General features: G+C 41.2%; 1 protein-coding gene across 2 annotated transcripts; it reads right to left on the reverse strand.

Annotated features, from left to right (window-relative positions):
- Positions 1-32,021: 32,021 nt before the first annotated feature.
- On the reverse strand, positions 32,022-105,576 carry NPR3 (natriuretic peptide receptor 3). 2 transcript variants are annotated; one of them, XM_019737286.2, is made up of 8 exons: positions 104,315-105,576; positions 95,053-95,175; positions 80,724-80,890; positions 47,465-47,600; positions 41,999-42,093; positions 40,181-40,316; positions 38,515-38,599; positions 32,022-37,468 (listed from the first exon to the last, which is right to left on the reverse strand). In XM_019737286.2, the coding sequence occupies exons 1-8, from the start codon at positions 105,120-105,122 to the stop codon at positions 37,357-37,359; spliced, it is 1,662 nt and encodes a 553-aa protein (XP_019592845.1). In that variant the 5' UTR covers positions 105,123-105,576; the 3' UTR covers positions 32,022-37,356. The 2 variants fall into 2 exon arrangements, with proteins under 2 accessions (XP_019592845.1, XP_019592844.1); XM_019737285.2 differs by having other exon boundaries at positions 38,515-38,602; positions 104,315-105,575.
- Positions 105,577-144,179: the final 38,603 nt, after the last annotated feature.

Below are 144,179 nucleotides of genomic sequence, written 5' to 3' on the forward strand. Positions count from 1 at the left end.
GAAACTTCAATACCTGCATTATTCAGAGGACACAATACTTGCATTTTTACCTAAATTATTTACTAATTAACATCTAAACTCAGGAAATTTAGTATGTAAGAGAAGAATAGTTACTTTTTCACTCAGCAAGTAAAACTGTATATATTAAAAGTTTACAATACATTATACATTAAAATTGTACAAGTATTATGCTGAAGCTAACAGAAAATTGAATTTAAACATGTATATTCAAGTATTTCAAAACTGAATACTTTCCTTTTCCTTAAGCCAGAGCTGAAATCAATAATAATAAATATAGACAACTTAATGCAAAACACTTTACAAATGGAGAAAAATATTTTTTGAAAGGCGATTCATCAGACAATGTAGTTCTACTAGATGCAAGAGTCCTGGCAGTAAGAAACTCCATAGATACAGATGCTATCGACAGAGAGCAATTATGGGTAATTCAAAGCATTAGCATCACTATGTTCTCTGGGAAGAGGAGGTACTGTGTGAAAGTACTAACGTAAAAACAAAGTTCATTGAGCATTTATCATGTGAAAAGTATTCTAGATTATTTTATTTAATTCTCACAACAATCCTAATGAAGAGGCTTGTTATCTGTTGTTTTGAAGAAGAGGGAACTGAGACTCAGGAAGGGAAGGGAAGCTAGTAAGGAGTGGAACAAGAGTATGACCCCAAGCACCAGGCCAGCTTTAGCTTCTACATTTGCCCGCCTCCCGCGGTGTCATTAGTGGATTCACTCTCCATCAAGCTTGGACCAGGCCACCAACTGCTTCTTGCCTACAAGGAGACCAGCTGATAGGGTTGCCAGATTTAGCAAATTTAAAAATACAGGGTGCCCAGTTAAAATTGAACTTCAGATAAACAATGTATCTGTTTTTTAGCATAAGAATGTCCCAATATGGCATGGGACATACTTACATTTTAAAATGATGCATTGTTTATCAAAAGTTCAAATTATCAAATATATGGTGATGGAAGGAGAACTGACTCTGGGTGGCAAACACACAATGTGATATATAGCTGATGCATTACAGAATTGTACACTTGAAACCTATGTAATTTTACTAACCATTGTCACCCCAATAAATTTTAATTAAAATAAAAAAAGTTCAAATTTAACAGGGTGGACTATGTTTTATCCGGCAGCCCTAGTGGCTTGCCATCTCCCAGTACCGCTGAGTGACTGTCACAGTTTCTGAATTGGCAGCGATGTGAAAGATACAAGACTAATTCTAGGTTGAAGTTGGCGTCAGAGACAAGGACAGACCCTGTTCCATAGACAAAATCTCCTCTTACTAGCAGCCAAAATGAACATCCCTCTTAAGCTTGCAGATTGGGTCAAACCACACCACTGAACCCCTGTGTTCCTAGACCCTGTAAACCTTAATATTTACAGAGTGAGGGCCTTCTGACCTTCAGACTTCTCACCTTGTAAATAATGATAATATTTCACTGAGTTGTTATGAAGGTCAAGTGAGGTTATGTATGTAAACATTTACCGTGAATGCTATTTGGGGACCCATGTTTTTGGACATATGAAATTAAGAAGTTATGTTATTTTTTTCCAAGAACCAAGAATAAATGCTGTTAATCCAAGCCACTTTCAGTGAATATATAAACCAGGAAGCCTAATATTTAAACAGATAAAGATAAAAACTAACATACTTGAAAGTATGTTTTTTAAAGATTTAAATTTTGAAATCAGCTGTAAAAATCATTTAGCATCTGTTCAGCCAGTTATGTACAAGTAAAAATAGCCCTTTATATATGGTATATATATTCTTTAGTTCCATTGTTATGCAACGTCCATTGTTTTTAAATGATATATCAAAACCAAGTAATATTATTAAAGATCATCTTTTTTCTCTTTTTAACTGAAAAGTAACCAAAAATAATTACATAAAACAAAAATTACGTGAAAACTACGAGTAGCCAAGAGTATTAAATGAGAAGAGGAGAAGTACACAAATGTATACACACACGATGATAATGAAACAATGATTGTTGAGTGACTATTTTAATTTACCAACATCTTTCAACTATTTGCTCAAGTTGTTTTTTAGAATCTTTTTTTATATATATAAACCTCCCCTTATCTGCAAATAGGAATTTCAAAGACTCTTTTTTGTTCAGAAGAAGGCATTTTTCTTTAAGAAAAAGAAAACACCTCTGAACAAAAGTTAATTGTACAGAAGACTCAAATATTCAAGCTGGATTGATTGGCCAAAGCAATGTGTTCCCCAAAATTCCTTTGTAAATGAGTAACCCTCAGTCTAACCAGAGTCATATTAATTGAAATATAACTCTACTGATAGATACTTCTGAAAGAGTTTGGAGAAACTCTAAGGAGTTTGAAGAGAAATCATGGAGATAGAGACAGAAATCGTTGAGAGAGCTATAGAGAAAAATAGTTGAAGCTGATAGATCTGCGTGTAGTCCTGAGGCAGCTGAAGAGATAGGGTTGTTAGGAAAATAATACAGACCTTGCAAGGCAGTAAAATCTGAATTCTTGTCCTGGCTCCACTACTAACTTGCTGTGTGATACTGGATGAATTACTCAACCCCTTCTGGGCCTCCATTTCCCCATTTTCAAAATAAAGACAGAAATACCTCACAGAGATATTGTGAGGACGAAATGAGGTGGCAAAAAAAAAAAAAAAAATGCACTTATTTAAGGTTAACAAGTGGTTGTTATAAAAATAAAATGCTTAGAACATTTTTAAGGGAGTAAAACCTAAAAGCTAAATAGATACATTGAGGGGAGATATCATAGGCAGAATTCAAGAACTTAATACATTGGAGTTCATTTAGGTGCAGGGAGAGAAAATGGGATGGAAAAGTAGATATGGAGTCCAGAAAAAGATTTATAGTTCCAGAAAGCTCTGATGTTACCTGGGACATAGACCTAGAGATTATTGTAAAGGCTTCCATTGTCTGTGCACTCACAGCTAAAGTCATTGTACATGTAGCTGGTCCTACAAAATCACTCCACCCAATGATAACAACCTTATTTGTGCTGTGCCTGAGTCTGTTAAAGTGGAGACACCCAGAATGGGAGCAATGACTCGGGAGAATATAAAGGAAAATGTATAGGTTGGGAGGAGAAATCCATGATTGGATGTGATAGAGGAAGATTTCCCAAGTATCAACCAAACCAGATAGATGCATTCTGCCTGGATGATTTCACATTTTGCAATGGCTCCAAATTAGAAACTGTTGGCAGACAGTCAGAGAGGAAATCAAGTCAAATAAAATCAAATTATAAGTTCAGTCTCATCTCTTCCTTCTGCTGCCTTGCAAGTAGGAATACGGGATGAATGAGGTACCAGGCACTGCATTCCCCAAATTCCAGTGGATGCATATAAGGTTGTCTGAGTGATTTTCTTGAAGTCCCTTCCCCACTTGGTTTAGGGTAAAAGGGAAGTGTTCCCGCCCCCACCCCAAAATAGGGGTTATCCCCACCATGCTAAATATGTTCCCCAGAGATGTGCTCCTATTGACCTTGTCAACCTTCTCATTAATTCATAACCTTTTTTAATATAACTTTTTATATGAACTAATAATGGCAGACCTGGATCACTCACACCGCAAATCCTGCGTAGCTGTTCCAGTAACCTCACTCTAGAATACAAGTGTTGGCACTTACTGTTTTATTCTTGACTATATAGGCCTCTAGCAAAACCGAGACATCAAGAAAATTCTCAGTTAATACCCCATTTCATTAGTATGTTTGCAGAAAAATCTAAAGGAATATGCACAAAACTATATACAGTGATTTTCAGTGAAGTGAGGGTGATCACAACAGACTTTAACTTTCTACATGACATAGTTCTACAAAGGTCAGACTTGTTGTATGTACATTTCTTACTTTTGCATTGGGGAAAAAATCGTTAATGTTATATTCCCAGGATCTTAGGTTAAGATATTCACAGAGAATGTTGAATTGAATACGTCGTCCAAGGAGAGAGTGGACTCTGGCTTCAAGGCATGGTGACTCTATAGGTTCAAAAGATGACATCAGCTCCCCATCCTCTCCCCCTTCAGTACTCACCTTTACTTTCCTCTGAGTTGGCTTCATTCCCAGGCAGACTGTCTCCACGGGAAGCAAATGTGCCTCCCAGAATTTCCAAGTTCACATGGTTTCTTGATGCTCACAAAGTCAGGAATAGGGAGAGTCTCTCCTTCATAGAGTTCATATTGAAATCCCCCACCCCAAAGATTCTCAGGGGCCCTGCTAGGACCTTCAGATCAATCACTGTATCCAGGGAGTGGAACAGTTTGATTGGCCAGGCTGGATTGTGGCTACCAAATAGAAGGTGAGAAAAGATCCATTTTCTTGTCAGCCTTGTCTAAATACTCGTACGTGTAAAGGGGAAGAGGATGCTCCCTAAAGTGATATAAGGCAGACAAAAAATGAAAGGAAGAGAGGGAGGAAGGGAGGAAGGAAGGAAGGAAAAAAGGAAGGAAAGAAGGAAGGAAGGAAGGAAGGAAGGAAGGGAGGGAGGGAGGGAGGGAGGGAGGGAGGGAGGGAGGGAGGGAGGGAGGAAGGGGGGAGAGAGAGAGAGAGAGAGAGAGAGAGAGAAAGGAAAGGAAAGGAGGGAGAGAGGGAAAGAGGGAAGGAAGAAGGAAGAAAAGTAAAAAATGAGATCTACCTCAGAGACTCAGCATCTATAGGGAGTATTTATTGACTGCTTACTGCATGCATGGTACTGTGGATCCCTGGAAATCTAGACTCTGACATTGAAAGTTTTAGCCATAAGGGATTTCAAAGATCCAAGCTCTGATGGTATATAATCAATTCTATGGTGGTAATGTTTACTACCTCAGTGGTCCCCAAATTTTAGAGTGCGTCACAAGTGCTTGGAGGGCTTGCTGAAACACAGATTGCTGGCCAGGAAGTCTGCGGTGGGGCCTCAGGATGTCTAGCAAGTTCTCAGGTAATGCTGATATTGTCAGGACCACACTTTGAGAATCACTGCCCTACATCAAAGGGTTTCATGACAACAAATTGGATACCATAAGTAAGGTGGCTACTACAAATTTGAATTTCAGGTTCAGCAAAAAATGGTAACCTTACTTGGTGAACAAGTCAGTTCAACTTCTGCGTGTTTTAAGATCACCGTGAAGTTGATTGCTGTAGTCTTCACAATTATCAGGGTTTGGTGTTCAAGGAAGTTTAACCAGGGGTCCACCCTAGAGAACAGTGTGATTTAAAGTCCATTGCAAGTTTTCTGACTGAAGCTTAAAGCTTGATGCAAATGGCCCATCCTGACCTTTCCCCAGTGCTGCCCCATTCTGTGAAAAACAATGCAAGGCATGGCCAGTTCAGGGACACCATTAGAAAGAAGCCAGCAAAACAGGCAGAAAAGACATAAAGAGCTTTAAACTCAAGACACTTTCATCTCCAAAACAGCATGTCCTTTCTCTTTGGTCCGCCCAGGATTTCTGACGGAAGTGAAATTCTTCTCTGGCGTCCAAGAAAGATTTACGACTGAAAAAAAACAGATTTTACCTGGCAGTGGGTGCGTGTGAGGTTTGTTCTCTTTCATAGCAGGCCCAGTTGCTCTTTATTTTGCAGATGCTAATATTAGACTCAGTTAATCATTGCACATTCCTTTTATTAGGTGAGGAGCTACATTCTTGAAACCACTCTCAGGAAAACAATCCTTTACTTCCAGACCACCCTGAGTTGTAGACTTGGGGTTTCGGCAGCGGTAGCACTGCTGGGCCATGTGGCAGACGTCTGGGCAGCCCAGAGACATCTGCTCTTCAGCCCCAACCCTTTGCAAGTGGTTCGGGAACTTCCTCTTTTCTTGTTCACTTGGCCCAAGGTTGCTCCTTCTATAAACATCCAGAAGGTGTTAGTACCACCAGAGTATCAGACTTTATTGCTTCTTTTCCCATGGGCAAATTGGCCTGTAATGAGGGCACGGCTGTTGGAATAGGATGCATTCAATATACTTTATTGGAAGGCCCTCATTCAGGCAAGTTAGATCCATCTGAGTTCTGTGCAAAATCTGAAATATAAAATTGTTAGACCATATTCAGTTTCATTAGTTCTCAGTGGCTATGCTTGATTCTCATAGTCATTTCTAAGTCAATTATTGGCAAATTAGTAGCCAATTTGCCATAGAAACATTGTGGTTAGATCCTGAGCCAATCCCCAGATGCTTCCTTAACTCATTTTGTGCCTGGATTATAGTACTGCACTAATGCTACCGTGAAATCTCATCACCGCTTCCAACTCTGCTTTTGAAATTAAAACACCCCAAGTTACAACTCAGGACTTCAGTGGGTGGTTGCTGGGGTTCGCCTTCATTCCCTTCTGTTCCAGTCAGGGTCGTCTACAGAGCTCCCAACAGTGAGATGGGGAGCCCAGAAAGCAGAAAGGGGATTCTAGGGGGAGATTTGGGGTGATAGCAGAAGTCTAGGTCTTCAGTGAACATTGGCAAGCAGTAGAAGTTGTACACATTTTACATGGTGGTCCCAGTTCTTGCTGAGTGACAATGGTGGTGGAAATGGGAAGTGAGGAAAGACGAGGAGAAAAAGGTGGCCCCTCACAGAAGCCGGGATGCCCGCGGAGAGATAAGCCTCTGGCTTGGACTTCAATTCACAAGAAGAATATAGCTGGGAGCCTTGAAAAAGGAAGTGGCCTACACGCTGACCACAGTGGAACCAAAACCATGTTGCCAACAAGATCCTTAGAAGACCCGTTTAATAATAATAATAATAATAATTTGTAATTGACACATCAACTCGAAACATAAGTTCCAAATATGCTTCAAAACCATTTATTCCCTTAAGTCTTTCATCACCTACTTCTCTGCTTACCCCAGGTTCCATTATCAAACCACACCCAGCAACTGTTTACTTAGTACCTACTCTGTGCCAAGACCGACCTCATGGATCCACTATTAGTTTATACAACCTACATAGCATTTGCTCTGTATCTGAAATAAACTCATTTGCCTCTTTCTTTCCCACATAATGTCTTCTGGGCCCCTCTTTCTCTCCTCACTTTCTCTTACCTCTCTAAGATGCACTCAACCTGACTGGGCCTCCTAGGAGGGCTTAATGGTTATTGCTGATTCCCGAATTCCACTCTAGTCATATGCCAAGTTCAGATAGATAAGTTCCTACCTTCTCCCGGGACATCAGTCCTGCTTCCTTGACTGTGAAACAGGATAAATGAAGCCTACCTCTGTCTCTGTCTGCATTCTGTTTTCTAGGCTCTAGTAAGATTTGCTCTTCTTTCTTTTTCTCTCTTTCTTTCTTTCTTTCTTTCTTTCTTTCTTTCTTTCTTTCTTTCTTTCTTTTCTTTTCTTTTTTTCCTTTACTTCCATTTTTTTCTTATATCCTTTCTTTCTCCTCCCCTTTTATTCTCCCTCACTTCCAACCTTTATCTGTGAAACTCCTGCATCCTGCTAAGTGGTATGGGGGAGCAGGGAATATGTTAAATATATACGTGCCCAACTTACACCGATAAGAAATGCACATATTCGGCTGCAAGTAATGAAAACGGGAATCCAGAATTACAGTCCCAAAACAATTCTACTTGGGAAAGACTCCTTACAGGCATTCATGGAAGGCTCCAGCCTCTTAGATTTCATCTACATTTCATAGAGTTTGCTGAATTTTCTTCAACTGTCTCTCCAAACATCCTTCTCTTGTCTATAAACTGGTTCCAGTGAAACTTGGATCATATTTGGTATAATTCCTGTAACATTGTGAGAATCTGCAACAGAGCATTGATTCCTAAGCAAACCTCTCTGTTTAGATCATGCTTGCCACGCCTCAGTCAGCGTTGCCAATACCATCCTCCCTCCTTCTGATAATCATGGTGGCCTGTATCTCCCTAAAATGGTACTTCCTGGGACCCTGCTTGCCACTTTTAATTCACTGCTTCTTTATAGATACATATTTCTTTATTGAACCATGAACAAGTCCATACTGCAAGGGCCAAACATTAGAGAAATGCTAATACCATTGGACAGTCTCAGCCTTCCCCTACCTATTCCTTTTAAGTAAAATTCTTTCATACTAAATAAAATTTATATAACAGGTAAGACTTAGAGGTGACTTCTTCCACTCTATTGTATTTCAGTTGTGGAATGTCAGAGAGGGAGCATCAAGATTATGTTCTGAAACTCCTAGAGTACATCATTAAGGTAACCACTTCCTAGCGTCGGTGTGAGTGCTCTGAGAAGTCAGAGGAAGTGCTCACTGGCCCACTGCTTCCTAGAGTTTCACTTTTAAAATGATCAGGAGGTAGTTAGGAAGCAGCCTGATCCTTGAAGACCACCTGAGACATGGAACTTCACCTGTAGGAGCGGCACCAGCTCTGCCTTCACCTCTCCTGAGACATGGAGAACACACAGAGGCAAGCGCCTCTCTAAGCCACCTGGGAGAAAGTCAGCCTCTCTCCTGGAGTACAGCCAAGGAAAAGAACATTTTGTTGATCATTACTCATTATCAATTTGGCCAAAGAATTGTGGGTTGGTTTTTTTGTGTTGTTTTGTTTTTCTATCTGGGTGGCACAGACTCTGGGCAAATTTCATCATATCAACAGCACGTTTATGATTCTGGGTGGTTTCCCTGGGGCAGAGACTCTCAGACTTGTTCTTCTGAATTTCCAGTGGGATCTCTTTCACCTTAAACCAGATAGACTTAGTATTTTCAGTCATCCTCTTGACTTGGTAAAATGGAATTCTCCATGCATCTTTTCAGAGCTTTCTGGCAAAAAAAAAAAAAAAAAAGTTTTTGCAATCATTTTCCTGTACACTGACCCTAAAATAGAATAATCACTAAAAATACCTCTGTGACTTCTGCTCCTATCACCTGGTGCCGTAGACTCAAGGGCTCAGTGTGCCTTTGGGGATAGGAAATTCTTTGCAATACTAGTAGTGGGTCTAGTTTGTCTTCCTCAAGATTAGTTGTTCAAACAATGACCTTATTTGATTTAAACAAGCCACGCTGGTTCTTGTGCCTTCAACAAATAGGAAAGTCCAGTAGGAAATCCACGTTTTCTCCTGTGGATGACAGATATGCATTATTAATGACTCTACTCCTCCGAAGCACTTAGAAACACTGAGTCAAGTTTTCATCTCTTATAATGGTCCCTGGGAAAATCTCAGGCAAAAGCCATTTGCTTAGATAGGCAGGAAACAGTTGTTAGTATTTCATTTTGTTTCATTTCCTGAGAGGACTTGGAAAAACTGAGACACTTCCACTCCTCTGATATAGGATACAGAAAAAAAATCAAAATATTCTGCTTAGAACCCACCACAAGGCAGGCTGAACTAGCCAAGATTGTCCCTATTCTAAGAGAAAGCCAACTCATTCGGGCAAAATCAAATTGTACTTTTCTGTAAGTTAACTTAAGACAGCATTTGTCAAACTTTTGTTTTTACTACAATCCGCAGCAAAAATATATTTTATATCATTTATGCACACATATGTATTTACCTGAAATATGTTTTCTGAAATATAACTCCCTTACTGCCATGAACTCTGATATTTTCACCACTTCTATTCTAGTCTATTCAATTCTATTTTATTCTGCTAGCTGTGACCTATAAAATTCATTTCCCAATTCACAACCCACAGTGTGAAAAAAACCCTTGAAGGTCAGGGGTAAAGAAGTGAATCCTTTTCACAAATCCTCCCACTTCTACTGAAGATGCTCAAAATTTCCCACTGAGATCTGCCTTGGTGAAAAGTGTTTTCTCTTATTAAAATGTAAATGCGCCCTGAGCGAGTAAGAGATTAAAGCTGGTCCATCATTTACACTTTTATGATACTGAGCATATTACATCACAGTCACATCACATCACAGTAGAAAAAGGAAGTCAGGTTGGATAAGGGAGGGGGTGGGAGTGAGATAATAATTGCTCCGTGTAAGGAGATGGTACAGGGCCTCTTCTGAGGTTAGATCATCCTAGATGATCCTAGACCTTTGCCCTGTCCCCGTAGAAAGTGGCAAGAACCCAGACTGAATGTCTCCTCCCTCGGCACACCCAGAGTCCCCTGGCCCCCGCCCACTCCTGCACATGTCATGAGGCAGAAATGGGAAGTGCAGTGTGGAAATGGAAGGGACAGAATCAGAGTACCTGAGGCCTGCAGGAGGCTTCCATCAGGCTCTGGAGAGATCCAGGAGCAGGAGGCCCCACCTGGCCCTACCTCTTTCCCTTCAATACACTCTCCCTCTGGGAATGCTCCTCCCATTCCTCTCCACCTTGTTCACCTTTTCCATGAAGAAGTTTCCAGCTGTGCCAGCCCTTCTCTGAGCCCCACGAGCACATTCTGCTGTACTTTCAAAGCCACCTGTGCACACATCCATCAGAGCACTGCACGCAGAGCGTCATCAATGTTATTAGATTGTCAGTTCCTTGAGGGTCCTATGTACCCAACACAGTGACCTTCCCCCTCACGCATTCATTTATCTTTTATGCACATAATAAATATTAACAGCGCTAGTGCTAGTACACTGGGCCAGGTGTAGGGAGGGCAGTGATGGCTGCTCTTGTAGAACTTGTTGTCTATTTACTAATGTTGTCTATTTGTTGGCTAATAAATATTTGTGGCAGAGATGAAGGAGTGAATAATAGAAACCTATGCTGCCGTATAGTATCTCACTGCTTTAGCATACACACCCATCCATCCCAGGACAGTTTTAATTCTGAGGAAGTCCTTATACTGAACCAAAGTCTGTAGCCCTGAAGTTTTGCGTATTAGTCCATAAAGAACAGGAGCTGCCAGTGACAGCTGCTGTGCCCCAGGCTCCACCTCTCCAGTGTAAACATCTTCAGTGCTTTCAGTGCTCAAGATAGATACATCAGCAATAACATGGAATGGTTTGAGTTGACCCAGCAGATCTACTTGCTTCCCTCAAAAAGCCCTCCATTCAGCCCAGAATCTTCTGTAAGTGTGACCCCATAATGAAACCCTAGTTTCCAGGTGTGCTAAGCCACTACACCCTAAACTCTACATCCACAAAGCTCCATTGTTATAGAACAGAAAGAGTTCATCCATTCTGCACTAGCAGAGCCAAACACTAAACACTGAGGATTGCAGTGGAGAAATACTGGCTATTTTGTTATGACTGGTGCCATCCAGGAGAACAAGAAGCCAATGCTCACAAGCCTGAACTCCCCAGTGGCGAGCAGGTTACAAATTCTATGGGGCAAAATCACAAGACACCATAGGTTAGGGGTTCAAGGTCGTGCTGGGAGCTTATTGGTTGGAGGCGATGAAATAAATCATTTCTTCAGGTCTTGAGGACAGCTCTGAGGTCTTTTCCGGCGTCCCTCTGTCCAGTCTCCCTCTGTCCGGTCTCATGGGAAAGTAGCCAGGGGGAGTCATTCCAACTTAGGGCTCAGGAGCTGAAACATAACTTAGGGCAAGATGTTACCTTCAGCCTGAGAGAGGTCAGGACTGTGTGACCATTAGTCAGGTCCAGGCTACTGTCACCTGCTGCCTCGGGGGTTGCTGATTATGGGAAAGTCTGGGTCTCTGAGGGGCATGGTGGTGGAAGGGATATGATTTCTAGAGCTAGGATTTAAAACTAAATTTAGTCAAAGTCATAAGGACGCTCAGTTTCACTGTCACATCAGCTTCTCTGAAAAGCATGTTCTCTCACTGACTTAATAATATTTGCAACACAGACCACCCAATTATACTTGGGCCATATAGGGTGATTTACCCAGTAATTCCCTTTACTTCTTGAAATTTAGTAATGACCCTCCTCTTTCCCCCTTCCCGTAAGTACATTTAAATGGCTATTTGAAAACTGACCTTTTTCACAAGATTCTGTTTTACTGGCTACGGGAGAGCCCTTACCCGGTTTCCTAACAGAATTCTTCCACAGAATTTGTCTGAGCCCCTCTCAAGTCCAGTAGCAAAAGTCAGAAGAGGTTACACTCACAACATTTAAGGGCCATAACCCTGCCTGGTATGGTGGGATGATCTGTAGTGAGAGAAGAAAACCCAAAGAGGGAATGCCACCCAAAGAGAAGTGGTGGAGACTAGACTAGAGAGCCCCAGGGCTTTTGTGTCCCTTACCCCATTTATTCCTGAAATCCAGCAGCCTCCCTTCCTTCCCTCAGTCTGGTTGTTCTTGGATTCCAAGAGCCAATAAATTCCCTTTTTGCCCTTTTGCCTAATTCCAGTTGGATCTCTGTAAGTTGTAACCAAAAAATTCCTGACTAATGCAACCCCTAATTTTTTCTTCCTGAGTGCTGCCTTGTTGTTCCTAAACCAAATATCCGCATCCTGTACTTACGTGTTTTTTAACTGAGAGGCAGAAGCTTATGTTTACTGCTGTGGAACATCACCTTGTTTTACTTGATTCATAATCCTAGTGTAGCTAGTCACAAATTCGCACACACTACTGTCAGTTGTGCTAAGAAAATCTGGCTATTGTAAACTTTTGGTAATAGAATAGTCACCCTCATAAGACAGCCGAGTGGCAAGAAAAAAATAAATTTTCCAGTAATGGTGTCTCATTCAAAAAAGACTTTTAAATATAATACAGAATTGTACACCTGAAATCTATGTACTTTTACTAACAATTGTCACCCCAAAAAATTTAAAAAAATAAATTAAAAAAAAAAAAAAAAAAGACTTTTAAGACAGAAGAAATTGACTTGGTTCTTTTGAGTACATTGTCAGTCCTTTGGAGACTCCAGTCCTACTCCAAGATGTAGACTGGCTGAAGGAGGGAATCATGAGGCCTCATGATGATGGAAAAGGGGCCCCAAATCCAAGTGGCGTCCTCTGGTCCTTATTGATCGATATGGTGAAGGAACTTGAACCATCTCGTCCCTGAGCTGTCAGTGACCCACTCTGAGCCCTGGCTCATCCTAGTGGCATCCACAGATGCATCAGTGGCCTGGCCATTTGCCTCTGGTCATAAATTTACCACATGCTGTTGTCAAATGAAAACAAACCTGGAATTAGGAAGGAGAGACTTTATTCAGGAGGATGGTTGCAAAAGGGGGAAGGCTACTGCAGTAAGAGGACGGGCTATTGTAATAGGGCTGACGCTTGACCATAAGATCTACAAGCATCTCAAGAGTTCAGCAAAAAGTGTTTTTCTTTTATAGAGAGGGGTCAATAGGCCAAAAAGAACTGGATGTGGGGACATGGAATGAAAGGGTGGTGTGATAGAGTTGCAGATCAGAGAATATTTTACCCTGAGGCCAGCCTATTCTTAAAAGGAGCCGTATGCTAGCTCAGGCTGAGGGTGAGCCAGAGTTCAGAGATGTGGGGGAAGGAGAGAGTCCTAACTCTAACTCAGGTTTGGCTATAGCCAGTGTTTTGTTCCCATTGATCAGTGGACAAAAGCAGTTCAGCTAATCATTTGTGAGGCAACATGGGAATTTCAAGGGTGTGTGTCTGGTTTTCTGGTAGGTAAGTAGGTGGCATCAGAGTCTTATCTAGGTCCTGTGGGAGAGGGTGGTCCTTTGCAGTGAGCCCTTTCCTGGAACACAAGAGGATGGGGGATTCTTACCCTTCACTTGTTTTCTAAGGTCACAGGCCTCCAGATAAAGTCCAACATTATCACTTCAAACCCTCTCAGCATCTCCATGTGCCCTCCCTGGGGTATATAAGGTTTTCTGTGCTCCAGGAATGATACAAACAGGTCACAGGAGGCTGGAAGTGGTGCCTTGGGTCCATCTATCAAGCCACCTCTCGGTCAGTGACACACCACATTGGAAATTATAGCTGCCCAACAATTGTGAGACCAATTCCAGAAGTTTGCAGGTTAGCTCGGGCTACACCTAAGGAAACTGACCAATCATTCCAATGTGACTACAATATGACTGGGTTTCCATATCCCTACCTATCTGGATATTTCTGTAGCCCTTGAATTGTTGGCCTTGAACAAGTTCCCTAAGGGCCGTAACACCTGACCTCCCTGTGCTGCACTGGCTCCTTTCTCCTTCCCACAGCCCTCTGAGATGGCACGGGTAGCTTTCTTTCCTTCCTTAATGGCAGAGGCTTCTGTGACATCATACCTAAGTTCCCTCTGCCATTATTTATATTAAAATCCAATGATAAAAAATATTACTGGTAGCTAAAGAAGTTTAGAAGTCTAGTCTCTCTCACCAAAGCCTGTCTTTCAAAATACCATCAGTCTGTGAACTCAAAACTCCCATTTTGGAATTGATAGGTTTAGCATTGCTTTTGTCCTTGCATTCCTGCTGCAAAAATCCGAATTTTCCCCAAGTCAAATGGATGCCTCTGGCAGAACAAGAAGTCACATACAAGGAAATTCAAATACAAAAATCATTTTAATATAAATAAAAAATATTATTCCCCATTATGCTAGGATAGAAATAAAAATGGAATCTAATTATGTCATCCAAATTATTTGCTAACACTCTGATCTCATTCACCCATAAATTTGAAACTCTTGTCTTTCGTATGTTCATGAAGTGATTGATTAAAAGGATGAAATTATTGACTGAGATAGAGCATAGAGCTTAGAGACACCACGCTAGAAACACGTTTGCAACTTGACACTGATCCACAGTGAAAATATTGCTTGCCTGGAATTTATTCCTATGTTAGCCCAGGTAAATCGTTTGTCTGGGGTGATAGGGGACAGAACCTAATGATTCTTGTCTTCTGATATGCATGCCCTTGTTTGGGTCCTATTTGTGAGTTGCTTCTAACCAATAGAAAATGACAACAGTGATGCAGTGTCTCTCTCCTTGGTTATGTTAAGTTATGTAAGACTCTATCTTGCTAGACACTTTCTCCTTTGCTGGCTTTGAAGAAGTAAATGGGCATGTTAGAACACTCACGTGTCAAGGGGGTAAGGATGGCATCCAGGGGCTGAGGACAGCCTCCGGCCAACAACCAGAAGGAAGCTCGGGCCCTCAGTCTCATGGCCACAAGGAAATAAATTCTGCCAACAACTTGAGAGATTGGAAGAGGATACGTCTCCAGTTGGGCCTCTAGATGAGAACACAGCCTGGCTGATACTTTGATTATTGCAGCCTGAATCCAGAGAATCAGGCTAAGCCTTGATCAGATTCCTGACCCTGAGAAATAGTAAGATATACACAGTACAGAATATGTATATAGTATAATATATATTATAACATAGTATATAATAGTGAAATAGTAAATATATATTGTTTTAAGACACTACGTGTGTGGCAATGTGTTACATAGCATGGAAAACTAATACAGGGTCATACTGTGAGGAAACAAACTGTTCAGACATGTGCGTTGGTTCTGATCCCTGGAGCAGGGATCTTTTATTGTCTTTGATTGCCTCTTTAAGCAGTACTCAGAAGATCTAAGATCTAAAACCAATCCCATTAAATTATGACCAGGAATTCCTTTCCCTTCTCTGTGCCTCATTTTTCTCATCTGTAAAATGAAGACATCCTAGTGGGTGAACTCTAAAGGATCTTTCATTTCAGCTCAAAGATTTTATGTCCTATGGTCTCTCCCCGTCCCCCGCCCCCAAAAAAAACAGACAGACTTGAAATGCATTTGAACTGAGGTGAAGCAGAAAGGAATGAGTTTGGAAATAATGGAACAGAAATGAGCAAGTATTGAAGACTTGCTTCATCAAAAGGAAATTCAGCTCTAAATAGAAACTTCAAAAGGCCCACATACTGATAGCCCCATAGAAGTCGATGAAATGAAATGTCTCAGACAAGTTACAGGCCCATCCAGCCAAGTAAGCAAAGGGATCATTTAGTACCTCCCAGATTGGTTTTATGTATTTCATTCTGAAGATATCTATTGTTTGTTTTTATTTTTTTAAAAAGAGAAAACTATCTCAAATCTTTTCCAGTGAAAGAAAAAAGAACTCCTCACCCCAACTCTAAGAAACTTAGCGTGGAATTTCTCTTCATGTTCTCCACCCCTAATAACAGACATTGCTCAGTTATTAAACCGCTGTCATGACTTCTGGTTTGTCTGAAGAGCAGAGCCAATGTTCTTAGAAGTAAACCAGAGCAACAAACTCATGTGAAATAGTTTTGTGGGTCTCCATTTTCTCATGCTACATAAAGTAAGGCTTTGAATAGTGCTGGGTTCTGGGAAGAACCATGGTGAGTATTTTCTAAGATTTCAAAGTCAATGGGGTATATAACTGAGAACATAAATTCTAAAACCATCATAAGCTGAATGTTAGAAAAAGAGAAGCAAGTGTTCTTTTCGGCATGAAAAAAAAAAAAAAAAAAAACCTGTTCATTAGAGCCTTAGAATGAATCTACTCTTACAAGTCTAATCCATGAATAAACTAAGAACTAGAACTTTGCTGAAAAATTCCTCATGGATTTACAAGTTGCTATAAGTCCCCAAGGAGTGGGGTTTGAGCTATAAAATTTCCAGAGATATACAGGTCTGTACAGTGTAGTGAGAATTTGAAAACTGACATCTTTCCACAACAAAGACACTACTGATACAAAAAAACAGACTTATCTGGCTTTCTGTCCCCTGTGTTAAAATAGTACTTAGTTTGAGTTTAAGAATAACTTAATGGTTGCTGGCTTAAGAAAGAGAGAATTTTTGAGGAACTGTTGGATATGTGAAAACAGAAGAGCCAATCTAGATTTCTTAATTTTATTTTAAGTTGATCATTATAAATGGCCTAATAACATTCAAAATCCATATTAGTTAAAACATATAGGTAGAACCAGAAAACAAATGTACATATACCTTTATGCCTCTTGTCAAGTGAAATACCAATGTTTAAGATTCCAGCAAATACAAAGTATATGTAGGCTTTATTTCATCTTCCATTCTGTGCTTTACTAAACTGTCCCATAATAATGGACCAATTCTTCACCAACTCTTAGGTTTTGTGCTGACCTCAGCTGAAAGTTAATGTGTTGTTTTGGATGGACAGCAGTTAAAAACACAGTCACTAAACTGGACCACAGGAAGACTAACCTGATAATATTGACTATCCTGCAGATTACACACGCTCTAAATCACACAAGATAAATTACACAAGATACTAAATCCATTCATGAAGCCTGCTTTGGCGAGAGGCAATATTCCTTTCTTCCTCAGTTGATACAGGATCCAGTTGGGAAGTACTGTAGGAGACAAGAAAGTGATCAACTTTGGGGGCATAAGAAAGACTGATCAGAGTAAGGAGTGTTTTATCTTCTGTATGTTTTCATCATCAGCCTGTATCAGAACACAGGAAGCCAATGATTGGTTGTGATCTTATTGCCTTAAACAGACAGCTGGGTGCTCATCAGCTGGAGGACTCCAGAGCAATGTTCCATAACCCTTAGATCCCTTCAGGATGAATTTTATATTTACCTTTGAGTTCAATCAGACTTCCTAGTTCATGTTCAGAAATTCAATAAAAGAAACATTTTAGAAATTTCACTCAGTATTTTTAATTACCTAGCAAATACTGTCACCAAAGAATGTATTGGTATCCAAATATATTCAAAACACCTTGCTAATTTGGGAGAGCAGTTTGAGAACAGAGATAAAGAAGCAAGTAAGACCTAATTCCTGGCTTCTAACAGCAGTCTACTGGGAGAAATGGGACATAATCACACACAACCACAGCATAAGGTAGGATATGCCATAAGAGGAGTACAGATAATATACAGTGTGAGTTCAAAGGCACAGGGATTATTTGAGATTTTCGGGATTCAGAAAGGTTTCAATAGTATTTATCATTGATGCCACAATATGTAACAACCAAAATTATCTTAGAATTGAGGATCTCAGAAGTAGAATTCCAAATCCTCTATCCCACAAGTTTTTTTTTAATTGATCCTTAATTATAGTGGATATACAATATTATATTCATCTTAGATGTACAACTGTCATGCAGGGTGACAAGCGGGGTCTCTAGTCCTGCTCCCCACATAAGAACGCAGAATATGGTGAGGCCAAAAAGGAACGCCCACGGAGCCACAGATAGGGGAGTCACACCACTATAGTCTCACTGGCGGCTGGGTTGGAGACACAGGAGACAGGAGCCACTCGATCCACAACCCGCCATCCACTTGTCTCTGCCAACCAACCTCACTTGCTAGCTGCAATCTGCCTCTCTGCAATCCGTAATCCACACTACACCACGCCACCACGCCACCACTGCTAGCTTAGCCATGGCAGTTATATCAGTGGCTAATGGCTAACCGGTAACAGCCGATGGCCAACTAGTCACAGCTGATGACCATTTATTACCTGAGCCAGCACCTTTCTACGTGAGGCGACAGCCTGGAAACTGCTCTCTGGGACTCTGTCCCCACTACAACAGTGATTCAATATTTATGTGCCTTAGGAAGTGATCACCATAATAAGTTCTAGTAATCATCTGTCACTGTACATAGCTATTACAATATTATTGACTGTGTTCCTTATGCTATACATTACATCCTCATGACGGATTTGTAACTGGAAGTTTGTACTTCTTAATCCCCTTCCCCCTCCCCTTTGGCAGCCATCAATTTGTTCTCTGTATCTATGAGTTTGTTCTGTTTCATTTTTTGTTAGTTTTGTTTTTCAGATTTTACATATAAACGAAATCATACAGTGTTTGTCTTTCTCTGTCTGACTAATTTCTCTTAGCATAATACCCTCTAGGTCCATCCATGTTGTCAAAAATGGTGAGATTTCATTTTTTATGGCTGAGTAGTATTCCATTGTACTATAAACTACATCTTCTTTATCCATTCATCTTTTGATGGACACCTAGGTAGTTTCCATATCTTGCCTATTGTAAACAATGGTGCAATAAACATAGGTGTGCATATATGGTTTTGAATTATTGTTTTCATTTTCTTCAGTTAAGTACCAGGATGTGGAATTGCTGGATCGTATGATAGTTCTATTTTCAATTTTTTGAGGAATCTCCCATGGGTTTTTGCTTTGTTTTCCCCACTTCTTCCGCCTCCCCTCCCCACTCTGGTTCAAGCCCTTGTTTCTCAGTCTAGTTGTGTAGGACACAGCTCCCTGGCCCATGCTGGTGTTATGAGCTTTGCACTCCCCCCCCCCCCCACCCCGCCCAGGCTGAGGCAGTCGGTCACCAGTCGTCAGTCGGCCGCTCACAGCAGCTCACGGCAGCTCTCGCTGGCTGCCGGCCACTCATGCTGGCCACCAGCTGCTCATGGCAGCACACAGCAGCCGGCGGCAACCCAGCAGCCCAGCAGCCCACAGCAGCCCACACCGACCTCCAGCTGCTCACAGCAGCCCAACTCCAGGGAGCACCGTTGTTCACAATCTTATCTGTAGAGGGCGCAGCGCCCTGGCCCATGTGGGAATCAAACCGGTGACCTCGGCGTTAGGAGCACGGCTCTCCAACCACCTGAGCCACCAGGCCAGCCCTCCCATGGGCTTTTAAGTGGAAATCCAAGGGCTAACTTTAGGGTGTTCAGATCCTCTACCTCTCATTCTCTATCTCCTTTGGAGACTCATCCTCTTCTATACTGTCATTGAATATTGAAGCTCCTCAAGGATTCATCCCAAGCCCATCCATCCATATTCATGACTTCAGTTTCTCTATATATCAATGACTCCTAAATTTATCTCTCTGGACAAGATCTCGTTTCTATATTGCATATATTTCACTGCATACGTGGCATCTACACTAGGAAAACTTAAAGGCAGGTTACACTCATCATATCCGAGATGTACCTCATAATCTTCTGCCTCAAACCTGGTTCTCTTTTATCCTTACCCCCTATATCCATCCTTAAACTACGACAACCTCATCTCCACATACTGAAACTAAATTAGAACATCTTTTTCAACCCACAATCTGACCATGTCACACTTCTCTTAAAACCTTGTAGCAGCTTCCCATTGTTCATTAGTTAAAGACCAAACCCTACACAGGGTTTCATGGTTTTGGACACTTTAGGCCACAAATAACAGAAAATCCTCACTCAACTAGCTTAAATAGTAATGATGTCACTTAACAAGCAGTCTTCAAAATGGTGGTGGCTCCAGAAGGATCATCAGTATCTTCAAGCAACCAGTTTCCTTCCACCTTTCTTCTCTGCCATCAAATTTTTCTTCAAGATTTCTAGCTTATGACCACCATAATTTTGGTCATGAAGGAAAAAATTTCTTTCCATATTAATCCCTCCTTGAACTGTTATTTAAAGTGCCTTCGTTTTGTCCCTTAATTATGGTAAGGGTACTTTAGCAAGGTATTTTCAAGTGTGAGTAGGTAGGGTGAGCCTACTGTTGCCTCACCAGGGTGCACAACTTTGAGAACTACCATCCAGGTCACATGACCAAAAAGTACCATGCTCCCAAACCAACTTTGTAAAGCATCAGCAGTTAATGAGTTTCGATGTCAGAAGCATTCAGTTGTCCTGGACTCCAATGTTTAATGTTGTTTGATCAAGCGTAGGTTGACACACTGTATTGCCTTCAAGCTACCTCCCGATAAGATAAAATATTCATCAATTATGAATTGTAAATTCTCTCCTTGCCATGTATTTTGCTGTGTTGAGTGGGTACAGGGCTGTAACTCAAGACATAATAAGGAAATAAAAGGGAATGTAAGAAGTATGATTTCTTATTTTAGAGCCATGAGTTAGAAGAGAGGCACAGCAGGCAAAAAGGCATCATAAGATACCCTCCTTGGGAATGGCATGATGCTGACAGGAACACAGGCTGCCAAGCTAAATACACCAGGTTCTGATCCAATATCAACTGCAAATAAAATTTGATAAACAAGAAAGTCATTTGCAGTGAAAATTATATGTTGCTTGTGGCCATTACTTGAAGCCAAGGTGACCTTTGTGACCTCCAAAAAAAGCCAATCACCCCAGCTTGAGGAGAGACCTAGACTTAGAATCAGAAGGAAATGGACTCCTGTAGTTCTTGTGTAGCCCAAACCTATAAAAGACACAGCACAATGACTCCAGCATGAGCTCACAGAAGAAAAGCAGAAGCCAAATGAAATGGCCTTTCCATCATTAGGAAAACACACAGAAAGCTTGTAAGGAGAGCTCTATAAAGTTTATAGCATGAAACCAGGTGGAATTTAGTGGTGAACATTAATTGAGTGATAATTTTGGATGAAAAGCAAACATGAATGTTCTGGATGTTTTCCACTCTTGATCAGAAAACTCTTAATTTATTACAGCTTCTTTGACTTTTGAAGATCATTTGAATGCCCATCTGCCATTGAAAGTTGAACTGAGCACCCAGGAATTTGACTGATCAGATATTTTCAAAACATCCATAATTCCAGGGATCTTATGAAGATGTATAAGAAAGACATTGCCACCTCACATCCATTAGGATGGCTACTATAAAAAATTAGAAAATAACAAGTTTTGGCAAGGATATGGAGAAACTGGAACCCTTGTACACTGTTGGTGGGAATGTAAAATGGTGCAGCTGCTATGGAAAACAGTGTAGAGGTTTCCTCAAAACATTAAAAATAGGACTATCATACGATCCAGCAATCCCACATCTGGGTAGATATCCAAAAAAATTGAAAGCAGAGTCTCAAGGAGATATTTGCACACTCATGTTCATAGCAGCACTATTAACAAATAGCCAAGAGACAGAAGCAACCCAAATGTCCATCAACAAATGAGTATAAAAACAAAATGTGGTATATACATTCAGCAGAATATTTGACCTTAAAAAGGAAAGAAATCCTGTCACATGCTACATGTATGAGACTTGATGACATTATGCTACGTAAAATTAGTCAGTCACAAAAAGACAAATACTGTATGATTCCATCTATATGAATTATCTACTAGTCAAATTCATGGAAATAGAAAGAAGAATGGTGGTGAGCAGAGGCTAGGGGAAGGAAAAAGGGGAGCTATTGTTTAATGGGTACAGAGTTTCAGATTTGCAAAATAAAGAAGTTCCAGAGATCAGTTTCACAATGTGAATATATGTAACTCTGCTGAACTGTACACTTAAAAATGACTAAGATGGTAAATTTTATGTTATGTGGTTTTTACCACAACAAGAAGATATTGCCAATTCTCTCATTGGCAATTAACTTCAGGAGAGATTGGGTGAGAGACAGATAACAGGAAGATGGACGGGAAAAGAATACAGAGTGTTTTGGACTTGTCGGACCTTCCCAGTAACGTGGAAACTATTGATAGGCTGAGGCTTGTAAATGAAGTTAGAGCTGAGATAATAACCTCAGAATACAAAAGAGATTGAAAACGTTTATGCAAGACCTCCTTTCTGCTAATTTCAGGTCTCTTCAATTCTGAATGTCTTGATGGATCCACATCTTTTGATAGCACAGACCCACCCACTCGGTCCTCCTTAGAATCTATACTACCTGAACTGTCAAGGCAGAGTTTTCATCCATGCTAGAAGGAAGACTCAGAGAAAATAGTACTTCGTGGGAGCTAAAACACAAGACTGGATTGGGCCTGGTGGGGAAGCTGGGGATCAGGTGAGCCATCTAAGGGTTGGTATTCATGGTTCTTTCGGTTGAAGCAAGGGAATTTTTCAAAACATTCAGTCAGTGAGAAACCACAGGATAACAAAGAACTTAAAACAAGACCACCCAGTGGGTCAGAGCCTCCGACACAGAGACTAGTAGTAGTGAGTAGAAACCTCCATTCCCCCAGTGGGAAGTATGGCCAGTGGAGGTTTAGGGACTCAGTCTGGTGGTCCCAGCAGCAGACCCAAGAGCCCTGCAGCAAAATGTAACTGATGCCTCATCAAGAAGATCTTCCAGGAGTAATACAGACCGTCCCATACAGAAACTCACCTCACCTCACCTCAAAGACACTGATTCAGGACTTTGCCAATGCCTTACTCTTCCGATTAAGGGTAAGAAAAGGCACCCATTATTGATCTCTTTCAATCCCATTTACATTAGGTTGCAAACACTTTATTTCTGGCAGTATGGAAGATATCATTACCTGGAAACTGCCCACTACACAACAGTTAGACATACTGGACATATGTAACAAACAGTCCTGCAGATGTGTAGCTAAACTCACCAAAAAATTAAAGGAAAGCTCCAGGGGCCCAAAATGCGGCAGGAACTGAATGAACACCAGAGCTAAGAGTGTTAGCCAAAGGGCCGCTACCTTGGTGGCGAGTTTTCCAGTTTACAGAATCCAGGACTTGGGCTTTAACAGCCATGCAGGAAGAGAGAATGAATATTTCAGAGAAAATTTGCTATGGTTAGATGTCTCTTGGGTGTCCTTGGGTGACTCCTAGTCCCCACATATTTCTTCCCACTGGCTGGTCCTAAAGATGGACAAAATGAACTTTCTTTGGTGCTTCTTCCGGAAATGTTTATCTCAGAAAGCAGAGGACGTCAGAGCCTCTTAAGTACAATAACAAGCCCTGGAGACCCTCCAAGGCCTCCCACTTTTAGTCACCCATAAGCCTTTGGCTCATCTTCTCACCCAGGTTCAAAAGTTTAAAGAGACCTCTCCCCGACTGCCCCATTACAAGGTTTCTAGGTTCTGGAATCTATAGACCAGATGATTCTGAGCCTAGAACCTACCTGGCCTTAAAATGCAGTCGAGCCTAGAATGATCTTTCAGAAAAATTACTCCTTTTAAAATGAAGGAGACTGCCTATTTTTTAAAGCCAAATATGATGTCTCTCCTTTAACAAATCTCCATAGTGACAGCTTTGGTCATGGCCACCTCAAATCTGGAACCAGCACCTGGGAGAAGAATCAGAGGTCTCAGGTAATGGCACCAAACTGTCCTGTCAGGAAACCAGTAGACACCTAGAAAGAAAAAAAAAAAAGAACACACAGCTCCAGTGAAAACAGGGCTCCTTATCAGAGATGTTTACCCTCCTCAAACAAGGAATTGCGTGTTTTCCTGAGAAGGTAAATATGAGGTCATCAGCCCTGAGAGGACTCACTGAAATGCACCGGAGTAGCTGTACGTTCACTGGGAGACCCCCATTAGCATTGCAGGCTATAAATTATGGTCATTCCTTAGAGGTAACAAGAGAGGTTCTGTCAGCTGTGCAATTACTTTGTTTTGGCAGGACACTTTGGAGTCAAGAAAACATTGGCTGGAGTTCAAGGCCAAGATTTTGGATCAGCTGCCACCATAATTTTTCAGAAATGTGATGACTGTTCCTCAAGAAATAGTTTCCTAAGTAGGCTGCAAGAATGTCTCCTGTACATGTTTGAAAGGGATTTAAGGAATGAAACCCTTGGGGACTTAGCAGTCCAGCCGAGCTACCATGGGCTCCTCAAGCAAAGGGTGAGAAGTCCAGGTCATATCAGCAACCCTCCTTACCAAGTATAGTGCAGGAATTAGAAAGCGGCTTTCATTGACATAGGGCATGCCTGGACTCTGTATCTTCTACATGACATATGGGCACAGCAATACCAAAGCCCATCAAGGTTATCCGGCTAGATCTCCTCTCTTCTTCACTGAAAGTTCCGTGTTAAACTAAACAGTATGAGCTTCCCGCACTCAGTATTATGTTTGGACACAATAATAGTGAAGAGGAGATCATGTGAACATCTAAATGACCCCCTCCCTCCAGAGGGCCACAGGGTGCACTCTGGCCATTTCTGGCCTAGGCACAGTCCTTCACTGATATATCAGAAAGCATCACTCATAGTTTAAAAAACTCAGGGAATCATTGCAGTTTGAACACTCAGGTCTTTGGCTTGGCATAGAGAACATTCTTTGCCCATTTTTAAGTAGCATACCATTGACTCTAGATAAACACTCTGTTATTAACGCTGTGTATCGTGGTTGTCAAGGGAAACATTTACAACGTACCTGCATTCCTAAGATAGAAAAAAAGATAAAGTTTGGGTGGTGGGAGGCTGGGTGTGAAACTAAGAATCAAATATGGAGTCAGAAATACCATTACAGAAGTGTGGCAGTGACCGTGGTTGGCCAGTGAGGGTAGAGAGAAAAAAAACCTATCTTCTGAGGGCAGTAGTTGGGCCATGCAGATAACATCCTGAAAAAATGAGGCAAGCTATTAGTTCATTATCAATTACTACATTTATTTTATTGATTTAATGGGATAAAATTAAATATATTAAAAACACTGCTCTATAAGACATTAAAAAAAGATACTGGTGGTTCTCTGAGAGTTCATGTACATAGCACAAATGGTTTCCAAAATGGAAGCTGACGCTGAATTCCTCATTCTATGTAGGAAATTACATTCATTTTTCTTGAGGGAGCCTGTAAAACTTCTCTGCTCTACTATGACTGTGCTTAGCTTGGTTCTACATTATAAATATAATATTTAAAATGTCACAAGAGAGTATTGTGCAAACAGATGTAGACTGAAGGCTTACTTGGAAGGCCTACTATATTTCAATTGTTTCTCATTGAATTGTTATTTTCTATATTTTTTATCATGTTTCCAACTTTACCATATGTGCCATCTATGGATATGTGGTGTGTGGGGGTTGGGGCTGTAAATTTAGGAGGCGGTAAAGGGTCTAAAAGATTCAAGCTTTCAATTGTATTCTCAGTGATTCTCATCCTTTTGTGGCACCCTCCCCTTCCCATCCCCCAACTTGCAATGTATACACAAACCTCACTCACTGAGGGTTTCTTGTGAGATATCAATTTGGGAATACTAGCTGAAGTCATAAAAGCATCTTTGTATTTTAAGAATTTCTGTTACAGGAATCAAAATGTTTGATCTCCCGGCAGAGCCTCAGAGCAAAACTTTCTCCAGGGCCATTAGTAAGCTGGGAAGTTCATCCTAACTTCCAAGGTTCTTTTTAGGGTCTGAGATGTCCTTCATTCTCCAGCATGAAAAGAGCACTGGGTAGGCTTTTAAAGCCTGGGGCTCTAGTCCTGGGTTTACTGTTTATCAGCTGTGAGATTTTTAATAGATCATCTAGCTTCTCAGAATGTCAATTTCCTTATCTGTGAAAGAGAAGCTCATTGATGGATTGAGTTCTGAGTCCATCCGGTAGGAAGAAGGGAATGGTAGACAGTGGTGTGCTGGTAAGCATTTAACACCCGGGTCTCTGAAGGGAATGTGCCATGGTTTGTAGCATTTGTTGATTTCTGTGCTATAAATAAATATTTGTACGATGGCTGATTTCAAGCGACCAATGTGATATCACTGAATATGGAGCTGGGAAGAGATGTACGAAGCACAACATTGTTTTGCATTTGCATATGGATACTTCACAGATAGAGTAGACACAAATGACCTGAAATGTATACACAATAGTAAAATATAGTGAAATAATTAGAAAGTGATGCTTTCAGTATTTTTCACCTTTGCTTTTAATACAATTTAATTGTGAGTTTATATAATTTAGTTTTAAGGAATGGCTTTGTTTACCAACCATCTCACAAAGTTCCAGAATATTTAACAAATTGTTCTCACGAGCTAGTATGAGCCAGTAGGTTTGGTTTCTCTTATATGACAGAAATGAACCAGAGAACAGCAATTAAGTTCTAAATAAAATCTAAGAAAGGCTTTGGGCCAAAGCTTACTTGAATAAGAAGATATGGGATCGTGGATGGGTAGAAATGAGACTAAAATGCAAGAAAAGTATCCACACTGATATGCAGGGTTTCTGCATGAGGGACTTTCTTTTCTACTCTTCAGTCAAAGAAGTTCAGTTTAGAAAAGACATAAAGTAACATAAAAAAAGTTGTAATGTTTTCGTTTGGAAGGATACACTAAGTAAAAGTCTGTAATGTGCTGCGGCGGCGTGATTATCACAATCATTACTGTTGTTATTACAGAGAAGTAGTGATCTTTTTCACCATAGAAGCTGCTTGTAAGTGTAGCTGAAAGTTCCACACTGGAGGCTGGTTTTGAGGAACAGCTATGAAAACCTTTCAAGGGAAGAGCAGTGGTCTGAGTTGTTTGCATTGCCAACAGTTTGGGTTTGAAAATGACTTGTTAATCACTTGACTACTCAGAACAGGAGAGATCGCTCAAAGGAGGACAAAGAGAAACTATTTGTCAAGTAAAGACATAAAAGAAAAAGCCCACTAACTAGTATCACTACCATTTAATAACAGAAAAGATGTTCACAACCCAGACACAAAATCACAAAGTTATAATCTCGGGGGGAAAGCCAGTGCTTTCAACATTGAATCAGTTTTTGTTGATGACATGTGCCTATCCGCGTCCTAGTTTTTCTTCCTTCAGCACAAACCAGTGAAACTCCCGATTAACACCTGTCCGCACTTGGCATTTGGGAAATTCTGAGCAGCAGCCCTATATTCTGCCATGAAGGCCCTGTCTTTGTCGTATCATCACAGTTGATATGTGATAGGGCAGGGGTGACAGAAGGTTAAAGGCAGGAAGGTCTTTGAGGCTCCTCTAGGCACTCAGGGTGTGAATGAGAACACTGAGGGTGAGTTTGGGCTCCAGAGCCCCATTTCCCACTTTCACTCCCCGGCTTTGTCATTTCCTGGCTGGGGTAGCAGGGTGCTTAAGCGCTCTGTGTCTCAGGGATGACCATGCCTACCTCACAGGGCTGTGGTGGGGACTGAGTGAAATACAGGCGTAAGCCAGTGCCTGGTGGAGGGTCCCCACCACACACGTGAGCTATCGTCATTGCTCTGTGCCAGGAACTTCATACACACAACCTTCTGTATGTCCCTGCGCCCTCATCTATGAAATGAGGATAAGGGTTAGAAAGACACGTATCTCCCGAAAAGTCCATGCCCAAAAGAACCCACAGCCAGTCCTGACACCAGGAACAGCTCCGTAGGGCTGCCTCCTGAAAGCAGTGCTAGCTCCCATTCACTGAGCCTCCGCTGCATAGCAGCCACCACTTAAAAACTCTACAAAGGAGTTACTCTTTTCCGATTTACAAAGGAGTAAACTGAGGCTCAGAAAGACCTGCGATTTTCTGAGGTTCCACAGATAGTAATTAGAAAAATAGGGATTTAAGCTCAAGGGTCCTTCTTACGGGAGGCCATTTAAGAATATCCCTGTTTTAAGAAAATTTCAAAGCAGAAACATTATGGAGTGAGTATTAACGTTGCAATAACTATAAGGAGTTTCTTTGGGTAACAAGTCCCCTGATGCAGGAACTATTTTATTTTGGAATCACTTAATACTTGACAAGTTAAAGGGTGAGAGACAAATCTAAAGTGTCAGGGAATTCTTTGAAGACCAGCAGCTTGGAAATTATGATTTAGAGGTCTATAAACTGAGGAGAAATAAGGTGGCAATAAAGAGAAGCCACCATTAAGACCTACGTGATTATCCATTAACTGCACAAGCAGAGTTTGCAAGCCCAAAGCCCTCACAGAAATCAGTGAAGAAAGCTGGATGTAAGAATATCGGGAGGGCAGGGGTTCTGGCAAATCATAGAGCATTTGTCCCATCGCAAGGCATTCAAATTCCTTTTTTTTTTTTTGTTCTAAACACTGGCTGGCCAAACAAAATGGGCCTGCAGACCACCCATTCATAACCCCTGAAACAATAAACACCACACAATAAGGTAGAGCTCATCTGGGGTTGGGGTGGACAGGGGTGCTTACAGAGGAACTAGGATGTGGGCTGCAGATGAAGGATGGATCTGACCAGAAAGCAAAGGGTTTTCCAGGCGGCAGGCAGAGTGGGACTAAAAAGTTGCACATGGGAATATTGAGTGGGTGATGAGTACGTCCATTTGAGCAAGCCAAATTCAGCACAATTTGTCTGAACCAAAGGAATAGTGAATAATAAGTTAATAAAGCAAGATTGAGGGCATAAAGCTGTGAATACCAAGCACAGAATATGGAATCTGACTTGTGAGGAATGGGAGTGATTGAAGTTTATTGGGCAGTAGAGTAATATCACCAAAGTCACAGGAAGATGACACGGCAGGGGTGAGTACAAGAGGAGTGCTTAGAAATAAGGAGAAGAGTTAGGCGGCTGCTCTCTGCCAACGTGGAGTCAGGTGATGAAGGCCTTGTTTAGAGGCAGGGAACAAGGGAGACATGGGTAGGAATCTGATTGGATGGAGAAGGTGACATATAAAAGGCTGAAAGTGACCTGCATCTACTGGAGTGAGTGGCCTGGCATAGTCATTGTCTAGAGGCTGCAGCTTGATTTCAAACCCCAGTTATGCCACTTAGTAGCTGGGAGCCCTTGGGCAAATTACTTACCCCCTCTGTGTCTCAGTTTACAGACCTCTAAAGTGAGGACAATGGCCATAGTCCTACTTCATAGGAGTGACAGGTAGACAACCATATATGGCTAAATAATGAACACACTTAAGTTACTGAGCCCAATCTTGGCGTGTAGAGAACGCTCAATGAAGAGCTACCATTATTGAATTGAGAAGAGCATATGCTCTTCTTCATTCTTCATTTTCCTTCTGAATAAAATGCTAACAATAGTCATCAACTGGTATTTAGTTAAGATACCAGGTGGCAAGTTCTATTTAGATACAGTCTCTTGCTGGATTTTTGCCTGAAAACATAAAATACCTTTGACACCACCCGAGACGCTCCTGCCCGAGAGCCTGGGTTTTCGTGCGCAGCTGGTTTCTCTCAAGCGTTCCATGAAGCCAGGCCATCCCCACCCACGAGCAGGTACCCAGCACTGGCCAAGGGACTAAGGGAATGGAGAGGCTGACTGCCTGGAATGCAGCCTCCCGGATCTGCCTACCCTACCCTCATTCCGCCCGCCAGAGGCCCTTTTGGAAGAGTTGTTTTGTCTCCATCTGGTCTCTGGGGCCTCTAGGCCCAGGAGAAGAAAGCTCCCACAAGTACCACGAACACTGTGACTTTGATGCAGTCATTTTCCAGCAGGCTGCATGACACCTGGTCTCTGTTGACCCACTGGAGTAGCAGTGGAGTAAGAACCCCCTTTTGTCTACACTGGAAAATCCCCCAGCCACTGACACCTTATGAGATGCCACTGTCACCCTGGGACAAAATGCCAGCATTCTCAAGGGGGACCTGGCGTGAGAGCAGCCACGGGAGGGAATGATGCTCTTTAGGGCACATGAGGGCTCTTTGGGTTATAAGGGAGCAGCAGCTGCTGACGTCGTTTTCCAAGGGGCATGAAGTTCGGGAAGCAGTTCTGAGGGCCCTCTCAGCCAGGGGCAGAAAGCAGGAGGTGTGCGGCAGGAGTGACACGCTGGCCCAACAGTGGCACCTCCACTCCAAGGAGAAAGCAGATTTGAATGAAGCTGCTCTGGCCCTCTGAGCTTCCGAGGCAGTGTGGCTGCCACTGGCCCCCTCTTGGCCCTTGTCTGGACCCTGGGGAGGGGACAGTGTGCAGAAAGGGATCTCTTCCTCCTTGTTGTATTTCATCTCATCCTCCAAAAGGGCAGGACTACTAGTCATCAAGCCACATCGTCTTGAAAGGCCTCAAAAATGGCCAACTGATGGTTTTGTCTCCATATCCAAGGCAACAGGAGATTTTAATAATTATCCTATTGAATGCTTCATCATGTGCTAAGTTCGAAGTCCTCACAGCAGCCCTGTGAGGTTGGGACTGTGATTATCCCTATTTTCACACTCTCTGCACAGCCACAAATATCAGCCAGGCTATAAACCCAAGGAGTCTGGCTCTAGCGTGTCCTCATCTGTGAAATGGGAACACTAGAGCTTCAGCAGCCAATGATGATGGTCAGGGATACACAGAGCCTGTAAAAGGAATTATTTTTCTTGGTTCTAGTTTGGTGCTAATAGATGGTTCATTAAATTACTGTTTTTTTTAAGACATGCAGCCATGGGTATCTCTCCCAATCCAAAAGTAGTTACTGGTGTCAGTCAGCCCCAGAAGTCCATGATTTCAGGTTACGGTGGGGCCCTAAATCAATGGCATTTGGAGCGCCCTAGGGCTCCTTCAAGGGACACCCCACCCCCGCCACTAGCCATGGTCACGAGGCATCTTTGGCCCATAGTGGAATGTTGGGTACACGTGAAGAAGTTCAGGAGGAGTGGGAAGGTAAAATGGGAGGTGGCAAGATTCAAGGAAGCCGTGGTTCCCAAGGTGATATGGGAAAATAGTGGGATAGTCTGTGTTATGGACTCAACATTTGTGTTCCCCTAAAATTCCTATGTTGAAGCCCAGTGTGGCTGGATTTGGAGATGGCATTTCTAAGGAAGTAATTAAGGTTACATGAGGTCATAAATGTCGGGCCCTGATCTAATAGGATTTGTGTCCTTATAAAAAGAGATACGAGAGATCCCTCCTTTTCTCCACCAACCAACCCCCCTTACCCCCTGCCCACCTCCAACACACAAGCAGGAAAAGCCATGTGAGGGTACAGTGAGAAGGCAGCGTCTACAAGTCAGGAAGAAAGCCCTCACCAGGCTCCAAATAGTCCAGAACTGTCAGAAATAAATGTCTGTTCTTTAAGCCCCGTAGTCTGTGGTATTTTGTTACAGCAGCACAAGTAGACTAAGACATCCTGTGTTTCCTGGATTTTCCTGGCCCACCCTTCATTCCTGCAGTGCCCCTCCACACCTTGCCCCCAGACCCCACTCCCACCCCCAACCCCCAGCTCAGCATCCTGCTGCAGAATCTTCTCAAACACTGGCCCCCAGTGGGAGTGGCTGTAGTATTGTCAGGTCACCTCTTTGGTGGTGGCAGCCACAGCAGGACCCAGGGAACACTGCTCCAACCGTGAGAATCGCCATGTGTTTCTGGGGCTTAAAATAAACCAGGAGTAACATCCCACATAGTGAAGCAACTTTTTACAACCCAGAGGCAACTGGGGATGCTTGAGGCTGGTTAGTCCGCTTAGCACGCCGCTCTTCAGAGTGACTAAACTAACTTAGGGCCTCTTCCAAGTGGGTAAGGGACATCATCACGATGAGTCAGTGAGGCCAGCTGTGTGACTATGTGGTATTCTCAAACTGTGGAGACTCAAGGTAATAGTATTCATGAAGATTTCGTCCCTTGCCTGCCCCTCATTTTAATGTTAACAATATGTTCTTATTCCTGAAAATTTGCCTTTGCGGGGCAGAAATACTTGAGTTCCTTCATAGGTACAATTGAAACAATGAAGTTCCTCACACCCACTGGTTGACCTTTTGTTTAAGCTCATCCTAGAACAGTAAGACCTCAGAGAACGTGGATATGTGCAGCGTATGGTGCTTGAATTATAAGCAGAAAAGGCTTCCTGTGGGATGTATTTTTTAATGAGAACACATTGTTATACTGTGAGCATATGGCATTCTTGCTTAATAGAAACATTTACAAGAACACATACACATTTATATCCAAACACCAAATGAAGTAGATACTTTAAATGATCAGTTTGCACCAGAAATAAAATATATTATACAAAACAGGGGTTATATCCACAGTCATTAATTCTCATTTTCTACACAACACAACAATAAATTAAATCACATTATATGCAGATAGTTCTACTTACATTACAATAATAAACTGTATGTAGCTTGTGCAGCTTTTACTTTTCTACCAGACTCATGGTAGGTTTGTATGGTTTGGTAGTCTTATATTTAACTTAACAATGACTAGTACGGCCCAGAAGACAAGGGCTGCAGAAGTAACCCTCCACAGTGTGTATACCCTGCCCACTTGGATTCACCTATGCACCGTGCACAGGAAACAAATCTCAGAGTCCCGTGACCCTGCAAAAAGGTCTGCAAACTCAGCAAGCATCTCCAGACAGCACCTCATTGCTGTCTTGTAAAGTAAGACACACCACACGGAACATTTTCAGACCTTGGCACCGAATAATAACTAGGACATCCTGTTTCAAAATCCAAATTTGCCTGTTTCTCAATCTTCTCTGCCCAATTACTATGTGCTATGACAGCTTTGTCCTCCGAGCAAATGCAAAACAATTTGGTAGGCTGTGCTGTGACTTACACTTGATGAATGAGCCCTTTATTCTTCGTTGCATAAAAACTTAGGTCTCGAAACACGTGAGTCAAAGCAATGCAGCATTTTTGCTAACTCTTAATTCTGCTTGTTCAAATCTCTCCCCTGGGAATCATCCCACACCTGATACATCAGAGAGCTCATATAACATATGGATGTTTACTTCTGAGACTCGGCTCCCACTGAAACCCTCCCCGTGTTTGAAGTCGCTTAAAACACGAACATCAACCTCATCAGCTGGTTTAGAATTGCTTCGCCTTTGGTATGAATTAACATTAGTGGTTAATGAGAAATTTGAACAAACTCCAATCCAGCACCTTTTGAAAGTCATTTTAATCCTAGAGTCTGGCTGTGGGGTACGCCTGCAAGAGCTATTTGTGAGATTGGCATGCTGAAAACCAAAGCCAGGCTTGTTGGAGGCTATGCACATCACAGGCTTGAACTAACCCCGAGAGCGTGTGCGGTCAAGTTAACTAAGGGTTCTGATCAAAAGCCAGCTGCATTCTTACAGTCGGCACCGTTCTGTCTTCTTTCCCTCTGAGGAAGTATGGAGGTCCCACTACAAGTTTCTGCCTGACTGGGCAAGATGCTGACACATCTCTGGTGCCATGATGGATGGGGAATGAGGATGGGGAATGGATGGTGAAAGGGGTGGTAAAGCTTGCACGTGTACCCTCTTCAGTTTATTTTGGAGAACCGAGTTCCTGATTCCTCTTTTTGGGTGTGGCCCAAGCCCCTTGCTGAGGCTGGCTGTTGAAGAGGGACTAAGTTATTGGTTATTCTGTAGTTCTGAAGAGCAACTGAAAAAAGCAACAGATCCCCCTGGACACCACCATCTCCAATTCTCTCTGCTGCCTCACTACCCCTAAAACATATTCCATGCTTACAGACAGTTGCAGCTTTTTTCACTGAAGAAGTTCAGTTTATTATCAGCTTCCTCATGAAGCACTGAACCACAGGGCATAACTAAACGAAACTCAGAAACATAGATCAAGGAGCCTAATTTTGGTCGGATTTGGATTTATGACTGCATCCACTCAGCATCTAAGTTCTTTGTATCCCAAGAAACATAGGTATGTGTTCCTTTCAGTTTATAAATACTCCCTTAATATGTACCAGTAGCATAATATTGTATTTGGTCTCCTAAACAGACTTCCACAAATAGCCACTGTATCCTCACTCAGAAGGTGATGCCACTGGAACCTACTTTCTGGATTCCTGCCACTGTCTGTGTGAGAGCTAGCCAATGGCCTTCATTTCACTGCCAGTGGCATCTCGTACACTCCCCCAAATGAGCGGCAACCAGAAGGAAAGTAGTAAACTAGAGGCAAAGAAGGCACAGGTGCCTTGAAGAAGTTTATGACCCTAGAAGCCTGTGAATAGGGAGAAGTGTCTGGACATAGACTTTGAACTTTAAGGAAGAGGAGAAGAGGAGGCATTCCCTTTCCATCCATTGCTCCCCTCTCTCCATTACGCGTTGCTTCTGAAATTTAAACAACTATTTCAAAGCCTGTGGAACCATGTCTGCGGTTCAGGAAAGGACAAGCTAATGGTTCTTCTGAGAAAATATAATGTTTACAGGGGTTTCCTTGCAGACCCTGTGGTCAGTCTGGGGGAAACGACTCACTCTATACGGAAAGTGCTTTCTGGATAGAAGTGATCATGTGGAGAAAGCTTTTGTTTCTGAGTCCAGGGGGAAAAAGTCTAAGATGACAATGATGACCATAAAACCTACAATTAGTTCTAACACCATGAGTGTATACAAGAAGTATATACTCATTTTGACCTTTATCAATGTCGGCTGATGTTTGGCCAGTTAAGAAAATACTGATAAAGTATCCCTTTTTAAATCTGAGCACCCTAAAGATTTATAGAACGATGTAAGAACTAAAGCCCTGTTTATTTGACTGTATGATACGTGGCTGCTGGCAAAGTAGGAAGGACGGGTTGTCTGAGATGTTGCTTAGCAGTTAGGAACTTAAAGCCCAAGTTATAATCTCCACAGGTCCTAACCCAGGGTAACCTTAGGCCAAACACTTACACTTTCAGTAAAGATTTCCAACTTTCTAGAGTTTTCAAAACTTAACAGAGTTTTGGTAACTCATATGATGGTTTCAAGGCAGAAAGAATAGACAACTGACAGGTAAATAAGCGATCAATCTTAAGAACCTTAGGATTGCTTTAAGACTGGAAGAGAATGGCATCCACATATGAGAAACCTCGTGATTTGTTCTGCCATTTTTAAAAGACTAAATGCCTGCTTAGTTTTACGATTTTATCTGGGGATATAATATCTAGTTTAGAACTATTCCTCTACTTAAAGTAGAAATAAAAGATATTTACTTTAAAAATGTTAGAGTTAACATTGGGCCCCTATGTAGATTCTAGAAAGGTTAGAAAGGTTTATACCCAAAGACTGTAACCAGGTAGAGTGTTTTCCTCCTGCAATAAGCACATAGGCTCGAAATTTAAATGTTTTTTATAAACACAAGATAAAAGAAAATGAATGTCTCTAAAATATACGGAAAACAGCACTGAAAAGTAAAAATGAGAGAGAAATAAGCTCTCAATTGACAAAGATAAAACGGATGCAAACCTTCTATTCCGTTTTCACTTTGAGGAGTCCTGAGCTGTTAAATGCTTTGCTTTCCTGGGTTTTACTTCCAAAACTCTCTTCCTACATTAGAATTTCTAGAGCTTGCCTTTTTGGCCTTCTTTATCCGTCCTTTTTTGAATTCAGCACTTTTTCCTTTGTATCCAACATGGAGAACTACAATATAGTTGTTTCAGTTGGTCATAGTTCATTCTTTGATCACGTTCTCCAGCTGCCTGCATTCCATTTTTAAACAATAAAGCAGACGTGTACCTCATAGAAATAATCCATTCCCTTTGACTGGCTGAAGTGGGAGTGACAGAGGCAGACTTCTCCAGGGAAGCGAGCTGAGGCCGACTTCCAAGACACTCAGCTTTCACTCACTCTGCCTCCTGCGTTACCTGTGTGAATTATCACTTCCTTTACTACCAAAGAATTGCTCCAACTGCTCTATTATCCTCCCTACCCATGGTCTTTTATAAACATCAATGTAATTTTTAAGACTATTTTGTTTTCCAGATGCTCAAAATGTTATCAAGGACCTAGTGACATAATTACAAAATGCTGTGCTAATCCAGCCACTTCACATTCTTCCCTCACTGCCTATTTTCTCCACAAATTAGCAATGAAAGTGGCAACCTGGATTTAAATCTATGTGCAGAGTACTGGGTGCAAAGTAGGCATTCAGTACATACTTATTCAACTTTGTCCAAATTCCTTACATCCACCCCCAACCCACTGTTACGTGGGTGATTAGTAGATGACGACAAAACTTTATGGAGCTCACTGAAAGGGAATATGAAGGCTATTTACATTCCCTCCTGTAACCAAAATCTTCACTGTAAATTTCAGTGAAGTGTCATGTGTGAATTTTTGTTTTTAATTCATCATTTCTGTGCTGACTGTCAAGTTCTAACTCTATAAAGTTCTTGTTGAGGAAAAAGGGTTGCCTCCCTTTGTAAAGTCCTACTTAATTCTAGTAAATTTCACCCTTGATCCTAAAACTCATCATTTGGCCAGAATTGGAAGGGTTCTCGCTCTAAAATAGCTTGGATTTAATACAGGTAAATCGATGTACTCCTGTAGTCTGTAATCTCAATACATTTCTAGATCTCTGTAATTAAAGCAGCAATTTGCATTTCGATATGGCCAAGGGAAGAGGGAAACAGAGAAAAAGAGAAGCATCTTTCATCATTGTTGGTTTGTTGTACACTTTACCCAGGTCTTTAAAATATAAGTGAAATTTAATCTTCAAAATGAAAAAATAGACACATTTTCTAATAGCAAAATATATGATTAAAATACTTAAAAAAAAAAGTTAGTGTGAAATAGGGCTTTTTTACATTAAAAAATGAAATATTTTAGATTTGCTTTTCTTGTATAAGTCCTCTTATCTCATGAATAGTTACAACTGTCCAGAGCAGCTTTTATGAGACACTGAAGGAGACAGGGAGAAAATCCTTTTTCAAGATACGAAGTCAGGACCTGAATGTATACACTGGACAGAGCCGCCCTCAACCTCAAATCGGCCTGCCAGCACTAGAGAAAGGAGCGCGGTTATTTCCAACCTTGAGATTTTTCATTCTATTTTCCTCTTCTTGGGTGTTAAATTCTTTCCAAGAATATTCTACTTGTAAAAATGATTTTATTCTAGCTATAAAACATTTCATTTAAGAAAACCACATTTTATAGCTTTGTGTGAAATGCCCCCAAAAGCCATCAAGACATGGAGACATCAGATTTTCAAAACATAAATCTAATCATATGCCCTTGAAACAGTATGAATATTTAACAGAGTGACGTTATAGTCTTACATTTGTTTGTCATGAGATGAAAGACGGGGGGGCATATGGTGATTAATAATAGTTCCTGAGCTTCTAAAGAAATTTTACAACAAAATGACTAACTGCTTAAAAGAATGAATTCTTCAAGAGCACCCCTTCTGTTCCATTGATGTCTTTCACTCCATCAATCTCCTTAGAGAATCTCAGGCCGAAAGAAAAGCCTTCCTTTTAAGCCACTGAAAAATGGGATCTAATGGAATCTTCCCGTAACTCCCGATGTTTTCCAACGTTACGTTCTTCTTGCTGGTTTCGCCTCTCAATGGTTATTCTGTATTTCTTCCTGGGTAAAGAGAAAGTGAATGTAGTAATAAAACCTCACTTGGCTTCAAACTACTATGGTTTCTCTTACAAAGAATGCCCTCAAGGGACATCTGGGTTTGGGTTGATAAATGAGAAGTGACAGAATATGAAATCCTGGTCAAAGATTAAAGTAGTGTGCCCCAAGGCGTTATGCCCTTATTCAAGGAGGAAAATTGGCCTGCTTTCCAAAATGCCATAGAACAAGCCTTCCCCTTCTTCCCTGGGCGCCTGGTGGGTTAAGTCTTGTCTATTCTGCCACAGAAGCTCTCCCCAACTCCCAGGATATGCCCTAGATAAAGATCAGGTTAAGTGTACTGTGACCAGAGGAACAGTAAGACAATTGTTCCCACAAAGAGCCACATACACCCAGAATTACATTTCCATGCAGAAATGAAGAAATCATGGTCTAATGACTTAAGAATAAGCCACAAACTCAGTCACTGAAAGGTACAAAGGAATGGACCCTCCTCCTGGTGCAGAACTATCAGTATCTCAGACACACAGAAATATTACAATTTTACAAGTCTTAGGGCTTAGTCACAGCGGTAACTAAGTGTGTAGGTTCTCCAAATACTGAGCACAGAGCAACCTGAGAGCACAGCCTGCTCAGAGCTCCCTCCTCCTCTTCAGGAGAAGCCAGGCACCTATCTGAACTGGAGGAAGCCTGAGAATGGGGTAACAGTTCTCCTTTGTCCAGATTCCCTCTCCACTTACACATTTGGTGGGTCATGGGAGTTGGGGTGAGAATATTTGTGATGAAAGGATAGCAGCTACTCTGTGGCTGACACTGTGTGTGTGTGGCAGGGGGCGGGGGACACAATATAAACACCTGCCCCACTCCCTCGTAATGCTAGCCCACCGACCACCAAACCAGGGATCACACCAAAAGATGGCTTTGTTCTTCTAACCGCCATGCTTTTGGGGTAAGAGCAAGATATACACACATCACAGGAAGGATCATGCAAAGACAAGTGACAAAGGCAAGAAAGTAGAGTGAATTTTTAAACCCTATAAAGAGGTCCTAACCTGAAAAAGTAGAAGGCCATTAGCAAACCAGCTCCTAGTAAGGCTCCCACTACAATTCCTGTCACTGCTGATTCTTCTAGGCCACCTGCTTGAAAAAGAAACATAGATAATCAGAGTTCATTTTGAGAAACAGAAATGTCTCATTCTAACTTTTCGTTCATTGAAAAGTTTCGTTCATTGGAAGGTATTTCTCAATTTCCCACTTGAGGCAAATTTTGCTTTCTTTCTAAGAAAGATTTTCTAGGGGATCCTGCTTCTCCCCCTTCCCCCCACCCCTCCCCAAGTGCAAAGCATATAAGAAAGTACTAGGTGAACAAACACACCGCTACAAGAGAGTGAGCAAAATGGGAATAAAGCAGGTTCAAGAAGGATTTGAGGAAAACTGGAAACTGAAGTTTTCAGATTTATCCACATTTCTTGGAATTTAGTCAGAGAAGGCAACTGGACAGATATGGGCCTGACCCAGCACTTCACAGATGGATGGTGACACTTCAAAGTGCTGGAAGATTTGGTGAAAAATTCATTGGGTTAATGTTCTGTTTTTAGATGTTCTCTCACCAAAGCCAGAGTTTCATGTCAAAATGTCCTATATAGCTTTGTGAAAATGTGAGTAACCATTGGAAACAATCGAGTTCAGTGGCGTCCCAGTTACTATATAAAAATGATAAATAGCTTATTTATAGAGAGTTCAGGGCACAGCCTTTAATGCATGATCTTATTTAATCCTTAAAATAGTCCTAAGAGTTTGGGACATCTCCTTTGTTTTACATACGGGAAAACCGAAGTGAGGCTTACAGAAGTGAAGGAATGCTCCTGGGCTCACAAAACAAGGAAGTGACAAGGGTGGGACTTCAAGCCCAATAACTCCAGAGATTGTGTTCTTAACACATTTGTGCCGTACTGCTTCCTGTAATTATTGCATACACAAAAATACCCCATAGTTTGAAGGCTGTTCCCAAAACATAATGTGCATACATATCTTAGCCTAAAGTGACCAACTGGCCTGAAGGACACATATTCGCTTTGTTCTCCCTCACTAGCTTATAAAAGGGTCTTCCTAAAGCAATGATTTCCAACAATTTTCCTATTTGCAAGTTCCTTAAAGAATGTCCAACTTGCTTCAATAGTTATGACAGACTTTAAAGAACAGACTTTACATTTATTTGCCAAGTTGTAAATTTGTAGGTGTCTAAGGGACATCATGTGTTTGGTTCTGAGGGGTAGGAGGCTAGCCACAAACTTTGAAAATTAGAATAAGACTTGTTACAAGAGATGACTGAGTGAGTGATGTCTAGTGTGTAACATATTGATTTCCCCTAAAAGGGTAAACCTCAAGTACTGAATGTCATTCACTTACTCATCTCTCGTGGTGACTCGCACTCGGATTTTCAAAGTTTGCTTTTGGTAAGGTTATAATAAGAGGTGTAAAAATAGGGAGAAGCCTTTTACCAGTTTGGAAAAGGATGGAAGAGAGAAGAAAGATGTAGAATCCTCTGATGAAGGCGGGACACCAGTTTATGAATTGTTCCCCTGGGTTTTGCCACATCAGAAAAAGAAATCTGAACGTTCAGAATATGAGCTCCTGGACACTGCCTGTCTTTTAAGCTTGCATTATACTGATATTATAGATGAAGCAGCACAGAGCAAATTAAGTCTCTAAACTTACATGATTTGCAAGGAGAGCTGTTTGTGTGCTCCACAATTCTGGTTTCATCTATTCTCAGTTTTAAAGGTCCCCAAGGATATTTGACGTTGGGCCGCATTTCAAAACGACCTTCTTTTCCGAAGTAGTCACCAATAACCTATATAAGGGCAAAAAACAAATATACAAACTGAAAGGTCAAAGTTAGTTCTAGGTTGGTACAAAAGTAATTGCAGTTTAAATGGTTGGGAAAAAATGCATAGGGTGGGCTACCCTACTGTTCACTCTGACCATATGGTGTGTTTCTGAGAATTTTCTAAGTCAAATTTGCAGTCACCAATGGTGCTCTTAAGGTGAGCATAATTGAGAGAGAACTGTGGCTCCTCAAGGCAAGAAAAGTGGCCATAGAGAAAACACTAATCTTAGGACTCATGGCCTTTCCCTGGCTTATCGGAGAGGCTGCTGCTCCACCATCTGCCACAGAGCAGCCCACGCAGTCGGCCATTTTGTAAGGCCCTAGTTACTTTCAGGGCTGTAAGAGAAAGTCAGGGTCCATCTTATACTTAGGTTAAGCATATTACAGGTACATGGCCTCACTCCACTCAATCAGCTCGACATGTAATTATAGCATTAAAGAGTATCTTTTAGGAACTTCCTGTTTTACCCTCCTCTAGTTGGAAAGCTATTTATTCCCCATCCTGACTTCGGGGTTTACACTCTCCTTGCTGACGAATTTACCCTATTTGCACCCCCGTTTCTAGGCTGAACTCTCTTTTTCAATTGGTTCCTCTGGCCCCCCGAAAAATCAGTATCCTTTTACGGCTCAGTTCAAGGTTCTCCCTCAGTTTCTCCTTTAAATGACTGTTTCATTAGCTACCCGAACCCTGGTCTAGAAATACCTTCCCACCAGATTCTCAAGATAGGTTTCTCTTTTGTCCAGTATAATGCTGCTAAGTAGCCTGTGACATGTTTTCCCCTCTCTGTCCTGAAGGAGGCCCAACAAGCTCTCACAGGCTGTTTCATGTCATAGCAAAAAGAATTCTAGATAATCACCAAAATATAACAATCACTGGCATGTACTGGAAACTTACCAAGTACTTTACACACATTCACTCCTGAATCCTCACAATGACCTTATAATAGACAATTACTATCCACCTTTTACAGAGGGAGAGACTAGAATATACACGCGACCCAGACCACGCCACGTAGCATTATTTGACGTGAAACACTGCATATTTGTATATCTTCACTTATATCTTCATCAGTTAAAGTTTGTATAATACTTTTCCAGGTTTCATTGTATCTGGTGCTCACAATAATCATGTGGGATCAACAAGGAAGATATGATTTCCACATAACAGCCAAGGAAACTGAGGCAGAGGACTCACACCCCAGTAAGTGTCAGAGACTTATTGTTGTGTCCAGGGCACTCTTTTCTCTTCATGATGCTGTCCTGAAATTCCATCATATTTTGAAATTTAAACTCGTGACCAGCATGTAACCCCCCTCGAAAAATGTTTTTCAAATGTTCAGAGAGGAAATAAATATAGTTTCACTTTACCTTTCATCCGTTGATCCTTCCTGCATCTTAGGACTGAGATGTGATTCATGGTCATTTGAAAGGTAGGATTTCCCCATTTGGGATAAACATGGAACCATTTCCTGACGTCTTCTCTGATACCCCCAACCAGAAGTGAGCCCTCCCTACTTGGAAACTCCTGGGGTTTTGGCTCATTTTTATATGGAGGATGCCTTGGGGACTATTTGGACACCAATAAATACATTCCTTGGAATCTCAATAAGCAGAAGAGCAGCTGGCGCAGAGCCTCACTCCCTTACCTCCTGGGTGCCCGCTTCTGTGTCGGTCATGGCTATCACAGAGAAATCCCCATACCGGTCTCCGTTGGCATCTATGGATACCTGCCCAGCAATACCTAGAGGATGCGATGGGAAGAGCTCCAAGTCAGTTACTTAAAATACCTCTGTCTGCCAACAAAAACAAGAAAATGAATTGACAGGCTTTTTTAAACAAGCTCATGCCACAGGGAATCTCATCAGACACTGAGCATTTGTGTTGGCATTTGGAAAGACATTGTAATTTCATCTGTGTCTGCATTCCTAAATTCTTAACATTTCTCCATTTGAAAATGAAAAGAAAAAGAAATAAATGACCTTCTTTGGGGAATATGTTTTTAAAAAAAAAAAGAAGAAGAAAAAAAGATTAAGGCTAATCCTAAAAGCAGCGTGCTTATCCTAGAGTTTTGTATTAATTTAAAACAAAAACAAAACTGCCAAGATTGAGAAGTGGAGATGTGGTGTGTTCCTAGATTTCTCATGGGTTCGTATTATCACTGGACAAACATTATAAAAGAAAACCCATTCCAGGCCCTGGACTCGGTGATTGTGCGTTACTCTGGACTGTTTTGATGCACAGGAGAGCAGAGCGCCTGCCTCAAGGACCACAGGACCCAAGAGCTAAAGAAGGGCTAGTCTTTATCCCATGTGTGTTCATTTATTGTTTTGGTTTTGGTTTTGGGGTGGGTTTTTTTCCAGTTTTATCTAGATGCAATTGACATACATTACTATAGGAATTTCATGTGTACAGAATAAAGGTTTGACTTACATATATTGTGACATGATCACCACCATAACTATAGTTAACATCCATCATCTCACATAGATACAATAAATCATCCATTGTTTATCCAAATGTTTTCTAGGTGATTACTAGGTGCTGAAATTAATGCTTCCACTGAGGCAAAGATGAACTGGACACAGTCTCTGTACAAAAGAGAGGCAGCCTGCACTAGGGATTTAGCTTGTCGGCAGTGGAATCTGAAGGCTTGCATTTGAATCCCAGCTTTCACATTTACTAGCTCAGTGACCTTGAGCAAGGACTTAGCCCTCTGAGCCTCAGGCTGCCGGACTGGAAAAGTCATAACAGTACCTCCTTGCCAAGAGGCTGTTGAGGAGATGAAAGCACTTTCAAAACAGGTTTCAGAGAAGTTAGTTGTTTTCTTCTATTGTTATCACTACTATCGCTATGCCTGGAATCTGGGAGAGGACATCTGACGGTGCTCATACCACTCAGAGGGGGAGCTGGCCTATCTCGTTGGAGACTCAAGGAGGACTCAGTGAAAAAGCAGGGCTTTTATAGGAATGTTGCTGAGGCTGTGATCTGGACACGCAGCCATCCAGGAGGCATAAAGGCTAGCCTTGTTAATGTTCACAAAGGCACAGAGGCTGAAAGGGAGCAGGAGCCCATGAGGTTTTGGGGAGGTGGCCCGTGTGTACGGAAGGGATCAGTGAGATACTGTATAAGGCTGGAACAGACTGGCCAGAGCATGGAGAACCCTGAATGCCCACATGAAGGGCTTAACTTTGCTTTAGCTAGCAATGGTAACTCAGAGCAGCTAATCAATAAGAGCAAATATGTATCATTAGTTGATATTAAATATAGCTATACTGTAATTTTCGTTAAGTAATAGAGTGCATATGTCAGCCACATTCTGAGTAACTAAGGCTATTTGTTTTCTTTCATTTTAAATTGTGGCAGAGTACAGTGTAATTCTTAATTGACGTTTCCATTGATTTGGTTCTCTCCGGAAGTAAAATGAATGTCTGGGAAAAGGGATCCCAAGGGAAAGTTCCATCCTCAAGTGTGGTTTGGAGAGGGCAAGTATTTGGGTTTACTGTCCTTGGATTGTGGTTTGAAGGCCCGCTTATTTTTCCAGACTTTGGTCTACTTTGCCAGAAACAGAATGGAGTTACCTTTCATTTTGATGTTTTGTCTTCTTAATATAGACGGGTTACAAAGGATACACCTATCTCAAAGTTGTTTATCCTTGACAACATATACAACTTTCAAGTAATAAATGTCATTTTTTAACAATTGACTGATCTCCAAGCATAGTGGCTATCCAAAACCTTTTTTCATTCTGTTTACAGGAGTTTATGATGATGTGTTCTATAAGTGTTTTGCAGAGTATTTTATAAGACAAGGTGGCCCTGGTAACCCAAGACCTCATTACACTTTAAGCTATTACAATTCTGCTAAGAAATGAGGTGATAACCCTTAGGGTGACCGATTAGCAAGTGAGACTTCACCGAAAAAATTGTACATAAGGTGAGATTGTCAGGCTGACAGCAGAATTTTCCTGTACATAAGTAATGAGACTTTCCACCCTCATTTCTATGGGCCTGTAGTGCAGCTCAAGGTCTGAGCCACAGGCCTATTTACCTTGTCACTCTGACCTCTCACACAAAGAGGAAATTTAGCTTCTTCTCAGGCCATGGTTGAGAGTTGGTCATAGGTTTCTCGGTAATAAAATCTAAATTTGTCAAATAACATCCAGAGTATTTTTCCCTTGAGAACTTAATGGTCACTTACAGTGACCATTAAAATTAAAATTGTTTTTAATTTTAGGAAGGGTAGTTTTTCTTACAGTTCTTTTGGGGGCTACCCTCAACTTGATCATTGTTTAGCAAGTAAAATGGAAACTTACCCGGGCTTCAGTTATCTTTACATTTGGACAAAGGAGATTCTAAGTTTAGACCGAACTATGCAGTTGATTGTTTTAGGGATCATTTCATATTGCCTGTGTAGGCCTGGCCCTAGAATGGAAGACAGACTATGGGAAAACTTAGTCCATGCCCTCTAAACAAAACTGAATTCCAGGCATTGTGGACACCTGCCCTTCCCTTAACAAGCTCCCTCAGAAGACCAAGAACAAATGACCACACCACGTAGTGAGGAAGAGCTAAGAACGGGATGTGGCCTACCAAGGTTGTGTCCACATACACACCAGTTTCTCAGTGTATTGGACATAACTTCTGGGAAATTTGACTGTCCTAATATGCCCCCTGAATTATCCGATTTGATTCCAGCTCCTCAGCCAAAGCAAGACAGGGTTTGAGCAAGACCATCCTGGAGGCTTATTTGTTTGTGTCCTACAATCTGTCTAAAGTTAACGCAGATGTCACTCTAGTTTTGAGTAAGATGTGACATCCACTAAAATCACCAAGGAGAAATGAAATCCACCAATTGTCACCACAGCTTCTGCCCAGACCATTCCAACTAGAACGTGATTCTTCTGTACTATGCTGCCCCGTCCATTAACTGAGGGCAGGATGAGGCAGTGGAGTGGATAGGAATCCCAAATGGAAAACAAAGTGGGGGGGTACCCCAAATCTAGACTTGGCAGTACTTGTTGCCTCATTGAAGATTTCATTAGTTGGACTGCAAACAAACATAAACATAGCCTCAATGCATTAAAGGTTTCAAAGTAAGTGTTAGAATGATGCAGAAATAAAAGGGCCCCTGTCGGTCATCAACTAGTCCAGCCCCTCAGTACCGGTGAAGAAAGACAAGCCCAAGTGATTGAGGTTAGAGTCAGTGGCTGGGATGCAGGCTTCCTGGCCCAGCGATCTGCGGTCTATGTCAGTGGTTCTCACAGGATACCCATTAGCATCCTATCGTTTATTTTCTATATAGCGCCCATAAGGACCCCTTTTAAAGACTCAAGGCAGATCATGTCTCTCAAAACCCTCTGGTGGTTTTCTGTCTCACTCAGACTTTGGGGACCCAAAGTCCTCAGCACACCTGCCAGGCCCACGTGATCTGACCCCCACGGATTCTCTGAGTTTGGTTCCTGTCACACTGCCCCTCATGTGCTCAGCTTCGGCCACACAGGCCTCCTTGCTCTTCTGGGGACACTCAGCACTCTACCACTAGGGTCTCTGCATTGGCTGCTCCTTCTGGAATGTTCTTTCCTAAACATCTACATAATTTCTTTCACTTCCTTCAGGTCTCTACTCAACTGCTGCTTATCAGGGAGACCTTCCCCGACCACTCTGTCTGAGTTAGCACCACACCCCTCCTGTCACGGTCCATCTCCCTATCCTGCTTTACTTTTTATAGCCCCTGAAATGGCATATTTATTTGTTTATCACCTCATTACCATAGAAGCTCAGTTAATTTCAGGGAATGTCTTTATTTCAATGCTAAATCCTTAGCACCTTGAACAGTACCTGGCACATAGGTGGTGGTCAAGAATATTTGATGAATGAATGAATGAATGAATGAATATGAAGTTGATATCTGCAGGGCTCCAGCAGCTGGATCATTCTCATACTGAGCCTCATGTTAATTTTCTTTGAGTGCTGATGAGGTGAGAGGAAACCAGCATTCTATACACTATTTGTAAGAATACAGACTAGTAGACCTTTCTGGAAGATATTTGGCAATATCTAATGCACTTTAAAAGGCACCAACATACTTTTGGACCCAGATAGTCCACAATTAGGAATGTTCCAAAAATGCACCAAGATGTGTAAGATGTTAGTGATACTATTTTGCATAATCGGTAAAAAACTAAACAGCCAAAGTGTCCATCAGTAGGAGATTGGTTAAAGAAAATCCTGTACAGCCATACGGTGGAAAAATATGGAACTATCATTTAAAAGTGTGCTGAATCTATGAGTGCTTATATGGAAAATTCTTGGCATACAAGTAAAAAAAGGTAAGATGAAGAATGGCATTCATAGTATGATTCTTTTTGTGTAAATTTTTTAGATAAGATATAATACAAATGCGTATGTGCTGGCAGAAGGCACAAAATATTTTGAGACCAAATCATAGGGAATTGTTCATAGTGATCACATTGGGGAGAAGGGACTAGGGTGTGAAGGAAAACTTTCACTTTTCATTTGTACATTTTTGTACTGTTTTTATGTTCCAGCCAAGAGTAGTCTCATTCTTGTACAGTTTTTAAATGTCAACACATGTTGCTTGAGTGATGAGATGACGGGCCATTTTTTTGTTGTTGTTCTTATACTTTTCTGTTACTAAGAAAGTCACAGCTAATATTCACCATTTTAAAAATAAAATAAAAGCAAAGGGCTCTATTGGATCTGCTCATCGTCTCAAACCACTCAAGTTTGAACAGAGAAACGTATATCTGGGATTTTTCCTCTTAAAATTAATTACAGAACTCTTCACAAACTGATCATTTGTTGTGAATGAAGCTTGGGATAAATTTAATTTTAAGAAGCATCGAGTTGTGACCTAACAATCAGAAGGAGACTAAGCATTTCCTATTTCAGTGGAATTCCTTCAAAGCACTTTCACATGCTTTATCTCATTTAATTTTCCCAACAAGCCTGTGAAGTGGTTTGACCTTGACTTATTATCCTTACTTTACAGCTGAGAAAACGCAAGCTCCCCCAGTTGTAAGAGAGAAAAGACAGAACCAGCAAAGCAGCAGCTCAATCTGCAGTGTCATCGCCTTACAGACTGAATCTCACCTTCAAATGTTCTGTTCCAAGTCTGCTGGATAATTTTCCCTCCATCCTTCTTGCTGTAACCAGCTCTGAGCACTTCGTGTAAAGCCAGGACATAGAGGAGAATGGCATCATGGAATCCTTCAACAAACATGTTAACCTGCAAAGGAAACCCCAGTTGGGTGAGACCAAACACCAAATGACTCATGTTCAGGAGTAATGTAAGCAAATCAAAATGGTTAACAAGTTCGGCTCCAGGCCCATAAGCAAGACAGAGGTGGGCAGAAGAGCAGCTAACAAGAATCATGCCATGATCGTCCTGGCAGTGGCTTGGTGAGGAAAACCCTTCCCCAATTTGGGAATTTGGAAAGAAACAAGATATTACAGAAGTCAGGGAAATGGTACCTGTTGACTAGGTTAAGCACTCCAGGTGCATCAGCTTTTGCCCATAGTTCCCTCTGCACAAGTACCCTCCTTCTTCCCCACATTGCTCTCTCCCTCAAGCCAACTTGAGCCCAACCTCCTCCTTGAGGTTTTCTCCATCTTCAGCAGCCCTTCTGATCTCTCCATGCTCTAAATATGGAACATGACTAAAAGATCACTAGGGATCCATTCATTCATATCCAAAGACTATTGAATGCCTACTGGAATGCTAAGGATGCAAAGAGGAGTGGGTACTGCCATTCCTGCCTGCCCAGCACTGGTGCTCTCTATTCTACCAGCAATAATACCTCAGTTTCTTTCCAATCTGCGTTCTGAGTAGTTCCAGTACATCTGACCACTCCCTGCCTCCATCCTACGCTCCAAGGCCAGGAGTGGAAACAGGCCTGGATCGTTGGTTTATCCCAGTTGAGTCCTGGCTCAGGTAAGATAGCCCCTGCCCGCTAGAAACTTACAGCTGCCTGTGAACTCAGGGAATTCACTTAAATCTCTTTGAGCCTTATGTCCTATAAGCAACATTTGGCAAGTTCTAATACCGCATTTAAACCCACTGTAACATTCACTGAACATTAAATGAGAAAATACAACCTTGAAATACTGAGTAGCTCACAAATTCTGTATAAAAGTACAAAAAAAAATCGAACCTTCTTATTTCAGGAGAAAGTGCCAAGAACAGAATGTCATGCCACAGAATGAATTGGGCATCCCATGGACGACCATGGTGAGGCTTTATGAGGGCGATTCCTGCCCCACCCCTAGAAAGAGACCCCATGGGAAGAGAGCCACAACTGGTCTGCATCACCTGGTTCAAATATACAAACATTCACAGAGACATGGCTCAACATCCTTCTCTGAAGGACGGTCAGTCCTGTTTGCATCCCAGAAGCAAATATTTCAGATTTGCCAAAGCCTACTGCTGAGAAGCAGGTTAAAATAATGGTTAAAGAGCCTGGGCTCAGCACCTACCTGCTACTTCCTAGCTGTGTTTCTGCACCACTCTGGGTCTCAGTTTTCCCCATCTGGAAAATGGGGAAAATAGTAATACCTATCTCATGGGGTTGCTGTTAGATTTAAACACATTAATAGATGTAAAAGATTTCTAACAGTACCTGACAGTCAGCACTCACTGTTGTTAGCTGTTGCTGTTGTTATTGTCTAGAGATAACATTATAAACCTAGGGCTCCTGGGTAGCTTCTAATTCCTAGTAGCAGTATTCAGAAAATAAGTCATCAACTGACTGGTATAACAAACCTTACTGACCCACTTTACACTAAGACTCCTTGTTCCTGCTTTGACACCCCAAGCAATTCTTCTACTTCCACAGTGTCATGCCCTTAATTCCACCCCAGTATGACGGGTACAGCCCAGCTGGTCAATTGCACAGACCCTCTGGGACAAGTAGGAGATGGTAGAGAGTGCTGGTTCACAGGAGAGCTCTGAGCTCCTGCTGGACCCCAAATCAAATCCTAGCCCTGACACATTACTTAATCTCACTTCAATTTCCTCATGTGTTAATGGGGTTTAGTACCTACTCATCTCCTAGAGCTCGTCTGGGGATTAAATGAATGAGTGCATGTAAAACATCTAAGATAATTCCTGGGACCGTGAAAGCAAATAGTAGACAATGGCTCTTACTCTTTAGCCGTCAAACATAAGTCTCAGAGTCATTATTTTCTTAGGCAAAGCAGAATGTGTAGAAATAACATCTACTAGTCAAAGATAATTTTCTGCTGATTTGACTATGCTCATTCAATTTTCCAAAGGAATATGAAATTTTCACTTAGACCATGAAGTCACTGTGGCTTGAGAAAGTATGCATGCTGATGAGTTAATGACTTTTCATAAGTGAACGTTAGCTGGGTAACTTAATTCTGAGGCCACAATTTTAAAAATCTTTTCAAAAGATCTTTGTTCTCTTTGATAATTATGTAAAAACCACCCTGCTACAGAGGGAAGTCACAGAATCACAGAATCGTGGAAAACAGGAGGTGGCAGGTGCTTTAGACAAGCTCTGGGCTAATCCTCTCCTTACCTGAAAGACCCAAAGAGCATACTCTCCCTCGCCTTCCTGCACTCTGTGAAACTTGTTCCTGCGGGGCCTAGGACAGCCCCTGCTTCCACTGTGACGTACCAACTGCTGGGCGTCACCCGTCTGCCTGTCTTCCTCCTCCTCCTCCTCCTGACTTCTCAAAATCCTCACCCAGGGCCCCCATGCTGCTGCTGGCCACCTAAACCACTGGATGTATCCCCAGCACCACCCCTCGTCTGACCCTTCCCCTTCCTTCTTTCTTGATATGCCATCTGAGGTGCCCCTCCCACAATCCAGGATGGGAAGAACGATCATCTAGTTGAGAAACATGAATTTGAACTACTTTTGTCCTAACAGGTTTAATGGTCGAAGAGAATAGCTAGGTTCTGAACACATGCGCATGTCTGAAAACTCATTCTATCCTGATGGGCAAATGAATCACAAAATTTACCTTCTTTCCTTTTAAAGTAGCTGAGTGTCTCCCTCTCCTGCCAAAATTAGCAGAAGAGCTGTTGACCCCCACCAAGGTTCGCTGGCACCCCAGCCTGTTGCGGAGGAGGTTTCATAACACCTACCTCATAGGACCTCAAGCCAGAAACAAAACCCCAGAGACCGTCTTTTCTCAAGGAGAACATTCTCACATCCACGTGTGTCTTTTAGTGGGAGGAAAGCCCGTTAGCACATTAGAGACACTGAAAATTGGAACTGCAATTTTTATTTAAAAGGGGGGAGAAAAAATATCCAGAGTATTAAGTTGTCTTTGGAACACTTTCCACTGGACCTCCAGGCTAAAAGGAACAAGGTCATTGGCCTGTCCCACTGCCTCTGGTCAGAACAACACTTGGACCTCAGAGTCCTGACTGACAGATCGTGCTGTTCTTCCTGATCGCAGAAATTAGGAATCCCCCTCTGACCGACCTGTTCCAGTATTTAGCATCATTTCTAGCCAGAAAGCTCGTCCTTACTGTCGTTAGCCATGAGTCTTAATTAAATTCCTAAATTCAGCCAATCCTCTGCTGGATGCTGAACAAGCAGAGTTAAGAGAACAAAGAGTTACGAGCCCTGGCACTTTATAGTCTCAACCAAACAGGCTGCCGCTCCACACAAACACAGATGCTACAAAGGCCGTTGTGAAGTGGACTGCCATGAGGGTAATCATTATCTGTGCCGTGCAGCCAATAAAAAAATGTCTATCATTCAACAAGATGGATCTCATTCACCACCTTCCACGCATCCTGGGGAGTTTGCCAGAACAAGGTAGCACGCTGGCATTAACTCTCCCATCATTTCATCTCAATTCTCTTGCTTTTGCCTCCGTAGCTGGCCAGCCGCAGGTGTGCCAAATGAAAGAATGCCGTTTTTGCTTTTGGCCTTACTCTCTGATTGCACCTGTCAGCCATGTCTATTTATCAGTGTGTAACTCTATCATGGGAAAAGCTAAATAGAAATCGTGTTACTTTTTTAACTGAGCATGGAGAGTTGCCATTCCTGACAGGGCTCCTATGTGTGACAGTGGAGTCTCTCGTTTTCCTCTGGGGAGGCAAATTCATAGATGATTCCTCAATGCTTGTGTTCCAGACAAGTTAGCAATGAATGCTGCATGTCTCAGCTGTTCTGTGAACTGAGAGTGAATAACACGGCAGTCATCTACCTCCCGGGGTGGTCTGGGTATCTGAGAAAGCCATCCTGGGCTCAGCTCTCCCCTGTAGCAATGCCCTAGACCTCAGATCTTACAGCCTGAAGCATGGCTGCTGCAGATAGAAGCATATTTTTTTCTCTCTCATCATCTAAGACAAAATGGATCATAAACAGAAGCAGCCCTGGGAGAAGATCGTTAAGTCTAGTTACGACCCCTCATTCATCTCCCATACACAGCAGCTGGCTGCCCTTGTAATGGAACAGCAGTGCTGGCATCTGGCTTCCATTTACACGAGCAAACCTCAGCAAGGAAAGCTGCCCAGGGCCTGCCTATGAGGAGAAACAAGGAGAACTCCATGGCATCTGACTCTTGGAATTGGTGCATGTGGAGCAAAGCAAATGAGAATGACTTTTTTAAATCCTCCCAATGCTCATGCAGGGAATTTAGTCACGCCTTTTGAATCTGTCACGTACACGTCATATACAGATATACAGATGCCTCCCATCACCCATCACTCTTGAAGAACTAGTTGAGGAAATGCACATACATAATGACATAATCATCCCTGGCTTTCAAGTGATCAAAAGAGTGATATCTGTCTTAGCCTGGACGTCCTGTCCCACCAGGACCCAGCCACATGGGCCTCTGGAGCGCTTGGTGACCTGACCCCCACAGACTGCTCTGGACATGTGCTGGCCTCTGTCCCAGGGGTCTGCCGTCCCGTCAGGCACAGTGGTGAGGGAGGTAAACACATACACCAAAATCCCACAGAGACGGGCAGGGGCAGGCCACACAGCAAGTGCACTTCAACAATCCAAGAGGGGAAGAGGGATGCCCGGGTCAGAGGGACATGGACACAGGGGAACTCCTGGCCTCATTGCTTCTGAAAGGCCAAAATCAGAAGGAGCACGTAAATTCTCATGTATCCAAGTTCATGATATCCTTCTAACCTGGCCCTGAGACCTGCAGAGCTTCCCCTAAATTCCGTGTCACCTGGAGATGTGATTACAAGGAAGAAATGAGCAAATATTCAGACTTTGGATAAGGGTAACTTTTTTCATTTATGGTTTGTATCTTAAAATGAAACCTCTCCCTTTTTATTTCAAGGTGTGGTAAGGACTGAGCTAAGACCCGGAACCCCGACTCCTAGTTCAAGCATCATTGATTTGGTCGCTCACTGTGAACTGTGAGCAGCCCAATTTTGTTCGATTCTTAATTCAGAGTTTCCCAAGCTGGATTCCATAGAGCAGCAGCATTCCTTAAAATGTTAACAGATGGTCCTAGAAATGCCAGTATTGTGGTAAAACAGGTTTATAAAATGCTAGAGTGAATAAAGTCAAGCAGTTCTCTTTACTTTCAGGAAATAATTATAATAGCTACGTAGCTTTTATTCAGCATCTTCTATATTCTAGGAGCTGAACTAAGTAGAACTTAAGTTCTGTTGCATTTAGTCCTTATAAAACTTTCGCAGATAGGTACTGTTATTATCCTATGATAGAGAATAACTAACATCTTAACAGAAAGAAGAGATCTTGGTCAGGGGATGGAGTCAAAACTCCAGAAAATGTTGCGTGGGCATGTCCTTAAGTAGGGGTCCAAACCAGGCCTGCCTAGTTACGACATTTGTCCAGTTGACACATGTGTTCAGCCAGCTAATGTTGGAAAACAGCCATCTGTTCAAGTTTCTGTTTTTAATAGATTGGGCTGGAAATACCAATGAGAGTCTATGAAAGACCGACAATGCACTTCAGGGGGAGGGAGGAACAGAACCCACATACACCTGGAGAAAGAATGAGAGGGCAGAAGATGGAAGAAGAAAGAAGAGGAGACATGAGGAAACAAGCTAATTGTCACTTGTCTCTTAAACAAATCTTTAGACCAGCAGCTGATACAGTATGACTCAGATCAAATGAATCAGGATTTCTGATAAACCATGGACCAGCTAACGCTGACCTTGCTCCAGCTGTGAATGAAAAGACCTACTGTGCCACAGGAGCATCTCAACACATCGGATGTGAAGGATGACGGTCCTACTTCAGAGACCAGTCTGCTCCAAGCACATTAGCAGCCAAACCAGGTAATAAAAGATCTACTGATTTAATGTTTTCTAACTAGCACTTAATATGAAATATGGTGAGTTTGGTTTGGGAGGGTCTTTATTCTGTGTGGCCTTGATTCTTGATGATGATAATAACAACCTTGATAAAGAATAATAATGAATGTAGTAAAGCTTCATTTACCCAGCCTCCTCAGGGAAAAAAAGATGATTCCTATACGCAAATATTCCAGGTACTTAAAGGTATTTTTTCTCTCTAAGTATCAGAACTCTTTGAATAATGTAAACACCTTTGATACACCTTTGAAACACCACATACATTACTGCCTTGGTGACAGAAATGTGCCAAATGTGATATTAACTCACTGTGATTCTCTATATGTAAGGCTATGACAATAAGCCATCAATCCAGCAGCCTCCATCACTGCTGAAGAGTGGACTGTGCTGTTTGCACCTTGCTGACACCAGATGGTATGTTTCCAGACAATCTTTCTTCTTCCATGCTGATAGGACATGAACTGGGGCCACCTCCCTTCCTGACGTGCTTCCTTCCCTTGACTGCAGATTCTTCTGCATCTCCTCCTCCAGCCCTGCCTAGTGGTGACATCCAGGATTCTCAACAGCTAAAGAATTAACTATGAATGCCTCAGGATGGTGAAGAACACTGTGGGGGCAGAGCCCCAGAAAGTAGTTTCCAGGCTCTCGGCCTCACATAGACAGGTGCTGGCTCAGGTAGTAAATGGCCATCAACTGTGATTGCATGGCTATCAGCTGTGGCTAGTTGGCCGTCAGCTGTAACCAGTGAGCCATTGGCCACTAATATAACTGCTGTGGCTGTGCTAGCGAAGAGAGAAGAACGGGGGCTAGCAAGAAGATGGCGGCTGGGCTGGCAAGCGTGGATGGCGGTTTGCGGACAGTGTGGATCCAGCCTCCAGTGAGAGTATAGTGCCACCAGAGAGAATATAGTGGTATGACTCCCCTACCTATGGCTCCGTGGGTGTTCCTTTTTGGCCTCACCATATCCTGTGTTATGTGAGGAGCGGGACCAGAGACCCTGCATGACTCCCCTGCACGACAAATGGCGCAGTGAGCAGGGTCTCCTGCACAACAAACACTCTCCATTGTTAGCCACACCCCTAAATGAACTCTCAGCCCTACACCTTGCAAAAGCTCTTGGATTCTCTGAGTGTGGCGCTGGGTACCTTTACACACTAGCCCCTGGATTTAGAATGCTCTCCCCAGGGGCTTTGCCTCATCCAAAGCAAACTCCTACTCAACTTTGCTAGATATTCTCAGGTTACCCGCTCCAGATACACCTACTACCCTTCTCTAGTCAGCTCTGTGCCCTGGAAGGTTGACATGTATGGACAGCATCAACTGGGTCCTCTTGTCCTCTAGCTTTTGGGTGGATCCAGCAGGACATACCAGTCAGGATGACACGGGCTGCACTTCTCCACCAGATGCCACAGGTGGACCTCCCCAACTGCTGCAGGCCTTGCGGGTTCTAGTAACCTCTCCTTCTTCTTGCCCCTGCTGATCTACGGGCAGGAACAGCTTCCTACTTTTGCAGGCCCTGGGGTTCTTTGCCATCCTTTGTTGATTTTCCTTAACTGTGCACACACCTTTGTAATAATACCTTTATTAAGGTCTCTTTCATTCCCTTTCAATGTGTCTTCTGTTTCCTCCCAGAACCCAAATGGATACGTCAACCTTCTGTGAGCCATTCAAATTTGTTCTTGCTGGAACCTTCCCTGAATCATCTAATTCCTCCGTTTTTCCATAAGTACACTTAGTGCAAACTTGTATTATTTCACTCATGGGTCTATTCTACTTTTGCATTCCTGCATACCCTGACATTCCACCAGCTCCCTGCTGTGCAAGCCATATGGTAGGGATGTTAGTTTCCCTAGAACCCAACCCTGCCTCTAATACAGAGACTCCACTCACCTGAGTTGACTCCATTGTCACCTGTCACTACCTGCTGCTCTCAGTGTGCCTGCCTCTAGCGTGTCATCTTCTTCTCTTGTACTTGCTACTACTTATATTCTGTAAACTGGGGGGAGAAATCTCCAAGTGTGTTATAGCTATACTTAAAATTGAGGTAAATAGGTTCTGAGTGAGAATTTGAGAGCTTCCCCTATGATAAAATTAACAGAGTATATGTCCATTTTAACTGCTCAAAAGCCTTTTCACATACTTTTTGCTCTTCACTGGATCCCATAAAGTTGAGATTGCCATAAAAATTGGTTCAGCAGCTACTGCTAAGGGAAAGACGTCTAAGTTTTAACACTAACGCAGGATGCTTATGATGAAACTAACAATATAATTCTCGGCCAGTGAATGGATGGACTTTTCTTTTTGAGAAATCTTTTCCCAAGTTTGCTACCAAGAAAACAAATGAAACAAAACTGAATATTATCTCCCTCACAATAAACTTAAATCCCTACATTCTGAACACGGTTGATTGATTAAATTACAGAATTATTGAAATTTTCCAGGTATAATAAAAGTATTATAGCTATGTTTTTTTAAAAAAGAGTTCTAGTAATTGCAGTTTAACTTCCAAAAAAATTAAATACTCTCAACAATATATTTTTAAAATAACTAATTTGAAGGTACTGAAAAGTGACCAAAAACAGGTAGAAACTAGAGAATAGGTAGAACCCCTTGAAAGAAGGGACCATGTTACATGAGAACTAAATGTAATGGCTTTTCTTTGATGGCATTCCTGGTCCGGGAGGCATGGGACTCAAGCAGAAAGTCACAGGCTTCTTGCTTTTAGAGGTCAGAGGATATAGGTCAGTGCTAATATTGAGGATGTACAATGAGGGAGCAAATCCTGGGGAAAAGAGAACCACAGAGAAGGGACCACTCAAATCTGTCCATAAACTTCTGTTGTCTTGGTTAATTCCTAAATTGCACACACGGGGTAGATACCAAGGAGTCCAACAGAAAGCAACAACTGGAAGGACGAAGAAGCTCAAGAACATATGAACTGCTGCCTTCTGCATAGAAGACAGTTTAGAGCTTGAATACCACCAAATTAGAGGAACTTGCGAAATACCTCAGGCTTCCCAGTAAACCCCTGTATGTGCTACAACTTAGGAGTAAAGACTATGCCCAAAGACTAAGGACTCACCCTAAGACTAAATGCAAACCAAAATAGAGCCACTTTCTTTCTTGGGAAAAAGAATAAAAGCAAGCTTCCAAAAATTCAAAGTGGCCAGTCAGTAAAATTGCCTGCTGAAACAAAAAGTATTCTTCAGGGGAACATAACTGAATACAATCTCTATAATATATATCATCCACAACATCCAATATAAAAATTTTAAAACTACAGGACATGTAGTGGTCAGGGAGGTGATCTATAGTAAAGGAAAAAAAGTGAATAACAAGTGACCCTGAGATGATCTAAATGTTGGAATTAGCAAATAAGGACTTTAAAGCAGCTGTTTAAGCATGTTCAATGACTTAAAGGAAAAGACGGCCAAAGAGAGAGACCAAATGGAGAATCTCAGCAGAAAAATGGAAGCTGTAAAGAAAAGCGAGTGGATATTCTAGAATTAGAAAGTACAATATTGAAAAAAGAAATATTCACTAGGTAGGCTTAGAAACAGATTGAGTCCATGATCTTAAAGATATATCAATAGTAAATATCCCTATCTAAAGAACAGAAACAAAATCAATATACAAAAACCAATTGTATTTCTATATACTACCAATAAACAATTGGAAAGTGAATTTTTATTCTGTTTACAACAGTATCAAAAGACATAAAATTATTAGCAACAAATTTAATCAAAGATATGCAGGCCTGCCAGACAGAAAACTACAAACATTTCTGAGAAAAATTAAAGAAGACTCAAATATATGGAGAGGTGTCCCATGTTCATGGACTAGAAGATTCAATATTTTTAAGATGTCAGTTTTTCCTCAAATTGGTTTTACAGTTCAATATAATCTAAATAAAAAAATCCCAGGAAGATTTTTTGTTTTGTTTTGTTTTGGTTTTTTTGTTTTGTTTTGTAGAAACTGATAAGTTGATTCTCAAATTTATATCACAAAAAGAAAAAACTCAAAATAGGCAAAACTGTCATGAAAGACAAGAACAAATTAGAGGATTCATCTTACCTTATTTCAAGATTTACTGTAAAACTACATTATTCAAGACAGTATAAAAATGATATAAGGATAGACAAATCAATGGAACAAAAACAAAGAATCTAAAACCACACTTATATAGTCATCTGAGTTTTGACCAAGGCACTTGAGCAATAAGAAAAACAAAGTCTTTTCAACATATGGTGATAGAACAAATTGATTAAAAATATAAGAAAAACTAAACCTTGACTCCTACCTCTCAACATACACAAATATTCATTTGAAATAGATCACAGATCTAAATATAAAAATTAATCAATAAAGCTCTGAAAGAAAATAAGAGAATATTTTTGTGTCTTTGAGGTGGCAAACTTTTCTTAAAGAGAATACGAAAAAGCACTAAACATATTATAAAAAGACTATCAATAGTAAAAAAACCTCTTCTCATCAAAAGGCACCATGAAAAATATAAAAAAGCAAATGAAAGACTGCGAGAAAATATTTATTATACATATATCTGACAAATCCAAAATATTTTTTGAAGAATTATTTAAATCAATAGCAACAAGATAAGTAACCCAATTTAAAAATGGGTAAAATACTTTAGCAGACAGACCACAAAAGTGAAGTAGCCAACAAGTACATGAAAAGAGGGTCAAAGATCCCTAGTCACTAAGGGAATATAATTTTAAACCATAATGAGATGCCATTTTACATCCATCAGAATCACTAAAATTAAAAAGCTGACAACACCAAATGTAGATGAGATTGTAGAACACCTGTAACTCTCCTACACTGCTGGTGGGACTGTAAAACCATACTACCTTGGCAGTTTCTTATAAAGTTAAACATGCATCTATACTATGACCCCGCAATTCCATCCCTAGGTATTTACACAATAGAAATGAATACATATGTCCACAAAAAGACTTATACCAGAATGCTTATTAGCTTTAGTCATAACAGTCCCAAACTAGAAGAAAAAATATCCATCAACAGGAAAATAAATAGCCAAATTATGGTATATTTATACAACGGACTATTACTCAACAATTTAAAAAAAAAGAAGAATGAATATTAATACATTCAATACCATGCAAAAATCTCAAAAGCAGTACATAGAATGGAAGAAGCCAGACACAAGAGTATATGCTGCATGATTCTACTCACTCAGTTATGCACTATATGAACTCAAGAATGGGCAAAACAAATGCGTGCTAATAGAAATAAGAAGAGTGGTTACATCAAAAACAATAAAATAGTTAGGAATAAATTTAACCAAAGAGGTGAAAGATCTGTACATTGAAAACTATAAGATACTGATAAAAGAAACTGAAGAAGACACAAATAAAAGGAAAAGATATCCCATGCTCTTGGATGAGAATTAATATTGTTAAAATCCACCCATACTACCCAAAAAAAATCTACAGATTCAATGCAATCCTTATCAATATACCAATGACATTTCTCACAGAACTAGACCAAATAATCCTAAAATTTGTATGGAATGGCAAAAGACCCCAAATAGCCAAATCAATCTTGAAAAAGAACAAAGTTGAAGGCATCATACTTCCTGATTTCAAACTATATTACAAAGCTATAGTAAATGAAACAGTATGATACTGGCATAAAAACAGGTAAACAGACCAATAGAACAGAATCAAGAGCCCAGAAATAAACCCATACATATATGGTCAACTAATCTGTGAGAAGGGAGCCCAAAATACACAATGGAGAAAGGATAATCTCTTCAACAAATGGTGCTGGGAAAACTGGCTATCCACATGCAAAAGAATGAAATTCGACCCTGTCACTCACAAAAATTAACTCAAAATGGATAAAAGACTTAAATAAATATAACACCTGAAACCCTAACTCTACTAGAAGGAAACACAAAGGAAAAGCTCCTTGACATTGGTCTTGGCAATGATTTTTTGGACATAGCACTAAAAGCACAAAGCAACAAAAGCAAAAATAAACAAATAAGACTACATCAAACTAAAAAGTGTCTGCACACAAGGGACGCATCAACAAAGTGAAAAGGTAACTTATGAAATGGGAGAAAATATTTGCAAACCTTATATCTGATATATTCAAAATATATAAAGAATTCATAAAACTCAATAGCAAAAAAAGCAAACAACCTAATTAACAAAATGAACAAATGACCTGAATAGACATTTTTTCCAAAGAGAACATACAGATGGCCAACATGTACATGAAAAGGTGTTCAGCATCACTAATCATCGGGGAAATATAAGTCAAAACCACAGTGCGATATCACTTCACAACTGTTAGGATGGCTATTGTATTTTTAAAAAAAGGTAAGTGTTGGTGAAGATGTGGAGAAAAAGGAAACCTTGTGCACTGCTGGTGGGAATGTAAAATGGTATGGCCTTTATGGAAAAGCAGCATGGAACTTCCTCAAAAAATTAAAAATACAATTACTATATGATCCAGGAGTCCCACTTCTGAGTATATATCTAAAGGAAATGTAACCAGTATCTCAAAGAGATATCTACACCTCACGTTCACTGCAACATTATCTGAAATTGCCAAGACATGGAAACCACCGTGTCCATCGACAGATGAATGGATAAATATGCAATGGAATATTTTCCAGCCATAAAAAAGAAAGAAATCCTGCCAGTTGCAATAACATGGATGAATCTGGTGGACATTATGCTAAGTAAAATAAGTCAGAGAAAGACAAATACCTGTATGATCTCACTTATGTGGAATCTAAAAAAGTCAAGTTCATAGAAACAGAGAGTTGAATGGTGGTTGCCAGCGGCCAGAGAGTAGGGAAATGGAGAGACGTCGATAAATGGGTATAAACTTTCAGTTATAAGATGAATAAATTCTGGGGGTCTAATATACAGCATGGTGACTATAGTTAACAATACTGTACTGTACACTTACAATTTGCTAAGACAGTAAATCTTAAATGTTCTCACCACCACCAAAAAAAAAAAGTGACTATAAGAGGTGATGAGTGTGTTAACTAACTTTATTGTGGTAATCATTTCACAACATATATGTGTAACAAATCATTATATTGTACATCTTAAATTTACACAATTTTATTTGTTAATTGTAACTCAATAAAGTTGGGGGGAAAAGAAAAGTGGTGGCTTACTGGGGTTGAAATTGACTAGAAAGGGACATGAGGGAACTGTATCAGAATTTATCTTGATTGGAGTGGTAGTTCATGGACATACACATTTCTCAAAGTTGACCAAGTTGTACAATTACAAGCTGTGGATTTCACTGTACATAAATTCTATTTTAATAAAATAATAAAAAGCCTTAACTTTTAGATACATACAAAAATATTTACAGATGAATTGGATTTGCCTTGGATTTGCTTCAAAATTATCGGGGTAGGGTAAGGGTGGGAAAAAGGTTATAGATGAAAGCAGACTGAGTTGATAATTGTTGAAGCTGAGTGATGAGGACACAGAGTTCCACTATACTGCACTCTCTATTTTTGTATAAATTTAAAATTCCCCATAAGAAAAAGTTTTCTTTATTAATCAATTCCCCCAAATGAATAACCAAAGCCTGAAAAATTGTGGAAACCTTTCCACAGTCAGTGCTATTAAAACATGAAAGTACTTCATAACACGGTCAACATTCCTGTTTTGTTAAGTCTAGTTGTGTTTTCTATCATTTAACCAATTTTTTTAAATTTAAAGTTTATTGGGGTGACAATTGTTAGTAAAGTTACATAGATTTCAGGTGTACAATTCTGTAATACATCATCTATCAATCCCATTGTGTGCTCACCATCCAGAGTCAGTTCTCCTTCCATCACCATACATTTGATCCCCTTTACCCTCATCTACCACCCCCCTTAGCCTCTGTTAACTACTAAACTATTGTCTGTGTCTATGAGTTTTTGTTTCTCATTTGTTTGTCTTGTTCTTTTGTTGTTTTTGGTTTATATACCACATATCAGTGAAATCATATGGTTCTCTGCTTTTTCTGTCTGACTTATTTCACTTAGCATTATAATCTCAAGATCCATCCATGTTGTCACAAATGGTCCTATTTCATCTTTTCTTACCCCCGAATAGTACTCCATTGTGTATATATACCACAACTTCTTTATCCATTCATCTATCGAAGGACATTTTGGTTGTTTCCATGTCTTGGCTAACCAATTTTTTTTAATTTTAAAACAATACTATGTAAAGACATTTTTTAAAAAAGACATTAAAAGATTTCAAATATCAACCTAAAGAAATAGAGCAACACGCTAAACGATCAACGCGCTCTCAATCCCATTTGGGACCCATCAGAATGAACTGATCTAAATCATTCTGGAACCCATTTTAAGACAGCCTTTGGAAACTATGCAAGTAATGAGTTTCATATGCTTACTAACTACCAGGAAAAGTAGCCATTCCTTGTAATTATCACAAAAGTATCCCTTCAGGTCTACGGTTTGAGAATTCAGTTAAGTCTTCAAATTTCAAGAAATACCCCCATAGTTTTCACAATATTGGATCATGCTACATCTTATTACACATTTTGAAAAGATGGATCTTTTTAAGTCCATTTCATAAGAAACATGTTTCAGTCCCTTGGGCAATTAAAAGATACTCTATTTCTTTTTTAAATGTTTAGGGCTAACATACACTACTAATATGAGGAGACTCGTTTCTGTTGAGAAAGTTCCCAAAACTATGCAGAGTATGCAAGATGCAGATGTATCAGGACTATCCTGGAGACAGTCCCAATATTTTGAAAGGTAGAGCTTAATAAATATATTGGCCACAACACAAGAGAGACCGCTGGGTACATATCTTAGGGAGATGCATTATTTTAACCTCATAGGCATTCATAACAGCCTAAAAGAATTACAAAATCACAAAAGTTCATAACGTGAAAAGAATTTAGAACTCATAAAGTCCAACCAGCATATTGTGTAAATGAGAAATGAAGCCCACAACAGTTGCCTGATTCACTCGATGTTGCACAGATAGTAAGGACAGAGCTGCAAGTGGAACTCAGAGCTCCTGACCCCAAACCAGCACCTTCATCATCAGTGTTAGTTTGTGTATCAAGCAAGGCAACTCCGTAAAGACCAAACTCACACTCAGGAATAAAGCACCAAGGATAACAGCCTCTTCTGTCAAAGACTTACTATGACTTCTCTGACATGTATAAGATTCTAAGATATTACCTATCAGGAGGGAGAAAAAAAGAGTGAGAAAGTTTGCCCTAGCAAACACATTTTTAAGTAACTGGCAGGACAATAGGGTCAAGGGAGAGAAAAAGATAATATTAAATACTAGATTGTTAAAGTCAGCTCCAGAATTGCTTTTTAAAAAAAATGTATAGGGAGGCCACTTGGCTCAGTTAGTTAGAGAGCACAGTGCTCATAACACCCAAGACGCTGGTTCAATTCCCACACGGGCCAGTGAGCTGCGCCTTCCACAACTAGATTGAAAAAAACAACAACAACTCCACAACTAGATTGAAAACCACGACTTGACTTGGACCTGAGCTGCCCCCTCCACAACTAGATTGAAAAAAAACAACAACTTGACTTGGAGCTGATGGGTCCTGGAAAAACACACTGTTCCCCAATATTCCCCAATAAAAATTTTTTTTTAATATACAAATTGACATAAAGGCAGTGGGGGAAGGAAAGGCTTTCTTTCTTTATCTCACTGCACATAAAGTCAATTCATCATTATTTAAGGATCTGCTACACTTTTTTTAAGAGCTGAGATATGGAAAAATCCTAATCAGGATCTCTGTTCTCAAAGAACTAAAATGTCAAAAATCCTTTGTCAAATGTCACTGTCATCTGATGCAAGGACACTCCCTCAAGCCCAGGGCATAATGAATTCATTAAGGAGGTTGGCAGTCAGCTCACATTCTTTCTCTCCACCCACGTTATTGCATTCAAACTGGGCTGTTTCAGTGTCCCTGTGCATTATTCATTCATTCAACACGCTCCCTCTATTATTTGATGAATTTCATCTCCACTCAGTTTCATCAACTCACACGCACACATATACACTAAACCAATGCTTCTCATACTTTCATAAGCATACAGCTCACCTGGGTATCTTATTCACACGCAGATTCTGCTTCAGTAGGTCTGAGGCATGGGCGCTAAGACTGCTCATTTCTAGAATTTCCTGGTGATGCTGGTGTGGCTGATCCATAGACCACCCTTTGAGTATCAAGACCCTATACCTTATCATTACCTGGAACTGTTCTACTTCCACAATCCTTGAAAACCTCTTTGGCTGCAGTTTCCCACTTCCTGCTTCCTTCTGTATGCAGAACAAATTCTTGGAACTCAAACTTCCATCCTCCTTGACTCCCCGCTATGCTTAGTCCAGCAGAGCTCAGAATGGAGCAGGTGGCAATGGAAGGATGGGGCAGGTAGACACAGTTATTCAGGAAGAGGTGACAGGGGGAAATTGGAAGCGGGGCCTGCCCCTCAGAGAGAGGTTGCAGTTAGAGAGATAAATTTAGGTGTTACCCACACAGAGATGAACATCCCACCCAGGCTAGTGTATGTGCTGCCCAAAAGTAGTGTTTAGAGAGAAAAGGGCCAAGGGAAGAACCTTGGAAAACACTAATATTTGTGGAGCAAGTAGAAAAGAGGAGTCATGAAAGAAGACGAGGAAGGATTGCAATGTAGGCAGAGAACTTGGAGACGGTGTTGTCTTTGCAGCCAAGGGAGGGGCAATTTTCGAAAAAGAGAGGGATCTCTCCAAACTACTCCTCTACAAAATCCCTCCATTCAAGCTCGGTTGTTTTGCTCACTAGTCCCTAAATGTGTCTAACTCAGTCCTACTTTTAAGCTTGGATTCCCTGTATTTGCCTCACTCGGGAAGCTCATCTGTACCCATCCCTTCTCACAGCCACCCGCACAGGTGCTGAACTAGCCTCACAGAACCTGGCACAGTGCCTTGCCCAAAGGAGGAACTTGGTAAGTTCGCATTGGTATGCATACACGCTCAATCAATAACCATCTGCAGGCTTAACTATATGCGAGGCAATACACAGATGGTCAATAAAAATCCATGTGCGCCTAGTGGGCATATGAACTGTGTCTGATATCTCTTCTACCCAAGAAATTCTTGGACATATGGTTACCATAAATATGTCACTGCTGAAGACAGAAAAGGAAAAATGGACTAACGTTGAAATAAATGTAATTTGTGGGCAAACTCGGATGCCAATCTGACACAGGATTACTTACTAATAAATCTCTTTAAGATCTTTATGATAGAGTAGAAACACAGCTATCTAACTTCAGTGATTTAGTAATTACCCCACATAGAGATAGCTGGGTAAAGGAAATATTTAATACAGGTCCCCAAATTTAGGTCAATTGTCAAATTGTTTATTATACCAAAAAAAGAAAATAATCCTCTGCTTACCCCCTCCCTACTGTGTTTCCCTGAAAATAAGACCTCCCCAGACAATCAGCTCTAATGTGTGTTTTGGAGCAAAAATTAATATAAGACCCAGTATTATATTATTATATTATATTATATTATATTATATTATATTATATTATATTATATTATATTATATTATACCATGTCTTATAGTAAAATAAGACCAAGTCTTATATTAATTTTTGCTCCAAAAGACGCTTTAGAGCTGATGGTCCAGCTAGGTCTTATTTTCGGGGAAACACAGTACCTCCAAATCATAGCCTGTGGAAGTGAGAACTTTACAAAATGAAGCAAACTCATTGCAAGGAGGGGGGGGGGCGGGAAATCAGAAGATAAAGGCTAATCCAAAATAATTTCCTACAGTTTGAGCTACTTTCAAATTTCATAACTGGGAAAGGGGTTGAGTCCCCAACCATATATGATTCTAGTTTCTCTCTTTTAACAACTGGCTGGAGCCCAGAAAGGATGTCATTGAAAGCCGCTACTGTACACAGTTTGCAGGGCCATGGGATGTTCTGCTCTCGGCTGCTGGGGCTGTTTTCTTTGGACACTATCGCTCCCAGCGCTTAAGCTTATAAAACCCCTTTACAATCATCTTTCATAACTTCCAAGAGCAACTCAGTGTGGTTTTCTCCATTTCACAGATTAAAGTCTCTGGCACTCAAGGTGGCATGCCCTGGGGTCATCGATTGTTTTAATGCCCATCAATTAATATTTATTGAACCACGACCTGGGGCTCCTCTGCCACATCCACCCACATGGATAGCAGCATCAATGGCCAGGCCTTATGCACCAGAACTCTGCCCTAAAACTTTAAAAACCTGTGGCTGCTGTCAGCGTCAAACACCAGAGTCCTCTGTTAGTGCAATGGCCAAGGAAGCTGGCAGGGGCCTGTCCGCCTCCCTTCGTCCAAGCTGGAAGGCTGAACACACACAGTCGTTCCTGTCTGGTTCCTGTCAAATTACGTGAAATGCAGAGTCCTTTTGTTGCTGCTCTATTAGTAAAATGCAAAGTTTGATATCAGGGAGTTTAAGTTCGGAAAGTACCACGCTGCTCTCACCATGGGGTGGCCGGACTAAAGAACTGTTGTTTCCTGAGCAGAGCTCACTCGTAGAAAGAGTCAAATCCTGCCTCTCATCTCCTCCACCTGACAGCAAAATACCACCTTTAGATTTGTTTACTTTACGCCTCCCTTTACTAGGTACCTCCTTTACATGCAATATTCTGGTAAAGCCCATCTACTGAACACCCAGTATCTTTGTGTCCATGAGTTCCTCACCAAGGAGAAAGAGGGATGCTGAGACCCTGAGGCCCCAGGAGCACAGAGGCATTGGAAGCGGGAAGAACTGCAAAAACAGAAATCTGAGCTTTCATTCTGTATAACTTTGCCCTGTGTTTCCTCACTTACACTAATGGGTATAATTGTTAGAGCTGATGCATGTTCTTTCTGACGGCTGAACTGGTAATGTGTCTGCAGTCCTTATTTTAAGTGATCTGACTATTCTAAAAAAAAATTTAATTTGTGCTTCCATTGTGAAGAATTTGGCCAAATGTGCTGAAATGCCCTTCTACTCCATGCAGTGACAATATGGGAGGGGAGAGGAGAACAGCCAAGTCTTTCAATTGTGAAAAGTATTTCCACACTGCATTGTTATTTTAGTCATGCATATTTGAGTATATTGTCGCCGTTATTGCAAAATATCTTTCGAACTGAAATTACATCACCACACATAATAGGGAAAAAAAAAGTAAACCCACAGTGATTGTCTTTTGAAAGGTCAAAATGAAGCCTATTGTTTGGAAAAGTCATTTTTCATAGGTACTGGGATTCTTCCTCGAACATTTTCAGATTATACAGTTCAATACATTTTTGCAATTAATAAATCACTAGTAAATGGATCCTTATTTACAATCAAACAGAGAAAACTTTAATCAGGAGATTCCCAAGTTTTGTGTTGTTGTTTTTTTAATATTCTAATTTGCACGACCAAAGCTATTTAAAAGTTCCAGGAAAAAACGATTTTAAAGCAATTTTCTCTATTATTTCAAAAAATTTAAGTGTGTTTTGAAAGCCAACTGATACTTCTTTAGCTAGAAAAAAACAATGGCTTTTAATAAGCCATTCCTCTTGCAGCGCCCGGTGATGCCTGATTACATTTTCCTAATAAAACTAATCTTATTAATATGTTGGCATGTGAACTCATTATTTTTCTGTTGTTAACCACCAACTTGTGGTTTGCTTTTATTCTTTCAAATACAATTAGCAAAGCTCTCCAGTGCCTGAAAAGGCCTTTTCATTCGGACAAATTATTCCCTGGCTGACTTTAAAGAAAAGGGATGAGGGCAAAGTTGGGGGTGGGGGTGGGGGTTGATGGAGGGGGGTGTCTCATTCTATTCTGATGCAGCTCTGGCAGACACAAAAGCCTGCGTGAACACAATTTCACCAGAAGAGGGCAAATATGGCCTTTATCCGCTGCATTCTTTCTCTTTCATTAGTTTTACCGAATAGCGAACTTTTTAAAATTTCAGTAAGAATATACAGTTCCAATTAAATGATATTATGTAAGACAAGAGAGAGGAAGTGTCTGGCCAAGGTTTTATTGATGATCTGATAACGTAGCAACTGATGTCACCTCCCACACTGGTTCTGTGCAAAACCAGTGTCAAAACACAAGCTGGTTTAGACAGCTTTGCTGCTGGGCCTTCCCCTCATTGAAGAAAACGAAAGTGTTGTTTTTCAGCATTTTGGACTTTCCAAACTGTAATGTCTGGCCTATCTAAACAATGATTTATTAAATCCTGTCTCTGTTTAAATGCCTTGGCTAGATAAATCGCCTGTTCCCCAGGCTCCCGTTTCACGTTTAGTGTCAGAGGGAGACCTGGGAGAGAAGGAATGCCCAAATACATCCCACCTCCGTGACAATACGGCTGTGCTTAGAACACTGCCGGAATATTTGTTTAATTAGTTAAATTTTCAGCTTTTAAATAGGAGAAAAAACAAGCTATGGGTGGCCCGCTAACCTCAAAAGAGCAAATATCCAAGGTTATAAAATCACCCCCTGCTCAGAATACCTGGTTAGAAATAAAAACAGCATTTACCAAATTCTACCCCAAGTCAAGAACAGAGGTCGCATTAAGAAGTATGAAACTGAAAGCTAAAGTACTAAGGATGCAGCATTATTTCATTTTTAAAAAATGGACTCCACACACTCTTTATAACTAAAACATCTTTCTTTAACAATAACATCAAAAACCCATCTCTGAGATTAATTGGAGAAATACTAAAAAAAATGCTTGTGATCCACTCTTAGAAACTAAGCTCTGATTCTGTGTGTGTAAAACTACACTTGCAGCTGTATCCTTGCAAACACAAATTAGACACAGACCATTGCAATAACTTAATTTGTGTACACAAAGGTGAGTTTTGTGTATACAAACAGTTACACGCCATAGAATGGTGACCAGTTTGAAGCTGAAGAAAAGTTGGTCCTTTGTATTTTAAAGGTGCAGTAATGAAAATTTCAAAGAGATTTTTCTGATATAATGCTACAAGCAGCAGAATACCTTACGGTAATAAAATTCTCCTAAAATGGTGACGGGTGGTGATGATTGTTTCTCTGTGATCTTTCAGTAAAGGATAAGTGAAGTCCATACCCAGATAATGACAATGAAAATGCAGCTTCTAAATTAAGATTAAAACTAGAAAAACACTTTTAACATGTAATAACAGAAACCTGGGAACAGGAAAGGCCCTTGAGGTGGTGGCCCAAATTTGGGTTTTACAACAGAGGAAGCCCCAAGATTAAAGAGACCCGGCCAAGGGCCTTGTCAACCCAAGTCCACCGCAATACCTAGTCGAGGGCCAGGAGCTCTGCCTTCTCTCCTTCAGCTCCTTTCCAGCTGGATTGCCTTTGACTCTGGAATGACACTGCCTACAACATTGGCGATAACTAGGGAGTGGCCTAGTCAAGAGAAATTGTCTCTGCTATGGAAGGTTGCATGGAAGATAACTGAACCCCACATTGGAACTCTCCTACAAGTTTATGTCTTCAAATGTTTTTCAACGTTTTTTCTGAAGTATTTTGTTATACAATAAAAGATTTCTAATAGATTCTAGAAAGGGTATAAAATTGCTACCACTGCATTGTGATAAATTACAAATAACCGGCCCAGACACAAACAGGTCCAATTATTTTTATGTAAATTTCCCATTTTTTAACCTTAAAACTGTGTCAACCTTTTTAAAAATTCACTTTAAAACCTAAACTTCTACTTACCCTGGCAACATGATTCCTAGATGATATTCCTATATACGTTCCTTTTTCAAATGGAAGTAACATAAGAGCTATATTAAAGGAAACAGTTTAGCCCTGAACGTAAAGTAAAATAAAGCCCTCATACACCACTATGGCACACCTGTAAAAGAACAACCCCTTTTTTAGTGAATATGCACTGTTGTTAATGTATGTTGCTTCTGTATAATTGCTTTTAAAGGAGCACAGAAGTTAGGTGTGTCTGGGAGGGTAAAAAAGGTAAGCACTGAGCTAGTAAATAAAGAAAAAGTAGGGAAATTATAACCAAATGGGAATTTCTGAAAGAGTGAAAGCATTCTGGACCAAAAGAAACATGCTGGCCTCCCTCTCTCAAACACATACTCTCTTTCCCTCTTCCTTTCTTGCTTTGGACATAACAAGATTACTCCCCTCCCCATCCCAAAAAAAAGACAGCACCACCATCTCTGAACACATCCATGGTATTGAGATTCAACAATCCAGACAGACTTCTGGTGAATTACATCCATTTAAACACACACTCCCTACTACTCGGCCATAAGAAAGGATGAAATAGTGCCATTTGTGACAACATGGATGGATCTTGAGATTATCAGGCTAAACAAGTAAGTCAGACGAAAAGACAAGAACCAGATGATCTCATTCATAGGTGGGATATAAAACGGAAGACAACAAACAGACAAATAAAAACTCATAAACACAGATAACAGTTTAGTGGTTACCAGAGGGTAAGGGGGGGAATAGGGGTGGTAGAAGAGGGAAAAAGGGGTCAAATATATGTTGATGGAAGGAGATTAGACTTTGGGTGATGCAAATGATGTGTTATAGATTTGTAGATTTGTAAACTTGAAACTTATGTAATGTATAAATCAATATTATCCCCAATAAATTTAATGTAATTTTAAAAACCCATATTGTCTCCAAAATCCCCAGTAAAATGACAATAAATGAACTTTTTTAATGTGTAAACTTACAAGTTGAAAGCATACATGAAGGAAACAGTAATGAGAAAAGTCAACAAATTTTGGAAGTTAGAAAGGAGTAACTGACTCAATAGACCTGAGAAACTTAAACCAAAGTGTTCACAGGAGCATGGCAGAGAACTCCAGCAAGAAGCAAAGAATTCCAGTCCAGAGGCTCTAAAATTGGACATACTACTTACCTCTGGAGGTTGGGAGGAGAGGAGGGATGCAAATAGTAGGATTAGTTGAAAGTCTATATAAAGAGCACTTAAATACGCCTCTACTCCCAAACCTTACACAGAGAGGAAACTGCCCCTTCCCATCCAGGGAGAATACAGACTTATTGTCTGAATATGTTGACATAAAGAAGATCTGAATGGGCAGGTGCCAGGCACAGCTGCAGACTGGGTGAAGCATGAAACTGAAAATTAAGGTTCAAGTGAAAAGTCCTAAAGGTGAGACTGCCTGTCCCTGGGCTCCCAGAATATAGGGCAGCCTTATGATTCTCAAGAAGGAGGTTGGAAAAGAATCTTTTAGTGAAACTGACCAGTCTAAGAGAAATAACCTCCAGATAATCATATTTAGGACAACCCTTTGAAAAAGCTAGCTTGACACCTTATTACCCTACAATAAAGTCTAACACTAAGCAAATTGCCATACACACAGACATTCTCAAGAGCTCTTTAATGGCTCACCCTTAAATATAAACAGACAGCTAAGGATTACCAATAGTTTAAGAAAAGTATGTAATATGAAAGAGAAATCAAAATTATTATTTTTAAAAAAGAACTTGAAAGAAATAGACAATACAGGAAGTTAAAAAAAAATTTATCTCAATAAATATTAGGTACTGTACCAGCAATTATAAGAAGCACCTTTGTTTTACATGCATTTAGAAAAATTATGACAGCCTACCACTTATAAAATGAATCCTGACTTTAGATAAGTTAAAATGTGAAAGAAGTGTGTTCTAGAACTGATGAAAGGGTATACTCAGAAAAAAATAAGGTATTGCATCTGGAAAACAAGGTCAGGGTGTTATTTTTTAAAAAAGAGAGGTACTCAGAGAACAAAAAGAGCTCTTGGAAATTAAAAAATGATTGCAGAAATTTTAAATTCAATAGGTTGGAAGATAAAGTTGAGGCAATGTCTCAGGAAGTAGAAGAAAAAGGCAGAGTTGGAAAACAAGAGAAAATTAAAGAATTGACTAAGGAGAACCAACATTCAACTTCAAAATTTCCAGAAAGAGTAAACAAAGTGCCCAGCACAAAGATTTAAAAAGACCCACATCAAGACACATCATCATGAATTTTCAGAACAACAGTGAGCCAATTGTCTGCCTACTTGATTTCCAATTCATTCTCCTCCCTACATGTGCTTTGCTCGGCTCTATATCATAGGAGGGTGATTCTTCTAGGTTGCATTTCCCCATCAGCTGATTTCTGGTTGGTTCAGCCAACAAGAATCACTAGTGGAAGAGCCAGGAAAAAGAGAAAATCCAGGATATCTTTCCCTCTATCTCTTTGTCTAAGGTAGCATCTCTGGCAGAGGTCATGTTTCTTCAGTGCTTCTACTCCCATGAGCAGCCCTAACTTTTGGGTCCTGGTAAAACTATCTCTCCCCTGGTCCTTCTGACTCTAGAAGTGGTAATGGCTTTTTGCTGTAGCTAATCTCTGGCTTGCCTTACTCTTCTATTTGTCATTTCAACTCTTCCTATACCTTAACATTAGTTTCTCCTATTAAATTTCTTCTATTGAATTACCTGGTGTAGACTCTATTTTCCTGACTAGACCCTGACTGAAACAATTAAAAATACGGAGAAAATAGTAAAGGCTTCTAGAAATAGATAAGATAAAAGTACCATGAAAAAGATAAATAATCAGAATGGTAACACCAAAAGCTACAAAACAATATAGCAATGACATCAAAATTTTGAAGGAAAACAATCTTCAAACTAAAATTTTATACCCAACTAAATAATCAATTAAATATAAAAATAAAATGTTTTCTGATATGCAAAGTCTCAAAAGATTTTCCACTCATACCCTCTTTGTCCTTCAAAACTAAGGTAAAATTTCAACAAAGGAGATTTTATATCCATTAAAAAGAGGATTCAACACAAGAGAGAACTGAAGGTTGCTATTGAAGGAAACAATTACTCTCAACTGGGGCAGGAAGACAAAGGGCTAAAAACAAAACACTAATATAATTATCTAAAATTTTTAACTGAGGGAATGAGAATGAAATAGTGAGAATTACATGGAAGCAAATAAAAGACCAACGAAATAAATTATTGACTCCAGAGAAAACAAAAAGCTATACAGGAAAGAAAATGTAAGCATACAACACTACATGGTTCTTTTATAAATACAAATACATACGGCCATAATAATACTAAAAACTTGTGGGGGGGAGCTTTTCTTCAAATACCTTTAACTAAAACTTTGTTATAAAATGTTGGGAGGATAAGATGAAAAGGAAGTATTGGTAGAGTGTGTAAAGGAGTGAAATCTTTTTCTACTTTAGAAAATCAAGAGATAATATCAAAATTTTTAATATCAAAAATAGCAATGCAAGTAAGCTACTTTAGAAATATGTCCATTCTAGCACAGGAGAGAAACAGCCGAAGAAGCCAATAAAAACATTAAGGATTATTGCTTCTAGGGAGTGGGAGTCAGAAGTGAAGAAGAGCAGAACAGAAGACGCATGTTTGCCTTAACTCTTACAGTACTTTGAATTTATTTTTAATTTAGTCTGCATCTTTTTGCACTTATTGTATTCAATCTGGAAAGTCATGCATTATTTTGATTTAAACAATGACAATATCAGGGAAAGAAGCAGAGCTTCACCCAATAGCAGAGCCAACTGTTAAAGGGCTAGCCAGTGAATGGATCTCAGAAATGCCAAACACAGCAGGGAGAATGGGGCAAGGCCAAGAGTGGGATTTACAGGACCAAAAAGTCAGAGAGATTACTAGAGGGGAAAATATGTCTCCAACATTGTCTCAGTCTAAACTGACAAATAGCAGGGACAAATTTAAGTCTACCTCTTGAAGACATAATGTGAAAACCCAGGGAATTGGAAAGACTGGACTGACTCCCTATTCCAGAAGGAAGAAATTAATAAATGAATTAGTATGTCTTTTATCTCCAGAATGTAAGATTAGGAAATATTAGAGCATTTGGGTGTTTCTTCCAGTGGAATGATTTTTCAATGCAGCCCAGCATGCATGGCATGTTGATCGGCCATGGTCTAGTTCAACGAGTCTTACCTTTTTGCAACACTGATCCCATTAAGAATCAGATGAGGGGTGCTGGACCCTTTCTCCAGAAATACACACATGGGCATTTACACACAAAATCTTTACACATAGAGAATTAATGCACCTTAAGTCAAAAAACCCTCATCCACTTAAAGAGATCTCGGACACTTGGATGAATTTGGAAGTAGCTTCCTACTAAAGCACTAAGTGAACCTACTCCATTGTGTTTAATTTCATCTCTCTGGGAACATGGATATTTTCAGATATGTGTCACGTTTGGTCTGCCACAACATAAACTGTCCAGAACTCTGTGAGGACCATCACTGGGCCAGAGTGCTTTACACTGAGGTGCATGGTATTTTATGTCCATGCTAGCACAGGAATGGAGCTCTTGTGCGCTCCCAGAGTTCATGGCCATGGATATTTATAGACCTGCTTCAGTATTTTTAGGTGATGAGGATCCCATCCCAGATGGGACCACTGCAGGGTCCAGGATCAAGCTCACAGCCATACTACCTGGGGAACTCAATAAATAGCATCTGATGATCTAGAAAATGATGGTTTACACTTCCGAAGAAAACAGAATACAGGATGCTGCAGATGAGAGGAGACAGAGTCCCAGCCAGACCTGGTCAAGTATGTGAAAGAGTAAAGGGAAATTGATATCTTTAAAAGTGGGCAGGCAGGGTGCAGGGAAAGGAAGGAAGTACTACAGCCTTTGTTGTTTGCCAGGCTCACTTGTAGAGCCTGAGACACTTAATCTTTGGGTCATGGGTTTACCCCCACATTGGGCACAAGGTTATTAAAAGGGTCAGACTGATGTAGTGGAAAAAGAAAGCCACTGAACCAGGAGCCAGGGGATGCAACTAATCTTGGCTTGGCTACCATTCAGCGCATTCTAAAACCAAACACCAGGACTCTAGAATTGGAACCACTTGTGTACCAGAGGCCAAACACCTCCATTAAGTTACCCTAAGTCCAAGCCACTGCACATGTGGCCACCCAATAAGAACCACCAGAGAAGCCCAGGCAGGCAGTTGGCAAACGCCGTCTGAGCCACACTAGGCACCCCACTGATACTTGAGGGCCCTTCCTGTGGGGCTTTACTTCTAACTTTAGATTTCTGATGACCCCTCAGAGGGTCTTCAGAACCCCCATGGTGAAAACACATTACTATCCCCCAACACCATCTCTCACGGTATCAATGAAACTGAGCTCCTGGCTTTGTGTACCTGATAAGGTCTAGACATAGGACTCTGTCACCACCCAACATTGTTGTGCTGATTGCAGTATACTGGTTACCTTTGGAAAGGCCACCTCACCTCCCTGGGCCTTGGTTTCCACCATTGTACAGGGAGTGGGGTGGGTTTTATGTCCTCTGGTTCAATAATAACTAAAATAATAAGCATGGTAATGATGGCTTACCTTTATTGGCTGCTTCCTACGTGCCAAGCATACAGGAAGGGAATGCAAGAGTGAGCAGAAATAGACGTGGTTCTTGCTCCCACCGAGTTTATAGTCTGGTAGAAGAGGCCCAAGTTAATTAGAAAATCCCAGACATGTGTGTGTGATTACAACCTGAGAGGCATGCTCTGATGGAAAGGAGCAGAGTGCCATGAGTTAGTCCAGAGTGTCAAGAAAGACCATCTTGAGAAGGTATAGTATCTAAGTTAAGATCTGAAGGGTGAGTAGGAATTCTAGGTATATTAGGCATGCAGAGACATCATGTGCATTGGTCTGGAGACTAAGGAACGAAAATAGGATAAATAATAGCTACCTTTCATTGAAAACTTACTAAGTGCCTGGCATTGCGTTAAATATTACCTGTATGTAATTCTTGAGTTCTTTTTTCAACAGCCTTGTCAGTTAAAAAATTATTATCGCCATTTTATAGTCAATCAACTAAGGCACAGAATTCAGAGATGTGCCTGAGATAAGAACAGTAAGAGGCACCTCCAGGTCTATGAAACCCCAAGCCTGCATATTTAACCATTAGGCTGTACTGGCTCCAGTGTGGACCACTGGGCCCCATTAAAACATGACATGTCAGAATGGAATAAGTTTCCACCTGGTTTACTAGCAAGAGGACAAAGGTACTGTTAAAAATATTATCACATTATGCATAGAAATGGAGACACTGTCATAAGATACACGTACGAATAACTAGACCATTGCAGCACGTGCAACACATACAGCCCCAAAGATAGCCAGGCTCTTATTTTCTATCATAACACACTCATGTATCCACCCAAGCACCCACCAGAGATGAATGAAACAGAACTAGATATTTGACCCAGAGATGCTAATCTACAGGCTGTCATAGCCTTTGAGACAACCCAGCCTGGAAACCTCCAATTAGGCAAATGTGTATAGATTCAATTGTAATTATATCTCTAAAATATGGCCTGGGAAATAGAGAAGCTCCAACTCTTGAGGTACAGAAAGACCAGAGTTATTCCAGGAGTGCAGAGATTATTAAAATTAGAAAAATCTAGACAGAAGGCGATCAAAAGGTACAAACTTACAATTATAAGATGCGTTAGTTCTGGAGATCTAAGGTACAGCATGGTGACTATAGTTAACAATACTGTATCATACATTTGAAAGTTGTTAAGAGAATAGATCTTAAAAGTTTCATCACAAGAAAAAAATTTTTGTAACTGTGAGGTGATGGCTGTTAACTAAACTAAGAAAAATCTAGTAATGCAGCAAACTATACTGTAACAGAATAAAGAAAAAAAATCTGATTATCTCAATAGATGTAGAAAAAGTATTTGACAAAATTCAAACACCCCAACCTACACAGGTGATAAAATTGCATAGAACTTAACATATACACACAAATACACACACAAACACACGTGCGCATGCATGAGTACAAATAAAATTGATAAAACCTGAGTAAGATCAGTGTATTGTATGTATCAATATCCGTATTGTGCTCTTATATATAATTTTGTAAAATGTTATCGTTGGAGGAAACTGGGCGTGTATACAAGCAATCTCTCTGTATTGCATCCTAAAACTGCGTGTAAATCTGCAATTATCTCAATTAAAAAGTCAGTTTTAAAAAGAGAGGGCAAGAGATGGAGATGGAGGAAGGGAGAGCGGTAGAACGAGGAAGAGGGAGGGGAAAAAAGAGATCTATTTTACAGAAACAAAATTGCATCATCCATCAAAATTTGGTAAGTTAAAAATATAGACTAATAATTTTATTTTAAAAACTCATAGCCACTCCATCCTTCCAGTATTTCAGTACAGCCTTATAAAAATTTTAAAGTTTCAAATTTTTGCAATTTTGAGATCACAACCTTTCCATGGATGCTGCCAACATGCTAATACATCAAATGTTATACTAACATGTGACATAGAGTCAGGGACATAATAAAATTTATAATGCATACAATAAAAACCTGTATCCAAAGCCTTCCTTTAATCTGTATTATATAAACCTTGATGTCTGTTATGCTATTTTTCTTTCATTTATCCAAATAAAAGGCGTAATTTTGCCAAAACAAATCTTCAGTGAATGAAAGGGAATTTCCATAACCTCATAAAAACCCTCCCAAGAACCCCACAGTAAACATCATGCTTACATGGTGAGATGAACAGATTTGAAATCTGTTATGCCGTGTTTCTCTGAAAATAAGACCTAGCCAGACCATCAGCAGTAATGCATCTTTTGGAGCAAAAATTCACAGAAGACCCAGTCTTATTTTAATATAATATAAGACCAAGTCTATAATATAATATAATATAATATAATATAATATAATATAATATAATACCGAGTCTTATATTAATTTTTGCTCCAAAAGACGCATTAGAGCTGATGGTCCAGCTAGGTCTTATTTTTGGGGAAACACGGTGTGTTCTTCACATTAAAGTTAAGAACAAGACAAGGATGCCCACTATCGCTGCTTATATTCAGTACTGTATTGAGATCCTAGCCAGAGCCATCAAAAGTTTTAATTAGTTATACTTAATATAATTTAATATCCTTAATTAAGTATACTTCTAATTAAGCAGACTTTAGAGAATTAAAAAGCAACAAACTTGTCACTCTTCATAGGTCATGTGATTGGTTAGAAAATGTGTGGTAAATTTTAGAACTAATCGGGGAGTCCGTCTAAGTTGCTGGGTTTGAGATCAACAGCCGGGGCTGAAGAGCACATGATGGGTGTCACGATCTACATAAGCAGATGAAACACCTATTAGTACAAATAAGAGAAGCAGAAAGACCTTGAAAAGAGCTGAGCTCTAGAATGAAGACCACCAAGTCTTGCTAGCCTTGTGAAGTACTTCCTGCTGCATTTAATCAAAGTCTAGCCTGTGCGATCACAGCCACACGAGCTCCTGGTTCCGGGGCTCTCATATCTCCCTCTTCTATGACAACACTCATCACAACCAAAAATCTAAACGAACCTGATAAACATCTGCAACTGGGCACTCAAAGGAGCCCAATTATAACACACATAAACATGAAAGATAGACACAAATGCAGAACTACAATAAGTCATTACAATGAGCTCTAATTTCTACTTAAAATTTTCATTTTTATGTTTTTATAAAGTCAGTTTTCAATGATCCCACCATTGGAGAGAAACAGTGTTATAATCTACGACTACAAATAATCTCTAAAGCATTTAGTTTGGAAAGTATTATGGATTTTTGTAGTAGGTATACCTTCCTAGTGAGATTTCTCTTAGACATTCCTTAAAATCGGATTTAATATTTGAAATACAGAAAAACTGATCACCAAAAAGAATGCTGTAGTAGTGTGTTGGAATGCCAACTTTTGCCGACCTTGTATTATTATGTTGGACAACCTGTACTGAAATATTGGAACTTCAACAACCTCAGGAAGGATGCCAGACAAAATGACACCATTGTTGAGTTTTTAAACCATAAAATTAATATGAACCTAGTAAAGTAAAATAATACAGTGGCACATGTAAAAGACAGGTGTTTGCAATATTGGCACAGGTCACCTTCGGCTGCACTGCAAAAGGAACCTCAGTGCCATTTGCGTTCATTCCTATTCCTCAGGCAAAGGATTTGGATGATGACAATGTTATCATAGGTTTCTTTAAACTTGGGCTCTGTTGCAGACGCCCTACTTCTTCCATAATTCAGAACGCACTGTCCAATAGAGTAGCCACAAGTCACATACGGCTACCGAGTACTTGAACTGAGGATATGCTGTAAGGGCAAAATACATATCAGATTTCAAAGACTGTGCACAATAAAAAAAGAACATTCAATCTCATTCATAATTTTTACATTGATTAAATGTTGAAATGATATTTTTGTATTTGAGCTAAATAAAATGTTTTACTAAAATTAATTTCACCTGGTTATTTTAAGCTTTTTAAACGTGGCAACTAGAAAATGTTAAATTACGTATGTAGCTCACTTGTGGCTCACATTGCATATCTACTGGACAATGCTGATTTAGAAAGTCAAATGGTATTTTAAATTATGTGTGTATAATATACATATAACATTTAATATGCTAATAAATATGTTTATAGGATCCTTTCTATGTCATTTAATAGCAAATTCCTATAAAGACAGGTATATTATTGTAACAATGGTATAAAGAGGCATCTTCCATTGAGTCCCAACTTATGCTTAATGCTTCAGACAGATTATTTATAATCGCAGGGCAGAGTAATTGTTTTGTGTGTTTGTTTTGTTTGTTTTTTATTTTGACATTCACTATTATTTCATATTAATTTCAGGTGTACAGCACAGTGGTTAGACATTCATATAATTTAAGAAGTGGTCCCCCGACGAGTCTAGTACCCACCTGGCACTATATGTACAAGTCATTGCCACATCATTGACTACCTTCCCTATGCTTTACTTTATACCCCATGCCTATTTTGTAACTACCAATTTGTAAACCTTCACCTTTTTCACCCTGCCCCCCAAACCTCCTCCCATCTATCACCCCGATAAATCTAGTAACCACCCAACACCATCCATAGTTAGCACACAGGGGAGTAATTTGGATCAAGGAGACTAAGTAATTTGCCCCTGATCACACTGGGGAGTGCTAGGCCCAGGCTCTGAATGTAGGTCTGTTGGAGGTCAGTGCCTGTACCCGCAGTATTTCAAATAAAGAAACTGGGAGAGGCCCGTTTGGAAGCGACCATCTCTTGTGAAATTGGTCGTTATCCCCCGTGGGCAGGGACTATCCAAGCCATATATCTATCATTAAGAAGGTGCTCCTATTCTGCTCTGGATGCTGTGGAGTGAACAGTTTTGAAAACCAACACACCTACCCAACCAGCCTGAGGGGCCCACTGCTCATCCTCCTCTGAAAAAGGGGTTACCAGAGGGACACGGAGGTTTGAGGGACCATATAGCAAAGTGTGCCAGAGACAGCAAAACAATGGCACCAAGTCAGGTGTGGTCAGCTGCTGTCGGTGCCACTAATTAGATGAGTCCCTCTGTTTAATCTTTCGCCTGGACTAACCTTCTGACTCGGGTCCACTCTTGGGAAATGCATCAGTAACAGGAGCACTAATTGAGTGGGAAGCTTTGAAATCCCTGAGTAGGAAACAGCTCGCAACCAAAGGGGGCAATGACACTGCCACAAGAGAGAAGCAGACTGGCCATAAAGCTAAGACCAACTGCCAAAAGAAAGAGCCCTCTAAAACCCAAAATATCTTCTGCCACCAAGCTTTGGAAAAATTAGGTATACAAAACTTTGGCATTCTTTCATCCATCTTCTCCCCCAACACGCTCCTAGCCGAATAAGTGATGGAAGTCTACAGACATCTGCTCAGCGTTACCACAAGTACCCACAAAAAGCAATTTTCCTTCCTACAGCAGTTGGAAAAGCGTTAAGTGAAGGGTGGGGGTGATGGGGGTGTGGTGGGGGGAGGGAGGGAGGGAAACTGGCCAGAAAAAAACACACACACAGAAAGCTTAGTGACATTCAGACATGAACCTAGGAATTTCTGAATGGTTCAGAATGGGACACTTTGTCACCTCTGATTTAATTAGAATGTTTTCAGAATGCTAAAGGTCTAGGCTCATAATCAAGCACTTACGTAATCCTCCTCATTGAGTCCTTGTTTCTCAACAGAACTTTTCACCTCCATGGAAAACTTCTCAAACTCAGGTTTCACTGTCCTCAGTAGAGTGATTGTTTGGAGGGATGAGTACGCCTGCTTAGCTTCAAAGTCGTGTTTGTCTCCTCTCTTCCACGAGCCATCTCCTACGGGAGAAATAAAAATATTTATAATTCCAAGCCAGTCACCATAAAGGGGCCATTCTCCCTTTTCAACTGCCATGTGTCTCTACCTGTTATTCTTGGCAGCCAGGATAAGAGGTATTGTCATAGTTTTGCACTTGGGTGTAATGTAACAATGTCACGATCCTCAAAAGAGGAGAAGGCCCTTTGGACATGTGTTCCTTGGAAATGTGGGAGAAAAAGAAAAGCAGTGTGGAGTTAATTGCCTTATAATAACCATGTGACGGTAATTTTCAGCCCCCAAGAACTGCAGCACTGCAGGAGTAAGCAGTAAGCTTTCTTCCTTCTCATTCACACTTCGCCTTTAATACCTACAGTCAACTGTGGCAGTCAAACATGTTGCTGATGTTATGTAGGTGTGGAGAGGCAGGAGTGGCTGTGTATGACAATGCATATGCACAAGTGTGACAAAGTTGGCACTGTTAAAACAAAAAAGTTGGAGATTATTGATACTTCTTGAAATATTTCTGGATCTCTTCAGGATGAGAAGTAGCTTGGGTGGACGTGAGGGCGTGTATCTCTCTAGTGCTGGCAACATCATAAGAATTATTTATTGGACAATGTTCGTCATGCATCAGTAGTAACAAAATGAAAATGACTAACATTTAGTGATCCAATATATAATAAAAGCTCTATTTATTGAGCACTTTATAAGTAGAAATTCACTTAATCCGCACAAAACCCTGTGGCAGGGGTACAATTATCCTCTCTATTTAACAGATGAGGAAACCAAGCCATTGAGAAGCTGGGTACCCCACTGCTCCCTGTCACAAAAGCAAAGGCAAATTATGTGGATAAGAATCATTACTCTTCTCTTTATTATTTCATTTCTGAGAAAACACATGACCTGCAGGGCCCCAAAAGGAAATGTGGACCTCTACCTTCTGACAATAAGCTGCTGTTTCTATGAATTATCATTATGATCCCTGGAGATCTCTGGAAATACAACAAGGAATTCAACCTCTGGAGTTCAACACCAAAGTCATTTGTTTGAGCTGAGCCCCCAGTCCACGTCAGACAGTGGAAGGCTGGCAGCCAAGCAGTGAGGACGGTTCTGGAGAGTAAGACCAGGGCTCCATAGCACTCACTCTACTCTTACAGAAAACGTTCAGCAAAGAGCTGGAGGCCTTGGAATTTCTATTACAGCTTAAGTCAGACAAACACGGATTCACTGAACTATGTCCAAAGGTCTGGATGGACATCACAGTCGATATCACAAGTGTCTTAAACAGTCCCCACCACCTTCTAGAGAGGGACTTAAAGACGGACACGCAGACAACTGAGGTGATTACAGGGTAACAGTTAGCTTACTGTGGGGGGAGGAGTTTGGGGAGACAAAGAAACAATGCAGAGTGTAGAGGAAGAGGCTACCAGATGCAATGAGGGAAGGTTTCGTGTGAGGAGGCAGCATCAGCCTGGTCCTAAACGTGTGACTAGGAGGAGAGGAGGATGGGAAAGTATGCTTGCCAGAGCCCACAGCACGGGCCAAGGTGAAAATGTGTATGACATCCAGTAGGCAGCTGGGAACCTCGGTCTGGAGCATGAGAAAAGGCAGAGACAAAGAATTTGTTTGTGGAGGCCTCTGTATAATCATAATCCTAATAATAGCAACTGTTTATTAATTGCTTACTATGTGCCAGGGAGCTGTTAAAAGATAAATAAGACAGAGCTGAGGACAGAATTCATTAAAGGCTAGATCTGTTCTCAGTGAGCACAAGATTAAATTTCAATCCACCAAACAAAATTTGACAATGTCCTCCTCCTCCCATATGAAACCTCCCAAACACCGAGGAGACCACAGCATGAGAGCCCGTGAGCAGCGTGTCACTGCCTCAGCCAGGATAAACCCAGTTGGGTGCTCGAACCAGACAACGTGGCCTTTGTGAAGGGGCCGAATCCATTTGCCAGGAAGACCCCAAAGTCGAAGAATGTCTAGAACATCTTCTGTGGAGGAACCCATTTCTTATAGGCATGCAATCAATACTTATTGATTCATTTTTAATTGACTCAAGCGCTCAAGACTTAGCAGGAGTGATGTGTCTTAGACAAAGAGGGTCAGAGGCTCTCAGCTCTGGGAAACAGTTATCTCCAGGGGCATAAGACAGGAAATACTTAACCCTATCGGGTGTTATGCTGTGTAATTAGAAAACATACACACAACTGGAAACAGTAACTATCTCTGTTACTAAAACGGGAAAAATTCGGGGGTTTTTTTTATATTGAAAAAGTGAAATCCAGTACAGTAAACTTGTCTACCACAATCTAAAAGATAATAACTTTGGAGTTTTGTTTTCTAGAAAAAAGAATGCAAACAACAGTACTTAATAAATTGAAGCCAAAATAAATAGGTATCATCTATAAACATAACTGATACTATGACTTCCTCCTTTTGTGTTTCTCGTTGTAATGTGTCAGTAACATCTCCCATATGGGGCTGTTGAGTGCTAGGAAAGCAGAGGTCGGCTTGGCATGACGCCCCATCAGTAGGGACAAATTTAATTCAGTAGACAACTGGGTGCCTGTGGAGATTTATGAGTGGAACAGAGGAATGACATGATCAGAATCATGCCTTGGGAAATAGCAGTGGATTAGAGTGGGGAGACACTGAGGGTTCACAGCCATAGTAATCCAGGCAAGAGGTTACGAGAGGTTAAAAGTGGGAAGTCATACCCCCCAAAATTAAACATGGTTCACTGCCTGGTTAGAATCATGGCAAGTTTCCTTTTCTTTTCTTTCTTTTTTTTGTCCTTTTAGGGTGTGCGTATGTATGTGTGTGTGCGTGTGTGTGTGTGTGTGTGTGTGTGTGTGTTTCTGAATCTAGGAAATTTTCAATAATAAATATTTATTGCTTTTATAATCATAAAAAGATGGAGAGCCCTTGAGAATGAAAGTAAAGGACTATGCAAGAGGAATCTCAAGACTCTACAAGAGTTACGGAATGAGGGACAACAGAGAGAGAGGTGCATCACCAACGATGCAAAGAGGAAAGGAAAGCGGGTTGTCATTAGAGAAAAGAACAGAGCCAGATGGAGGAGGAGGGGTTAGGTGGACGTGGAAATTATGATTTCATTTAGGGTCATGGTCAGTCCAAGGTGACTGACTACAGAATGCCCAAGTGGCAACACTAGGCTGTGGTTGGAAATGCTGGTTTAAAGCCAGAAAGAGGAGTGAAGGCTCAAGAGAGTGTTGAATGTCATTTCCATATGGCTTATAGTTAGAACCCAGGGACTAACTGCACTGGATAAGAGAGTGCAGAGAAGGGAGAAGGGTTGAGCACAGGCACTTTGGGGGCGGTGTTTTTAGTGGGCAGAAGGAGTAAGAGGAGACAGAGGAGCTAACAGAGGACCAGAAGAATGCTGTGACATGAAAGCTAAGAAAAACAGGATTTCCAGAAAAACATGGGTGGGAACAACATTCAGTGCTCTAGAGCTATGCTGTCTAATATAGTAGCCACTAGCCATGTGTGTGACTCTTTACATTTAAATTCAGTAAAATTAAATAAAACTAAAAATTCAATTTCCCAAGTGCACTTGCCACATTTCAACACAGAACAGAACACAACCAGCATTGCAGAAAGTTCCACTGGACATCACTGTTTTATAGGTGTGGTCGGAGGTAAGGCTAATGTACCTTGGTAATGAGGTCACTGGAGACCTTAAGGACAGCACTTTCAGAGGAGTGGTGGGCACTAAGATCATATTCTTACAGTGGTCCCGAAAAAGGGATGAAAAAGAGGAGAAAGAAGTCTGCTAGTGGAAAGTAAGACAGAGAAGATGATCCTTAACAGTTGTTCAGTAACAGTAATAAGGGAAAGTGAATTTGCTTTGCTTTATTCTGTTTTGTTGTTTTAAACATCATAGGGTCCCAAGTTTGCATTTAGAGTGAGAAGAATACAGAATATTTGTGAAAGACAAAATAACCTGCTCAGCACCAAGCCCTGTGCTCAGCAATCCTGTGGCCAGGGAGCTGGCCCTGGTAAGGGTTGGTACCTACAGTGCGACAACTGTAGGTCTCAGTACTTACCAAGGACCCAGCACATAGTAGGCCTTCAATAAATGTGGGCTGAATGACTAGCTGAGACATCACAGAATACATCCAAGAAATGAATGCCTGAGGTTTCCCTGGGCTGGTTGCATAGCACTATGTATGTCTCTTAACCTCTGGCAGCCATGTAAGTGAGAGAAACACATTGGCCTCCTTGCCTCTCCAAATGTCTAGGTGTTACATGCATGCCATGATGTAGGCTGGTGCAGTTACTCCCACCAGTAAAAACAGCACCACTTACTGGGGAATGCCATTGTGAACAGCTTTGCCTGTAGCATTTCACTGTTTAATCCTCATAAAAATTCTACAAGGTAGATTTAAGTATGCTCCCCATCTCACAGATGAGTAAACTGAGGCTCACGAGGTTAATGTGCCTAAAGTCATTTAGCTAATAAACAACAGAAGCAGGATGCAAATGCAAGCCAGAGCCCCAACGCTCCTGTCGTGCCTGCTGCATACACATTTCATCAGAGTTTGAGGTGGTGCAAGATTTAAAATGGCAATTGCAGTGGGATGACAAAAATGTCAAAAGCAAAAGTAACAGAGGATGAAAGATCGGAAAAGGAAGTGTCTAAATGTGGTTTAATAACTCTAACAGTTGAAAGGTTGCGTCCAATTTTCCTTTTCTCATTTTCCCAAACTGACTTTAATGTGCATATATAACTTTTATAGCAAAACATAGTAAACCTAATCCCACCTCAGTTTTTCTGCTATTTTTCCACTTTTAGCAAGTCAAATAATTTATGTACATCGCCTAACTCTACTATACTTCCATCCCCACCTTAATTAGTTTCCTCTGAATTCTCAGGAAGGCAGCAAAGCTCTACAATAATCTTAACAGCACCAGACGGATTTGCCCAAATAACTTTCCACCTAACTTACATCCTCAGAAGACAATATGAATGAGAAGGCTGACAGATGCTATTAAAAACTCTCCAGGGCAATATGTATCATCTTCTCTCTAGATATTTTTAAACCTATCTTTTCAATCTTATTTTCCATCCCTTGAATTCCACCATAATATATTCTGAACTCATGTAACGATATAATTTTGGCAGATCTGAGATTATTTTTGAGTGCTCACCAAAACCAAACAATCAGTAAATATAGAAACACGATCAATATGGTTTGTGGTTGTTTTTTTTTAATCAAATATCAAGTAAGAATGAAAATAGAGCCTTTTTCTAGAATGGGTATAGAGATTGGTGTGAGGAAGCACAAGATGACAAGGATGTTGAAGAACTTTTCATGAACATACATCTGTTTCTTCAGGCACAAAATCTCAGAAAATACCCTTCACTAATGATGGACGCCAGAACCTTCCTTGAGGTCACTCTGCCTGGCATAGGATTCTGTTTACTGCTTCTACTCTGAGGAGGAGAGGTGCTCCAGGGTCTGTGGCAAACATGGACAGTGTACTCCCTGCACCCATTCTCCCTTCTTCCTGAGTAACAGATCCCCAAGTTGATGTGGGGTAGCAGTAACTCCAGCAAACGTTTCCTGGTTTCCCTCGCAACTAGGAGTAGGCACTGACATGTAAGCAGAAGTTACCAAGTGGGGCTTCCAGAGAGCTCTTCAAACAGAATTAAGTCAATTGAGAGGATCTCTTTTTGCCTTTCATCTTCCTCCTTTTGTCTTGTCTAGAATTATGACACCACCCCTAGAGACGTAGCCGCCATCTTGTGATCTTAAGGATGGGAGCAGGAAAACAGAAGAAGCTTTGTTCCCTGATGACATTTGAAGCCACCATCCCTGCCCTGAACTACTCACTCTGGACTTCTTACAGGTAAGAGAATAAACTTCTACATTTGTTTAAATCATTATTGTTGGGATCCTTGGTTATTTGCATGCAGATGTAATTCCCACTGCTCCAAGGTCGTTAGGATGTATTAGATAAAAGTTGGTTAATTTGGTAACAATGTAGAGCCTATATCAATCTATAAAACTACACCACAGAAAAACATACAGATTTAACTTATTTTTATTTTTTGAACTTATTTTTAAAGTGTGATGTGTAATGGTCAAAGTAAACCAAGATTAATAATAAGTATAACTAACGTTTATTAAATATTCAAGAAGTTTGCTATATATCTCACATATATCACCTCATTTATTACTCAGTCTGATGCCATGAGGTAAATACTAAATGCTATTACTATCATGAGAGGAAACTAAGGCTTGTAAGGGAGGACAAGATTAGGTCAATTTGCCACGAACTACTGCGTGGCACAGCCTCTCAAGCAGACTAACACCTGAGCTCAAAACCTGAGCACAGGCTGTAAAAGGGAAAAGAAAGGAGACTCTAATCAGAAACATCACGGATATTTTGTAGGTTGTATAAAAGCACACTGTATAAATAAGTAATTAAATTTTCAAGAAGCCCAAAAATTGAACTCAGAAAAATTAGTTTTAAAAGTCCCAAAATCACCGACAATAAGTCATATGTGTGTGGGTATACTTGTATACATATACATATATATATAGATAGATATTATATATATAGATATAGATATGACTTCTTATGCACTGATATTATGCAGTGAAGACACAACATCACTTTTGTAATATCCTTACCCAAAAAAAATAAAATGTATAAGCTCAATCTTATCATGTAAAAACACCAGATAAATCCAAATTGAGAGACATTCTACAAAATAACAGACTCATCATAAGTGTCAGGTCATAAAAGACAAGGAAAGATTGAAGAACTGTCACAGATTGGAGGAAATTAAGAAGATATAGCAGCTAAATGAATTGGATCCTGGAACCAAAAAAATATATATATATGAGGAGGAAAGGTGGTAAATTTCAAATAAGGCCTGTAGTTTCGTTGGTAGTATTGTACTACTTTTAATTTCCTTATTTTGATCATTGTATTATGGTCATTCAAATTGTTAGCACAGAGGAATCTATGCTCTGTAAAAGATATGCATGAAATTTATATTATTTTCGAAAGTTTTTTGTAAATCTAAAATTATTTCAAAAATAAATTTTTTTAAGGTTTCCAAAAATTACCTCTAAAAAGAAATTAGGTGCATATAGAGAGTGAAATTGTTTCCATCTTTCAGGAAATATTCTTATGGTATATAAACTGTTTTAGAGCATAAAAAATGGAAAGTGTCCCAATTAATTTTATAAAACTAATATTAACCTGATGTTAAGATCTGGCGATACCACCTAAAGGCAAGAAAACTACTGTCCAGGGCCGGCCCAGTGGCTCAGGCAGTTAGAGCTCCATGCTCTTAACTCTGAAGGCTGCTGGTTCGATTCCCACATGGGTCAGTGGGCTCTCAACCACAAGGTTGCCAGTTCAATTCCTCGAGTCCCGCAAGGGATGGTGGGCAGCACCCCCTGCAACTAAGACTGAACACGGCACCTTGAGCTGAGCTGCCGCTGAGCTCCGGATGGCTCAGTTGGTTGGAGCGCGTCCTCTCAACCACAAGGTCGCTGGTTTCGACTCCTGCAAGGGATGGTGGGCTGTGCCCCCTGCAACTAGCAATGGCAACTGGACCTGGAGCTGAGCTGCACCCTCCACAACTAAGACTGAAAGGACAACAACTTGACTTGGAAAAAAGTCCTGGAAGTACACACTGTTCCCCAATAAAGTCCTGTTCACTTCCCCAATAAAACCTTTAAAAAAAAAAGAAAGAAAAGAAAAAAGAAAACTACTGTCCAATCTCACTCATGAATATGAATTCAAAAAATCCTTAAAAAATATATTAACAACTTAAAATCAGAAATGCATCTTTAAAAAAATCATCATTAAGGGGGATCCAATATATGGTGATGGAAGGAGAACTGACTCTGGGTGGTGAACACACAATGGGATTTATAGATGATGTAATACAGAATTGTACACCTGAAATCTATGTAATTTTACTAACAATTGTCACCCCAATAAATTTAATAAATAAATAAATAAAAAATCATCATGACAAAGTATACTTAGTTCCAAGAATACTATAATGGCTCAATATTAGGAAATTTATTAAAACTGTAGGTCTACTGTATTTGACAACATTCATCACCAATTTTTGATTTTTAAAACCACACTAATAAACTAGGAATAAAAGGATACTTTAATATTTACTTTGAGGTCTGGTCAAGTTGGTGCAGTAGGTAAACACTTTGCTTATCTTCTCGTACAACCACATCAAAATTACAACTAAACTACAAAAAAAAACTATCTTTGAGAATCAGTTAAAATCTTGCTGAACCAAAGCCCTACAACTAAGGACATGCAAAAGAAGTCACCCCGAGACTAGTAGGAGGGGCAGCAACGTGGAACAGGCTGGTCCCACACTCATATGTGACTATTAAAAATTGGGAGGGATATCAGCTATGGAGGTCTACCCTGCTCCCCGCCCCCAAAGGAGCAAGAGGTCCCAGCCCCACCCCAGCCCAGCATTCCAGCGCCAGGGAGAGACGTCCCCATAATTTTGGGTTGTGAAAACCAGCAGAGATTGTATTACTCTGTCCCAGGTGCTTCTCTTAAAAGGATTATGCACAGACTTACCCACCAACAGGATTACTGGCTCTGAGCTCCAGCGCTGGGGCAGCAGCTGGAAAGGCAGCAGGGACATATGGTGGGAAACTGAGTTGTCTGGCTTGGGATGGGGGCTGGAGGGCAGTTTCTCCTGGACAGGGGAGCTGGCGGTGGCCACTGCTTTTTTGTTGAGCCCTCCCCCTTCCCTGCGTGTAGATGCAGGCAGCCGCCATATCTGAGTCTCCATTGTGCTGGCTAATGCCATTCATTCGCCACACCCTGGTGATTCAAGACCCTGCCCTTTTGGGCAACTTTTGGGCACACTCAAGCCTCTTCCAGTGGCTTTTTCATACAAGCCACCTGCCTTAGCTCATGCTGCAGATTTTCTAGGGTCTCTCAAAGGTTCGCAGAACCCAGAAAAGCAGCATCTGGCTTGAGCATGTCCTGTTTCTCTGGCTGAGCAGCCCTAAGCTCAGTATTAGTGACAGCCAGCCTTGGTTTGTAGTTTGGCCTCTTGAGGCACTTCCAAGCACGGCATGGGTGACACCCATCTGTGGATTTCTTTGTGGCTCCTGCCAGGTGGTCCCAGTAGGGCACAGGCTGCAGCTGAACTTGACATGCAGCAGATCCCCTCCAAGGCGGTCCTGGGACTAGCGCCCCCAGTGGCCAGCTTCAAAAGGAGCTGGAGCATCACCCAGCTGCCTCCAAGAACGATACACCCAAGGGGCAGATTAGGCAGGCACCAGAGCCCTGCTGAGTCAGACCCTGCTCTGTAGAATCATTCCCTGCACCACAATTCCTCCACTGTAATCATAGCCAATCCTCACAACCAATGAGCCTGAAGGCCAATCCTTCCCATTGATGTGCAAATAGCAATCAAGGCTCAATTACAAGAGGAGGGCACACACAACCCACACAAGGAACACATCTGGAGTGACAGCTCAAGAGACTAGGAGGACTGCACCACGGAGTCCCGCAGCACACCTACTACATAAGGCCACTGTACTAAGACCAGGAGACATAGCTGCCCTACCTAATACATAGGAACAAACACAGGGAGGCAGCCAAAATGGGGAGACAAAGAAACACGTCCCAAATAAAAGAACAGAACAAAGCTCCAGATAAAGAACTAAACAAAATGGAGACAAGAAACCTACCAAACACAGAGTTCCAAACACCGGTTATAAGGATGCTCAGTGATCTCAGGGAGAATTCAACAAAGAGATAGAAAACATACAAATGGAGATAGAAAACACAAAAAAGAACCAGTCAGAAATGAAGAATACAATAATGGAAACGAAGAATACATTACAGGGAATCAATAGTAGATTAAATGAAGCAAAGGATCAAACCAGCAATGTAGAAAATAAGACAGCAGAAAACACCCTATCAGAACAGCAAAAAGAAAAAAGAATCCAAAAACTTGAAGAGAGTTTAAGGGGCCTCTGGGACAACATCAAGTATACCAACATTCACATTATAAGGGTACCAGAAGGAGAAGGGAGAGAGCGAGGAATGGAAAATCTATTTGAAGAAACAATGACAGAAAACTTCCCTAACCTGGGAAAGAAATAGATATACAAGCCCAGGAAGCACAGAGGGTCCCAAACAAGATGAACCCAAATTGACCCACACCAAGACACATCATAATTAAACTGCCAAAGATTAAAGACAAAGAGAGAATCTTAAAAGCAGCAAGAGAAAAGCAGTTAGTTACCTACAGGAGAGCCCCCATAAGACTATCAGCTGATTTCTCAACAGAAACTTTGCAGGCCAGAAGGGACTGGAAGGAAATAGTCAAAGTGATGTAAAGCAAGGACCTACAACCAAGATCACTCTACAGCAAAGCTATCATTTAGAATTGAAGGACAGATAAAGAGCTTCCCAGACAAGAAAAAGCTAAAGGTGTTCATCACCACCAAACTAGCATTACAAGAAATCTTAGAGGAACTTCTTTAAGATAAAAAAAATAAAAAATATGAATAATAAAATGGCAATAACTACATACCTATCAACAATTACTTTCAATGGAAATGGATTAAATGCTCCAATCAAAAGATGGGGGGGAGCTGAATGGATAAAAAAACAAGACCCTTACATATGCTGCCTACAAGAGACACACTTCAGATCAAAAGACACATACAGACTGAAAATAAAGGGATTGAAAAAGATATTTCATGATAATGGAAAAACAAACAAACAATAAGTTGGGGGTAGTAATACTTATATCATACAAAATAGACTTTAAAACAAAGACTATAACAAGAAACAAAGAAGGACCTATTAATCCCACTTCTGGGTATTTATCCAAACAAACCCAAAATACTTCAAGGGGACATGCTCATCCATATGTTCATTGCAGCATTATTTACATAAGCCAAAGTATTAAGGCAACCTTGTGTCCCTGAATGGATGAATGAATAAAGCAGAGGTACATATTTGTATATACAATGGAATATTATTCAGCCACAAAAGAGAAAGAAATCTTGCCACCTGCAACAACATGGGTGGACCTAGAGGGTACTGTGCTGAGTGTAATAAGTCAGACATCAAAAGACAACTGTCATATGATTTCATTTATAAGTGGAATCTAGAGAACAAAATAAACAAATGAAACAGAAACAAACTCATAGATACAGAGAACATTTTGATGGTTGCCAGATGGGAGGAGGGTTGGGAGCGTGTGAAAAGGGGAAGGGACTAAGTACAAATTGCTTGTTATACAGTAGTCATGGGGATGTGGGGTATAGCACAAGAAATATAGTCAATAATATTGTAATAACTATGTATGGTGTCAGATGGGTATTAGCTCTATTAGGGTGAAAGATGGGAAGGGGTGGGAGGCAGAGTGATAAAGGTGAAGGGATTCAGAAATACAAATTGGCAATTACAAAACAGTCATAGGGATGTAAGGTATAGGGAATATAATCAATAATATGATAGTAACTCTATATAGTGCTAGGTAGTACTAGTCAGGGAGATCACTTCCTAAATTATATAAATATCTAACCACTATGCTATACTCTTGAAACTAATGTAAAATAATATTAATGTCAACTCTAATTGAAAATTTTTAAAAGGGGGGGAAGATCAATAATATTGTGATAGCGTAGTACAATGTCAGATGGTTGCTGGACTTATCATGGTGATCACTTCTTTAGCATAAGGAATATAATCAATAATGTAAAAATAACTCTGTAGTGCTAAGTGGGTACTGTTGAATAACTAAGATGTATATCAGAAATTAACATAATATTGTATGTTAGCTATATTTTAATAAAAATCTTTTTAAAATTTTTTTAAATATCTACTTTGAGACAAAGTCAGAAATTAAATTATTACCATTTGTTATATAATATTATGCTAGAGACTCTTGCCAATGCAATAAAAAAAGAAAAAGGAAATACAGCTGTTCAACTATCAAAATAAAAAGAAAACTTACTATTTGAAAATGATATAAAAACTATTGGAACAGAGGATTTAATTTAAGAATTCTTGAAAAATAAATTAACACAACACAGCTTTTCTATATAACAACTACAATTACAAAATGCAAATGGGAAAAGATCACGATCTTAACAACAACCAGAAAACACAAAACATCTAAGAATGAACTCAACAAGAATGGTGCAGAATTCAAGTGAGGAAAAATGCAAAACTTTGCTTATTGAACATGAAAAGAAATTCAAATAAATATAATAATTTAAAAGTTAGATGATGCAAGGTTGACAAAGATGTAGGAAATCAGTCTCATACACTGTTGCAAAAGTGTAAATTGGTAAACCTCTCTAGAGGACAACTTGGCAGTATCTCTCAAAATTTAAATGCATATAACCTTTGACCCAGAAGTACTACTTCTAGAAATTTATCTTACAGCATATATATTTTGTGCGTGTGTGTGCAACACAATATAGCATTGTTCTTATAGCAAAAAGCTGGGAATCACATAAATATTTAAAAATAAGAGACTGGGCAAGGATGGCATATCAGCATTATAAAATACTATATGTAGACAAACTGTAAACAGTACGATCATTTTATTAAAAAATATTTTTTGTAAATATATATATTATAAAATAGACAAGATGTACACACTTCTGAATATTATAAATGTACCTTTATCTTGGTGATAGAGTTATGGTAACTTATTTTCTTCCCTGTGCTTGTCTATGTTTCTCAAATTTCCTATAATACTCATGTACTATAATGACCAGGGAAAGGAAAACAAGCTTTATCTGTGGATGAAAGGAATTCCAGTACCTAATATTTGTATTGCACTTGCCCATTTATAATGTGCATTCACATGCATTGTCTCCAAATTCTATGGTTGCAAATTGCAAAATTCAGAATAAATGTTTTTCATTTTCACCAGTCTCTACCACTATCTCAACAAACTCAGTATTGCAGCCAATAACATAATTACATTCTGATCTTCGGTCAAGGAATGAAACTACCACTCTGCTTGTGAAAAGAGAGGGGAAAGACGATCATGGCAGCAAAGAGGAAAACACTGAGTGTTTATCCTGCAAGCCTCAAATCTCACATTTTATCCACTACAAGGAAGCAGTGGCTACTTTTGTTTCATCGACTATTCCTTACCCCCATGAGTAGTGTGTTTTACTATCTGTTTATGCACAGTGATCTATTGTTTAAATAAGCCAGGATAACAGAGCAGGAAACTGAGGTATACGTTGTAAGGTTTAGAGTCTGTCTAAATATGTCTCAACAGCAAGAACTAGGAAGTGGAGCTCAGCATAAACATGCCACTTGTGACATGCACACCTACAGTTGCCCTAACCGCCAAAGTGTAGTATCTGAGAAAGTGTTCCATACATAGCCTGACAGTGTCTACTGCAGAGAGAGCCCAAACCACATTTGAGAAAAATGTTTTGTACCTGTGATCTTGATGACCTCTTGAAACACCCTCCATCACAGGAACCCTGGGAACTTCCCCAGATCCATTTTAAGAAATTAAATGCTTTTAATCATATATGTTGATGGCATCTGAACTTCTATATGGGAGAAGCTTAAGGGGCAATAAACTGAAATGAAGGGGGGCTGCGAACAGTGACTTTCAAAATATCTTACCTTAGTTTACAGTGACGGTTATTTTATTTATTTCACATTGCTGCCCATTACATGTGTAATATGCATAAATATATACACACATACAATCATATTACTAAGATAAAAGTTTTATGAAACAATACATATGCTACACGTGACACACTTTGACATGTTCTATTCTATTACATTAATATGTTGTAGTCTGCTCCAAATCTCACTAAAATTATTCCAACAGTCCATCATGGTGGCAACCTGCAGTTGGAAACGCACTGGGGAGGGGTCTTTAGGGCCTGGATTTATGATCACGTGGAGATAAGTCCCTTGGCATCACAGGTACAATGGTATCTTTTGGTTCTATTTGAGTTCTCAGAGAAGAAAAGATTGAGACCTGGGAGTGTTCAGAATCACAAATTTCTAATATCTCATTTACGGAAATCAAATCTGTTGACGTAACTCCCATAACTGGTTCTTTCTCACAACCCCTTTCTGACACCCTGGTAGCGGGAGGGGAAACTGGACGCAGAGTTACCGTAGGAAGAACTGTTGAAAAGCTCGATGTTGAAGAAGGCGTAGTCTCCGCTGGTCATCCCGTGCCGGTGCGCGGCCAGCATGATGCCGCGGATGGTGTCGCCGCTCGCACACATGATCACCACTGCGGAGGGAAGAACAGACGCGTGAGACGCGCTCCGCAGAGCACAGCGAGGACACTGAAACCACTGGGGGGCGTCTCGCAAAGAACGGGCTACTTACCTAGTCCTAAAGTTACCTCCTCACAAATTCCGTATTAATTACAAAGGGAACGAATGGCAACTTTACAGTGAAGAAACCTAGCAGATGCCACCGCAACCATGCAAGGGATGGAAGCCAATGTCACCAACCATGGGAACAGACTCTAAAGCCTCCTGATGTAACACACCCAGGACCAAAACCATGAAAATGGGCAACCTGGATCTAAGCAGAAGGAAATGCCACAAGCCTTGCTTGGGGGACAGTCTGTAGAAGAGTTGGCCTATGCTCTTTAAAATGGCAAATTTCATGAAAAACAAAGGATAAAGAATGTTCTAGACTAATGAAGACTGTTCTAGACATGTAGAGGAACAGAAAATTAAATGCAAGGTGTGATCCTGCATTGGATCCTGGACCTTAAAAAAATAATAATAAAAGTTTTGCTATAAAAAGGCATTATTGTGACAACTGGAGAAATTTGAATAAGGTCTGAAAATTAGATAATAGTATGCATTTGTGTTAAAGTTCTTACATTTTCATAATTCTACTGTGGATATGTAAGTAAATGTCCTTGTTCTTAGGAAACATTCAAACATTTAGAGGTAAAGGAGCACAATGGCTGTACTTACTCTCAAGTAATTCATAAAAACATAGTAATATTTGTGTCTGATGTATATGTGTACGTATTTGGATGGGGGAAGGATGAGGAAAGAAGTGGAGGGGCAAGGGAGGGAGAGATTTGGGACGATAAAGTGTATGTGGCAAAATATTAACAATTGGTAAAAATCTGGGTGAAGTCTATAACAGATTTTTTTAATACTTTCTTACATCTTTTCCAAAAATGTAAAATTGTTTCCAAAAATTATTTCAAATGAATCACCATATTTGCCCAATATAAGATAGCGAGGAATGCCAACTGTTTTTTATACTTATTAGCATGGTAAATACATTTTCCTGAAAAACACAAACTGAATGGTTTTAGGGAGAACCTTCATTTGGCAAATGAAAGGATGCAGTGAGTGGTACAGGCTTTCGGCTGTTCGAATTTTGGAACATTTTTCTCAAGTTGTGTCATCATATATAGGAAATAGTTAACAAGATTTCAGGTCTCTCCCAATATTGTCTCAGTTTATTCCCACACTGTCAGATTCGAGAGGCTTTAAGCCTCTCCGGAATAGTGTCGCCTGCCTCATTAAGAGCTACAACAGGCTAGCGTGAAGTGGAGACCTGGCCATTATCCAGTTAATTTGATCACTGTTGCTGACCCTTGGTCCTCAAGATGGGCACCACTGTGTTTTGCTGCATACACAGAGGAGAGGAGAGAACTGGAGAGCTGGGTGCCGTAGCAGCGTTATCACCATGCATGCCAGCACACAAAGATGTGTATGTTCTTTGTAAAAGCATGGGTGCTGAAAGACGTAAAACAAACTTCAGGCTGTGCCAAAGCTGCCTTGGCAACCTGCACAGAGGGTTAGACGCTTGTTGATATTTCGTTTACTGCAACGTTCATTCAGAGTGTTAGATCATGACTCTGACATTTCTTACTGCAAGGGGGCTCAGTGTACAGGCTAACAGCTCTGGAGAACGAGTTTTTTAAACAATACAAAACTCCTAAACAGCTATAACTGGGGAAGTAGGTGTTGTTTGTACCTGGAAATATTAATAGTTATATATTTAAGAGACATAATCAAATTCCAAGATGCCTCAGTAAGAAAGCTTTCGAAGAAATTCCTCATGACTCATTATGACTTAGACCTTTGTTTTAGCTCTGATTCAATTCTAGCCCCTTAAGTGAAGAAAAAGATCCAAGGTGTCCCACAAAATAGCCAATAAGGGGCTAAGGCTGCACAAGTTTAAAAAGTGTGGATTGCAAGAGTGGGCATCTCCAAGAGAGTCCAGTAGGCTCAGGCAAACTGTCCACTAGACAACCCTGCTCATTTTTGATCAATTAATCATAGTCTGAAGTCTGCCTCTAAACCCCAAGGCGCAGAATCTGATTCTGTCAGTACGTAAAGAATAGAGTCAATACTTGAAGACAAAGTCCCAATAACCTAACTCAGATATCTTTAGATAATCTGAAATGCAGATTACTTAACTTCAAGGAGGACCACAATGGTCATGAACGTATCTGTGTCAACACTTACCTAGGCGTGCTAACTGGGGAGCAAAATTATAAGTAGTGGGATGTTAGTGAGGATGAAATCAGAACCAGGGAGGTCAGTTGGAGGATTTAGGCATCCAAAGGCATTAGGGCTTGATAACTCTAAGTGTCCATCTAAGAGATATATGCCTGGCCTAGGGCCAAACAGTCTGGGTCCTCAGGCCAGAGCATAAGCTTCCCTAAGTCCTGGCTGGGCTCTGCCCAATACTGGCTTCTCTATCACTTATTTTTCTATTTTTACAATCCTGGCCCATTTCCTTCTCTCTATCCCTATCACCATCAAGACCAACCCCTTCTGATGGAAACAGAAGGGGGTTTAAATGTTAGTACCTACTTGGACTGAGCAAGAGTGACCCAAGTGGCATTGTGTCTAACTGATCAAACTTCGAGTATTTTAGATCTCATCCATTGTGTTGACCATGTGGTTTAACTCTCAAAAAGAATCTCTAACTTCCAACTTCATGGGCAGGGTATTATTTTTCTTGCATAAAACAAACCCACAATGCACATTATCATCCAGTTTAAGTTGGAGCAAGTACTTGAAGATTCTGGCAAATCAGTCATTGGGCAGAATCCTTGTAGATTTGCAGGATATTCCCTAATCTCTTATGGTTGTTTCATTCAAGCCTACTTCAACAGCAAGTACGTTTAGCAACTTGCCTTTATACAATCTATCAGAACGTTAAAATATTTTCACTAAAATAGCTTTCTCTTCCTACTCATCAGTTTACATAATTATTTAAATTACTTACTTAAAATAATAAGCATAACTGGCATAAACAGATTTGGAGACAGCTCTTGGAAAGTATATGGACAAGTGTGAGAAGTGTGCCGGCATACTCAGAAGTGTATTAGCTGCCAGTACTCACCAACAGTCAATAAGATTTATAGAGAAAAAGAGAGCCTCAGCTAATCTTGAAAGCTGCGTAAGTGGAGGTCAGTTAAGACAGTTTCTGTTGTATTTAAGTATACCTAAAAATGTAAATACTAATTTTTTGGTCAAATTATTAAAATTTTTAAATGGGGGGAGTGATGGTGTGATTTTAAGTTTCTGGATAGACTTTTCATCATTCTGCTCTATTTTCTCCAAATTGCCAAAGACCTTGCAATGTCCTATGTTATCTTCCCCTACCTGATTTCTACAGTGTCTTCTGTAAGAAGTTTCTCACTACTGCAGCACATTCTTGCATCACTGTAAGAATGCAGAAAGAAGTGCAAAGCGTTGGCTACAGAAGTCAATTCAGAAAACCAAAAACATTCCAGGTAGCATACCTGAGTTGTGGGGCATGCATACCTTTCCCCAGTTTCAGGTTTCCACTGAGAGTGAGCTCTAATAGGGTGACACTCCTCATCTCTGAAAGTGCCTTCATTTGCCCCTCTTCCCCCACTCCTGGAGGAAAAGAAGTGACTTGTCTGATCAGTGAGCCTGGAATTAAAACTTTGGCACACTGGACTCAGCCCTTCCTTCCTCTTTGATATGTGTCCACTTGCACACATGATGGGTGACTTTTGTCAAGTGGTAAGGGGCCTGTTCCAGAGGGTCTCTGCAGCTGAACAGCACTATCTGTGATTTAGTGAAGGACCCTATCTAATTCTGAGAGAAAGTAATAACAAGCAGCCATTTTGGCAGCAGATCTAAATCCATGTTCTCCAAAAAGTTTTGTCAATAATAAAAAAGATATTTTTATATTCTCCATCGGACTCGTGCATCCATCTTCCATTTAACTAAACTTAGAAGGGGGAAAGGATGCTACTGCATGGGAGCAAAGCAAGATGGGCCATGTGCTGCAAATTTAAAATATGATAACAGAAATGAAAAACCAAAACTCAATAGTCACTTTGGGAGTAATCAAAGAAATAGCTAAGCAAGAGAAATTTTTTTTTAAAGACATATGGTAAATAGGTGAAAAGGAAAAAAAAAAGTAGGGTATCAGTCCAGGTGATCTAACATCCAAATAAAACAAATTCTAGGAAGAGAAAATGAAGGGGATAAAATTATCAAAGAAATAATTTAAGAAATTTTCCCAGAAGTAAGAAACATGAATTTCTGGATTGAAGAGGCCTACCCTTCAATACCCTCAAATGCATAAGGCAAAATACTGGCATAAAAGTAGATCATAATGAAATGTTAAAACATTCGGGAGCAGCAAAAATGCTCTAAAAATTTCCAGGAAAAAGAAAATACAACAAACAATAGGTAAAGAAGCTAAATCAATCTAAGCTTCCTCATAGCAGCATCGGAATTTAAAAGACAATCCTTCAAATTGTGAGGGAAAATAATTTCCAACCTATAATTCTGTAATTACATTTAACCGTAGGGTGAAGAAATTTTCGGTGATGATAGGGCTCGAACTTTACCTCTCATCCATCCTTTCTCAGAAAGCTCCTGGAGGAAATGCTCCACCAAAACAAGAATATAAAACGTGACAGAAGAACACACAGGGATCCAGCCAGAGAGAGAGGTGATGGGAGTTGGAAGAGGATGTTAAAAGAACCCAGAGTGACAACTGTGCAGCATGTTTAGAAAATAACTAAACAAGACAAACAAATGAGAAACAAAAAATCATAGACACAGACAATAGTTTAGTGGTTACCAGAGGGTAAGGGGGGAGGGGGGTGGTAGATGAGGGTAAGGGGGATCAAATATATGGTGATGGAAGGAGAACTGACTCTGGGTGGTGAACACAAAATGTGATCTATAGATGATGTAATACAGAATTGTACACCTGAAATCTATGTAACTTTACTAACAATTGTCACCCCAATAAACTTTAATTTAAAAAAAAAATAACTAAACTGGAGCAGCTCAGGAGACTTAAAATAGAGAATTGGTAGTTATAAGTCCATAGGAAACTAAGGAAACAAACAAAAATAGACTTTTTTTTTAAACCCCAAGGAAAACAAATAGGGCAAGAAAGGAAATGTCATTTTAGTAGCCTATATGGCTCAGCTACAATAGCATTTAAAAGGTAATAATAATGTAGACACTGAATACTACTGATCTAACCAATAATTTTAGCACAACAATATTGGAAGGATGACTGCAAGGAAGGCTTGAGTGTGTGATTAATAGGTAGTAGGAGGTAACTAAATCCTAATCTTCCACTGGGATGGTAAGGGACAAAACCTGAAACTGAGAAAAGTCAAAAGTAACATTTTATTTAGAGGTACAAAGTCAAACACAGAAACAGCTACAAGAGTTGAAAATAGTTGCCTCTGGGAAGTGAGAAATGGGGTGTAAGAGACAGGAAACTCTTGTTCCTAATAAGATTTGTGTAATTTTCTAATTTTTTTAATCCTCTCATTACACAGCAATTGGTTTCATTTGCAAAATAGAGATTGTACCTTTATTTTTGTTGTTCACAAATCTCCACCTACTCCAAAGGCTTACAGAATGTCCACACAGCAGCCTACAATGCTTCTTTTTCCCCTGTTGTGTGTTAGTTATTTTATACTTGGCATGGGTTCTTTGCTTAAAAATTCTGCTGATCAACCACTTGGTCATTTACCCCAGCCTAATTCTAAAAATAAATGACTCTGGTACTGATTAAATACTGTTATCTCTACAGTAGTTATTGGAGTCCCAGATTAATAACATATTAACAACTAATGGGATAAAACTACAGTTCTTCATACAAAAATGTTTGTGTGTATAATACTTCTGGTTCTGTATCTTATCAGATATATAGACAAAACAACTACTGGCTTTTACTGCTTGAAAAAATATTTATTTTTAAACATGTCTTCTTAAAAATAAATTTATCATTGAGTGTAGAATGTTAAGGGCAGTAGTTGACTGTATAATTGAATCAGCTTTAAATAAAGATCTTTTTTTAATAATATATATACTCATGTATGTGTATTTCAGTGGTATTATATGTTGGCTAAAGACATGAGAAAAAAAATTTTAATTATTCACCTCAATGGTAAATCTCTAAAATGAAAGAATAATTAATATCCCTTAGTTTTTCTTTTTACAGTACAGCACATAGTCCAATGAAATTTTAGTCATACTGCTATTTAAGACAATGGCATTGTCAGTTTTTACCCTTTAAGAGATTCAAACCTTTGTGATCTGATTTTTAAAGACGAACTTAAGTCCAAAAAAAGTGCTAAAAATGTTATCTCCATAAGAGGGGGGGAACTCTTTAGTTCTACGATGTTTAATATGGGATTTTTCAAAGACAAAAACAAGACCAGTTACATTTTTACACTTGAGTGAGCACAAATCGGGACCAAGGAACATCAATTTAGAGGCCTGATTCTCATGGGCCCTCCCTGTTTCACAGAGGAGAAAATTCTGCCTCAGAAAAGTTAAATGACTTGCCTAGAGCAGCTCCTTAGTATAGACGCCAAATCCAGAATATCTGCTTCTCACTCCAGGGTTCTTTGCCCAGGGCATAGCCTCACCTTCTAGTAAAGGTGATTATCATCCTATGTATAAAATAATAACAACTCTAATAAAACCTCATGTTTACTGAGCACTTAGTATGAGCCTGGCACTGTTTCAGCTCCTTTAAGCCTCCCAGCATCCCCAAGATGGGGGGCCCTCACTAACCCCCACTTTACCTGAGGAGCCTGAGGTACAGAGGTTTGGAAGCCACCCAAGCTCCCCCATCAATGAAAGGCTGAGCCAGGACAGGCTCTCTGGAAGTCAAACTCCACTGAACCCCTAGTTAACTCTTTAACTGCTTGTGGTAAAGTAATTGTGATTCGCAAAAGGTAAAAGATCCCCAGACAGAGCTTTGTTATCAAGCAACTTTCCCTCCTGAGAGGAGGGAATTTCGGGGATGGAGAGTCTAATAGGGGAGAAACTATTTTGTATTTCTGAACAGCTGCCAAGTCACTGTTGAAAATATATTTTACAGTAAGAATGGTAACCTTATCACCTGTAAAATATACGATTCAGCCGAGCAAACGTTCACCACGGAATTCAAACTTGGAAGAGAAAAAAAAAAAAAAACAGGAAAAGAGACATCTACGAGGCTTTTGGAATTAAAAAATAATCAGCAGTAGCAGACGGTAGCCCAAGCACTCTGAAGCCCCCAGGTCCTCCAGGGCACTGACGCCCTGCCCTCCCTGACCCCTGGCTTCAACTACCCTTGTGAGGCTGAGGGGCCCAGTGGCCGCGATCTGCCTGCATCTGGGCTGACATCCCCTCCGCCATGAATCCCAGGCCACGTGCGCAGGGGTCACTGCCGGTGTTAAGACCTTCAGGGCAATGGCAGCACAGACGCGTTGGCAAAACTTGGATCTCACGGATGGGGGACCCACCTCCAACCCTAGCGCGCCCTGGAAAGTCTCCAACTCCTAGCTCCCGGCCCTCGAAAGCTGAGAGCTGAAGACTCCGGAATCGGGGACCAGTGCAGCCTGCGGTCTACAGGGGTCTGCAGTAAGCTGCGGACTGGGAGTGTGGAGAGAAGTAGAAGTGGGTTTCTCCACCGGGCGTGACGAGTTCGCAGCCGTTGAATACAAGTGCCCTTTTTCATAATCCGCAAAGCCCGCGCCCCGCCTGCTTAGGGATTCGGCGCAGACAGCTTGGAGTTCGAACGCTCAAAACTTGGCTATGCACCCCCACTGTCAACACCTCCCTCCTCCTCGCTCTAAAGAGTGCGTTCGCTGTGAGTCGGAGATGGCCACGTTGGGAAGGTGGCCGCAGCCCCATTCTCTGAGGCTCCTCGGCCCACTCTCACCTGTTCCTGAGACCTCCAGCCTCCGGTTGCTCTGTCTCAGGTGCCGGGCGGTACCAAGTCGTGGACTAGCCTGGCGCCTGGCTCAGCCCCTCTCCCCTTGGGTCTCCCGGCGTTGGGTCGTGGGGAGCTTTACTGGGATTGCACCACTAAGAATCCAGGCGCGTGCGCGCCTAGCGGGAACAGAGGCGGGATTCCCCCAGCGCTGTGCACCCCAAACCTGACACCAGGAGGGAGGGAAATGCGTTATGCTGGGATCTCAGCCAGCCTTTCCGCTGTACTCTACTGTAAAATGAGCCACATTGGGGACTTTCGCGATTGCGTATCCACGACCACCCGCTCCCTGTAGCCATAGCCACCATCCTCAATCTTGAGCTCTTCGTCCAGTTTGGTGCTTATTCAAACCCCCACAGACCCGCGAAGAAAACTGTGGGGGCGGGGGCGGGAAACACATGGAAAGGAGGTTCAGCGCTCACTTCTCCAGCGCGCGCGCCCGCAAAGCCTCGCTGCGGGTGCTTTAGAGACCGCGATGCCCAACGCGCCGGGGGAAGTGATTGTCGCCTGAGTCCAGACACAGAGAGGCATTTTTGGTGGAAACCACATAAGCTCGTTTATAAGGGTCTGGAGGGGCCGTGGAAGGAATGAGAAGGGCGATAAATGAGCTTTTAAAAGAAAGCTGGGGTCTGTGGAAGGAGCAGCGGGGAAACCCGGAGACCTGAGCTAGCCATGTGGCGGCGTGCGGGCTTTAGAGCGTCTTCAGACGCTTCAGCCCAGAAAGGGGTGCAGGTCCGAAAAGAACTGGGTGACAAGTTCTTTTGACCTCTGCACGTCTCAACCCCTGGTTGGAGCAAGGCACCGGGAGTACGCCCCTAATCACCAGCCAGGCGCTGGCGAAGGGGAAGGGAGGAAGGAAAAACCTAGGCAGTTTGACAGCACCTGTCGGACCTGGGCACGCGGGAGCTGCGAGCTCAGACGCCCCTCCCCCAGGCTGCACCACCTTCCCCGGACCCTCTACGTACACCCCGCGACCGCGATGGGTGCTGATTAAAGGTTGTAGCTGCCAGACAGCTCGTTCCCGAACGTGCGCCCTCCCCTAGTCCTTAGTGCCGCAGGGGATAGTGGGGTCCACAGAGGAGCGGATGGGTGTGTAGGGAAAGCCGGGGGGGTGGGAGTGGTTGGGCTACCGCGGGGGCCTGGGGCACGCGCTTGCTCACCTCGCTCACTGGTCTGGATGTAGCGCACGATGTCGTCCGTGTCTAAGTCTTTGGTCTCATCGAAGCTGTAGGCGGACGTGTGCAAGCCCTCCTCCTGGAAGACCTCGTGGACGCCCTCGAGGGTGAAGTAGCAGTTCCGCTCTAGCTTGTCGTCGCTGTAAAGCAGCGTGGCGCGGCTCCACTGGTGGTGGCGGAACAAGGCGAGCATCATCTCGCCCATCTTGGCGTACGCGGGGGATACGCGCGTGAGGTGCGAGTACTCCGTGTCCTTGTGCTGGAAGCCGGCGGCCAGTGCCCCGGCGGATAGCATGGGCAGGTCCCAGTGCGACGCAAGCCGGGCCACCGGCGCCGCGGCGTACTCGCACACCGGCCCCAGTATGAGGTCCGGCTTGGCGCCCCGCGCCGCTGCCACGCGGTCCACCAGGCTGAAGAGTGCACGGTTACCGCAGTCTGAATCTTCATAGGCCACCTGGAAGCGAGTGCCGGGTAGCAGAAGACGCTGCCCGGTCCGGTTGCCCTCAATGCTGCGCAGCGCGTATTCGATGGCCGGCCGCACCCGGGCCAGGGAGAACAGGTACGAGTCGTCCTGGGGCAATAGCACCAGCACCTCGATCTTCTGTGGCGGCAGCGCCTCTCTCTCCCGGCGCTCGCCGCCCAGGCCCTCGCCTCCGCTGCCACCTCCACCCGTGCTGCCGGCTACCGACACCCAGCTGAGCAGGACGAACACGGAGAAAGTGAGCAAGGACAGCATCGTGCCGCAGGAAAGCGCCGGCCCTCGCTGCCGACTCGCCCTCTGCCCCCCACCCATCCTTCCTCTTTCCTCCCCACTCTTCTCTCCGAGGTCCCTGCGCCCCCTTGGGCGCTCTAAGAAAACAGAATACCCCTTCACTGACTCGCCAAAAGATAGAGAGGAAGAGTCCTTCTTTGCAATGTCACTCGTTTAAAAAAAAAAGAGAGAGAAAGAAAAATAAGAAAAAGTTCACCGGGTGTAAACCTGTACGCCTGTAATATATTTATACATATATATACTTATTATAAATATATATATATTCGCCCTCCCTTTATATATACTATTTTGCTTAGAGTGGCTTCTATTTGGGCGTTGCTAAGGTTGCTTTTGAAAGCATATTTGTAAAAGAAAAAAAAAGTTAGACTTGTCCAAGTGCTTGTAATTGACGGTGCATCTCCTTCGCGTTTGATCTCATTGATTCGCGCCGGTTCCTGGATCCATAACCAGCGTTTAAATAGCGTGGCAGCGGCGGAGCGTGTTACCACACAAGGCGCGCCGAGGCCGGCCTTGTATTTCCAGCGGGTGGGGAAGGTGGGGGTGGGGAGTAGTGGGGGGTTGGGCTGGGGGAGCCTCTCATTAACATTCTTACATCAGGGCTCCTCCCCGCACCCCTTCCCTTCCCACCACTCCCCTTTCCCTAACCCCCACTCCCCTCCAGCTCTCAACCTCTTCCTTAAAGCCGCAGTCGCCCACGTCCGCACCCGCAGGAGCCCCCACCGCACCGCACCTCCTCCAGGGTCCCCGCCTCTCCCTGGCCCCGCACGAGGCAGCGCTCTCTCCAGCCTTGGGCTCTAAAAAAAGAAATGCTTTTGAAAGTAAAGCAATGCGCGCAGGCACAAACACAACGTGCAAAAATAAACAACAGGATTAGAGGAAGGAGTGGTCCTAGAAACTGGTCGTTTCGGTGCAAAAATCCGTAGGTCCTACTCGCTCTCACCTCTTTCTCACTCCGGCCACATTCCCTCATGACGCGCCAACTCCGGGTGAGCACCCGACCTTCCCTGTCCCCTGGCGCTAGGTAAGGGAACTGGGGCTAAGGACCCAGTGCAGGCGGCTTGATCGCGGACCTGGAACGCCCTGCTAGCCCAGGCGTTAGTCGCACCCCTCCTTCCGCATCCCAGCACGGGCCCCCCTCCCTCTGGGCAGCGCAGGTTCGCGCAGGAGTCGCAGCGTCGCTGGGATCCCAGGGATCCCGCGCACACACCCTCGGCCGCCGCACTGCGAGCAGGAAAGCGAAACTTGTTGCTCCCAAAGACAAGCGAATGGTCCGGCTTCTGGAGGTGGCAAAAAGCTTGAGAAGCATCTCCAAGGCGTCCTCGGGGGTTGTTTGCTAAGCCAGGTAACTAAATAAAGAGACCTTCTCCCCATTTCGTTACCCCAAGGGTCCCCTGGGTGCAGGCGCGCTCTCCGCTCCAACCCGAGCGCTTGGAAATCCAACCGCTTCTCCTCGGGGGAGCGCGAGACGCTGTGCTCTGAGTCCTGCAATGCCAAAAAGGGTCCTGCCTGGGAGACCCAGTCCCGTCACCGGTCACAGCCACAAGAGCAGTGGAGACAAGGATGGAAAAGGCCGCAGGGAAGTTCGTGGCCAGAGGAGCCTCGCGGGATTCCGCGGCGCTGCAAAGCCGGTCCGAATGGAACTTGACCTTCTGAACGTTGTAGCACTTCGAGGTCATTTGCGATGTGAACGTGCTACATCGGACGGGAGAATTCTGACACTTAAGTCCCGCAAATTAAAATAAATTGGAAATGTTTTAAAACGGTCTTCCATTTGACTGGGCGTCGTGTCCACACATTTCTATTAGTCTTAGACTAACGCCCTCTTTCGGCAGAAACTTGCAGCCAACTGGTATGCAGAGTGCCGCGGCTCCAGGCTCTGCGTGTTTTGTTTTGGTTTGGTTTGGTTTGGTTTCTTTTCTTTTGTTTTGTTTTGTTTTAATGCCGAGGCCCGAAAGAGCAATCGCTCTCGTTTGTGACCGTGAAAATGCAAATTGGGGTTTCCGGAGATGTGGCAGCTTCAGGCATCAGCGCTCGCCGCCTTAATAGCACCCTCCTTACCGCTGTTTCTTGGCACCAATAGTGTATGGGTAACATTTCATCCTCTGGGTCATTTAGATTTCAGGTTATGCACTATGATCCCTGACTCTTCATGTAGGAGCTTCTAACTCCTGGGAGAATTTCATTTGTTTAATTAGAGCTGCTAACCAGTAGGAAAAGAAGCATCTGTACAAGGTTTAATTCCACAAATCGGGTAATCCACACACACTGGATACTGAGATTTAGGGCTTCACAGCAATTAAATCTTCCCTGAACTCCTAGGAAGGAAAGGAGGGAGGGAGGAAGAGAAACAGAAGGAAAGAAGGAAGGAAGAAAGAGAACAACGGCTTAATCCGAGGGGTTTAATGGATTTCCAAACCGGTTGCCAGGAAACGTCAAGGAACCGGGGTTTCCTATTACCGTTCGCTATGCCGTGTGTCTGGGGAACACCAGCCAATGGCGATATGATCCTGCACACTGTGTAGCGTGGGCTTATTCGGAGAGTCTGGAGTTTCAGTGGCACCGGGCGTGAACGCCTCTCCTCTCCCAGGCGCTGCCCAGCGGCGCCGAGGGTCACGCGCCGGGCAGTAAGTTTACGTTTGGGTGAGTTTCAGCCTCTCGGTGGCCTTTGGATCAGAGCTCTCAACTTCCAGCTTGTCATTCAAAAGTACCAACAAACCAGGCTGTGGACCGGAAGAGCCCCGAAATGGACAGCAGAACCAGAAAAGCCCTTAAATTTTTCCAAAGAGCAGAAATTAGGATTTTTAAAAGTTTTTCAAATGAAAATAGGCACGAAAGTATAGAAACCCCCCCCCCAAGTAATATAAGTATACGGATTTTAATGTTACAAGTTTGTTTACTTTCCATCAAATTCGATTTTTCCCAAGCAGCTGAAAGTTTGTGTAAATATTATGAATGTCATGGAGTTCTCCAATCTTACGGCTGGAAAGGACTTTAGAAGTTGCCCAGCCTGACACCTGGCGCTCTCCAGATGAAGAACTGAGGCCCAAAGAATATAAATGGCACACTTAAATACCTCTTCATCCCCTGAGAATATTTTCATGTGGAGTTGGAGTAGAAATAAAGCATGTACCACCCATTACACCATGTGAAAGAGGGAACAAAACTAACTTTCACATTAAGTAATAACATTCTTTATGTCAAAATTTTTCTTTGTGTGTAGCTAAGTTTTGAGGCTATGCAGCACAATAAGATTACTAACATTTATCATAGAATTTTTGCAGCATTCTAATCATGAAGATAAACCCAGAAAGAAGGGGGGAAAGTGAAATAATTCAGCCCTTAGACTCAATTTTTAAATATTGTTCTTTTTAATTCTGTAAAACACTGACATGGAAAAGAAAGAGAGAGAAGGAGCACTTTTTTTAACACTCAAAGAATTGCCAACCTTCTCTGAGTGCATTCTTTCAGGCCACAATTGCTGAATGAAAAAAAAAGAAAGCTAAAAGGAAATACTGCAAAATAAAATTTAAAAAAAAGAATTAGCCAAATAAAAGCCTAAGGACAGTGCTAGCCCTAAACATGATGTGACGGAATCTAAGAGACTTTATAGGATTTAGAAATGTTTTCATCAATATCTACAAATCACGTTCTTTTTAAGTTGCTAAAACAAGTTGGCAAGTTTTCCTTAAAGTATTCAACTATTTGTTTTCAGCTCTGCGAAATGAAACTAGTGTCTGTATCTATTCTCCTGCGACCAGGAAAGACAGCATTATATAGGGAACCTTACTTAACATGCAGTTCTTTGAAATGTGTTAGAAATGCTATCAGAGAGAAGTGTTCTCCACCAATTTTAATAGCCTGTGTGTCCTTCCAGAATTCTGATGGCAACCTCTAAAACAGAGCCCTTCCCAGTTTTCAAAGAGAATCTCTTCCTGGTTAAGCCAGCCCTGAAGTCACGCTGAAGAATGTCCCTGTGAAGCGGTAGCCCACAAAGAAAATACCTTCTGTATTTTCGAATTGTTGAAAACACACTTCCCCCTAGAGGCAGAAAAGATGAAAGAATATTACACTTAATTCAGGAATATTTCTGTAACTCAATGAGTGTTGAGATTTTATTTTTAACATATAGATGATTTTTTTGAGGGAACCATTCAAGATGTGGGAGGAAAATCAATGAATGCCAAAAAATTAAAACTTGGCCTCCAGGTCATAGCTTTCCTTAGCAGAGACTGTTAATTGACCCTTTTTCTTCTATTATACAAATCTACGATTTTTTTTCTGCCAGCACTATAAATAATAGTGATTACATATTTTTTCTATTGAAATTTATTATTCAATTTCATCAGAAACTACAGTTAAATATGGCCTTGAGGAATGCTTTTGAAACCACAGCTCTGACAGATTTATCTCCTTCTAGTCAAATTTGTTTCTGTATTACTGTCCTCTTAAGGTTTCCATCAACTACAAACTTTTTTTATTTCTTTGGAGATTTCTTTGTCTTCTGAGACAAAATGACATTATAAAGACTTCCAGAAAATACAGAGCTGGTCTGTGATTTAACGTGAGTACTGGCATGGGTTTTCTAGGATTTGCAAGCCACATGAAGAATTCTCATATTGCTGACTTATAGGCAAGTTATTTAATGTAGATTATTACATTCACAAAAGCAGTGGCTGTGCCTCAACTTCATGCACACCAATACTGACTATATTTAATTGGTTTGTTTAGTTGTACATTGCATTATTCCAGAAAGGATTTGAGAAAGCACATGGAGTTTTAGAAAATTTCCTCAGGGCAAAATGCACAGCCATTGGATCCTACTCTCTTGGATCCTACTTTGTTCCTAAGCCTTTACTAATGGGCCAAGACTCAACAACATTTTCCTCTCCCATCTGAGTTTCCACAGAATTCCTAATCACACTCAATTTTCTTTCCACTTACAGAGAGATACGTCTTGGTTAGCATCCAGTCTTCTGAGTTGTATCCCATGGAAACAGCAGGCATTTAGAAGCTTCACAAACATGGCTGGAGATTGGTGATCACCTAACCTATCTGACCTTCAGTTTTCTCACTTTCCTCAATGTCCTCACACCTAACATGGAGGTAATAATATCATCCTGATGTTGCAGGAGTAAGAATCAGAAACAATAGACGCAAAGTGCTTCGAATACAGTAGGAAATTAACAAATGGCAGCTCTTGGTATTATATTCCCTTCGGTGACTGGTAAAGAGTATTATACCAAGTTAAGTGTTCAATACATGCTTATGAAGGAATGAACTCAAAATCCTAAACGATATAGTTTATGTGTAACATGTTTGAAATTACCTGTTGACTGATCACAACAGACCTTATTTAATAATGTTGGTTTGGTAACGGTGGCTTCCCTGAGGTGAACCCTTTGGCTATCAATTTGATATTGGCCCTGGATTCCCAGCTTCAGATATTTCCTGGTAAGCTTGAGACAAGAGCTTGTTCAATATTCCTTCCTCTACATAGTGCGGCAAAGAGAGCAGGAGCTCGTGTTTGCTGCCCCAGAGCTGCCCTTAACAGCTGTAAGGCTCCTTTGGGAACTCAGGCTGCCTCTCGCCTTGGAGATCTAAAGGGAGAGGGAGCCAGAGGAGACAGGGATACATCAGAGTGCAATTTTTTTAAAAGGGAAAAAAATAGAAATGGCTGTGCAAAGGGGTTGGACTTGGAGGATGAGAGGGAGGAATACGCAGATTGTATGGAAGAAAAAGAGGGTTATACTGGAAGGAATGTATTTAATATCTAGATCAGGTGTATTATAAATAATGAGAAAAGGGTGAAATGTATCTTAATGTACTAAATACACAGGCTACAAAAATGTCAGGCAAAGGGCTTAATGTTCAATGCAACCTTTTAAACATCCACAGTATGTCAAGAACCGTGGTGTTCTAGTCTAAACCTTTTGGACCAGACATACATTTGTTTTGTTTGGGGATGTGATTTGACCCAAGTTATATTTAAATATGTATGATAGTCAATCACATTATGTTATAACAGTCAAATGAGCTATGTTTAACAGAAGCAGTATCAGGACAAAAATATATCCAATTTCAAAAACATCTTATAAAAATCATTTTCCTGTTATTACATCACAATATTGAACAGTTTATACTCTAAATTAACCAGCATTAATCATTGGAATACAAACTTCATGAGAGCTGGGATTTTTTTTCTTCTTTAATCCTGCATTCCCTCCTTTAAGAATGATAAACGTAGTAGGCATTTACAGTTTTATTCCACCAATGATAAACCCAAAGAATGCAAAGATTGCTATAAAACAGAATTTAGATGAGAAATAATGAAGCAATGAAAGGAAGATGATAATCCAAAAAGAAATTAGTACATATATAAATTCATATGTAAATTTATAACTTTCAGAATATTCAGATGGTATCATGTTAGATTTATGATTATGCAAACAATCTAATAAGCCAAAGATCCTAAATACCAACTTTGAGGTCTTAAGACACTGATATACCAACACCTTATCACTTAAACTTAACTCTTGATTATTTCCTTGCTAACAGGAAAAATGCCATATCCTTAAAAAAAAAAATCAGTTACATTATCTTTTGTAATGCTATGAACAAAAATTAAAGGTGATAAAGAAAAATTTTTGTTACCACCATGTGCAATGTTGTGAGATTTTTTTTTATTTCTTTCCAGCAAGTACATTCCATTTGTATTCAATCTTGGATAGTTGATCTGGTGCATGAGGCTAAAATAGAATAGAATGCCATGAGGAAAACATCAGGAAAATTCTTGACATCCGCCCTCTCATGGTTTGGGTGATCATCTTGTAACATTAAATTTCACCCTGACATGTCAACTGTCATCCCAATAAACTTTAATTAAAATAAAAAAATTTCACCCTGACATTAGTGGAGAAAATGTTTCATCAAGCTGCCATTGTTAATTTTCAATGGTTGGTAAATCCTTTGACATTAAATGTTCTTTACTCTTCATCCATCCTACAAAAATATTCTTTTCAGTCTTTATGTTCATTCTCCCTTTACTAACTGCCTGGAGAAAAAAATACTAAGGATTATTTTAACCTGAATCCGTTGCTTTGCAGACTCTTGTAAGACTTAAGGTATGACATGGAAATGACTTCTTACTTGGGCAATTTCTCATATTCAAGTGTATATAAGTGCACAAGTTACCTCAAATTGCAAATTATTCATGTTCTAGTGAATCACTTTGGGTTTTTTAATCTCAGGTACAAATTTTTTAATTAACCATATCCTCAATGCTTGGTACGTTCAGTGTCAATCTGCAAGGTTCCTGTTTTGTTTTAATTTCTCCCGGTCATTGCTCTCTTTACATTCCTTTTAATCCATAAGACTCTATTTTTGTGTTTAATATATGCTGTAGATAGTTCTACCAGGTCTGATAATTAAGTTCGCGAACTTATTGCACCGATGTTGCTAAATTTTTTTCATATCAGAGGGATTACTCATTATGAATTTGTACCAACTGGACAAAGAGTTAACCAAGTTTACTATTTGGAAGTGCTGAAAAGGCTGCGTGAAAAAGTTAGACAAAAACGTCCTGAACTTTTCACCAACAATTCATGGCTCTTGCATCACAACAATGCACCAGCTCCCATGACACTGTCTGTGAGGGAGTTTTTAGCCAGTAAATAAATAACTGTATTGGAACACCCTCCCTACACACCTAACCTGGCCCCCAATGACTTCTTTCTTTACCAAAGATAAAGGACACATTGAAAAGAAGACATTTTAATGACACTCAGGACATAAAGGATAATATGATGATGACAGCTCTGATGGCCATTCCAGAAAAAGAGTTCCAAAATTGCTTTGAAGGGTGGACTGGGCACTGGCATCAGTGCATAGGCTTCCCAAGGGGAGTGCTTCAAAGGTGACCATAGTGATATTCAGCAATGAGGTATGTAGCACTTTTTCTAGGATGAGTTCGCAATCTTAGTTGTCCAACCCCGTATATTGTTGAAATAGAGTGTTGCTTGTGCGTGCAAGGTGCTATTCCAATATGGTAATTGTGTTATGCTATTTCACATCTTCACAGAGAGTAACATGGATAGATCTTAACTATTAAGTGAAAAATCTACATCATTACTTTGGTTTTGTTTAATTTTTAGAACTGGTAATCTTTATTCCAACTTTATTGAGAAATAATTGACAAATACAATTGTACATATTTAAATTGTACATATTTAAATGGTACAACTTGGTGCTGTGATATACATTGTGGAATAGTTACCAAGATCAAGCTAATTAGCACATACATCACTTCATATAGTTAACTCTTTGTGTGTGTCTGTTGTTGAAATCTTAAAATCCACTCTCAGCAACTTTCAAGTGTACAATACCATATTATTAACTATAGTCACCATGCTGTATGCTGCACATTTGATCCTAAGAACTTCTCATAACTGAAGGTTTGACTTACATCTCCCTATTTCCCCTCCCCCAGTACCTGACCCCCACCATTCTATTCTCTGTTTCTATGGAATCAAATTTTTTTTATTCCACATACAAGGGACACCGTACAGTATTTGTCTTTCTCTGTCTGATGTATTTCACTTAGCATAATGCCCTCCATTTTTCCCCAGGTTATGGCAAATGTCAGGATTTCCTTCTTTTTTATGGCTGAATACTATTCCATTGTATATTCTTTGTAATATTCCAGTGTGTGTGTTTCACATTTTCATTATCCATTCACCCACTGAAGGACACTGAGTTTACTTTAGTATCTTTGCTATTGTGAATAATGCTGGAATGAACATGGGAGTGCAGATAGCTCTTTAAGATACAGATTTCATTTTCTTTGGATATATACTCAGGAGTAGAATTGAGGGATCATATTGTACTTCTATGCTTAACTTTTTGAGGAACTGTCATTCTGTTTTCCATGATAGCTATACCAATTTACATTCCTACCAACAGTGTGTAAGGGTTCCCTTTTCTCCATACCTTTGCTATTTGTTATCTCTTATCTTTTTGATAAGAGCACCCAAAGCATACTACACTAAAATGGTGAGTTTTTGAGTCACCTGGGGAAGAGTTATAACTCTCTGACCCAAAACTGAAACCACGTAGGACAACCCTAGAGAAATGCTTGGCTCTTCTGGCTTGAGTCAGCCCAGGAGACTGAGAAAGCACTGAAGCAATGGATTCTAAGATGACACCTCCATATGGAAACTGGAGAGAAGCTCAAGCTATAGACAAAATACTGGCAATGTGGCCGTGAGATTTTGCCAGCGTTTTGGAGCTGGAGGACACCTACTAAATAGGGCTTCTGAGCGCTGAAAGCAATCTGTGGCAGAGGGCCAGTTGTCCATCCAGTATCTATTCTCCACTTTATTAACAGAATCTGTTTTATTCAAGGTAATAATCTTCTCTGTTAAAGAAAAAAGAACTATATTGATTATCCTCCCGTGACACTAAGTATGGCCATCTGAAACTAAGTATAGCTAATCAAATGTAAGTGGAAGTTGTTGATTAAAAAGATTCCAGGAAGGGGGCAGCCAGATGGCTCAGTTGGTTAGAGCACGAGCTCTTAACAACAAGGTTGCCGGTTCAATTCCCGCATGGGATGGTGGGCTGCACTCCCTGCAACTAAGATTGAAACCAGCAACTGGACTTGGACGTGAGCTGTGCCCTCAACTAGATTGAAAGACAATGACTTGGAGCCCATGGGCCCTGGAAAAACACACTGTTCCCCAATATTCCCCAATTTAAAAAAAAAAAAAAAAGATTCCAGGAAGGCTCTTTAAAAGGAGGGCACGCACTGAGGCCCTTGGCCCTTTCTCTTCTACCTTCCTGGAAATTGTACATGATGGCTGGAGCTCCAGCAGTCCTATTAGACTATGAAATGACCTTGAAATGGAGCCCTCATGCTAAGGGTGGTAGAGTAGAAAAATTAGTGCCTGAATCCCCAATCGTAGAAGCCTGCAGGCTTCTTTTACAAGAGTGAACAAACTCATATATTTTTATGCCATTCTTTGAGTTTTTGGTCAATACATTGAACTAATCCAAACTAGTACATCAAGCTTGGTTGATTAACTTGTAATATGTAATTTGGGCTGATTGTGGCTTCTTAAAATTTGGTATTTATTTTCCTTTTGTTGTTTCCTATTATACAGAAAAGTCTATAGACCCAGCAGACCAACTGTGAAATGGACCACAGTCAGGACTCTATTTATTATCTGGTCTCCCATTTCCCATTTGCTTCCACTATAAATGTGGTCCACAATAATGCTTTTGATTCCCAGAGAGCAATGTTGACTTGTACTCTATGTCCAACAGTCCTTGAAATGTTTGAGTATTCCCTTTTCTCCAGTGATTGGTTATCTTAGTAAATGGCCATAAATCTCTCTGGGAACAGACTAGAGGGATCGTTATCATATATATTTGCCATGGTATTGCAGGTTCCTTCCTCCTGGAGACATGGCCTCTCCATAATTCTGTGGTCCTGGGTCTTAAAATAGCTCAGGTCTCGAAATGGAGCAAGGGATCACGCCTTTTCAGTTTGGCTATATTCAGCCTTTTTATCTTCTATCCTTGATTTCTCGATTGCATAAGTTAAGCAATACCCTTATAGCCTGTCATCTCTCTTGCTCCTAGACATTTTCTATTAACCAATTCTGTAGCCTTAGAAGTCAGATCCACGCATCCCCATGCCACTCCAATTCTGTAGCCTCATTGCTTCCGATGATTAAAGACCAGCTGGTTTTTATTATTTTAGAATCCTATTATCTCCTTGTTATCAGGAAGCACAGCTGTATATCAGCATCTGCTATCCTCAGCCCTGTCCTACAGAGACAAAAACAGTGAGAATCTCAGTGACTTAATGCCCTCCCACCCAAGCATTCTTTAATATGTTGATAAACGGACTGTCCTCTGGGCCCTCCCCAGCCTGTGGGCTTTCTGGCCTTAAATTGTATGTCTACTGTAGCATGCCCTCTTCTCTTAGCCTTCAATCTATTTTTCCACTGTCCACCACAGCCATTCTAGAATTTCTATTTCACATGGTGTGGGCCTTCTCTTTCTTCAAACTTCTAAGAGCTATCACTTCCCACGGTCACTGCCAAAGGTGTTAAATCATGTATTATGGAAGAATGCTCCCATGATGACTGTCCTTTATTATGTTCTAATTCTCTTCAGTCAGCACCCTCAGGACCCAGCCTCAGATACTGCTCTTCCCAGCTGCTGTTACCATGTGGTGAGTTCCTGTAATTGCTTGCTCCGAGTCCCTGTCCTTCCTTAGCAGGCCTAGAACTTCCACCGCAGAGTTTTATTGTGATTTAACCCTAATTATTGGCTTGATAGTCAGGATATGAGATGGGTGGAGATCATAAGGGGGCTGCTTATTGTCTTGAGTATCAGAGGCTTCTGCATTGTATTCAAGCAAGAGGGAGCACAGTCCTTTAACAAGTAGTGTGCCCTTGCTGCAAGCTCAGGAGGCTCAGAGGAATGTAGGGATTCAAGATTTTCTAATGCATTGACCCAGTTTCCCTATCCCATGTCACAGGTGCCACTGTTTCCCAACCGGGAACTTGACTTTAGTGCCACAGACTTTATAATGTTGAGAATTCAACCACCTCTGGGGCACTGGCATTCTTATAATTCTGCACGAGGCCTAATCCTTTGGTTTTTCTGCTCTCCGGCTACAGGAGTCTACTTATATGCTGCCAAAGAGACCCTCTGTCTTTCACTCTTAGACTTTAGTGATTAATACCCCTCAGTTTTTCATTGTCTTAGTCTGTTTCCATTAATTGCCCTCGGGAATAGCCATCCAGTTCCACAGTTCTTATAATTACTACTTCTGCCAAACTTCTCAAACACCTGTGGCACTGCCCTTACCTCTGCATTCCCTTCCTCAGTGCACCAATACATTCCTTTCCATAGGTATCCCCATCCCAATACACCAGCAGTGAAAGTTTTAACGAATGCATTGCTACCATAAGCCAAGGTGATCATTGTCCCATCTGCCACCAGTGATGCTGGCCTCAGTGCCAGTCAGCTGGCAGGTGGCCCTGCTCCTAAATCTCATTGTTGGGTCAGCCTCCTCATACCACACCTGAAACCAATGGTCATAGATGTTGTTCACCAGGAAAGGCACTCTGAGAGGAGATTTGCATGCAGGAAGTTTATTGGTAAATGTTCTCATGATCAACCTCCGTGGGGGAATGAAGGCAGGAGAATTAGACAGTGGGTGGGGGATATACTGTAATACAATCCCACCAAGAGCTCTGAAGCTGGAATGTCCAATTTTGAAGCAAGGTGTCCAGCTCCACCTTGACGGCTGACCTCAGGGATGGGCGTGATCTTGGATGAGGTGGTTTTCTTCAGTTGAAAGCAATTCCTAGAGAGCAACTCCGTGAACAACCCTCAGCTCCCAACATTCCCAACATCTGGTGGAATGAGTGCCTGTGTCCTAAAGTAGGGTCTGGGCAGCACAACACACACTCACTAGAGCCAGGGAAACACTGCAGGTGAAATCATCTCTTCGATACCAACAGAAATGAAAGAATGCGACATGTTAGAGATGTTGGCGATGAAGAATCAGTACTTCACCATCAGAGGTAAAGTAGAAACATGTAATTACTATTATACAGGACGAGGTCTAGGCTGAGGCAATCAGGGCAACTAGGGAGACATTTACTCTCAAGGTTGTGCCAAGGAAGGGCTTAGCACACACGTTACCCCGACAGTGAGTGCCTCCTTAAATTTTGCATCCTACTCACCTTGCTTGCCTTGCCTTCCTCCGACTCCTGCTATTCTGGACAGTCAAGTCATCATTGTATTCAAAGTGGTCTGACCCACACGGAACGAAATATTTTTTATATGTGAACAAAGAGGATGGTGCTTATCACATGTTCTTTCATATGTCCAATTTGGCTGAAATGGAGAGATTAATCTTGGAAAAATAACAATGAATTATTTGATGTTTAATCAGGTGGAGACGGCATCTGTAGTTGTCTAAACAGATGTTGGCAAACCAAACAGCCCCTGGAAACAGTTATGCAATTATTGACTATCAAGTTATTTTTCCAACCCAGGAGTTAGTAAACTTTTTCTGTAAAGGCCCAGATCGTAAATATCTCAGACTTTGCAGGCCATCAGCATCTGTCTCAACTACTTGGCCACTGTAGCATGAAAGTAGCCGTAGACAATATCGCTGTGTTCCAATAAAAACTTTATTTACAAAAGCAATCAGAAATTCATGCCAGAAATTTTTGCTTGTTCAAACAAGCAAAAAAGGATGAGTCCTAAGTTGGGGCTAAGTTTTCTAGAAATGTTGAACCTATCAAGGGGGACTAGGCATGCTGAAACACAGCAGGAGCAGGAAGGAATACGAGGAAATACAGGTGTTCCCACCACATGCCACCTCACATAACAATAAGACAATGGATAACTATCAGAACCCCTGGAACACAGGCTGTATATCTGAGTCACAGGGGTGCTCAGATCCCTGTGGATTAAAGGTTTTGTGTCAACTTGGTGGGTAAAGCACGCCAACCAGCTGAGATATTGGCTAAAGACAAAGGGACCATGCCTTGGTGAAGTCCCCTAAACCCAAGTACAGCCTCCTGATTCGGGACAGATATGAGGGTTCTAATCTCTACACCTGTTTCCATCCTCACTCTATCCCATTTATGTTTATATATGTGACCTGTCTTCCTTTTTTTCTCTCTGTATAATCCAGTCATATTTAGGGTATGTTGTGTTGATAGCTTTTCAACATGGTCCACCAGTTGTGAAATATTGAGATGGGATCACCACAGAATTGGAGAAATGATGGACCCGATCACAAAATCCTGGTCCACAAGCAGGTTACCATAACCGATGTGATTTCAGTTGTTCTTCCTTAGGAACAAGAGTGAGTGCAGTTTTAGCCACCTGAGCAGTAAGTCATCATGGTAGGCAGCTGATTCTCTGGTTTAGCTGTGCAGTACGGGGATACTATTGAGACTGGAACTTGAGATGCCAAAGTGATAGCTGCAATGAATATTTGTCAGGTTTGTATCCCCCACCCCACCCCTGGCCTTCCCCACCCTTCCCAATTTTAGGATGGTATCAGTGATTCAGTGCACTGCCTCCCACTGCGGAAATCTGGTCAGACAGAGCCTTTCTTCTCTGCACTTCCTGGAAACCAGCACACAACTGTCTGGCCTGTTCTTACCCAGGACCAGGAATCTGAAAGGAGGGCACCTGGGCATCGGAAACCATTAGGAAAACATGGGCATGTCAGGTAGACAGGTGATGCCGGCATCATTTACCTGGGAGTGACCAGTCTGGCTGCAGTCCTGCTTATGGCCTGTCTCAGTCCTGGTTCTGATTCTCAAGTAACTGGAACTAGCTGTGGCCCTGTAGCAGATGCTGTCAGCACCTTGCCTATGTCACCCAGGTCTTACCACCTCTGTGTGCTCCAGCCCAGAGCCAACTGCCAGTACCTGCATCTCTTTGGAGGCTTTCCCGAAAGTAGGAGAAGGCTACCCTGCCTGCGCTAATGGCAGCCAGAGGGGCTGGACAGGGAGCACCCCCAGAAGCAGTCCTGAGGCTAGAACTAACAGAAGTCGGTGCATAAATACCCCAGTGCCCGCCCTAGCTGAGCAAGATAACTCTGACCCCTGTTCCCACAGTTTCCCAGAGTTCCTCTGCGGGATCCATGCAGGAGCCCACAGTAGCAGCTGTGATTTCATTCCCTTTCTTAGCTGCCTTCTAATCCCCATCTCACTTCTCCACTCTTCTAACCAACGTTTCCCACATCTGCTAAATAAACTACCTGCATTCAAATTCCTCTCTTGGATTCTGCTTCTGGGAGAAACCAAGCTAAACAGGTTCTCTTTGGCGGAAAGGGATTTCACTGGAAGGCTATTGGAGGCTCAAAGTATTGAGAGGAGAGAGAGCTCACAACCAGGCCTAGGAACTAGACAATCCAAGGAGCTAAAGAGGGGTAGGCCTGGCAAGGACCTGCAGCTGAGGAGCCCAGCCACACGTCACTGTATCCCTCAAGGAAGAGCCCAAATCTGAGAGATGAGTCCAGTTTGCAGAGCATAAGTCAAGGCCTGCCTGTGAATGCAGGTTGAAAAAGAGAAAATGTTCCCTTTGGATTCCAAGGTGGGAGGTGAGTGCTGCCACCCGGCCAGACTTGTCATGTGAGTTGGTTGCTATTGTGAAGAAGGGCTGAGCTCTCCAAAGACAGAAAAAAAAGAAAAAAGAAAAAAAATGTCCACTCCAAGTAAAACAAGACCTAGTTCGCTTCACATCGATTTCATTTTATTCTCCAGCGTCATGAAGAGTGTGTGAAATCAACTGTTTCCTGTTGTTACCTATCAATGACAATCAGACCTTTGCTTGCCCTCTGCTTGTCAAGATGTCTATGGCATTAATATTTCATGGGAGTCAAAATGTTATGTTCCTTCCCAATCTGATACTGATTTTTCTGTAATCTGTCATTTCTTAAATTGTAAACCCTATTGGGATCTGCTTTCTACATTTGCAAAATAGTTCATCTTTCTAAAATATTAGACACTCTGTTTTTCCCCAACTTCCTTCATATCACTTGTAAATTATATCTCATTTTTTCTTTAATTTTCCTAGAAAATTAGGGCACAGACTGAGATCCAAGAAGGCAAGATAGCATGAGTCACTACTACTTTGTGAGCACAGCTCAGTAAGAACAAGGCATTAGGAGCTCTGCATGCATTATTTCACTTAATCCTTACAGTAACTCTGACGTCAGCATTATTATCAGCTCCATTTTACAGATGATGAAACTGAACCTTCAAAAAATGGAATAATTTGTCTGTAGTTGCACTGCTAATATGTGACAGGGCTGAGATTTTAGTAGTTTAACTCTAAAGCCCATATTCCTAAGGAGTATTCCACAGACAAAACAATGGGTTTGGATTCAACCAAGACAAGGGTTGAACTTGCCCATGTCAACTGTCACTCCCATATTGGAGAGCAATTCTGAGCCTCCATTTGCCTACCTAAATGATGGATTCCCTGACTCCATAACTGTGCTGAGCACCAGCTACCCCCATTGCTTTGAGAAATCATTGTCAAAGAGTTTTCCATTTTAGCCTTTAATCTTTTATTCATTTCTAGATTATAAAATGTAAGTGCACGCATCTATATTTTGACATATATCAAAAATCTTAGGTACTGCTAGTAAATTAAGAGGAAAAAGGTCTCCACAGGGGTTGAGGCTGGAGGGTTCTATTTGAAAACCTAAAGATGGGCCTGGAATAGTTGTAGAAAGAATCCCAAGTAAATTATTAACATGTTAGAATATCAGAAGTGAAAGAATTCAGCCAGTCCAATCCTTTCATTTCATGGATGAAGGACTGGAAAATTAAGTGAATATCCATTGCTACCAATAAAGCCAAGCCAAGAACCAAGGTATCATGACTCTCTCATTCCTCAGTATGATACGTGTTATTGTGTATCATACATTATGTTAAGAACTTTGGAGATTTTTGTTCTGAGCCTGAAGTGTGTAAAGGTGTTACTCAGTGATTTAGTGTTTGACTCAATTTCCTAAATTTTCTAAACTCAAAATTTTATCAAGTAAGTCATTTTTTAAAAAATTTACCAAGCTTATTTTGAAGGTAAGAATGATTTTTACTATGTACTTAATTCCTTGAGTTCTATTTCTATTTGATTTATTCTCTCCTAGTGAATCACTTATTTTCCTAGTCTCACTGTGAGCAGGGATGCTTCTATTTCTCAACAGGAATTCTTTTTAAGCTGCCATGGCTATGGAGATCAAGCAGAGGCTTTGGTTGACCCACCTTCACATGTCCAGTTACTGGGCTTTGGGGAAAGAGTCACATTATATAAAGTTTACATTTGAGTAGCGTAGACATACTTTCGTCCTATAAAATCCAGGGAGGCTCTTTGTTTCATGCATCTATTCAAAGATGATGAAACAAAATAATGGATTGTTTTCTTCTTTTGAACAAGGAAAAAACATGAAAACCCAGTTTAAAAAACAATAAAAAGAAAAAACAAGTTGCAACACCCAAAGGGCATTCAATATTGTAGGAAAGAAACCTTTGTCCATGCAGAGACTCAGGGCTTGGGCAATCCTAAAACCTCAGATGCATACTGGCCCTGCATGGATATTGCTATAAACGGCGAAAGCCCACTGAGAATGGGTATACAATTGGGACCCTGGGCAGCTTTACAATGTTTATGATAAGGAGAGAAGGAATGTATTCTAAAATGTTTTAGTCAGGAATGGTGAGGTGACAGACATAACACAACTGCCTTAGAAAGAGGAGTTTGTTACTTACATTACCCAAGAGAAGGGGGCAGGCAACATCACGCAAGGCTACATGGGAAAGCCCCAAGGTCCTTGATCAGGAGGTAGAGGAGCAAAGGAGAAAATATAGCCCAGAGCCTTTACAGTGGTTTTCCAGAGAAGGAATGGGAAAACAGGTATGAGAAAGTTTAGGATTGAATCATCTGAATAATGTTGTGAGATTATGGGCTACAGGCGTGGTCTCCAGTTGCCTGGTACCTGATTTAGGGCAGGAGAAATATTGGTTTGGAGTGAGAGAATTAGATAACGGAGGTGGTTGGGGATATGGGCTCTGGATTGGTGGGTTTGCATATGAAAGGTGTGCTCACAGGGGAGTTATTTGCTATCTAACATTCAGCTAGCCCTGCGGAGGAGCGGCCTCTCCCCAGCCAGCAAGGCCCCCCAAGATGTCAAAGCATTATAAAATATAGAAAATAAAAGTCATGATTAATACAGAAGGTAACTATTAGACAAGTTGTTCTTAGGCAGAGTTAACCAAAAACGAAATGTCATAGTAGAACTGCTATTTGATGTTCATCAACTCTTATCAAAAATACAAGAGGAAATCTATACAATCTGTGGTTACTCCATGTGGTTGTGTCCCAGACATTGCTCAGTACTGGTGGGATGTGTTACTGAACTAATCATCTAAATCACAGAAGTATAATTAAGTTCAGGAAGTTGCACATTATTGTCACGACAGATAGATAGATGCTTCACCCATCTTCTTCCCCCTTATATGTATGAGGTTGGACAATTAAGTTCGCAAACTCATCCTAGAAAAAGTGCTACATGCCTCATTGCTGAATATCACTACAGTTACCGATGCCAGCGCCTAGTCCACTCTTCAAAGCAATTTTGGAACTCTTTTTCTGGAATGGCCATCAGGGTTGTCGTCATACTACCCTTGATGTCCTGAATGTCATCAAAATGTCTTCCTTTCAATTTTCCTTTATCTTCGGGTAAAGAAAGAAGTCATTGGGGGCCAGATTAGGCGAATAGTGAGGGTGTTCCAATACAGTTATTTGTTTACTGGCTAAAAACTCCCTCACAGACAGTGCCATGTGATGCAAGAGCCATGAATTGTTGACAAAAAGTTCAGGGCATTTTCATCTAACTTTTTCAGCACTTCCAAACAGTAAACTTGGTTAACTCTTTGTCCAGTTGGTACAAATTCATAATGAATAATCCCTCTGATATCAGAAAAGTTTAGCAACAGCATTGCAACAAGTTCGCAAACTTAATTGTCAGACCTCATATACATATATTCCAAACACCTTGGAAAGTACAATCTGCCACACTATGTCTGGGTCCAGATGTGGATTACCCAATTTAGCAAACGAATGCCAACACATTAAATCTGGAATCCTGGATGAGTGCTCCAATATTAATAAATTCAGGCCAAAAGAGCTCTAAATGTTGTCCTTTTTGGTCTAACACCTTTCGAATCTACTCTGACGTATGTTCCCCAGACTCTTGCCAACACCAATCAGTGACATTTTAAAACTCTCTGTATAAGCTCTCTTCCCAGACCAGGCTTTGTGACTCTCCACTGGGGCTCTGTTGGGTTTTAACTCTTGTTATGGGCCTGGAGGCAATGAATGGTGACATTAGTTTGGGAGGCAATTGCCAGGTGTTCCCGTTTAAAAAGCTTTTAGCAGAGGAAGTCTTGTTCCCTTGGAAAGGGGTGGGATTTCCTCTGCTGGCAAGGGAATTAAGTGGAATTTACAGGTTCAAAGTTCTCAGCCTTGTTCCTATCTGCCTCACATCCCACTCCAGCCCTACCAGTGCCCTTACCCTTAGGTCAGAACCCCAGCAGGTTCATGCTTTAATTGGTGAGATAATTCTTCACCCTTTACCCCTCAGCTGTATCAATCCTGCAATTACAAAAGATCCTTCAAAGCTGCCTTTGGTTCCATATGTGTATTCTTAAGTCTACATTCATAGCTTTTCACTTCTCTTGTATCATCTAGGGTTCTCAGAAGAAGCCAGGTGACTCCACAATCTTTACAAACACTTGGTCACTATAGCGACCAAGTCCCACAGCTACATGATCTCCCCAGGCCTTGCCCTCCACCTGCACTTCTTGATATCCTTCAGTGATAATTTGAGTGGTCACGATGCCGCGATAGGCCATGCATTATCCACGTCCCATTCTCCCCTCCTCCTGTCAAGGAAGTAATTTCTGTTTCTTGAACATATGCACAACCCAATCCCCAAATCCTGTCTCAAGCGTCTGTTTTCTGAGTATAAAGTGAACTAATAGAAGTCATAACTGGGTGTTGTCCCTTTGTCAATAATCCCACAGAGAATGCCAGAAATAAAATACAGATTACAACTGTTCCCTCATTTTACATAAACTGGATCAGATTATATCACTTTTCACTCTAAAATCTCCAGTCTGTCTTTGGCTGATTTCTCTTCTCTTCCCATCCTTACTGGACTACCAATTAAGCATTACCTTGGGGGCGCTTCATTCCTTGCTTTCCACCTAAAACAGAACATCAATGTACTTCTTCAAAGTCAATGTTTTTTATAAGAACAATACAGGTGGATTTAATTTCTTTTCTCTCATTATTTTTGCATACCCAGCATGTAGTTTAATGACTGTCACATAGAACACATCAAAATTATAATAACAAAAATAATACTTTATATTTTGAATGTTTCTGTACCTTTTATATGACTTATCTCACTTAATCTTCACAACTATATATTATTATTATTATTTCTATTATTATTATTACTATTACTACCACTACTATTCCCAATTTACCTGTGAGGAAGCTGAGGCTTAGAGAGTTTAAGTAACACGCTCAAGGTTACACACAGCTGGTATGTGAGAGAACCAGCCATATTTGGCTCTAAAACCCCTAGACTCCACGGCTTCTTTCAATAAGTGTTTATAGAATGAAGAGCCAGATGAGGAGCCCCAATAAATCCTACACATATGACTTCATTCCCACATTATTTTTTTCAATTAAAGTTTATTGGGGTGACTATTCCCACATTATTTTGTTGACTCCAAACAAAACTTCCTGTCGTTATCAATAACCAGAATTCACTCTTATGACTGCATCAGTGGTTGCATGTAACAGAAACCAACTATGGGTATATTAATCAAAAACAAAGGGATTTGTTGAAAGATAAAGGTTAGCCCATAGAATTAAAACAACAACTGGTTGACACATCTGGGAAAAGACAGAATCCAGGTAACAACCAGGAAATAAAGTAGCAGGAACTAATAGACAGCCTCTTTGGGCCTCCACAGTTGGCATGAATCAGCTTCAACTATTTTCAGTCCTTGTGTCACATTGCTTCAAGCTTCAAATACCAGTGAGAGTCTGACTGACATCGTTTGGATCCACTGTCCAGCCCTAGGCCAGTGAATAAGGGTGGAGGAGGGATGGGGCACAGTGATTGGCAGTTCCACCAAGACTGCATTCAAGAAAGAAAAACAGAGGGACAGTAATCAAAAGTCAGCTTCATGGGTGCTAGTCAGGGAAATACAAAGCATCTGCTGCAATGACTTGAACACGTTCGTGATCAGAGGAGAAAGATTTATACTATTGAAAATATTCAAGGAAGCACACTGTAGAGGCAGTTTCTAAAGAAAAGCTCCAAAATGTTTAGAGCACTGTTTCTTAATAGGATCGCTTTTAATTTTAAAAAATAACAGAAGATTTTAGAAGAAAAACTCTCATAAACCATCTAGTGTTATCTTAGATTATTTTTTACTACGTTACTTAGATGTGTACAAACATAAAATTAGGGGTGGAAAACCTTTGGATTTATAGCACTTATAAAATTATAAAGCCACAACAAATTTTAAAATTCAATTCAAACAAAATGACAAAAGCAATATAATTCAAATTATTTACATAACTTTAACTTGCCAGATGATGTTTTTCTGGAACTGAGCTGCTGTTCCCAATGTGACCACTATATTACAGGCATTTTGGAGTTCAGCATTGCTGCACTATTGCATGCCTTGTGATGACTCAATTCTCCCACTACTTTTATCCCTTCAATCCACTGGGAAACATTGGGACAGCAGGGCCAGGTCATGACTTGGACAAGTTTAATCGTTTGCACAATTCAAAATGAGTTAATAGATGGGTAACAACAAAAGAAATATTTTTTAGAGGTTTCTGCATCCTATATCATTTTAAAATATCACCTTTTCTACCTCATAAGAGGAAAATTAGAAAATTTTAGAAATATCAGAAAATCTGTGGACCATCCCTTGGTTAGTTGTAAGTTGGGGGTGGAGGAAATCTCCTGCAGAAAGTGTCAAGCATATCAGGGTCTTCATTTTCTAACGGGATGGGAGCTAGCTTATGAGAATCACGGGACGGAGTATAATGGGTGGGTTTTGAAACCAACCAGGCATGGGGCTAAATCTTATGCATGTCCTTAACCATTCTGAACTTGTTTCTCAATCCAGGTAAAAAGGATAATAAGACTTCCATGTAGGAGTTGGACTTGGTTTCTTTTCTGGCTGTAATGCAGGGTCTCTAGTCCCACTCCCCGCACAAGAACGCAGGATATGGTGAGGCCAAAAAGGAACAACAACGAAGCCATGGATAGGGGAGTCATACCACTATATTCTCGCTGGCGGCTGGGCGAGACACACACGATCCGCAATCTGCCATCCACGCTTGCTAACACCGCTTCCTAGCCGCAATCCGCCGTCTGCTTCTCCACCAACCAACAAACCCCCTAGCGTAGCCATGACAGTTATATTAGTGGCTAATGGCTAACTACTAACAGCTGATGGCCACCAACCAGCCACAGTGAGTGGCCATCTGATTACAGCTGATGGCCATCTAATAACTGAGCCAGCACCTTTCCAGGTGAGGCCGAGAGCCTGGAAACTGACCTCTGGGACTCTGTCCCCACAGTGTGTGTCCAAAATCATGGGGAAAAAAGCAAAACATAGAGAATCGATTAAAATGCTACATCTTGTCTTGGATCCCCCTTCATCTGCCTTTAGGGCACATGGCCTAGCACACCCCACCACCACAGGAGGCTTCTGAACACCCCCACTTGCCAGCATCCAGGCCTAATGGACCTGAGGCCTCAGAGTAAAAAAGGACTTTCTTCCACCACCTCTTCCCAGGACAAATGGTGGTCAGACTGCCTATTCCTTTCAGGGGAAACTCCAGCCTCCACCCCCAGGACTGTGGTATTGTTCTTTAGCCCCAAAAGACATCAGAACACATTACTGTATCAGTATATTTGCCACGTGAGTTATTCAAGCTTTTATAACACCATGTGGGATCAGCCGTAATCCTATCCTGATGCCTTTGTCTAAGCAAAGGTCCTTGGCATAGCCTCTCCTCCAGCATAAGGAAGAAGATTGTGGCCTGTGGGTGTTCCCAGACTCTTGAGGGTCTCTGCTCCTGATATGGGAGCAAGAACACACATAGCTCCAGTGTCAGGAGCAGGGACACACAAACACCACGGCCTGGATGTGGACCTAGCAAAACCTCTGCTAAAGGAAAGATAACAGCAGCAAGGCAGCAGTAATGGCCCTTTGTGCAAAACAAACCATTTGGCTCACATCTCTCCATTCCGGAAGAGGGCCTTTGCTCCACCTTTCACTACTAAAGGCCTGTCCTGACTAATTCCCCTGGAACAAAGAGCAGCCCACTCAATAAATTAAAAGTCAGGAGACTGAAAATGACAGTTTTTCTAGTTTCAGCGCATCCAGTGTTCAAACGTTGTGGCGTGCACTATCCATCAGGCTCACTGACTGCAATCCAACAAACATACACGGATTGCCTATTATGTGTCAGGTACAATGCCAAGTCATGAAAACAAAACTAATTATGGCGGGGGGGGGGAAGCTCCAGCCTCAGGAATAAACATTTATAGAACATCAGTCACAAGTTCCTGATAAACAAATACTAGCAGCAAAGCTTTACTGCTATACGTCTCTTTGGCAAGCCTGAGAATTTTGATTCCAGTAAACCCAAGTCATTCCTGATAGGCATATTTAGAAAAGGAAGAACGAGGGTGGAAGTGGGATTGTTGAAAATAGAAAATGAAGGTAAATCATAGGGTATTTCTGCAATGAAGCCGTAGGAGGGTAAGGAAGCTGAAAGAAGCCTACTTCCTTAGGATTGTACTCTGGGGTTGCACAGAAGGAAGGAACTAAGACATACATAAGAGGGCTTGACAGCCAAGGCTGAGCAGAGACACAAAGTGCCCTGGGAAGGCCTACAGTGTAGCACGTCTCCAAATCAATGCTATTTTTAAAATGGCTTAGCATTTATTTAGTGGGGTTAGGGGTAGGGGCTTTTTATTATTAAATAGTACATACAACTTCTCCTCCTTCCATTTTCCTTCCCTTTCTTTCTTGAACAATTCAGGCCTAAAGCAATCAGGTGAGGCAAAACAAGGTGGCTACTGCACCAGACAGGGAAGAGCCATGGTGGCCGCAGCAGGGTGTCAGAGCTCAGTAAGGAGAACAGTGTTCACACGTGGGGACCGCCCTGTGGGGCGTGTCAGAGTGCTAGCATGAAGAGGAGAGCGTCCCCACAGGGGAGACACCCGGCGGGATGTTGGGGCAGGGATGAGAAGGATGTCTTTGTGACAAGGCAGCCCAACAAACAGTGACAGCACCTACAAGTAAGGAGGACATCTAGGCAGGAGAGATGGTAGATTGTTTACATACCAGGGGATTGATCAAAGGAGTAAATAAAGTGAAGATAATGGAGCCAGGTTTCTCATGCAGATGAGAAGATTGGAGAAATAGCACAACATGATACTTGCAGAGGAAAGACTGTACAAAGTACTAGGTGACTAGAAAAGAATGGGCAGGAGGATTGGATTAAATTTCTCAATGGTGGTTACTTTTAAACATTTGTTTATGGCAGAAATGTAGAACTGGTGAAGTTGGATTCTCATATCATTATTTGGATAAAGTTATATTCAATATTCAGTATTATCATAGTGAAGAGATAATTCTGTATTCATTATAAAAGATTTATCTAGCATATGTTTCCATCTAGTTCCATAGAGAAAATTAATATCTGTTGCACAAGTCCCTGGAGGAAAAAAATTCGGGAACATTGACTTTACCCTGTAAGGTCATGCTGGAATTATCATGTTAGAAGCTTTTAATAAGAATTAGTGCTGGTATTAACCTCCCTTGTCCCCTTTTCAAGTGGAATTATGTTAAAAGAAAAACAAGAGATCACATTCTCATTAACCATCTTGTTTAAAAAGACAAGGAGACAAATTACTAATCATATAATTATTGACAAACTTGAAGTTTGAATGCTAAATCAATTTTTAGTTCGGGAACAGTGTTGAAAAATTATAACTCATTCATTGGCTCAGTATGTAGTTTGACTCCATAATGGAACTATTTCAAATTTCTTTTTGGTGGGGGGTGGGGGGTTGGAGATGAGGGTAAGGGGGATCAAATATATTGTGATGGAAGGAGAACTGACTCTGGGTGGTGAACACACAATGGGATTTATAGATGATGTAATACAGAATTGTACACCTGAAATCTATGTAATTTTACTAACAATTGTCACCCCAATAAATTTAAAAAATAAAATTAAAAAAAAATTTCTTTTTAACATCAAATTATAGAAAATAATTGCTTTTAAAAGTAATCCAATAGCTACACTATATCTTATGCTTAGATTTTTAAACTAATTATTGCTTTATTATTAAATATTTCAAAATATACAGAAGAGTATAAAGAATGATATAATAAACACATGGTCTCTACCACTTAGCTATAACAAATATTTCAATTTTGCCTTATTCACTTCAGTTCTTTGTTTCTGTTGTTGTTAAATAAGTGGAATTTACCAATGTGGCTGCTGTTCTATGGGGCCTTACCCCATGTCAGTCCCTTTCCTCCAATCCAGAAGTGACATCTACTCTTCTGAAGCTGAAGCGTCCATCCCAAGCATATTTTTACACTTTTATGTCCTATGCATATAACCAATACAATTCAATTGTTTTCACTTAACATTACATTTTGAATATTTTTCCATATCAACATACATACTTCTAACTCATCCATGGTGTATTACCATAGGGTCTATCAATAGTGTATTTATCCATTCTGCTACTGAAGGAAATTTTCGTTCTTTGAAAGTTTGCACCATTGCAAAAAGACTGTGATGAATATTCTCCTGAATTTTTCCTGGAGCACAGGTATGAGAGTTTTTCCAGAAAGATCTATCGTCCCATTTACTTTTCCATAAAGTCTGCTTAGCTATACCAGCCCTGTCTCTCCTCCACAAAGGAGCAGCTCTCATCCTGCAGGTACCCAGGTAGGTGCTTATAAAATCTGGAACAGACCTATGGAAACACTGTGAAAATGGTGTGTGCATGTGACAAACAGCCAAAGCTGCTTGGAGATTCAAAGTGAATGTGATAGTGGTGGTAAGCTGATTAACAGGGCCCCCCCCCAAAGATTTCCACATCTAATTCTTGAAACTTGCGAATATGTTTCCTCACATAGCAGAAGGGACTTTGCAGGTATGAGTAAGATAAAAATCTTGAGAAGAGGTGATTATCCTGGAGGATCTAGAAGGGGAGTAGGGCCCAGTGTAATCACAAGGGTCCTTATAAAAGGGAAAGCAGGAGGATCAGGGTTAGAGAGACACTGGAAGATGCTAGGCTGCCACCTTTGAAGATGGAAGAAGGGGCCGTGAACCAGGAATGCAGGTGGTCTCTAGAAGCTGGAAAGGAAAAAGAAAGGGATCCTCCCCTAGAGCCTCCAGAAGGCTCGCAGCCTTTCCCACACCTTGATTTTAGCCCAGTGAAACCCATTTTTGACTTCTGACCTCCAGAACTGTGAGATAATAAATCCGTGTCTTAAGTCACTGAGTCTGAGGTAATTTGTTACAGCAGCAGTAGGAAACTGACACCAATCGTGGTGGGTTAGGACCCACCATGTGGGTCATCACGAAAGAGGAGGCTCACCCCTCCTTGCTGATCCTATGAACCAAGCTGGCTGGTTATGCAGACTGACCTGAATCCATGTACATTACAATGCTCCGCGGCACTATTGGTAGTTTGGTAACCCGTTCATGCACATAGTCTGAGACGACCTTTAGAAGTTGTGGGTATAGTTGGTTGAAGTAAATCAGTGTGTTGTGTGACTTTCCCTTCTAGGAAATGGAGGAAATTCTCTCTAGCCTCATTTGGCTCCACAGTGAATCCCTGAGTTTGGAATCTGAGGCACTGTTCTCTGTCTCCCGGTTCTACATCTGAGGACTGCTCCCTGACCTGATCTCACCCGGCTGGGATCCTGCACTCCATCCCCAGTGGATCCATCCAGACCTTGCTTCACGCTGGACCTCCTGCCTGGTTGGACTCCTGCCGGTGTCCTCTCACTTAGATTGGACCTCTGGATATTGACTCCTCGCCTGCTTTGTCTGAGCATGTCTGTGCTGTATGACAACTTTGTATCATGCTGCTCCATTCCCTGGAGTTCTGACCTGGTTTTGTTTGTCCTGCAGCCTGGCCTGACCTCTGAGACCTAGACCTTGCCCTGACAATCACTTCTTGTTCTAACTCTCTGTCTTTTATACAAGGCATACTTCCCAGCTAGTTCTTTCACCTGCTTTGTTTAGCATCCCCATTACAAAGAGGGTCTTTCTCTTCTACAACCTGAACTGGCAACTCCCCATACACATCCCATTCAATCCTAAAATACCCCGGGGTGTGTCAGAGTATGGAGTATCAGTGCCCAAGGCCTCCTCTGGAAAACACACCTTCTTTCATTCAGAGAAGTGACCCCCATCACCCCATTCAGACCATGATGATATAGTCAAGCAGCTAATCACTGTTCTCTACTCTCCCAGCCATAGCAGTGGCCCGTGAGCTGAGCTGATTAGAATACCCCACCTACCTGCTCACCAAGATTAGGCACGTGACCTCAACTCGGGCTAATCACAGCCCTTCTCCAAATTGTATTTAACAGAACATTAAGAGGGAGGAGCCCTTTCCTAGGAAGAAGGTGAGGGGGCAAGCTAAAAGGTGGAAGCCAGATGGCTAATCTCATAAGGAAGGCTGATTAAAGAGAATAAAATAGACCCAAGAATCACACGAAGAAAGTAAACTTTGACAGCATTTAAATCCGTGGAGATGCACAATGCATAATGGAATCGAGTCAGACCGCTTACGTAACCTTGGGAAACAATCTCCTTGAACCTGAGTTTCCACTTTTATTAAAAAAAAAAAGAAGAAGAAGAAGAAGGTAATAATAGTACCTAACTCGTGGGGCAGTTGTGAGGATTGAACATGTTGAGCGGTGCCTGGCACATGGTCATCACACAATAAATACTATTATAAGCCACTCCAGTTGTTCCAGGCTATCCCCGCCTTTGTCCTGACTTTGACTTGGTTGCTCGAGTGAATGGTTTCCTTTTTGCCTAAGCTACGGCTTGGCCTCCATTATTTGCAAGCTGGAGCGTCCTAAGGAATGCACCGTAGTTTCCCGTGTATAATGCGCTCCCGTGTATAATGCACATCCACGTTTTTGGCCCAAACTTTCAGGGAAACGGAATTAGTACAACCCATGTATAGTGCGCATCCTTATTTTTCTCTCAAATTTGGGCAAAAAAGTGCACATTATACAGGCAAAATACGGTAGTCATTATTGCCCTAAAATCCTGAATTCCATGAGATGCTCTAGGAGAAAAAATTTCCATAGATAAGTTTTGGCAACTCTTGGATATTCATTGTGTTTTATATATTTGTATATTGCTTCCCTCTTTGATAGTCTCATTATAGTCTAATATATTAAAGGCTCTGAATGACCCTACAGTTAAAAAGCCAGTTGAACTTTAGTCAGCCTAGCACTCTCCAATCTTACTTAACATCGGTTCCCATTTTCTTTCCTGGTATCGTTTTTTCTATTCTACAAAATTAGCATTCCACAGAATATACTTTGGTGTGATGAACAGAACATAAAGATGAGAAAATTGAAGAATCTCCTGAGTGACAAGTTGAACCCAGATCTATTTGAATCGAAAACGTATGCTCTTTCCACAGTTCCAAGCAGAATGCATACACAAAACACAAGGTCATTAACCATTTGGAAAGCAAGTGTTACACATGCTGGGTTTGATTTTGCTTATCCGTGTTCAGGGTTACTTTCCCAGAGAACAAAGTCTTAAGTGCTCGCTCTTGAAGATTCACGTAGCCCATATAAAATTAAGTAGAATTAAATCTTTTTAAGGCAATTTTGAATAAAAATTGTCTGAGACAGGCAATGGCCTCTCCTTTGAAAAACTACAAGAAAGATGGTATTTCTTTTCTGGTTGCCAGCGCCAACTGTGGAAGAAACACTAGCCTGGGAGATGTTTTCATTCTAATTCACACTGTCAGATACCTTTGTCTTCATTCGTAAGATGGCCAAATTATTGCACAAGTGCTCACATGTCCCTGGGCCACATTCTAGCTTCTTGATTATCCAAAGCTGTGTGTCTTGAACTGTAGGTCAAATCTGGGCAATGGATAGTATTATCCTCATCCTCATCAGTAGTAGTAGTATAGATTGAGATTGATTGTAGGGCCCTAATAATTGTCAGAGGGGACTCTTGGACCATGGGAGAGACTGGTTTTCTCTAGCAGCCTTATAATCTAAATTAGACTGCGTTGTATAACAGTTTTAGGCATCTGATATGAGACTTGCCAAATTTCATGGCTTCAGGCACACGGAATGCACATCTCTGTTCCAGGGAGGCTAAATATTTTTCCAAATCAGTAGATAAAACAAACTCCCTGACCTCAACTTACTTCCTGGCGCCTGGAGTCCTGAGTAGCTGATGAAGAGTGTCTGTCTGCTATCAAGTGACAGGACACATTCAGACTGGCTCCTACGCTCAGGACCATGTGGTACCTGATCCCGTCTCCATCTTCAGAGCTAAGATTTTGGCCACAACTTGAAGATCTAAGTCCAGAGGGCAATGGGCCAGGGGTAGATACCATTGAATCAGCCCTGAAGGGCAACTGTGGCTTCTTAGTGCATGAGGCAATGTGCTACAGCTGGAGGCCGGTGAAAGCCAGTGATCACAGAGCCTGGGCAAATCATGTCTTGAACGTCATGTCTGAAACGGAGAGGTGGCTACAGCACTGTCTGAAGTAAATACTATGCACAGATTTTAGATCTTACAGAGCCAACCAAGTAGGGAGTAAATCCATCAAAGGGAACCTGAAGCTTCTGACCTAAGAGCTTGGCTGTGTGGACACCTTAACTATTCGACAGTGACATCTACTGACTGTGTTACATACTGCCACTTTACAGGTGAAACAAGAATTAGACAAATTTTGAAGACTCATCAGAATGCTAAATGAGGAGAAAGTTTTCCCATGGATGGATTAATAGCAGAGGAGAGATGGCAGAAATTAAACAGCGTTATAGAGTTTCAAAGACAATCAAAATTAATTTGATAATATTACAAAGTCCTTTGAGTCTTTTCCAGGAGAGGTGCTCTAAATCTACTAGACACTCTATTAGAGCCTTTCTAGCTCCATCAGCCCATTCCCACGGCACCTACCTTGAGGTTTTCCCTTTCTAGTCAATTCCATTTGCTTTTTAGACTCTTCTGCATTTGCACTGATGTACGTATGCTTGCTTTTCTCTCCACTTCTCCTCTCCTGCCTTATTCTCTTGAAAAGGAGCCATATTTGATCAAGACAGGGTTCTTATCTCTTTTTTCTACTGAGTGAGTCATCTAAGTAACTTTCTTTCTGACCTCTCCTGCTGAACCTGGGCAACCACACAGCCATAGTCTCCCTCACATCCTACGTCACATAACCATACATCAGCCAAGGCTCAGATCCTAAAAGATGCACAACTCCACTTGTTCCAAACTTGTTCTAAACCTTGCAGCCACCCTTCTCCCCATAAAGGCCACCAAGTTGGCCATGTTACTGAAATGGATTCCTTGAGGGAAATGTTCACCCCACTGTAGGTCCTAACTGTATACCCTCTGTTGGCAAGGAGAGCATCACTTCTCACTTCTGCATTTCTCAGGATCTACCTAGTGCACAGCTACGCACCAGGTGGCCCTTGATAAATGCTTACTGAGTGAACGCCCAGGTACCCAAAGTTAGAGACAGGGAAATTTAAAATTTTCAAAGTAATATTGAGTCTGTCTTCCTGGTCTTTTCTATCATTGTCTTTTAAAACACACACACACACACACACACACACACACACACACCTCCTTTTGAACATGTCTCAACTAAGATCACAGCCCTGTGCTCAGTTTCTGTAATTTTCTCCTTGAGGAAGTGGGCTACCTCTCTTCAAGGGAGTGCTCAAAGGAGAATCCTGTGTGCTGAAGGTCAGGAGCTGAGCTGGTGATTGGCATCATCTCCCAGATCTCAGAATGGGGACCTGCTTTGAAGAATAATGGCAGAACGCTGAGACCTATAGATTCAATTGATTTAGACAAATAAATGAACCCTCGGCTTTTGCTGCTAAAATTCTCCTTTCCTAGATGAAAACATTTCCTATCAATTTTTATTTGCTGGATAAAATTCATGTGTGCAAAATTGTATTTTTTTTAATGTTGTAACAAAGATTAGATGCCCCTAATGCCTACGGGTAAATAATAGTGTTTTCGTCCTTTCGTTACTGCTGTGTGTCTATGGGGGAGTCCATCAGGATCAGGGTCGGTTTTCATGTTGTGTGAGGTTGTGTTCTAATTATGAAAAATCTTTCCGAGCAAGAGCTGATGTAATTATTTGGTCTTGTCTCTTTTGACTTCTTCATTGGAGGCACTGCATGTCTGTCATTAGGAAGGAAGAATGGTGCAGGAATGAATAGATCAAAGTTTAAGGCAGAGGTCATATAGGACCCAGACAGAACGATGCCATGTGACCCATTTATTCCACACAGGCTGCCTCGCACACCTTGGTGCTGAATCTGGAGCACTGGGGAGATAAAGATGACGCACCCTTTAGTCACATCCATGAACTCCCATGGATGGCTCCCAGCAAAGGGCCGTCCTGTTAGGAAATGTTGTGTTCTGACATGGTTATCATGTTGGGGTTTGCCCTCCATGACTTCCTCTACAGAGGAGGAGTGGTCACTGCTGGGGTAACCAGCTGGGGCGGGGTGGGAGAATGGGAAATGGAAAAAGGAGTTTGGGAATTCTCTCTCGGGAGAGAACGTGGAAGGTTTAGGTATCTTTAACACTCCCAGGAACTAGGGAGCAAGACAGCTCACTCCAGTAGACCATAAAGGGAAGATTTGGCCAAAGGGTTACTGTCCTTCCTGTTGCATTCAGTAATTCTCTGCTTTCTGTTGCTTCCTAGCTCTTAGGAAAGTCTCTCTGAAATGATATAACCTTGGCTCAGCTGTGCTACAGGGCACGAGTGGAAGGGTCACATTTCCCTATTGAGGCCAGTTTTGTTAAAAGGGAAATGATACACCCCACTCCCACCCCTACCCCCATCCAGGGTGGAGATGGTGGCTGGGCTGCCTATGAGAGATCCCCGCAGCACTGCGGAACTTGGAGGGCAACCAACAGGGCTCTGGATCCAGCTGCTCCTCCTTTCCAGGAAATTCTCTTTCCAGTGTTAACCTTGAGGGATCTGGTTATTGACTTTTTTATAAAATTGGGGGTGGAGGACAATTCCTTATAGGCACCACTGTTTCCTAGATGAAGTGATCTGATATACAAAATAAAAGAAGTTGTTGACTGAACTATGTCCCCCCAAAATTCATGTGTTGAAGCCCCCACTCCTCAATGTGAGTGTATTTGGATGTAGGGCCTTTAAAGAGGTAATTAAAGTTAAATGAGGTCACATGGGTGTAGGACTAGTGTTCTTATTAGAAGAAGAGACACCAGAGCTCTCTCTCTCTCTCCCTTGAGCGCCCAGGGAAGAGGCCATCTGAGGACACAGCCAGAAGACAGCCATCTACCAGGCCAGGAAGAGGGGGCTCTCCAGAAACCAACCCTGACGGCACCTTGATCTCAAACTTCTAGCCTCCAGAACTGTGAGAAAATAAATGTCTGTTGTTTAAGCCCCCTGGTTATGGGATCTTGTTATCACAGTCCAAGCAGACTACTACAGAAGGCTAGGCCTCTGGCTCCTGGAACAGTGTTGCTCCTGGCTGAGGTGCTCTTTAAATTTAATGTATTCATGGGCTAATGCAAGTTTTCCACGGGGAGACAGGCATCTCCGCAAACTTGCTAATGGTTTGGACAAAGTACAGTACATGCTCCAAGGCTCCAAGGGGAAAGGGACTCCATGATCAAAAGACAATAGCACCTTTGTGGTTTAAGAACATTTCCTTTTGCAGAAAATATCTGCATTCTGAGAGAGAATTTAATTCTTGTGTCTGTAAACACCTTGGTGGCATTGTATGGTCTAACTCAGTAAGCTATGTATTCCTTTTTGCATCCTGTGGGGGTCTTGCAAATTCTTGGCTTGTTGCCTGGCACACACTAGGCCCTCAGTCATTATTTGTCAACTTCAACTAAACTTCAGAAGAAAATATCAATGACTGCATTTCTGAATTTCAAACTTGCTGAGGGAAAGAATGACAGTGTTGATTTTATCCCTATATCCCAACCCAAGGGCACTTATTGGAGGGTATACAACTGTCATTCAATAAATGTTGGCTTATGCAGTGAAATTGAACAAAACAAAAACGCAGCCATTTGAAATATGTGCTAAAAACAGAATTATTTCTCATTTGGATGAAGTTTGCTCATGTTTGCCTCAGTTTGACTAAGGTTTCTTAGTCTGGTTTGTTTTTGTTTTGTTTTGTTTTGTTTTTTGCAACATTCCTGGCATCATGTCAGAAAAACATTATAAAACAGTAGTCTTAAGACAATCAGCAGAACATCTGAGTCATAACTAAGACAGGACCCAGGAATTTGAAATGTAAATAAACCACTTTTTTCTTGAAGTATCTGAACCAAAGATAGATAGTACATATAATCTAGTAATACAGATGGTTAGAAAGACTGAAACTTTAAGATAGTTATTTCTTCTTGCAGTGTTGAATTAGTAAAAATAGATACTTTCTGCATGATGCACTTTACTTTTCATCATGTGAAAGCTGTCTCTAACCTAAGTGAAAACAATGGATTGAATTGGATATGCAATAACTTTCATCACAGAACAGCAGGTGAGCTCAATAATCAAATGATTATTCATTAAGGTAACGGAAGTCTCTATAACTAAACTAAACTATTCCTCCCATCCATTCCTTTTATCGAAATGTTTGCATTCTTATTTTGAGGCATGTTCCTGTGCTTTAACTTTGGAGTCGTACAATGAAGATTTGGGGGGCAACTAACAACGGCATGTGCACTGATACATGAAACCACTTTCCCTCTCCTTGCCGGAGATGAGTCGTAGCACTTATGAAATGTTGACACGATGAAACTTATGATTGGGGAAAATCGTTGCCTCTAATTAGGGATCCTTCACATTTGGGGGCCAGTCCCCGCCATTGTTCTCTGTCAGCCTGTGTGTATATTGGAAATGTCTCTGAGTTTTGACACTTTAAAAAAAAAAAGCAAGATTTTGTTTGTTTGTTTGTTTTCACTCCTACCACAATCTTCTTTATGTAGTCTGCCCAATTCTAGATGCTCGCACCCAAGTTCCGTCCTCTTACAGCCAGCATTCTTACATTCTCCTCACTCCACCTGGAAGCAGATTCCACAAAAGCTGTTTCAGGTGCAATGGTTTGGTCCATTTGCAGAATTTGAAACTTGGTGGTTCATGGGCTACATCCAGGTTTCACCGTGATTAGGTTGGGGGGGATGTTATTGGCTTTTGTTGTTTTTATTCATATACAATGTTGAATTTTTAAAATTCATTATCAATATAAAAAATTAAATTTAAAAAAAGAAAGAAAGAAAGAAAGATCTGGTACCTCTGGGCCTTCATTTCCAAATGGCAACCATTGGCGGAAGCCGAGTAACAGCCGCTCGTTGGACTTGACACGGGCCCCACTACTCCCGTAGCCAACCGGCTCACCGTGCTGGTTTTCTTTACCTGTCTGGCTCCTGAAGGCCTTTGAGGCTATGACTTCCTGCTGCTTCAAGATGATCACGTGAGCACGTGAACGCCTACCCTGCATTCACAGGGCTGCTAATCTAAACCTGCACTGTCCAAAATGGCAGCCACTAACCACAGGCGACTACCGAGCACCTGCAATGTGGCCAGTGTGACCACAAACAGATTTTTTAAATTTAATTTTTGATAAATGTTTAAAATGATGGCATAACGTTCTATTGGACAGTGCTGGTCTAGACCAAGAGAAACGATAGATTGAAAGATTTCATTACCCACCTGCAAATGTTGTCTTCTCTTATTTTCCTTAGGATCAGAGCAGGCATCTCCATCTTAGGTGCTCTTTCTCAGGCCCTTTCTACCACAAGGACGCCACCTCTTCTGAGCAGAGAAGTTGATCAGGCCCAATGACTCAAAATCCTCTCACTTCTACTTCCAATGAGCAGCCCGCAGAAAATCACAAGGCTGTCATGTTGAAATTTGAGAGGGGACAAAAGTGCCCAAGTCTCAGAGCAGTCCTTCCCTTCCTGCTTGCCGTTTTGCCTTCAAGTCCCTCACGACAACGAAAGATATCTGTGGGAAAGCACGGAGGGTAACTGGGAGACAGAATGCATTGGCCCCTCCTCACTTGTTGACCTAAACTGTGCTAACATGTCTTCTATGGACCAGCTTAGAAAACAAAGTAATCCTTTGAGAGAAAGGGACAAGAGGCATTTCTATGGGAGGGAAAAGTTGATCTTAGGACTTTTCCTAGGAGAGTCCAGGGTCTAATCAGGAAGGCAGGGACCCTTGAAGAGCAATAGCAGGAGAGGGGACAGTCCCCAAGGTGTAGAGGGGTATTTCAAGAGGAGAGATCAAAGGCAGAAGTGCTTTACAACCCCGCCTGGACAGGACGCTATGGTTTCCTAAAGCTGGCGGCTGCTAGTGCTTCCATCAAAATGCTTGGAACAGAAACTCTTTCTCTACTGACCCCTTCTGCTCTTAAAATATGTCTCAGACAGATGCCAGCCAGCACTGCCTTGGCGTACAAGCTGGTGAACACTGGGAATGTGGCTGGTTTGATTACCGCTTGTCTTACTATATTGTCCTAAGCTCCCAGAAGGAGAAAACAAGAATAATCCTTTAGACTGTATTTACTATACACGCTCATATACGAGAAAACCTTCATTTCACTTCAATACTATTGCTAATGGCATCTTCTTTCCACACATGAGAAAATTGAGGCTCCAAGAAGTGAAGCAGCTTGATAAAGTCCTGACTCCCTGGTAAGGGTTGGCAGATCTATGCAAGCCTGAAATCCAGGTCTCCTGACCCCAAGTCCTGTGTGTGTCATGGTGAGGATATTATAAAGAAGACAACACTATACAAGTAAACAAAGCTAAGCATCGGTAAAACATGGAGCCATTTCTGAAAGCAAACACCATTGAATGCATTCTAAGGCATTCTGCAACACATTGGCGTTTTGAAAGGCAGGGTTGGTCCATGTCAAGCACCAAGGTGGACGTGTGGCTTCTGCACTAACCACTGGACATCCACACTGCGTCCAAAACCCCTGGGAGCTAAGTCTCCCATTGCAGACGTCAGGCAGGCCCTGTAGCTCTGAAGCAAAGCGTGTGCAGCAACCTGAGTTTCACGTTCAGAGGCTTTCCTCTTCGCCTTAAAACATCCCAATTGCAGGGCTGAGAATTCGCTTTTAACGAGTTCATAGATGCAGAGAACATTAATTCTTGGTGCTCCGCACAGCCCACATCTCCACATGGGGAAGAAACTTTGCCCTGTACACACGCTTGGAAGTGCGCCATGGATTATACCATCTTTGAGGACTTCCACGAAAAATTTCCTGACTCTAAGACTTGTGAGACATTGAAAACTGAGGCTCTGTTGCCAGAGGCGTCTGTGGAATTTTGTTCTGTGGAAATAGAATTACAGAATTTTCAGGCTAAAAGAAACCTTGCAAGTCCAGTCCTGCCAAAGGCAGGGCCGAATTTCAATCACCACTGACAGACACTGCATCTATTAACAGGCTGCTCCTTCCCATCCTGTATCTTTCAACTCCCCAAACAGACGTGTAAGAAGAAAATACATAAATATTTTCCTTACTCAATTCTCTTCTTCATCTTTTTATTTTATTAATTTTTTTCATTTTCGAAATGGCAACTATGCCAATAATGCGTAGGTTTTCTCATTCCCAACATTTTCCTGTTGGAGAAGGTGTTGAATAATGTAATTTGACACCAAATGGCATACCACTGTGAAAATGTATAGAATGCAGTGAACTTTATTAGTTTACCATTAATTTTACTTTCACTTCCAGCCTCTTAATGCAATAGACAGTACTACTGACTGAGTAGAAATTTAGTTTGATAAAGAGCCTTTGACTCAAAGAATTTTAGTAATCATTCATTTCATCAAACTTAAGGAGTAAGAATCATATTTATTTTACAGCTTTTTCTTTTATTTCAATAATACTGAGTTCCAGAAAAAGGACTGTAAGATAAAAATCAAATATTAAATAAGCAGGTGACATTGTTTCCTGGTTTGTTCTTGTTTCTTGTTTTCATTTAGTTTTCACTGAGTATTGACACTTCGAAAATTTTTACCCAAGGTCTAATTGTAACTATGCTACAACATTCTGGAAAAATAACGAACAGCTTATGATCTTTGACTGAGCAAATTATTGAACCATTGATTTCTAGCCAGTCTGTCAAACGCACAAGTGACAACCCGGACTTGCTTTCACCTGCAGTGGCGGGGGGGGGGGGGGGGGTAGTCGATGGTACTGCGCCCTTAACCTGTAGGATCTGCCACTAACTCCAGGTAGTGTCAGAACTGAATTGAATGATAGGACACCTAGCTGGTGTTCATAGAGAATTGGAAAATTGCTTGGTGTGAGAAAATCTCTTACACCAGTGCTGATCAAAGTGTGGTATTGGTCCAAAATCAATTAAGTACAGAAATGGAAAGCAGGGGCCTAGAAACACTTACAGTAACTGGACTTTGGCGCAACAGCCAAGCATGGGGTCTGTTGCAAAACTCACAGACCATTCAGTGTTGTCCGTCTCACGTGGTGAGGTTGCACGCCTGAGGCAAGCAGGAGTTGTGGGCCGCAGGACCACATTACAGCCTGTACTAGTTTACATTTCTTTGTCACTATAAACTAAAGCATATACAAAGCTTAGAAAACATAAGCCTTTCTTTTTATAACTTATCATTTTTACACTTATTTCAATTTTTAATCAGGTTAATGTTTTTTAATTTGTGTTTTTATACGACCAGCTCAAGTAGGGAAGTCATTTATGTTATTTATTTTTACTGTTTTAAAGAATTTAATGTTTATAATCATAGTAGACATAAGTTTTTGGCAGTTTGATTACTTTCCAGTTGAATAATTATATATTTTTACGTGTTTTCTTAAGTTTGAAATAATTTCAAACTTCCAGAGAAGTGGCAAGAATAGTACAAAGAATCCCCACATACCCTTTATCCAGATTCACCAATTTTCAACATTTCGTGAGTCTGTTCTATAATTTTGTCTGTGTGTATACAAAAAATTTCCCCTCAATCACTAGAGATCAACGTTCCTTTATCCATTACGCTCTTGTATTTCCCCTTGCAAATCAATACAATATACTGCTCCCTTCATTGAGAAGGTTTTGCTTTTAAAAAGTCAGATGATCGAATGTTTATTGACATAGCAAAAATTGTGAATGACGTAAAAGCTAATGCTTTGACATTAAGAATATTCTCTGTGGGGCCGGCCCGGTGGCTCAGGCGGTTAGAGCTCTGTGCTCCTAACTCCGAAGGCTGCCGGTTCGATTCCCACATGGGCCAGTGGGCTCTCAACCACAAGGTTGCCAGTTCAATTCCTTGAGTCCCGCAAGGGATGGTGGGCAGCGCCCCCTGCAACTAAGATTGAACACGGCACCTTGAGCTGAGCTGCCGCTGAGCACCCGGATGGCTCAGTTGGTTGGAGCGCATCCTCTCAACCACAAGGTTGCCGGTTCGACTCCCGCAAGGGATGGTGGGCTGTGCCCCCTGCAACTAGCAACGGCAACTGGACCTGGAGCTGAGCTGCGCCCTCCACAACTAAGACTGAAAGAACAACAACTTGAAGCAAGAACAACAACTTGAAGCTGAACAGAACCCTCCACAAATAAGATTGAAAGGACAACAATCTGACCATTGTTCCCCAATAAAGTCCTGTTCCCCTTCCCCAATAAAATCTTAAAAAAAAAAAAAAAAAAAATACTGAAATGGAGAACCTACAACAAGAAAGTTTAAAAAAAAAAAAGAATATTCTCTGTAATACGTGATAATCTAGAAGCGGATCAGAAACAACTCATATTGCTTGCTGAGGTACACAGGTGACGGAAGGGAGAGCTCTGTTGAGAACATTTGAACTTAGGAACAAATTCTTAGTTTACAAGATGGTTCCTACTTTTTAAAGATGATACTTGAATAACCATATTTACTTATTTGCCTGATAACTTCAGTATTTTTAAAGATTTTAATACTTTCATGCAACATGTTCTCTAACGGCAAATAAGATCTAAGGGCAAAAACCAAAGTTATATTTTGGAAAAGCAAAATTTATACAGACTGTAATAAAATTTACCATAATTTAACAATTACCAATACTTCAGATACTAGATAGAGTGCTTTGAATTTTATTTTCCATCAAAAGATTAAAATGGATCTGGAATTCATTTATTTTATCA

This window comes from Rhinolophus sinicus, linkage group LG03 (genome assembly GCF_036562045.2).
Source record: "Rhinolophus sinicus isolate RSC01 linkage group LG03, ASM3656204v1, whole genome shotgun sequence".
Taxonomy (NCBI): domain Eukaryota; kingdom Metazoa; phylum Chordata; class Mammalia; order Chiroptera; family Rhinolophidae; genus Rhinolophus; species Rhinolophus sinicus.

Excerpts from the sequence above, each read along its gene's own strand:
- NPR3 (XM_019737285.2), bottom strand. The coding sequence starts at position 105,122 with ATGGGTGGGGGGCAGAGGGCGAGTCGGCAGCGAGGGCCGGCGCTTTCC. Across the intron at positions 80,891-95,052 it reads TTTCAACAGTTCTTCCTACG|GAGATGGCTCGTGGAAGAGA; the intron begins GTAACTCTGCGT and ends TTTCTCCCGTAG. Across the intron at positions 42,094-47,464 it reads TTGGAACAGAACATTTGAAG|GTATTGCTGGGCAGGTATCC; the intron begins GTGAGATTCAGT and ends CGCATCCTCTAG.